Source organism: Micromys minutus (genome assembly GCF_963924665.1).
Source record: "Micromys minutus genome assembly, chromosome: 4".
NCBI lineage: Eukaryota > Metazoa > Chordata > Mammalia > Rodentia > Muridae > Micromys > Micromys minutus.
Genome location: NC_137973.1, coordinates 77547760 through 77691938, shown reverse-complemented (window position 1 = coordinate 77691938; position 144179 = coordinate 77547760). Strand labels below are relative to the sequence as shown.

Genomic DNA, 144179 nt, shown 5'->3' with positions numbered 1-144179 from the left:
GCAATAGAATCTCATTTTCTTAAAGTATCCGTTAGAAATACACACATTAAGTTTGCTGTTTCAGTGAGTTCATCTGGGGTCCCTAGTGCTATCTTTTACACCCCTTCCATGGTTCTCTGCCAAGGCTCAGTAGATTAGCATTCTATATTACCATTACCTAAATATCCCAGCATAAAACTGAGGGCTGAACATAAAGCAAACAATGTATAGGCAGCCCCTATACTGACCACATGTGCTTCTAATCCAAGACTAACAGATTCTCATATAACAAGCACCAAATAAACAAACATGTCTGAGCAGATGAGAGCAAGAAGTTACAGCAGACTGAAATCAATGTCAGTCACATCTGCAGACAACAGGGGATTCTTTTCTGATGGCAGACCCCCAAGTCCACCACTCTGCCCTCCGCAGATGCAGCACCCTGAGTTCTTACCTTTGCTCCACTGAATCCAACTGTGAAGCCTTCCTAAAACTGGCAGATAAGCATGGGGTGGGGTGGTGAGTCAGAAGTCTCTCCCCTGGAGTCCATTTCTCTCAGGAAATTTTGAGAAGACACGTAAGTATTCCTCACTATCCAGATCTTTGAATCATTTTATGTATAATTGAACCTGTTTCTATTTATTTAGCTTCCCAGAAGCTTCAGCTAATGCCCTTGATCTTTTGAGACAGAGCTCATGCGCACCCAGCCTTCGGAAGAGTGTGGTGAGGGCTGGTATAAGTAGGTTAACACACCAGAGGTGGTGGTGCATACCTTTGAGTCCAGCTCTTAGGAGGCAGAGGCATGTGGATCTCTGTGGATTTGAAACCAGCCTGTTCCACATAGAGTTCAAAGGCAGCCACAGATACATAGTAAGGACTATGTCAAAAAGCCAAATGCCTAGAACAAAAAACAAAAAACAAACAAAAAAAATTAACAAAATAGCCAAAATTGTGAAGGCTTTGAATTTACCCACTTCTATTGCAGTCGAAGACCCTAATAATAGAAATAACCATAATGGTCACCGATTTACCGATTTCTAATCATCTGAAATCCTGGATTTGGCACTGTGGTAGTTGGGACCACTTGATCACATCAGACCTGATATTATAGCAATAATGACCCATTATGAGTGGGTCAGATTTCTTCCCACAACTGTCCATACTGTGCTATGTAGTATCATACATATCATGTTGCATTTTGATATGTGACAGGCTTAAAGATATTGTTTTAGGTCAATGAGGCCAGAGAAGAGCAAGGAAGCAATGCAGACAGGACACACGAATGACTTGCAGAAGGGAGGGGAAAGCTGCAGAGACCTCAATGTCTTGCACACTGGAGCGAGTCTGCCTAGGGGCAGGGAAGCAGTTAGAGACGATGCTGAGCTGTTGACAGGGAAGTCATTGAAACTGTCACCCTAGGACTCAAATTCTGGAATGTTAGCTTTTGGTGTGGCCGTGGTGGGAGATTGTGGGGGCGTCTTATAAACGATATGATGTAATTGCAAATCATTACATTAGTGGAGATGCTGTGGTCAGAGTTAGTTCCCATAAGATCCTAACTTTATTCTTATAAAATAAAGTTACTATAAGAACCATCTTGACCTCTGAGTCACTCTGGTTTCCTGTCTGGCTGTGGGCTTGTTTTGTCCCACACATGTTCCTGCTACTGTGATGAATCTACTGCGATTCCACCACCGTGCCCTGCATCCCTGGAAGTGTGAGCTACACCCTGACCCAAACAAAACCAACTCCTTTTCTTGCCTTAGAATGTCACAGGCTCAAGTATCCCATTATACTGAACAAACCAGCAATGCCCTCTCCCCTTTCTTGCACATGGTTGTGGCTTAGCCAAAGAAGTGGTCTCTTGTCTTTTATTTGAGTGGGGTAGGGCATGGGACAGACAACACATGCCATCTACCTTTCCTTTGAGACAATTTTCCTCACCGGTCTGGCACTTGCCAAGAAGATAAGGCTATCCAGCAAGCCCCAGGGACCTTCCCACCTCTGTCTTTCTATAACTGTGTACCAATATGCTGAGGGTTTTCTTTTTCTTTAGTGTGGGTTTGAAGGAATGAACTCAAGTTCTGTGCTTTGAAGGCATGTATGTGCCTTCCTAGGCTCTCTCCCCAGCCTCTGCACTTGTTTCTGTCCTGGATTAACTTTTCCCTGACTGGTACACTAATGTTTCTGTCACTGTCTGGAATTATACGGATTATGATGTACAGCTGTGTGTGCCAAGACAGTCATTTATATTCAAAAGCTGCTGGAAGGTCATCTGAGTGACCACAGACTCTACTCACTGAGATCTGGGGCACAGGGGAAAGTTCCCTCAGCGCGCACACGTTTCTCTGCCCCTCCTTGTTCATTTCCTCCTCCTGCTTTGTACTTCCGTTCTGGTGAGCAAGTAACATAAAGAAAACCAGGAGCCTAGAAATATTTTGTACAGACCTTGTTTGAATAATTTACGAGTTGCTCATTAGCTCAAATTTGCAAATTTTCTGTTGCAAACCAGGGCTACATTGCCAATCCCAGCTGGGAAACTGATGTCAAGCAAGAGTAGACCAGCATCAGAGATGCGTGTGCAGGGAGGATGATGCTGGTCATCCCTCCTGTAACTTCATGAAGTGGGTACTGTGGACTTCTCAATCACAGATAAGAAAGCTGGTATGCAGGACATCCAAGCAGGTCTATCAAACACTGAAAGCTGGCCTAGAGAGGCATGGTGGGAGTGCTCAGATTAAGTCAACAAAAAGACACAAATTTTCTTTTTGTCTGTGTTTTGCATTTACTGCATTGTGACTATCTTTGAATTATGCTGTACTGTAATTATGCATTATCCATATATGCAGGATGTGTGAGCTCCCCCAGAGAATCCTCTGCTTTCACTGAGAAACACACTTCTCAAAAGGTGAAAGAACTTGGATTGGATTTATGAATTGCATACAGCTGTACTGGTGTGATGGTTTGTGTGTGATCACTTCTGTGGTCAGATTACTTAAACTTCATTATAGTCACATCTTAGATGCCATCTTTCCTAACACAAGACTTTGCCTTTTTGAATCTCTATCTGTACCAGTTGACTGGCATTGTGTGAGGTATTTGATTCTTGGTAACAGTCTAGAAACTCCATCGAATGGACGAGCACTCAGAGAGAATGCAGCAAATGTAGTATATGCAAAGGAAACTTATTCAACCCCAAAGAAGGATAAAATTACGGTGTTTTTAGGAAAATGGATGAAAGAGGGGTTCAAGATATTAAGCAAAATAAGCCAGAACAAGAGACAGATAGTCACCTGTACGGAACCTAATCTTATCTTTAGACGTATGTCCACGTACCAAGCATGGAGCAGAATGAAAACCAGAGGAGAGGACAATTCGTGGGGGAGGGAAGGACAGGAAACAGAAAACACACACACACACCCCACATATGTGTGTAACATTTTAAAAATCAGGATACTTTAGTTTCTATTAGAAACTAAAGAACTGCTAGGCAGATTTCTATACAAGTTTGATGACCTAAGTTGAATCCTTAAGAATCCATGAAAAATCCAGGCACTGCAACATATCTGTAATCTCAGCAGAGGAAGGAAGATGGCCAGAGTCCATTAGCCAGTCAACTTACCCAATCCAGCAAGTTCCAGGTTCAGTATGAGACTCTATCCCAAAAGCTAGGGCAGAAAATGATAGAGATCCTATATAGTCTGACCTCTATATTGTATACTCAGAAATGTGTACAAATACATATAATGCCATCAACAAACACACAATAAAATAAAATGAGATTAACTTAAAATGAAATTAGAGAGAGTGAAAGTGAGGAAGGATAAACGTGTGAAGCAAAGCAGAGCTTGAGTTTCTATTGCTGTGACGAAACACTATGACCAAAAACAACTTGGGAAGCACAAAGTTCATTTGTCTTATGCTTCTATGTTATTGTTCATCATTGAAAGAAGTTAGGGCAGGAACTCAACCAGGGCAGGAGCCTAGAGACAAGAATTGACTCAGAGCTTGCAGAGGTGTGGCTTACTGGCTTTTTCCTCATGGTTTACTCAGCCTTTCTTACAGGACCAGCCTAGGGTGGCCCCATCCACTTTGGGCTGGGCCTTCCCACATCAAACACTAATTAAGAAAATGCCTTACAGATTGGTCTTATAGAGGCATTTTCTACACTGAAGTTTCCTCTCATAAAATGACAAAAGTTGTATCAAGTGGACATACCAGTTGTCAACACAGTGGGAGAAAAGATTTTTTTTTTCTTGTACACACGTTTTCCTGAATGTCCCTTTTGCAGAAACACTGGACACACCTACACTCTCTTCCCCATCTGGCCTGCTATTCCAGGAACCCAGGGTCAGTAAAACTGCACATTGGTCCATCTTTAATGTATTCCCCAGCTCCCTAAAGTGCTTCCAGTGGTGTCTAAAACCTGTCTCTGGTAACAGTGTACATTTCTTGCAGCTGTTCTGTGATTGACGTGCTGTGATGAGCTCAGTTTTACAGATGAGTAATTGAGGCTCGACAAAGAAAAATAAGCCATCCGTGGTCACAGATATAAGGAGCAGCAAGCAGGAATGACTTCAGTGTGCATTATTAAAACATTAGGCTCTCCTAACTGATCCAAGCCCAGGGATAGTGGTCACCTGAGTGCTTCTGCCCCTTCGGCCCTTTCAGTCAGTCAGCTGCAAAGTCTCAGCCTGTCGGTCACTACAGGGGCTTCCTTTCCCCTCTCTAGCACTGTGTTCCTGGCCCAGTTCCAGAATCCCATACTTCCTGCCAGTATTACTCAAATTTCTCCTCCTTATCTCCATGCATAGGTGTGCATGGGTGCACATACATGTATGTGTGCATGGAAGTGGAGGCCTGAGGTTGATTACACACACAGATATATTTGTGTGTGTATCAATGCAGAGGTCAAAGGTTGGTGTCTAGTGGCTTCCCTAACCATAGTCCAGTTTTTGTGGTAAGGTAGAATGTCTTTGCCACTCTCATTACACAGCTTTCCCCAGAGATGCCTTGTCTCTTTCCTGTGTGCTGTAGGATTATAGGCAATCACTATACCCACTGGGCGTTTTATGTGGATTCTGGGGTGTGACTCCCTGCCCTCATGCTTACCCCATAAACTCTTTACATACTGAGCTATCGCTGTAGCCCCACTGTTATTCTTACTACTAGTGAGCACCTACCTAATCTGCCTCAAATCTGTTCTCCACATAATGGTCCAAGTCATCTTGGTTTAGTGACACACATCTGATTCTGTCTCTGCCATGCATAAAGTCTTCACTGATTCTCCAAGTCCTCTCAATTATACCTAGAGTCTGAGTTTAACATAAAAGACACTTGGGATTCTATACAGGAATTCCCTATTGAATAGCAAGTAATTTCACATCCCTGGAAAAGATGGGACAGATTTGTGCCAGGGTAACTTTATTTTTTTCAAAGTCTACTTTTAATGGTGGTTCTTAAACAATTTAACCTCCTCCCCTTTAGCCCACCACTCACCAGAGGTAGTGGGAAAGAAAGGACACAGGGGAAGTGCGCTTGTTTAGAAAGGTTCTTTGGAGCAACTTCCATTTGTGTTGTCTGGAAATCAGCAGTTCAGTTCACAGGAGTCAGCAGCGGTGGCTTGGTCCACTCTCAGACACTTAAGGGATGTATGAACCCAGTTCAGTAGAGTCAGGACAGCAAACACGAATCAGCAGCTATGGTACTACCTAGCAGAGACAGCCAGGCCTCAGCCTCAGCACTAGTCAGCAGGAGCAACCAGGCAAATCCAAACACCAGAAAAAGCTCTTGGCTCTGCCTCTCTCAGCAAAGCGAAGATCAGCAAAGACAGGACACCAACAACCATCGCACAGCTAGCTCTATAAGCAAGCCTAGCTCTGACCCCATCATTGTCCATCAACCCTCCAAACATCATGTGTCCTCCACAGGCCTCACCTCCATTGACATCACTCTGTCAATCAGCCTGAGTCCAAGGAAGCATCAAGAAAGTGCAATACAACACCAGAAGTTTTGGGTGCACTTTTCTCTATGGAGTTCTGACACGTGCAGCTCAACTATGCAATATAAGGTGGACCAATACATGCATGCCACCAGCCAAGAATCCCTCATCTTGTGTCCTATCATGTGCTTGCATTAGCTGAACATTCTCTCTCCCGTGTCTGGTTTAGTGAAATGTTCCTTCATAAGTTTACTTAGCCTTTCACCTTGTCCACCCTGGGAAAGCAATCTTTCATGTGATTACCCAGCAAAACACCATCCAACACAACTGACCCTCCAAAGAACCCTAAAGTTTCCACTTCGTGCTAGTAGCAGAACTTAAAGAATGAATGAAAATCTACCACAACAGCCATTCCACTCTCTGTGGAAATGGAGGAAACAGGGAATTTGGAGATGGGTGGTTAAGTCTCATAAGATGAACTCTAAGCTGATTGACTGCTACCCGATTGAGTTGCAAAGCTTGCCCAAGATAACACATCTTCATGTTACCTGATAAGCAACTATTGATCTAGAAAGTTCCTTTTATTCCATTGCTGCTAATAATTCTCACTGAAAGCACTTGACTGAAGACAGTGAGGACAGTGACACCATCATTAAGTAGCCTTGGGAGATACTAACTCCCTGGCCCAGTGGATAACATGTTTTGCAGGAATCCAGATAGCCTATTGCCTCCACTAGGTTCTGCATTATCACACTGATAACATTGTGCTGATTGGACTGTGTGAGCCAGGAGAAGCCACATCCCTGTCCTCGTTAGTAAGACCTTGCCTTGCTAGAGCATGGGGAATGTCAGCAACTGTTCTAGCTTTGGAGGCATAATTGGTATAAAGGATTGATAAAGTGACAGTCTTGTTAAGAACTGATGTCCAACTATAAGCCATTACATTACCAGGAGACTGAGCTGTCCCTCGAAAAGTGGGTGTTGCCTAGCCCACAAAGCTATAAGTTTAGATGTGCACACAATATTAAAATTCCACCAGTTGGAAATAATTTGTTAATTGCTAATTCAGTAAACTTAATCCTGGCCCTCTTTCCTAATCGCTCCTACTGCAGTTTCCCCTTCCTCTTTCAGGGTTTTTTTTAAATAGAGAGACATTGACTTTTTAATTATTGAATTCATTATGGGATTCTTCTGAGGCACCAATATTACAGCCTATACCCTGCCCTGCTCACCATTTTTCTTTGATAGTGCCTATGTCTCTGACTTCCCAGGTAAATATGTTGATGGGGCATGTTACTAGGACCTTAGATTTTCCAGTTCATCCAGGTCTCTCCAGCAGAACATGCTAACTGCCCCTCGAGGCTCCAATTCATCTGTTCCCCAGCTGTCAGCCAGTGTTCTACCACTGACACAAGGCTGTTTAGTCTGACACAAAATTGCAGGCCAGCTTCCAGTTGGGGGAGGTGTAATCCTTGTATTAAAAGCCTTACTCTACATATTACACGGATGCTTATCTTGAAGTTGAACCATGTTTGAAAGAAAGCTGTAAGAACATTGCTAGCAAGAAGTGAATGGTACTTTAGTATTTATTTTACAGCATATGCAAGACTTAGTGCTTGTGTTTGATACATTTTATCTTTGTAACGATTCCTTACGTTATACACTGTGTTAGCTAATATTGTCACATTAGCTAGTATCCAAAGCTCACTTAGAAGATGGGGCTCTGGGCTCTCCTGTGAGATATTTCCTTGGAGAGGGTAACTGAATCTGAAAGGCCCAGCTTAACTGTGAACAGTCTTAGATATTATGATGACATCATTATGATGACACACCGTGATCAAAGTACTTATAAAAGAAAGTTTTTAATTTGGGGGCTTGCTTACCATTTCAGAAGATGAGCCATGAACATCATTGTGTGGAACACAGCAGCAGAGAGTGGGCATGTTGCTGAACTGATAGCTTAGAGTTTACTGGGCCTAGCATGGGCTTTTTGAAACCTCAAAGCCTAGAGACACACCTCTTCCAAGGCCATGGTGCTAATCTTTCCTAAAACGGTCTCACCAACTAGGGATTAAGCTTTCAAATATAGAAACCAATTCTTCGGGTTATGATCCCGTACCAAAGAAAACCAGAAAGCAAGCCGAGCACTCACCACTCTCCCTGTCCTGCCTGTGGTTGCAAACTGATCTGATCAGAGTTCCTGCCTCCATGACTTCCCTGCCATGATGCACCGTGCCTTTAAATTGAGAGCCAGGATAAACCTACCCACCCACCCACCCTCTCTCCCTTTTCCCTCCCTCTCTCTTTCCTTCCTCCCTCCCTCCCTCCCTCCCTCCTTCCTTCCACTTCCTTTGTTGGGTATTTTGTTGAATCAACAGCAACTAGACCAAGACAGCAAAGCACTATTCTGTGGCACTTGAGCCTGTATCTGCTCTACTCCTCTGCAGGCCTTTTCTCCTCTGTTTATGAGGAGAGAGCTGTAGAGCTAGGTTGACTTTCAGATCTGTGCTTTATTTAATCTTTTTTTTTTTTCATTTTTATGTTAGAGTGGTTTTGCTGTACGCGCCCACATTTACCTTGTGCCTCCCGTAGGTGCCAGGAGAGTCCAGATTCAATGACTGGGATTACAGATAGTCGGGAGCCAACGTGGAAAAGACGGGAACAAATTCCAGGTCCTCTGCAAGAGCAGCAAGAGACTTCTCTCTGGCTTGAACTTTGTACTTTGAATGGTTTGCCTGATAAAATACTTACTCTTCTAGGTGCTGTTAAATCCTTTTCTAACTCCTGAAACTGTGATCGTGACCTCATTTAGAGTCACATGATAAAGATGGGGAGCGTGGAAATTTGGCAGCAATATAAAGTTTGTGAAATTGTTAACAGCAAAGTTAACTCAAAACCCAAATAAATCTAAGGCGTTTCTGATTGTGCTTTCCTGTGGTATGAGGCAGCCTCACGCTGGCCTGGGCTCTGAACACACAGGTCTCACACACCACATGCTCACACCACCAGGGGGCCCCGTCCGAAATTTACCTTATGAATTACTGTGAGTTTACTACATGACAAAGTCTTCCGCTGTTACAGAAACATGGTGGCTACGTTTTAGAAAACAAAGATAATCTTTTTCTACCATTATTATTCAGCAGGTAAATATCAGATTAGTGTATGTAAGGATTTTAATGTGGTAGTGTGGTTTTTTTTTTTTTTTGTTTGTTTGTTTTTTTTTTTTAACTGCTGTTTAAGTTGCTGGTTTGAGTTCCATTAAAAAAAAAAAAAAACATTAAATGGAATTTTGACCTGGGATTTAGGACCAAATGTCTAAATATTCCTGAAATTGCCCCAAACATATTTCTGCCATGCCACCAATATGGGAAACTTTATTCTCAGCACTAGTGACTCCAAAAGTAAAATATTTATCAACTCTGAAAATATCCAAGACTTTAGTCTCTGCAGGATCAACTCCTAAGGCAGGATTTAATTCTTCATGCAAAAACCACCATCTGTCTTATCACTATGCTTACCTGTTTCCATCTTTAACAAGGGATCAAAGTAGATGTATGCCAAATCATTATTTTAAAAGAAAAATTTTAATTACATATTATCAGAGAATATTTGGGGTGTGTGTGTGTGTGTGTGTGTGCGCGCGCGCGCGCATATATTACCTAGGGTCCTGAAAAAGTTTCTAAGACCAAATGAGATTGTAAATGGACAAACTTGATAAGGCCTCCTTTCAGTCATGGCCCATGTGATGTCTACATCATCTGTCTGCTCATCCAAATGCAGCATACTGAAAGCAGATTCTATAAAAAATGGAGTTATGAAATCCAGGTTTATTGTTTTTCATAAAATATTTTTACTCTATCAATGACCTTAAAATGAGAAATTTATATAGTGTCTTTCTAAATGTGGCCTTTTAAATATGTTTTCTTCTATCTGCAATCAAAATATCCCTCATACCCTACATATATATTTTACACTGGAGAAACATTATGAATTTTGAATTTCTTCATATCTTATTATTCAAAACACAAGATCATTGTATTGTTTTCTCAAGGGGTTTTTTTGGGTTAGGTTTTTATTGTCTAAAACCAAATACTTAGAATGTTTATACTTTTAGAATAACAAGATAACAAGATAAGCTATATTAATTAATTTTGTTACAAAAATACATAAAGCAACTAACGTCACCAAGAGAATGGTTATTTGGTCCAGTCATTTATCCTCCGAGACTGCACCAATTCTCTCAGCAATGCATGCCCTAGCATTCTTCTGCCAGACATGGTGCAGCTATGTCTGTGGGCACAGGTGAGAGTTTCGGTTCATGTCCTTGCCTCTCACACGGCAGGAAATGGATGTCTATGGCACCTTTGGATTTCTGAGAGTCACTGCCTTTCATGCTCACAGTTCATCTGGATGGTGATTAAGCCTTTAATTTATCATCACACTTTTGAAACTAGAAATCTGGAGTATGTGTATATTCAATATTTATTTTCCAATTTGGTATTTTTCTGCCTTTTAAGTTATACTAAGTCAGTAGTTTTGAGAGTCAGTTTTATATGTGCTTTGAGGGATATAGTCTTCATTTGCTAAACTATTCTCCAAATCTTTCAAATGAATACTCCCATACAATATCCCAAAACCATTAAGAAGTCTCAGACACAGCAAGGACATTCTGCCTAACAATGGTAAATCAAATTTGCAGAGGATTCTATATTGGTGGTGTTAGCATCCTGTCTAAGCGCTGTCCCATAGTGCCAGGTCACATTGTAGTCCACCACTGAAGGAAGTCAGGACAGGAGCTCAAACAGGGCAGAAACCTAAAAGCAGGGGCTGATGCAGAGACCCTGAAGAAGTGTTGCTCACTGGTTTGCTTCTCATGGCCTGCTCAGCTTGATTTCTAGTAGAACCTGGAACCAACAGCCCAGAAATGGCCTCACCCACACCGATCACTAATTAAAATGCTCTTCAAGCTTGCCTACAGCCCCATCTTATGGAGGCATTTTCTCAACTGGTGTTCTCACCTCTCAGATGACTGTAGCCTGACTCAAGTTGATAAAAAATTGACCAGAACAGCACACATTTTGTGGAACGAAAAAAAAAAACCTGTAAAATATCTGTTGCTCTCAAAGAACGTATGCTGCCAATAAGGCAATTAGACTTAAAACATGTTGGAATTTTAAAATACTAAAAAGAAAGACCACTGTGTGATGGAAAAAAGCAAAGGAAGGAGCATTGTGTAAGGTGGTGTAACACAGTGTGTGGGACTCCAGGTCTGGAATCAAGGTAGAATTTAAAGCGTAAAGGAAGATTAAATATTCATTATACATTATCCTAGACTGTATCCATCAGGTGCATGTAATATGAGTCCTAATCAGCAGACGGTAAAGGAGAGCGTGCATTCCATAGATGGAAGGCTGTTCTCAAAGACTAAGCTTTTCTATTTCCTGATCTCCCACCGGAGAATGTGGCTTGGCGTTGTGCTCAGTCATGCACAATAAACAAGGGTAAGGAAGGGGGCAGGAGCCTGTGGAAAGATGTAAAACTTTCTCAGAGATCCTTAAAGTTCATCTTCGTTACCAAAATCGGATCGTATGTCTGCCAGTCTTAGTTGGGATGGAGCCCTGAGAAACATATTTGAACAAGAATAGAGTAGTAAATAAATAAATCTGACTAACCAGATGAGGGATGTTAGCCAGGAGCTGGCGGTCTGTCTGACGCTTATCAACACCAGAGTCATTTTTGACCACCTGACTGGGACATTCTCCATAAATTTCCTCCACCACTACCTTCCACTGGAGCCCTCAGGCTTCTCCATGCTGCGCTGTACGGAGTGACTTGAATGCGATCATTCCCGTGCTCCAGCATGGACTCCGGGGTCTTTCACATCTATCTCCACGCTCAGCAGCCGCGTCCTCTCTGACTGCCCCCCACAGACCCCCTTCGCACGCCTCTGTTCTGAGCTCCCTGGTGCTCGTCCTCTGTCTTTGCTGTGCTTTACTTGTCTGCGTCCATCTGTCCATCTTTCTTTCACCATTTTCAGTCACCTTGTAAGTGACTGTCACTGGAATAGTACAAGTGTAGTCACCACACTAGCATCTGGGAAGCCTGAGATCAAGATGCCAGTAGGGATCTTCTGGCTGTCCGAATATGGCAGATGCTTCACTTGCAAGGTCTGGGGACAGGACCAGTCTTTCTTCCTCCACTTCCAAACACACTAATCTCATAATGGAAGCTTCAATCTCCTCATCTCAACCTCAACTGCTTTCCAAAGTCCCCAACACCAGCCATCAGCAGCTAAGGAAATCAGGAACTAAGTTTCTACTAGTCACCAAAGGAAACTGGGAATTATGTTTCCACTACATACATTTTGAAGGACACCTTCCAACCACTGTTGTCAAATCCTCTGACCAAATGCCATTTCCAATTCAGCATCCAAGTACAACAGATACTCCTTCCTTTGGGGATTTTCTCCTAAACTAGGGTTACCTTTGCCTTTCAGTGAGCTGCACACACTGCATGAGCAAAGCGCCTTCAGAGCATCTCTTTTTTGGTTGCCCCCTTAGACAGATTCTTTGGTATCACTATCCTCAGACAGAAGCAGACGTGCTGACAGGGAACACATGCACAGAGCGTGCTTGATGTATGAATAAACAGGTGAACTCTACCACGGGGCCCTTCAAACAGTCCTGCCTGTAGGGCACACAGGGAACAAGAGCTGGAGTGGTTATAAAGAAAATACATCATAATCCACGTGAGAAATTGTCACACCCTGCTTTCAGTGTTTAGTAGATTAAATTGCCAAAAACCACTTAAACAACACGGTTGTCTGTCCTAAAAACATGTAGGAAATATAAAATACCGCAGAATGGACTCTTTTTATTAGACTTTCGATGTAAATGAAATGAAACAAATTTGTCACAGAGCACACTGGGGGGAAAAAATCAAAGCAGAAATAACATGAAGGATCGATTCTGATAATAATGTGACAATGACAAAGTAGTAAAATATAACTGGGGACAGGGAGGTTGCTCAGTGGTTAGGGCCGCACACTACCGCAGACTGAGTTTGGTTCCCAGAACTCATGTTGAATGACTCATAGCTGCCTGTAACTTCGGCTGCAGAGAGCAAAGGACGTGTGACCTCCATGAAAACCACCACTCATGTGCACACACACACACACATACATAATAAAATTACAAAATAAATATGTTTAAAATGTATGACTGGAAATACTCTTAATAGGTTTTATTTAAAATATAGGACCACCTTTGAGTTATGCTTTAGAGAAAGCATAAGGTCTGCATCAACGTTATTGTTTAGTTTGTGTATCTAAGTGCTGTAATCTGGACGGCTAACCCATGCGTTCTTTCCTGTTCTGTGTGCTCTGGTCCTGCACTGGCCATTCTCATCTGTGTTCACACCAATAGTTATAATGTCATAACTTCATCATGTCTCCAAGCTGGTTAAACTCTTCCAACTTGATTCTGATTTCAAAGTCACGCTAACTTCTGCAATTTTAGTGAAAATTTCAGCCAACTAGCCAATTTTAGAAAAAGAACACTTTCTCTGTGTTTTCTGAGATTGCATGGATTTTGAGGGTGAGTTTGGGAGCAGCCAACACTTTAATGAAATTAAGTCTCCCAACCTCTAGGCACTGTGCTACCATTTTGGTTCTCAACTTCTCATAACATTCTTGGGCTGTTGGGTTTACAGGTCTTGAAAATCCTTATAGACTTAATCTCATCCACTGGATAGATTTGATGCTATTATAAGATATACTTAACATTTCTAAATTTCTACCTGTTCATTGCTAAAATAAAGGAATACAGTTATTTTTAAAATGAGTATGTCGTGATTCTTAAGCCTTGTTATAAGATCTTATTAGTTCTAATATCTGTGTGCATGTGCGTGCGTGTGTGTATGTGTGTGTGTGTGTGTGTGTGTGTGTGTGTGTGTGTGTGTGTGTGTGTGGTATATGCATGTTTTTATCCACCTGTGTGTCAATGTGTTCACAGCATATGGATATCAGAGGCTGATGTCCAGTGTCTTCCTCACTCTCTCTCCTTGTCTCTCTGAGACAAGGTTTTTCACTGAAACTGGAGTTCACCAGTTCACTTAGGTTAACTGGCAAGTGAGCTCGGGGCTTATGTTAACTTCTGATGCAGTACTGAGGCTACAAATGTGCTCTTTTCTTACATGGGTGCAAGGAATCCACACTCAGGTTCTCCTGCTTCTTCCTTCTTCTGGGTAAAGCACTATACTGAGCCATCTCACTCCCTCTAGTAGTTTGTGTGTGTGTGTGTGTGTGTGTGTGTATTCAAACTCTATATATATGTATGTGTATATATATGTGTGTGTGTGTTGACAATTTTGAACATAGGATTTTTTATTTGTTTGTGGATTTGTATATATGGAGACACATGTTTTAAGACATTGTCATTGATAAGGATTCTGGAAGGGGGTACAAACCCAAAACATTAGAAACAAAATGAAAGTAAAGAAATGGGATGCCACCAAACCACAATGTTCTCAGGCAAAGACAAATGAACAGTGCGGAGAGACAGCCTACAAAAGTGATATAATATTTTCAAACTATACATTTAAATAGATACTATATAAATAAATTCTGTATATGTCAGGAGCCATCTGGGAAAGGCTAAGGCTAGCAGGTGGCCTTCCTGTGATGGGCAAGCTCTATGAAGCAAGGTCCCAAAGAGACTTTATCTCAGGGTTGCTTCTTGCAACTGATATGTCTTCCCTCTCATTATTAAATTGAAATAAGAATCCCTGGGCATTAGCTCACCCTATTGAGCAGATTTCTTGCAGACCAACATAAAGATGAACTTTCATGAATTAATGCTGTTTAGATGAATTAATGATTTAATAGAACTCTTGATTTGATTCAAATAATTTTAGGAAGAACGTTTTAAGAGATAATGTTAGTTGTTTTGCTAGAAAGATATAATAAAGTTGGAATCAAGAATAGAATGTGCCCACTCTTAATAACAGTAAGGCTATATAATAGGAAATATAAAAGTCTCTTATATTTACACTAAAAAGAGAAATAGATGAGACAAATTTGTGTTCCAGGAGAAGCATTCAGTTCCAATGATAAAGCCACAAATGTGCACGATGACAAGACAAGCCCATGAGGAATTGTTGCTTTGAACTTACAGTGAGCAAATAGAATGAAACAGTGTTTTGAACTTAATATCAATATCCTTTTGTAACTCCCATTTTGTGTAACATTGTATCTAGGAGGTTATTTTCTTTAAAGAACCTTTGTTAGGGCCAGAGAAAAGAAATAAAAATGATAGTTTGGGGGGAGGGCTTTGTACCACCCTTCCATCCATCCATCCATCCATCCATCCATTTATCCATCCTCTGAAATGTAGGGATGTAGCCATTTTCTGTTCCATCAGGCGTTTGTGTGTCTCTGTAAATGATATCTTTCCTTTCCTTTTTCTCTCTGGTTCAGCCAACCTGTCCAGTGAAGGGCTTCTGGACTCCTTGCTAGAGAAGAGAGGCATATAACAATAAATCCTTTTAATTCCCCACTGCTAAACAGCATGTGTTAATCACCAGACATTAGCACTTATTTAAGCACAAGTAAGAAAGACTTAAGTTTTTAGCACAAAACAATAATAGTTAATAAAGGGTTAAGTTTTCATCACTTAATGAAGCATAGACTATAATGAGTTATAAAATAAAGATACAATGTTTAATAAAACACAGAGGTTTATAAGATAAAAATAAAGCACTGAGAGATAAAGAAAAAAAAGCCACAGAGAGTTACAGGGAAAAGAAGCCAGCAGTTTTCAGGCACAGAATAAGTAAGGGAGTATCAATTCTCTGGAAGCCAGGAGCTAATAGCATCCAATACAGTTAGAGAAAGTTACAAGGCCAGAGATTATTAGTCTTTTGGCTGTCATCCAGCTCTGTGTCTCACCTAGCCTGTTCCCCTAAGGCTGGGCAAGCCCCCAGCAAACACAGAATATTCATAATATATAAACTCAATATAGAGTGCAAAAGACACTCAAAAACTCAATTGCTAAATCAAGTAACCTGATTGGACAATGGGCAATAGACAAATAAAGATTTCTTTAAACACATAAATGACCCACAGGCATATGAGAAAATAACTAACAGTAACTGATTATGGGGGGGGGCACTTCCCTCAGGGATGGAAGGCTATCATTAAAACCACCAAAGCTATGTGATGATGAGGATGTGGGAAGAAGGGAGCTTTCACACATGCTGATGGGAATGAATATTAGCACTGTCAGTTTGGGAAATAATATGGAATGTCATTAAACATTTGAAATAGAACTATCATATGATCCAGTACATATTCAAATAAAATTACATCAGTATGTTAATTACAGCTGCACTCCATGTTTATTGCAATACTATTCATAATAACTCAACACAGGGACTCCAATGAAGGAGTTAGAGAAAGTACTGAAGGAGCTAAAAGGGTCTACAACCCCATGGAAAGAACAAAATTATTAACTAACCAAACCCACCACAGCTCCCAGGGACTAAAACACCAACCAATGAGTTCTTATGGAGAGACCCATGGCTCCCGGTGCATATGCAGCGGAGGATAGCATTCTCTGTTATCAATGAGAGGAGAGGACTTCCATCCAGCATCCAGCGAAGGGATGGAAGTCCTCTCCTCTCCAGTGTAGGGGAATGCCAAGGAGCTGAGGTGGGAGAGGTGGGTTGGGAGAGGAAACATATTTATGGAGGCAATGGGGGGGGAAGGGATGGCTTTGGCAGAAAGGGGATGACACTTGAAATGTAAATAAGGAGAATATTCAATAAAAAAGGAGAAAAAAAAGAAATGGAAACAATGTAACCACCCATCAGGGGATGGGTGGACAGAGAAAGACAGGTTGCTTTATACACAGTGCAACATTATTCAATCATGGAAGAGAATGTCATCTTGTCATATGTGACAAGTGTGATGGTTAGTGACAGCTGTCAATAACAGTTGAATTATTGGGGATGGAAAATTGAAAGTCTGTAGAGAATTTCCTTGTTTGTATTATCTGGTGTGGAAAGACCCATCTTAATTGTGTGTAGAACTAGCCCATGGAAAGGGGATCCTGGACTCTGTAAGGCAGAGAAAGTTGAGGATTAGCATGCAAATTTTGACTAGGTCTGCTTCTTGGCCAGCTCCTAGGAGTTCTTGCTGCCTTGACCTCACCAACCAAGGTGGGCTGTAGTTTTGAACTGTAGGCTAGAATAAACCCTTTCTTTATTAAGTTGATTTGTAAGGATATTTTATTACAGAAACTTAATACAATCTGGATGCAAATGAATGGCAGTGTGCTAAATGAAATGAGACACACCCAGAAGTTAGCCAACACTCTCCCCACACCGGTGGAATACGAAGGCAGAATGTTGCTCACCAGAGGCTGGAGAGAGCCCAGGGGAAGCAGGGGTGGAAAGGGGCCAGTCAATGGATAGAATTAGACACAACTGAGAAAGATAGTCGAGTGGCTTTAAATAATGACCGGCCATGTATTTCTAAAAGGCAGAAGAAAGGGATTAGAATGATCCACACAAAAAAATAATGGATTTTGTGGCATTATTGAAATATCACATACTTTTGTAAAGTCTGCATAGATTTATGCTGCACAAATCAACTACAGTAAATTTTAACTTTAAAAATGGGAAGAAAATGTAAAGAAATGTTTTGATAAAAATATATAGCTAGCAAGAGAGCATGAAAAACATATTTGACATCCGGAATCACTAAGTGAATGTGAACTACAGACACAACATAGTATTAGTATGTCAGAACACCAGACAGAATTACAAAAGGAAGGATCACACAGGAGAGCAGGCAGGGGTACAGAACAGTCAAAAACACACATTAGGAAACTATAGAATACATTAGGAAAAGTCTGTTTATCCTTTAAAAATGTGTTGTGGTCAAGCTAGTCCAGAGCTAGCATTTATGCATGATAATGAATGGACACCTCATATGGCAAAACTGCACATGGATATCCATAGTAGATTTTTAGTAATGGCCCCATACAATGTAAATGATTAGCAACAGGTCTTTGAAGAAAGCAAACCATGAAGAATAATACTGTCTGCAATAAAAATGAAGTAATTCTTGATACTCCGAACACCATTTTAATCTGAAAATGATGATTCTAAGGAAAAGAAGCCAAACTACAGAAGAACAATTACAACATGAGCCCAATGTTAAAATTAAATGCTTTGGAAAGATCTATAGCAACTCAGAGTCCATTAATCGTTGTCTGGGGTTGGCTAGGCGAGGAGGGACATGGGAGAAGGATGACAAATGAGTATGCTAAAACTGGTGAAGGAAAGGTATGTTCTTACTATTGTGATTGTGGTTACAGCTTCACGTATGTGCAGTTTTCAAGTCTTCGTGCATACATGAATACATTAGTTATTTTTTTTACAAAGCTTAAGAAACATTACACACATCAAAAATAACATTGGTACTGAGAATAGTATTAACATCTTACATAAGATTACAAAGGATTAGAATTCAGGAAATAGTCAAGGCTCCAGGAAAGAAAGTTGGGTGGAGATTCTAAAAAAGTGGGTAAAAGTACAATCAGAAATTTTACATTTAAAAGATGCATAGGTAACTTTCAAGCATGATATTATAAACAAAGACAGAAATTTACCACTAGATACAATTGGTATACGTTGATACATTCACTTTTAAAAATAGGTTGTTATTGCCCACGAAAAATGGATATGCTCAACTCTGCAAACTCTACAACCTTCAATTCAACTGTTTGCTATACACTTGACTAAATTATATGTCACTCAGTGTTCATGCTTATATGCAAGAGTTCTTACAGAACATAATCCACACAAGTAATAGCCAAGAAGCAATTTGAATACAAATTATACACCACAAGGTATGGCAACATACCGGATACACTAGTGTTACAACCTGTAAGCACACATCACATCATGACTACTTTGGAAATGTAGTGGGGTAGAAAACGCGAGGTGTAAATCAATCCTTAGTCCTTTAAACACATTTTAAAAGCAGGCACAACTAAAGAATTGTTTTCTAGAGCTGTAAGCTTAATTTGCAAGAAAACCTAACAAACAAACCTTCAACAGATACAAAGGGAAAACAAGAAAATGACTCCTTTGGGAGTTATCTTTGTGTGAGGACAGGGAACTGGAAATGTTCACACAAACACATTTGGAGTGCGATTATTTTCTGCTCCTCATTTGGGCTTTGGTTTGCTGCCACCAACACTGCTGGGTTTGTGCATGTATACTTGTACAATATTTTTAGATCGGTTGACTTTACAGTTTGAAACTCTTTGAGAGATGGAAGAAAAGGTAGGATATAGGATGATGTCTAGACTAGCTACAAGGCTGCCATCGTCACCCCATCCAGAAGAAAGATTCACATTTGCAGGTCAGCCATCTGTCGGCTGGGATGGTGGCAGAGAGACTATGGATGGTCATTTAGGGATTAAATGAGTGTGCATGAATTTCCAAATTCAGTACTTTCTCCACTTATTCTCATATTACACACACACACACACACACACACACACACACAGGGGGCATAGGTGGGGAGGGAGAGTATTAAAAATATGCTAGATAAATCTCCAGTACTCCTTAAATCTACTACAAACCTCAGCACTTGAAAGGGTTTACTGTTGAACCATGTGTTAAGATTGCTGATCTAGGCAATTAATAGGCTGTGGTGGTGCTATTTCATTAAAATGAACATTAGGGTCACACTCAAATGTATAAATATCAAAGCTCACACAGAGACCACAGATTCTTTCTCTCCATCTTGTTCTTTGAGTCCTTTGAGACAGGGTTTTTCTATGTAGTCCCAGCTATCTTAGAACTTGTAGAGACCAGGTTAGCCTCCAACTCATAGAGATCCCCCTGCCTTTGCCTCCTAAGTACTAAGATTAAAAGTATGCACCACCAAGCTGGGCTCCAGATCATGGTGTTGTAAAGGTAGATTGTTCTGAGTCCCCTAAAATAGAGGAGGGCTACCTTCAATCTTGAATTATGGTTTGATAGTGAGGCTTGTGATTTTGTAGACCAGAAACCAACTGGGTACTAGGCATTTAACTTTCTGTAAAATAGCTAGCTCAAACTCCAAATACACTCATTGGCAAATCAAACCTTCTTAATTATGTTGAGCTCTGGTTATGTTTTTTCCCCCCACAGGTCCCTCCGGCACTGACTTTCTTCCTGTGAGAAATTTCTGCGGCTTGCAGCTTACGATTCTTTCCCTGCCATTCTTTCAACTCGGAGGCTACATGATCACTTTTATAATCTTGCTAAGAGCAACTTCAAAGATGCCACGTGTGGGAGAGCTTACACTGAAGAACTGTGGGCGACCTTCGGTGCTGCCTTGGAAACAACTCTGAATCCGATGCTAGATTTGTATTGTCTGCACTGGCTCTCATCACCCTGCACAATTCCGCACATCTTTCTAATTCTTTTTCCCTCCTCTTTAGACAGGGATTCAGCTCTCTCTGGCCCCTAAACTTGCATAGATGCTCAAAAAATAATCCCTTATTTAGGACAGCTTATCATTTCTAACAAAACAATTGGGGTTTCATATAGCATGTAGTCTAAAGTCAACTATTTGCATGCAAATTAATACAAAAGTAACTGTCAGTTTCAAAATTAGAAAAGAAAAACGACATTTATTTTTATAATGGTCATGTCATATTCTGAAGACTTTATTTAAATAGCCATTTGAGCTTTCAGGTCAGAAACCAAGGAAGCACATTTAACTTCATTTTCATTAATTGCAACCCAAAGAATTATCGATTTATCAGAATCATTTAAAACAGTTACCACCCTTTATCCTGTCTGAGTTTCTAAAGGCAAGAATTTCTAGTGTATCCACAATGCTGTGAACTTCACTGACCACTGGCTTGGGATCCTATGTCCCAGCTAACTAGTAAATCATTTATCCTAACTTTCTGTTGAGTCTATTTTAAAGTTATTAAACATCAATGTTACCATAGTAAATTACCAAAAGCTATTAAAGCAATAATAAATTCTAGTTTGTTGGTCAGAACTTTGACCCGGGTCTCCCCATTATAACATCATCACATTACACTGTTCCCGCATGAGTTTTCCAGGATTATGTCCTGTTTTATAATAGTAATTAGATATCTTAATTTCCCTGTCACCCAAGGCACAATAATTACTGCAGACATATTCTATGATATTCCAGGGAGCACATTATTTTCCTTTTTATTTAGGTCACAACATATTTATTACTTATTACTTGTATCTATAACTTAAACACAACATCCCCCAATAACCTATGACATTATAATGAAGTTAGGCTTGTTTGGAGGAGGGAGGAGCACTCGAAGACAGGTCCACTAAGAGACTGATGCTGCACTGATGCTGTTCACACAGCACACTTTGTATTGTTTGGTTTCACTCCAATCTTTGAGGTAATCCTACTCCCCTCCAAACGAGTCCCATGAGACTGACAACCAGTTGCCTTCTTCTGGATAAACAGAAAACATTCAGCCAACATAGGCCAATAGCATTTCCTCCTTATAGATTGAATTCTGATAAGGAGGTCAGACTGAAAAGAGGTGGGGATGGATAGTTGATCTGTCTCTGTGTGATTCCCTTGGCTCTGTCAACAAAAAATACCATGGGGCAGCTGCCACTGCAGCTCTTTGGAGATTCCTAGTTCTTCAGCCTTGATATTTGCAAAGCCTTTCAGTGAATGTCTATAGGGGTCACTTCTGTGAGTCTTTCTAGGACTCCTTTGAATTTCACTGATTATGAATGCCTACACTGGCTGGTTTTCTGACTACTTCCCTTCTCCTCCTCCTCTTCCTCTTCTTCTCCTCCTCCTTCCCTTCCTTCTTATTTTTCTTCTTCTCCTCCTCCTCCTCTTGTCCTCATACTCCTCATTCTCCTTCTCTTCCACCTTCTCCTCCTTCTCCCTTCTTCCTCCTTTCCTGTTTCATAGCACTACATTTTTACTCACCCTTGTTCATTATTTAAAACCAAAGATATCCTGAGTGCCTTTTGTATTTAACTATATAATTTTATCTATATTACTAGTGGAAATTAATGTATATGGAAATCACAGAGAGTAGTAAAATAACATCTTGTATCTAGATTTTTCTGACAAAGTTTGAACTCTTCCTACATTACTATACCAAACTCTATAAATTGCCACTATTTAGAATACAAATACAATTCTAAGTCCATAGAATGGAACAGTCTTCCCTTTGACATTGGTAAAAGGCTTCAAATAGAAAAACTGACAATTCATGAAAGGCCTCACTTACATGAAATCTGGTGATTTCACAGAGCAGCAAAGCGTTTGCAAATTTAGGTGTTATGTTTGTGCTGGCAATGAGTCAAAAAATACACAACCCAGCACCCATACATCAAAGGCTTATGTATACTTCTTGTAAATACATTAGTAAAATCAGAGCATCCAGATGACACATAAATCTCTGATCATCTTACATATAGGAAATGACAAATATATTGTTGCATTTCCCTCTGGTTTTTGTCTTTTGACAACATTCTGAGTTTATGTTGCAGTCCCTCTGCAAAAAGGACAGGCCATAATTCCATTTCGATTTTAACTGCTATTTTCTTTTCTTTTCTTTTTTGCTCTGAGTAAGTTACTTAATCACAGTCAGATATGTTAACTTCCTTTCTTATAAAAGATGAATAATAAACCTTGGATAATACATTAATCTTGGAAAATGGTAGTGCAATTCTGCCTGTCAAAAACTTTATAGAATTCTAGAATTATCTGAGCAATTTTTATGTTACTCATTTATTATAAAATGATTTCTTCATTTCAGAAACATTATTATGACTTTTAACTGATATTCAATTTGGTTCATTACCTAACTACATAATAACGAAAGATTACATGAGCTAAGTATCCACAATAACTACAATCCTATGGTAAAATAAATCCCTGTTTATATTTATGTGATATAATATGATATAAAGTCAAAATAGCTTGGCCAAACAAAGAACAATCAGTTTGTTTATCTGGCCTGGTAAACTAAAATCACCCAACAACAACAACGACAAAACCCCAAGTGCTTTCATTTCTGTATATTGTGTTGAAGGATATTTTACTTCAAAACCTCTTGGCAATCAAATCAACAATATAAGAAGTTGGCATTTTAAGAAAAAACTAGAATATAAGTATTCATTTACTATGTTTTTATTTTTCCCCTGAGTTAATGGGAACTGGGGATAGAAGATGGCAGAGCCTCACTGTTTTTAAGTCTCACTTTCTCATCTGTAAAATAGAGACAATAAAATCTAAGTTTAATTAAGATTGAGGTCGTGGTTGCTTCCCGTAAGGATGGAGTATAAGCTACTGTTATAGCACTTACCACTTGAAAATCTCTGGACAAGTTACTGAGTCCTTTTCAACACCCATTTATTTGAAAAAAATGCAAGTAATATGTATTTGACTATGTGTGTATTATATAAGTATACATGCAAGCTCCCTTCTTTGTTAGGTATTGTTGTGATGATCAGATTAAAATGATAAGTATGTTTTTACAACAACAACACTTTCCAGCACAGTTCACACTGGTTTTCCCTTTTACACAGCACTGCACGCTCATAGGTTAGTAAAAGCATGATACAGAAAGACTATCTTTCTCTGTACAACCTGCTTCCTACTCTGACAGCCCGTAGAGAGATGAAGTACAGGTTTACTACCCTATGCTTGCGTATGGTGTAGCAAAATAATTAGTGGGCAAAAGCAGCTAGTGTTCCATTCAGCCATTCCAGAGCAGATGGACAGTTAAAGACTTTTGCCATTTGTAGAATTCAGAAAAATCTGATTCTGGGATAGTCTTTTAGATAATTTATGGATAATGATTTCCTATTGTGAATGCTTTTCTAGTCATCAAAAGCAACATGTATGCAATTATAAGTGATCAATCATATTAACTAATCAATAACCATACTGTACTTGTAAAGCATGATTACCCAGAACACGCCCACTGCTCCTAAAAGGCCTGTGTATATGTCTAGTGACAAACCTGACACAAGCAGATGTGCATGATTTGGTGCTTTCTTTTAACGTTATATTCAATCACGGGTCTCTAATTGTAGGGCAGACATCTGTTTAGTAAATCACAATTACTAAATGAGCAATATATACAAACCGTAATGTCAGCATAAAAAGTGACAAGAAGTTCAGAACTGTTCATTACATTTTCTGTATTGTAAACAAGTAAGATGACTGTTCAAAAAGTTACTTATCGTCAGAATGTTGCGAGGGTATATACATATACACAACTTCCTTTCTCGTATGTGTGTATGCATGTTCACATGGCGTGGACACATTCATCTGTGGAAGTGTACATGTGTGAGCATGCGCAGGCTCCACACGGATGTTAGGCGTCTTCATCATTTCCAACCTTCTCTGAGGTAGCGTGACTTGCTGAACCTGGAGTTCTTCGTTTCTGCCCTCTGCCTAGCCTGGCCTGGCTAGTGAGCTTGTTCTTGGGATTCCATCTCTTCCTCCTTCCCTGGGAGCTGGCAACCCCGACTGTCTTTTAAGCAGGCTGTGGAAATAGAAACCTGGCTCTCCAGCTTGCCAAGTAGGAGCTTTACCTGATGAGCCATCTCTTAAGATCCCAGTTTCTAAGAGGTGCCAGTGGCCTGCTTCCCAGATGAAGGATAAATAAAGGCTTCTCTCTTACTAGACTCATGATTGAAAATAGTGTTAAGGGAAGAGAAAAATCATGCACACTTTTATCATTTAAGCTCATTTTCAGGCCTGTATACATATTAAAGGTCACTGTTAAGGAGGCAGCAGGAGTCTGCTATGGAGTCCAGGAAGGTCCTTCTCAGACAAAGTCGGTAAATTTGGAGTGTATGTGGTTTGTTAGTGGACATTTAAAATATACTAAATATCACATTCACAAAGCTAAAACTGGAAAAGAGTGTGATGTCACTGGGTGCTGACACAGAAACCTCACATCTGGTGGTTTACTTGTTTTCTTTTCTCCCCACCCCATATACCATCTCTCTTTAAGATAGGGTCTATGTAACCCTGGCTATCCTGGAACTCACTATGTAGACGAGGCTGACCTCAAAGAGATCCACTTGTCTCTGCTTCTTTAGTCTGGGATGAATGGCATGGGTCACCATATCTGCTCTACTTGCTTCCTTCCTATTATTATTCTATTTGTATTTAATGGAAACTCAGGAAACAATATATTCAACATTCTCAAGGAAAGATAAACTGTCTATCTTTCCAAGTCAGTGGGATTTCATACAGAGGAAATGTGATTTACTACAACACAGATGTCTAACTTAGAGTATGAACAAGTCACACCTTTTCCCATTAATTTATTCATTTCATACCCCAAGTGCTGCCCCCCCATCCCAGTCCCCCTCACAGAGTCTCTATCCACCCTCTCCCCTTCACCTCTCTGAGGTTGTGGGCCTTCTGGGTATCCCCTGACCCTGGCACATCAAGTCTGTTTGGTTAGGCGCCTCCTAAAGAGGCCAGAAAAGGCATCCCAGTGAGAGGAATGAGGTCCACAAATGACAACAGCTTTAGGGACAGCCCCCTTCTCCAGTTTTTGGGGGACCCATATGAAGACTGACCTCACACTTTGGAGTCCAGCTGCTTATCAGAGGAACAGAACACTTCTATCTGTCTTAGTTTGGGTTTTATTGCTGAGAAGACACCATGACCAAAGCAACTCTTATAAAGAGCAACATTTAATTGGGGCTGGCTTACAGGTTCAAAGGTTCAGTCCATTATCACCATGGCAGGAAGCATGGCAGCCTAAAGGCAGACCCGGTGATGGAGCTGAGAGTTCTACATCTTGATTCACAGGCAGCAAGGAAGGACTGTGTCACTGAACTTAGCTTGGCCATAGGAAACCTCAAAGCCCACATTATCAAGGACACACTTCCTCCAACAAGAAGATACCTCCAAATATTGCCACTCCTTATGGCCAAGCACTGAAGAATACGAGTCTATAGGGGTTATACCCATTCAAAGCACTACACTATCAAACTTCAGTTTTTGTGTGGGTTCTTTGGTTGGATCTAGCTGCCCCCCCCCCCAAAAAAAAAAAAAAAACCAAACCAGAGCTGATTAACCATAGAGACAGATAAATTATTAATTTTACAAGGACATGAAGATCTTCAAAAAAAGTAAAGTCTGAAGAACTGACTGATATAGTATTTTCATACTTCTTTAGACAATAAATTTGGAAAGGATGAATTGGACAAATATGTATGCCAATGTCAGCACACTAAATTCCTGTCATGGTCTTAAGATGTCTGTGTGTGTCTGTGTGTCTGTAGGGGTGTCTGAGAGTTGTGTCACAGTTTATCAGCTTGTGGTGGCCCCAATTAGTAGTACTAAGGTTATGTTCTGACCTTGGTATGTAAAGGTCTTTTCTGTAATGAAAGAACACCAATGGTCTATTCTGAAGTTACAATTTCTCAATTCATTTAAAAACCATTCTGGCATTTTCCAGATGGTATGGCTTTACCTTCATTTTAAATTCTAATTAGGTGACAGCTGTGCAACTTTGGATAAGTCCTTTAATGTCTCTGTGCCTCGACTGGGTCTTATGTAAAACAATGCTAGTGATGCTATATTTCGTAGCAGCTTTATGAGGAAACTAATAACTATTTGTACAACACTTAGTATGCAGTATACTTGGTGTACATGCTAAGTAATTTAACATAATTGCCATTAAGAAATAGAAGAATTTGTTTAGAATCTTCCAGTCACCACTGCTTTTCCTCCCCCAGTAACAAAACTAAAAACATCCTGAGAAATCTCTTTAGCTTACTTTCCAGTCAACAGCCATTCATCCATTATATGCCAACTGTGTTTGAGCTGCAGACATGAAATAAATTTACATGGTCTCTGCCCTCCCAGAAGTCAGTCTTTCCGTTCTAAATTTGGAATGCCTGCTTAAGATAGCAAAGCTCAAAAGAATTCAGTACAAAAACTACTAGAGGGCTAGGTGATTAAATATCTAATAACCTTGTGGAAAACTTAGGTACTCTAAGATGCATAAAAGCGCAACAACCAATTGGGAATACGTTTATTTTGAAATCCACACATGAAATTGGTGATTGTGATGATGCACATAACGTACTTGTGTAAAAACTGTAATACAATTGTATCTCTTAGAAAGCCTGACAGACTTAGGTGAGACCATGGAGAGAGAACTCCGGAAGAAATAACCAGTCAACAAAGTTGGTGGTTGACCTGGTGTGTTGGAAGAATACCTATTAGAGCGAAGGGAAGAAGTTCCAGTGACAGCTGGGAGCAAAGGCGTTCCTGGCCAATGCTAACCTGAAGATCAGGAATCAGCATGGTCCGCAGGATGCGGAGGGGCGCACGCATGTTCCTCCAGCCACAGAGAAGGATCAAGAGAGAGCAGCCTTTGCATGCGGAACGCGCGCCACGCGGATGCGGGAGCAGGCCGAGCCCTAGCACTGTACCCCCCCCCCCACACACTACCCCGCCCGGCTCTAGGGCACCGGATGCCACGCCGAGGAAGAATTTGGGGTGCTTCCAAGCTAACGGTTTTCATGTCTCTAGCTACCTCGAGATTAGCCTCCGAGGTCAAGCTCAGCATCCACCCCAGAGAGCAATTAGTTACCACTTCAGGGTTGCACATAGGGGCTCCAGCCCGCCGGGGGGGGGGCTTGCGTACGTCACTTCCGGCGCGCCCGCCCGGAAAGAGGCGGAGGTCGCACTCTGGGTGTGCGTTTACTGGGGACGCGCAGTGTCGGGGACGCGCCTGGAGGGCGGGCTCGGGAAGGGGGAGTGTCCGCGCGCTGCCGCCACCGCTACAGTCCGGGTTTCTGCCGGGGCGCTCCCAGCATCTGTCTATTCTAGACACCCAGCCGCTCTGCTCAGCGGGACGCCGCGCTCCAGGGCCTGTGGGAGTCAAACAAAAGCGGAGTTGCTGCAGACTGCGGGGCGGTGGGACGGCCCCGGTCCCCTCCCCTCCGTCACCCCTGCTTACCGACTCCCGGGTCATGGGGAACACTGCGATCGCCAAGAAAGGCAGCGAAGTGGAGAGCGGTGAGTCGAGTCGAAGGCCCTGGCTGGGTTCCCGCCGGATGGGCCACGGTGCAGCATCCCGGGCCGTAGTACCCCCCCAAGGCCGGGAGCCACAGGCCAGGCCTCGCAGCGTCCGCAGCTAGCAGTTCCTGGGGCCCCGGGGCAGACCGTCTCCTTCTCTGTCCCCTCCCCCACTAAGGCCACTAAGGCTCGGGGGTGAGGGCCAAGCGTCGGGGCTCACTGGAGAGAGGGAAGACCGGCTGCGCTGTTCCGTTCCTGTGATCCTCTTTCTTACTAGAGCGAGGGGGGCTGTCACGGTCTGGAAAGCTTCCCCAAATATGGTCCTTGAAAAGAAAGAAGTTCCTTTTGTGATCGCATCCTTAGCTTTTCTTCCTTCTCCCAGAGACCCCAACACCCCAACTCCCTCTTTTAGGGAGCTACAGGTAGTGTACGTTTGGATTGAGTTGGCTCTTTTTCTACTCATGGATCGCTATCAGTCTTATCACAAGTTGAGTGCCTGTGTGGGTCTCCATAGGTTACATTAACCCTTAGGGTCTAAGACTCTTTCTTTCACTCACATTAGAGATGGCAAACATAAACACAAGCAGTAACTTTATTCAAAGGGGGAAAAAAATGAGACAGCTTTGCTTTTACTCTAGAGATCCAGGAGTGCACCAGGATGACTGTAAAACTTAGAGGTGTTACAGAGTTGAAGTGCTTCCTTTTGAGAACTCAAAGTGCAGACATTCAGTATTTTATACAGAATTTCAAGACAAAAAAAGTCATGGAAATTGAATTTTTGTGTAGCAACATGATTTTAGATGTAAGTACACATATATACTCATGGAGTGTAACAGGTTGTGAAAAAATTGTGTGCCGTTATAGGGTTCCTATTATAATTTATAATTCAGAATAATGAAAGGACAGTACTTGACTTTTGTTACATTGTAAATAAAAATCTCAGCCCTTGAAGTAAGTCTGACAATTTGCTCATGTTTCTGTAAATAATATCATGTCTGTGTCTATAACAGAAGAATGAAGCTAATCTTGTCATTAGCTTGAAGCAAACAGCCTTTGATCCTTATGAATAAAGCAGAGCTAAATTGACAGAAGAGGGCCTAGCTATTGTGTTTGTGGGATGTAAACAATGAAGTCAGATTGAGAGGGTTATGGTTCATCAATAAAGCTTGTTCCAGGAAAGTTACATGAACAGCAATGCAAACTGTAGGTCAGCATGTGACAACTTGAAAAGCCAATTTAGAATTAGGACGTTCATGTTATCTTTTATTTATTGTGAAAATGTAGTTACTAATTGTACAGACTCAGAAAAAATGAAATATGACAAAAATTTATATTCATTTAGCTTTTCCCTATTTCTCTTGTATAATGTATACCAAGTGAGTTATGAAAATGTGCTTGATAGTTGGATCATCACACGAATTTTCTTAGCAAGTGCTGTCTTGTACAGTTCTTATATTTTTGATGATAGTCCACTCTCCGGTAGGCTATATATTTCTGCTTTTATGCTTCCAACCAGTCCCCCCCCCCATGTTGTGAATTTAAGCTATGATAAAGTCTTGTGTGAGTTTATGTATAGAAACTAAAAATCATTAGAATAATTTGCAAAATATTGTGAAATGTCAAAAGAAGATAGCATGTGTCTCGTGGGAAAGTCATGAGATATTTATGGATCAGCTTTCATGGCTTCATGTAGAGAAATATTAGCTAATGTGTGTTGGTGTTCTTCTGTGGCAAAGAAGCGGTATTATGTCGTAAAACTTAATGACAGAACATGTCTTACTGTTGTGTGCCTAACTGCTCTGTGTTTTTCTCAAATGAGTTATTCTTGAAAATTTGTGGTTCATTTTATATAAATGTAATTATTTAAATTTCTCTTGATACACAGAATACACTTTTAGATATATATGTGATCCTAAGAGGATCATCCCCTCTCAAGACCCAAGCAAGTGCCAGACTTGAAGAAGCAAGGGTGAGATCATGTTATTAACCAGAGAGTAAAGAAGAGCTGGTGCTCTGACTGCACAGCACTAAGTGATTATTCGGTTCTCTTGCAGAGTAGTTGCCACCACTTTGGGTTTCCTTGTAGACCCTGTGGACAAAATTTTAAAGTTTTACTATGTAGTGTCAGGTGAAAGGTAGACTGTAAGTGCTGACACTGAGAGTAAAATTAGAACAGGGGAAATTATCAGCAGGGAAGTGTTTGATTTGAAGAGCTAATTAAAGATATGAAGGTAAGATCTGCAGTTTGATGAGGAAGAAGCCTCCCACAGACAGGTAATTCTGGAGCTTAATTCTAAAAATATTCCCAAAGAGCGAAGTTGGTTATAAAGTAGATGAGAAGGCTCTGGGGAGTTGTTGGTTTTTTGTTTTGTTTTGTTTTGTTTGTGGGTGTACTTTTGTCTTAGGGTTTTTTGTTTTGTTTTGTTTTGTTTATTTGTTTGTTTGTCTGGTCAGTGTTATTTTAGTTTCATTTGACTTTTTTGACCATCCAGAACTTTGCTCCTACACCCACAAAATTAAAGGATTCCATTCTGATCTTGGCTGTTTCTCGAGATAAATTAATTTGAATTCATCAGAAAAATGAGGTGTTTCAAAGAACAACGTTTGCCATTATTTAAGTCTCCTATGTGTTTTAAAAAATTACTCTTGAAATAAATATCTTCCAACATTTGAGTATGCTTACTTAAACATCATTTAATGCACAGAACCTTAAACTTTTAGAAGCAGGAGACTACGAGCCTCAGAGATGTTTTCAATTCTTGTAATTCAAGAATGTTTTATTTTTGAGTTAAGTATGTTACTTACATAGCCTTATTGATACAAAAGAAAAAAACAAGCAAAAACCCCATGCTTTTCTTTTAATCTGGGAAATGTTTTTTGTTCTATTAAAAATATTTTACATCTCCAGGCTGTCTGGGAGCTATGTATTACACATGGTAAGCATGTCCAGGTCTATGGTGAAAACTGTTGGGTGGTAATTCTCCCATGAGTAGAAGTAGGAAAGCTACCCTGTAGCCCCATGGTTATAGAATGGTTTTTGGAAATGACCTTGGAACTTAGAGTGGATGAGGTGGCATACACCTTTAATGCCAACAGTGGAGGGACAGAAAAGGGTGGATCTCTGAGTTTAAGGCTAGCCTGCTCTATAGAAGATTGAGGCCAGCAATAGTGACATTGTGAGACCTTACCTCAAAAGAAAGAGAAAAGGAAAAAGAGACCCTGAGAGCAGATAGAAACTGATGTGAGAAAGCCATTAGTTGATCAAGTTCAGCAAATGCAAACTTCTTAACTTTTTGGAGAACTAGTGTGTGTCTTTCTCTGGGCATTTTGCACACATTGTTATCTATACCTTTTCAGTGCTTCTAATGTTGCCCCATTTTCAAAAATAGATAAAGAAATGATGTGTAACTTGTTAAAGGTTTGCATAGAAGTTAGTCAAGGAGTGACATTTGAACTTAGGCAGGCTAGTCTCAGAGCCTCTGACCGGAAGGTCCTGCTGAGCAGTCTTTTGAGAGTACCCAGCAGAAAGTCAGGGTCAGGACACACAAAATAGCCAGTTCTTTGTTTCAGTTTATTAATGGTAACATACTGTGTTACTTCTAATGATGACTCCATTTGGATCTGCTAACTATCTTAAATAAGAAAAATGATCATTCTTGTACCATATTCTGGATTCATATCATCATCTAAAAATGGGAGGAAGGGCCAAATCACTTTCTTTAGGTATTTCATTTTCAATGTGGTAAAATACTAAATTAACCATAAATAATTAACTTTCTAATCTTAAAATCTTCATTGCTTTTTGGTTCATTCCTCATTTCTATGTATATGAGTGCTCTATCTGTATGTACACCTCCAAGCCAGAAGAGGGCATGAGATTCCATTACAGATGGCTGTGAGCCACCATGTGGTTGCTGGGATTTGAACTCAGGACCTCTGGAAGAGCAGCCAGTGCTCTTAACCACTGAGCCATCTCTCCAGCCCCTCATTCCTCATTTCTAAATGTGCACCTTATCTTCCAGTTAGGGAGCAAGCCAAGAGCTCACTTGAACTTACATTGCTATTATTAATGGACTTAGGATTTTGCGTCTTACTATGATTTTAAGTGATCCTGTGCCGATAGATATGTTCTCCTCTTCACTCTCAGATGTAGCTGTGGAGAACGTGGAATGCAGCTGAATGAAGCTGCAGCACTGAAGAACTGTGCTTTACCTTGCTCTTGTCTAGTCGGTGTTCAGTAGATTGACAGCCTGGTTTTGACAGGAGCTGTCTACATATAATAAAAATGCCAGCCCTTATTCTATAATTTTGGTAATAATCATGAGTGTACTTAGATGAACAAAATTCTAGATATATGTTTTCTCAAAATCATCAGCATTTCTTCTAAGTAACTACTTATAAACGTAGTGAACAAATTAAGGCATAGTAGTTTGATAAACACACAGAGTTCCCTGAAGTTCCCTTTGCTGGAACTTAGTCATAAGTATAAGAAAGCATTTTTTTAGGACCAATTGTTGACAAGAAATGAATTTAGTGTTCTCTTCTTATGTCTTTAAACTTTTTATTTGCCAGATTGACAAGTTTCTTAAAGGGCAATTAGAAGTACAGAGTTGCCAATAGACTGGCAGAGGTACTTAGAAACAGACTTTGGTTGAAAGAAAAAAGTAAGAATTATGAAACCGTTGATAAACACATGATCTCATTTAGTTCTTGATTTTAATTTTTATATGGATTACTGTTTAGAATGGTCTCCCATTTGGGAATCATTTTTCCTGTTCCTCTGCTCAGGCTCTTTCACAGGACATAGACAGATCGTTGCTTCCCACTTCTAGCAGCAGGATAGTTGAGAAGCATGAAAGCCAGCTCAGGAAGGTCAGACATGGCTGAGAGGTAGAAACAGCCCGGAAGAAGAGTCTGGGTAAGCCAGAGTAGCTCAAGATTCTGATGGACAGTTAGAAGCTAATCACAGTTAATTGTGATATTCCATTGAATTAACAAAATAAAGCAATCATCATTTATAAGAATATAGTATAGTTGTATATTAATAAATAGGTTTGTGGCCAAATTTCCTCTGGTAAATATAAATTTCCACTGAACATATGAAATTTATAGAAGATAAAAACATCAGGACTGAATTATTTGCAACATTTAATCTGACTTGAAAATAATACTCCTAGGTTTGGAGAGTCAGTTCAGTGAATGAAGTGCAGCCAGGAGGACCTGAGTTCACATCTGTAGAACGTATGGAAAGCCAGGCACTGTAATGCACATTGATAATTTCCATGCCTCTATGGTGAGAAGGGAGTCTAGGGCAGGAGAGTTCCTGGAAACTTCAATTTAGCTAGCTCAGGATACTCTGCAGGAACCAACAGAGGCCCTGTGTCAGACAAGGTGGATGTTGTGGGCTAACAGCTGAGGTTTTTCCTTGATTTCTGTATGTGTATCCACACTCACACATATTGTGCACAAACCCATGCATGCTCTCCCAAGAGTATCTTGTAATGGTTGCATACACCTGTAATACCAAGAATAGATGGGCTAGAGTAGGAGATCATGAATTAAAGGCTCCCTTGTTCATTTCTCGAGAAACCTGGGCGCAGACATAAAATACTTTATAAAGTTCTTTGTCTTGTTCTTCCATCCATTTACTCCTTCATTTATTTGTACACACAAGTAAGCCTCTGTGTTAGAGTATATGTGACGGTGTAAAAAGAAAGATTGGTTATATCCAATTCTAAATGACAACAACAGAATTATTTCATGAAAGGTTAGCAGGGGAGCCAAGGGAAGGAACGAACGGTCTTTTCCACTGAGCTGAGGTAGATGAGGTCCAAAAATACTTTCAAAGAGATGGACCCTTAGTGGGAAACTGAAATGAGAACATTTACCAGAGAGGGTAGAAACAGCACACTGTGTCAAGATTAGGAAGAAAATTCTCTTATTACTAAATGGTAGACTATAGAGTTGGTGAGAAAGATTGCATAGTGAAAAAACTCAAATGACCACATGGGAAGACTCAGAATTTGATTCTAAAGACAACTGTTACAGCTTTTGAAGTCAGGAAAAAAGATTTGATAAAATTTGTTTTAAAAATAAATTTCTGACCTTCATGTGGATATTTAGCTCCAGTGGCCTTTGATCTGTTTTAGTGTGAGATGCAGGCGATGAGTTGCTCTCTGGTAGCTCATATAATGAAAGACTTGGATGTTCTGTTATAAATTAGATTTACTGTTCTATGCCTAAGCAAATGGTTTCAGGTTAAATTTAGGATTCTTTTAAAGACAGAAAAGCACTAATTGAATTACTGCACTATCTTAGTTGACATAGTTGTGTCTTAGAAATCCCGTAAAGATGTGATGTCTTTTATCAGACTTGCTGTAGCAAGATTTGAGTGTCACTCACACCTTATGGCTATGCTTGAAAGGTACATGCTGACTCTTTGGTGACTTCTGGAAGTTTTGTCTTCTTGTAAGGTAGTTGTTGAATTGTTGAATTTCAGTGTGAAAGTTTGTGGCAGATCTATTTTTTCCACATAGATTTCATCCTGAAAATTTGAGCTTTAGATATTTGACCATTTAATGGTCTCATTTTATAAAATTTGTTTGCCATTCTTTTTTAGGAGGTGACCATATAAGCATTACTTAGCTTCTTTTGTAAGGGCTGGCTCTTCTGGTAATTTAGCTTCTTGAATACCAGTTTAGGTTCCAAGTTAGCAGTCACAGATGCTCATAGGGAGAATATGTTCCATCTCTAGATATAGTTGTGAGATAAATCATCCTGCAGCTCAAACTTGCACAGAAAGTATCTGTGTATCTGTCATTTAGTCCTCTGATGCTTCTCCCTCAAGACTTCCTGAGTGTCTGCCTCTTGCACTGTGCTGCCCATGGGTGCAAATGAAAGTGAGACTCCATCCTTGTCCTTAAGCTGGAAGACACTCCTCAGAACTGTTGTGACAAGGCGTAGGACACATGGGCCTGGCATCAGTGCTAGGCAGAAAGGAAGCATGGGAGTTTATACAGGGAAGAGGGCAGAGTAGTCTACAGCTCTGTGTGCAGCACTCCAGCTACTTTGTTTCTCTACTGGACAGTTTGATATGTAGGGCAGAAACAGTGTGCTTTTTAATACAAATGCATTTTATTTGAAATAAAAATGCTAACACAGCATTCTCTTACACGCTGCTTGACTGGATTGCTGAGTAAAAAGAAAGTTGAAGCAAAACTTTATTTTAATTTTATTTGTATTTGAGGGCAGATAGGAAGACACTACTTTGGCTTTTCAGAAACTGATCTCCTGAGGCCTGTTCTAGAAGTGTAAGCAGTATAAATGAATCTACCGTTACAGGGTTGTTACAGGTCATGTCATGCTACCTGCACCTTCTGAGACCACACACATACCTACCAGTGTACCTGGGAAGGTGCTGTAGCATGGTCACATCTGAGCCCATGTGGGCAGGAGGGTGGAGGAAGGAGTTACATACAGGTAACATTACATACAGAGTTATATACAGAGAACATTAGCATTACCTTAAAAACAGGTTGCAGCGGAAGGATGCTGCCTAGAGTTCTCATGTCCTGTTATTTCATCTCAGCTTGAGGGCACAACTGTTTGATCCTCCTGTGTGTCGAAACCTGGCCAGACAGTATTAAAGCACATTAACAACATCTGCATTATCTAAGTATATTTTGAAGATTAAACAATGGGCAAAACTTCTGAAACTGCTGACGTCTATGGCTGCCATGGCAGTAGATGGGAGGAGACAGCGAGAGAGTGGAGATAAGCAGTCATTCACATGCAGGGTATGTGCCTCAAGCCTTTGGATTAAACACTGGTGCCCTAAGAAGCTGCTGCAGTGGGATTTCTACGAAACTGTTTGCATCCCAATAGGGACCCAAAAAGCCCTAATCCAACTGTCCAGAAGCAGCTGAGATGCTGTATGACAGCACTGGTCAGCTCTCCTAATGCTGCGGCCCTTCAGTACACCTCACGTGTACTGTCTTCATGTGCTGGTCCCAACCATGAGGTTACTTTGCGGCTACTTTATAACTAATTTTGCTGCTGTTATGAAGTATATTGCAAATATCTGCTAGGAAGGATATCTGATAAGCAACTCCCAAAGGGGTCCCCCAAAGCTTGAGAACTCTGCTTTAAATAACAGAAGCCATCAAAGGGAGAAGGAGGAATACACAAACCAATTTGTGGCATAGCCACTTTAGCAGTTGAGGGTCAATAAAAGCCACTAATGTACCAGAAGGGCTTTGAAAACCAGAGTAAAAAGTGCTGAGCAGGTTATGTACAAAACCATAGCAGGACTTCTGGCTAGGAAACTTTGTAAACAATAAAATTACTTAGTAGATAGATTTGACATTAAATGTAGCAGAAATTTTTTAAAAAAACCTAATAGGTACATATGGCTTCAACAGAAAATTAGGAGGCAGAGAACACACACAGTCAAGGGTTTATTGTAGTTTCAACAGTGTTATTCCACAAGGCTGGAAGATGACTTTTTAAATGGTTCTTTTCAGTTGATTACATGATGGAGTTACACTAATCCCAAGTTAAAAGTGGACCTCACATGGTTACATTATACAAACGGTGAGGGTTTTAAACCTGTGACAAATGACAGAAGGGAAAATCTACTCATTGCAGGAAAATCCTCATTTAAGACTCAGAGTGCTATAAGCACTTAAAACCCATGTACCTCTCCTGGACTTTCTTTGTCAGGACCATATGTTCCTAGGCTGGTCACTGTAGCTGAAGTACATTTATGGAGATGCTTAATTTCAGTACCATTGCAGGCAAATTTCTAGTTCATTAGTTCTTTTGCTTTTTTGTGATCATCAGCAATTCCTTGGTCAGTATTGACCTTTCTGCTGTTTCTCTGTCTTTTGTGGATACAATCCCCTGTACCAGCAGGGGAACAGGTCATCACCCTTACTTGCATCGGCAAAGAGGCCAAAAGAGGATCTTCTGCATAGTGCATGTACCATAAGAGTCCTTTTCCTTGCTTCAGAGGTGGGGAGGTGGGGCTAAGGGTGGGGAGGCAGCTGAGTCCTAAGTGACCTGGGTCTGTTAATGTTAACTCTGCGATCTAGGAAAGTGTCGCTCACTTGTTTATTGTCTATAAGTTACTTATTCATTGTATGGCCATAACATGTTAAGTCCTCTTCTCTTCACATGCTGGAGATTCCTACATAGTTAGCTTTCTGTACTCTATGACTTTAAAAAGCTCCTTGGCACTGTGGAGTTCATTAAAATCAGTTATCGAATCCTTTACCCCTTTATAACTAAAATTGCCATCTTGATAATGCACTAGAATCTAACTATCTGGGCTGTAGGTAGTATAATTATAATGGCAGACTTCCACTCTGATATCCAGTAACCACTGCAGAAGCTTTTAGACTGAAACCTGTGGCTTTCAGTCCGAGCCACAGTAGTCTGTAGCCTGTCTTCATTTTGGCAGAATAGTACAGGCAACATGATGAATCTTTTGCAGACTTGTAAAGCCCTGTCAGAGATCTCTCTGGTCATCAAGCCTCCACTTAAATCCTCTGGCTTCTGTAAGTGATCAAGCTTACAGATTTGTTCCAGAGAAGTAAGAACTCTGAAATTATGCAGATCACCGTGCTCTGTCATTGAAGCCTGCTCTGCATCCCCCTGCATCTTCATCATTATTAGCTGGCCCGTGTTATACTGGGTTATGTGTGCGCGCTCTTTCAGTGAGGTTGTCATTATTAAGTAATAGCTAGACATTGACTACTTGATACTTTGTTAAACTCCTCTGTGGATGTATGGTGATAAATATGACATCTGCGCCTAAGGTCCCAGAGGGATGGAATGTGTCATGGTGGGAAAGACATGGTACGCTGCAACCCAGTAATATGGCGGATGACATTTTCATCCACACAGGAAACAGAACTTGCTTAGTATTTTTACTCTAGAGAGTGCCAAGTTTGATGGTTTATGCCGTGGTGGAAACTAAAACCCATCATCACTGGGCCTCAGAACCCTTCTTTGCTATCCGTAAGCTCCTGCCCTGTACTTTACTTGAATACCTCATCTCATCAAGAACCTTGTCATATTAATGAACTGCTCCTTGATTGCTATCAGTTCTCTGAACACAGTGTTTTCTTTCCGATTGCCTTTAAAATGTTCTCTGCATCCACTCATTCTCACTGCATTTCATTCTCAACCAGTCAGGATGACATGGTGCCCTTTGGAAGTCTTTTTGTCATATCTGCTTGATAAAACCCAACTCTGAGAGACTCCACTCTCCTCCTCTTCTGTGCTTTCAGCCAGGAATTGAACAGTTGGAGAAAGTCATGCAGAAGGATGCTCGGAATTCACTGTCATCTTCAAGTGGGTTGTCAGCAAGACAGAATACATTTCTCTGAACAGCTCTCTCATTCTTTGTGACTTGTTTTATTCTTCTGTCTGGCTCCTGCATTATCTTCCTTTTCTAATAATAATCTAACCTCATATATCAAAATGAAAACACCAGATAAGAAGTCACGTATATCTCTTATCAGATTTCATCTTCATCTAGTTTGGAGAAATTTCATACTGACCTGTATAGAAATCCTGGTAATTTAATTAGTTCTAAATGTGTGTGTGTATGTGTGTGTGTGTGTGTGTGTGTGTGTGTGTGTGTGTGAGTGATTAGATTATTTTTGTTGTTATTGATACTGTGACTATCTGAGACAAAGAAGAAAGATTTGTTTTGGCTTATGGTGTCAGTATTTCTCAGATTATGGTCAGCAGGCTTTGCTCCTTTGACCTATGACAAGGCAGAACATTGTAAGGGCTAGCATTTATGTGACACAGCAAAACTTTATATAGTGGCAGCCAGGAAGCAGAAGGATATAGGAAAGTTCTAGATCTCAATGCTCCATCAACAGTGTTCCCCTAATGATACCTTTGCCCGATTGAGGAAGATATATTCTTTGTCTAGCATATACAAATTGTGTGTGTGTCTCTCTCTGTGTGTGTGTGTGTGTGTATATATATATATATATATATATATATAATGTATATATGTATATATACTAAATATATGTTTATACATATGAATATACAGTGTGAACATATACTACTTATATGTGTATTTCTCATATATGTGTAAGAGTCTATACATATAAGATAGAAAATGGGTGTCCTAGTTAACTTCAGCTATCAGCTTGACATAGCTAAAAGTCATCTGAGGGAATCTTAATTGGGGAATTGCCCATATACAATTGGCCTGCGACTTTATTTATATATGACTATCCTGATTGATGATTGATTGCTGTGTGAGGGTCCAGCCCACTGAAGGTGGCAGCATCCCTAAGCAGTTTGTTCTGTGGTACTGTGGCATATATATATACATATTAGCTGAGCAGAGCCAGAGAGCAAGCCAGTCAGCAGCAGTATTCCACCATAATTTTTGCCTCCAGCATTATGCTTTGAGTTCCTCTTCTTAATTCCATCAATGATGGCTTGTGGCCTGAAAATGGAAACTGTCTTAGTCAGGGTTTCTATTTCTGCACAAACATCATGACCAAGAAGCAAGTTGGGGAGGAAAGGGTTTATTCACCTTACACTTCCACATTGCTGTTCATCACCAAAGGAAGTCAGGACTGGAACTCAAGTATGTCAGGAAGCAGGAGCTGATGCAGAGGCCATGGAGGGATGTTACTTACTGGCTTCGCCTGTCTTGCTCAGCTTGCTTTCTCATAGAACCCAAGACTACCAGCCCAGGGATAGTACCATCCACAATAGGCCCTCCCCCCTTGATCACTAATTAAGAAAATCCTTACAGCTGGATTGCATGGAGGCATTTCCTCAAGGGAAGCTCCTTTCTGTGATAACTCCAGCTTCTGTCAGGTTGACACAAAATCAGCCAGTACATTTGACCCATTCTCAACTTAACACACAAACACATCACTGTTAAGCCTCAATCAACCCTTACTTTCTTATTCATCCCCAAGAACTAAATAACTTTAAGAGTCCCACAGTCTTTATAAATTCTTACATATTAAAATTTCAATCCCTTTAAAATATCCAATCTCTTTTAAAATTCAAAGTCTTTTTAGAATTCAATGTCCCTTAACTGTGGGCTCCACTAAAATACTTCCTTCAAGAGGGAAAAATATCAGGGCATAGTCACAATTAAAAGCAAAATCAAGCTCTCACCTTCCAGTCCAATGTCTGGGATAGTCTCACAATCTTCTGGGCTCCTCCAAGGGCATGGGTCACCTCTCCACCTCTGTCCTTTGTAGCACACGCCTTGTCTTCTAGGCTCCAGATGCTTGTACTCCGCTGCTGCTGCTGTTATTGGTGGTTATCTTATGGTATTAACATCTCCAAAACATTGCTGTCTTCTGCTGCAGCTAGGCTTCACCAATAGCCTCTCATAGGCTCTCTTCATGCTACCAAGCCTCAGCTCCTTTACATGACCCCTTCAGTCCTGCGCCATTAACTGAGGCTGCACCTTCACCACAGTGGCCTTCCATGGCCTCTCACAGTGCCAAGCCTCAGCTGCTCTTTCTGACCCCTGCATACCTTCAAAGCTAATACTTGGTGACTCTTACACATTACTGAGTCCAGCCATAGCACGAGGTACAACCTTGGCTATCTCTGGAACACAGCCTCTTTGCGCTCTCAGAAAACATTTCCCAGAAGATATCACCTCAATGATGTTGGTCTCTTCTTAATCACCACTAATTTCTTAGCTCCAGCTGACCAGCATCAATAGTCCGAAAAATGAAAAGGCCTGCTTTAGTAGTTCTGATATCTTGTTAATCACATCTGATCTTAAACCCCAGTTAACTAGAACCACAGAATCGCCACAATCAAAACAGCAATGGCCCTGAGAAGAGTCTTTAATCTTCCCTCTGAAACCTCACAAGACAGGCCTCCATCATTTGCACTGTTCTCAGCATTATCTTCTAAGCTCCTCCAACAGAACATCCCACAGAGCTCTTAATAACCAATGTCTCTTCTAGCTCAAAGTTCCTAAGTCCTTCCACAGTCTGCCCCAAAACATGGGGCAACCCAACTCCTGGTAACAATTTGTTTTAGTCAGGTTTTTTTTTTTTTTTTCTGCATGAAACATGACCAAGAAGCAAGCTGAAGAGGAAAGGGTTTATTCAGCTTACACTTCCACATTGCTGTTTATCACCAGAGGAAGTCAGGACTGGAACTCAAGCAGGTCAGGAAGCAGGAGCTGATGCAGAGGCCATGGAGGGATGTCACTTACTGGCTTGCTTCCCCTGGCTTGCTTAGCCTGCTTTCTTATAGAACCCAGGTCTACCAGCCCAGGGATGGCACCACCCACAATGGGCTGGGCCCTCCTACCTTGATCATTAATTGAAAAAATGCCTTACAGCTGGTTCTCATGGAGGTATTTTCTCAAGGGAGACTCCTTTCACTGTGATAACTCCAGCTTCTGTCAAGTTGACACAAAACCAGCCAGTACAGAAGCCTATAAACTTTTGCTTCCCAAGTTGCTTTTGGTCATGCTATTTATCACTGCAACAAAAAACAAAATTAGAACAATGGAAAGCCTGTTTAAAGTTCTTTTTATAGCTATGAGCTTTGAGGCAGATGATTTGTGGATCTTTGTCTTTTATAGTTACTGGTGTCCTCTAATATTTCCCTCTTCAGATCTTCCTGTTCAGTGCTGTGCACTTACTTGTCGGATTTAATTTTGTCCTTCTCTTAGTTTCTCTAGACATTGTATTTGTTCACAACTTACTATACTGTTATGTCAGACTAGTACTTTATGAATTCCAATCAGTACTAAGGCTGATTATTATCCTGCTCTTCATTACCCACTTCTTTAATCTTAGCTGTATTTTTAGTTAGAAATATAAGTAGAATTGCATTGCTTTTTATTATGGTTATTTATTGCCATTAATTGTTTGGATACTAAGGATAAAATTGGGTAATAACATACAGTGCTCACTAACATTTCCAGAAAGCCAGCTGTCTGCCAAGGTCACTGAGTGTCAGAAGATACTGACAGTGACTACACTGGAAGCTCTGGGATTCTGTGGACACAGATCATTGTTTTTTGTTGGCAGGGCTGTAACATAGGGAATCTTGAGTGTTAAACTTGGACTGTTTTGTATTTTGATACCCTTGTCATCCTCTTTTTTTTTTTTTTTGTCACAACATGATTTATGATTAACTTTCATCAAAAGTTGCTCAAATCATCTGTAATACTCATTTCTTTGATTGATAAAAAGCAAGATAGGCTTGGTACCCTCACAACTTAGTAGCTCTTAAAAGTAAGCTTAAACAGTTAATGCATATAAAAGTAGGATCGTATAAATTCTTGGTTTTGGAGTATTTTGGAATTAGGGCTTTGTGTATTTCTTTCTTTGTTTTTCATTTGAACATGCAGAAGTGTCTTCCATGCTCGTGTACTGGCAGGATTAACAGTAAAAATGGCCATCTTGCCAAAAAAAAAATCTATAGAGTCACTGCGATCCTCATCAAAGCTGCAACTCAATTCTTTATAGAGTAAAAAGAACAACTTGCAAATTCATTTGGAATAACCAAAAAACTCAGGATAACAAGAAATATTCTCAACAATAAGAGAAATTCTGGGGGAATCATGATCCTTGACCTCAAGCAGTATTACAGAGCAATCTTGGTTAAAATGCATGATATTGCTACAAAAACAGGCAGGAGATCAATGGCATAGAAAGGAAGACCCAGAAATGAACACAGACACTTGATCTTTGATGAAGGAGCTGAAACCATCCACTGGGGAAAGACAGCATTTTAAACAAATGGTGCTGGTTCCACTGGAGGTCAGCATGCAGAAGAATGCAAATAGATCCTTTCTTATCTCCTTGTATAATGCACAAGTCCAAGTGGATCCAAGACCTCCATATAAAACTAGTTACACTGAAACTAATAAAGCAGAAAATGAGGAAGAGCTTTGAACACATGGGCACAGGGGAAATTTTCCTGAACAGAACACCAATGACTTATGTTCTAAGATCAAGAATTAACAAATGGGACCTCATGAAACTGCAAAGCTTCTATAAGGCAAAGGATACTGTCATTAGGACAAAACAGCAACCAACAGAATGGGAAGAGATCTTTACAAATCCTACATCTGATAGAGGCCTAATATATAATATATACAAAGAACTCAAGAAGTTAGTGAACCAAATAACCCTGTTTAAAAAAAAAAAATGGGGACAGAGCTAAACAAAGAATTCTCAACTGAGGATTATCAAATGGCCAATAAGCACCTAAAGAAACGTTTAATATTCTTAGTCATCAGGGAAATACAAATCAAAACAACCCTGAGATTCCACCTCACACCAGTCAGAATGACTAAGATCAGAAACCCAGGTGACAGCAGATGCTGACAAAGATGTGGAGAAAGGAACACTCCTTCACTGTTGGTGGGGTTGTAAGCTGGTATAACCACTCGGGAAATCAGTCTGGTTGTTCCTCAGAAAATTGGACATAGTACTATTTGAGGACCCATCTATACCACTCCTGGGCATATACCCAAAAGAAGCTCCAACATCTAACAAGGACACATGTTCCACCGTGTTATAGCAGCCTTATTTATAATAGCCAGAAGCTGGAAATAACCTAGATGTCCTTCAACAGAGGAATGGATACAGAAATTGTGGCACATATACACAATGGAGTACTACTCAGCTATTATAAACAACGACTTCATGAAATTCCTAGGCAAATGGATGGAACTTGAAGCCATCATCCTGAGTGAGGTAACCCAGTCACAAAAGAACACACATGGTGGCACTCCCTGGTAAGTGGATATTAACCGCAAAGTTCAGAATACCCAAGAAACAGTTCACAGACCATATCAAGCTCAAGAAGAAGAAAGACCAAAATGCGACTGCATCAGTCCTTCTTAAAAGGGGGAACAATATACTCACAGGAGGAAACACAGGGACAAAGAGTGGAGCAGACTGGAGGAAAGGCCATCCAGAGACTATCCCGTTAGGGGATTCATCCCATATACAGTCACTAGTGTTGATGCCATGAAGTACTTGCTGGCAGGAGCCTGATATGAATGTCTTCTGAGAGGCTCTGCCAGAGCCTTACTGATACAGGTGAGGATGCTTTCAGCTAGCATTGGACTGATCATGAGGACCCAAATAGAGGAGCTAGAGAAAGGACTGAAGGAACTGAAGGGGTTTGTAACACCATAGGAAGAACAACTATCAACCAACCAGACACACCCAGAGCTCCCAGGGACTAAACTACCAACCAAAGAGTACACATGGTGGGGGGCAGGGGAGAGGACCAATGGCTCCAGGCACATATCTGGCAGAGGATGGCATTGTCTGGCATCAATAGGACGAGAGGCCCTTGGTCCTGTGATGGCTTGTTTCCCCAGTGTATGGGAATGTCAAGGTGGTAGTTGGGAATGGGTGGGTAGGAGTGGGAGCATCCTGATAAAAGCAGTGTGGGGGAAAATGGGATTGAGAGGGAGGAACAGGAATAGGGGATAACATTTGAAATATATAAAATATTCATTAAAAATGGGGGAAAAAAGATGCAGAAACCTAACTTGAAGCACTGAAACAGAAAGGGAGAGCCTGTGCTGGGAATCACCTGTGTCACTGCAAAGAGTAGAGTTGAGTGGACCACAGGGTCAAGGCCAGTTAGGTTATATAATAAAATCTGGTTAAAACAAATGAAAGAAAGAAAGAAAAAGAAAAACCAGAGAGAAAATATTTTTCAAGTAATTTGAGAGCAAAAGTAGTAAGATTGACTTTAGGCATAATAATATCTCGAATACTGTAATTATACCTCTGTCTTTCTTCGTCTCTGTCTCTGTGAACTCTGTCCTAGAATACTAATGTAACCTTTTCTGTTACTCTGAAGGTGGAGCTAAAGTAACTTGAACACTGTCTGCTACAGATGTGCTGCAGACAACATAGAAGCAGTCATAGTTTGGATTGTATCTGGAAGCTCACAGTAGAGAGTCCAGGGAGTGTTTTAGAGCTTTCTTCTACTGTCAGAGAAAAGGAAGACTGGGAGGCGAGCCCCCTTGTGCCTTCAAGCGTGCTCTATTCTTTACTTGTGTGTACCTTTCTAGGGCATTTTCTCCATGCTCCACCTCAGATAATGCTGCTGTCATTAAAACACAGCTTTGGACCTAACAGAGACACTGCAGGCACCAGCACCTCTGTCAGCCTCTGGGTATTTGCTCCAGTCATTTCTTCCTGATACTCACCTTGATTTCCTGCTATTCCTCTGCTGACTATAGTTAACTTCCATAATCATTCCTCACATAAAATTACTGAGGGAAGCAGACAAAAACCTTGATGTTTATTGAAACACACAAATGTAGGCTTAGATTTTTTTCAAAACCTTTTTATTTAGGGTTCTTAAATGCTTCAACTTTTCTTTTAACCCACCCACCAGAAGTAGGGAAAAAAAGAAGGCTTAATAGGAAAACGTTGTTGTGGACCTGTTTAAAAATAGTTCCTTCGGGCAGTTCCCCTCTTCATCTTCAGGATACCTGCAGTCCAGTTCAGTAGCAACCACCAGAAGAGATCTGGACTGGCGGCAGGATGCAGCAGAAACAACAAGGCCCCCTAATCACCAGTGGCCAGAACAGCACAAGAAGTTCTTTGGCGTGTTTCTCTGAAGTGAGACCAGCGAAGTGTTACTCAGCAGAGCGATGCAACAGCATCCTCTCACTGACTTTGGTGTTCTGTTTATGTTCTTTCTAAATTCATGTGCCCTCTCAAGTGTCTGTTTTCAGCAAAATATCACATGCCCTCTCACAAGATAGCTTCCAGAAAAATGTCACGTGACACAACGAGTTGTTAAAGATACCTGCAATTTCACTTCACACAAATATACGTGCACACATAAGACTCGGGAGGTGCTGCCTCTAGGTAGCTCGTATAGTTAGTCATCTTGTTGGGGATTGCTATTATGTATAAAACCTTATCATTGAGCCCATGTTCCTACCAACAGTGTATAAGATAGACTGGGTGCATGGTGGTAGTTTCAGACTCTCACACCACTGAGAATTCAGTAGTACTTCATAATAAACCCTTTGTAAGCTGAAAGTATTTTAATTAAGATTGTGTTGGGCACCATGATATCTTAGCAGTACAGCATAGAAGAGTGTCATGAGGTTGGTTAGGAGCTGCATGTTACTGTCACTGCCTGGCATCTCAAGAATCTCAATGCATATTGCCAGCCTGGGAAAAGATGAAAACTCAAAATTTAAAATAGCAGTTTTTACTGAGTGTGTTCCTTTTGTGGCCTTATAATTTAAACCTTTGTAAACCAAGGATCATTGTATTGGATTGCTGAAGTCATCTGTCTTTTTTTGGTGTCAGTATTGAAATTACCAGATGATACACACAAGATTGCATGGATCTGCAGCACGCTCCACATCTCCATCTCATGGCAGGAAACTATGCCTCACTGGGGAATCACCCAAAGATAGAAATTCCTCTCTTGCCCATTATTTCAGTGGCATGAGGCATCCAGCACACCCAGGTGGCACTCTCAAATGTGTGTCAAGGAATTTGTGGTAATGAGAGAAGCCATCTCTTCTAAGGTTTTAGCTTTATAAAACAGAATTTCAGGTCAGAAAACAGACTTTTCCAGTGAATAAAATATGGAGCTATATTCTAGTGACTCTAACATGCTTAAGTTTTTAACTTTGGATATTTGATATTAGACTGTTTCCTAAACTTTATAATTTTATAGTTATGGTCACCAGACAACTATGACACACTTGTTGTACAAATCCTCAAATAGCCACAGCTTGGAAGAAAATGTAGGAAGTGATAAAGCTCTTCCAGAAGTAACTCAGCATTAAATATTTATATTATTTTTACATCATAAAGAAAATGAATAATAATGTAAAAACTCAGTAATGTCTGAGTCACAGATGGATTCAGAAGTTAGGATCTGAATATAAATATGTTTGAGGAATTCTTAGTATTAAAAATTTTTAAAACTTTATATGTGTTCAAGAGTAATATAAAGTTAAATCAAATTCTGTGCTTCTGCCTCCACTGTTCATAGTATTTTTCTTATGTAATTGATTGTTTTTGTTTGGATATTTTTCCTTCTTATACAGACTTCTTATGTTTGTTTCTTTTGTGTGTGTAAGAATATTGGTGGTTTATTGATCTGTGGCTCATCTTTAGTAATCTGATAATGTGTTTTTAATTTAACTTTTATTTGAATGCTGTGACATGTAAATTATATTCATATGCATTCAGATTAGGCCGTGGGAATTATACGTTTTATTGGGAATTCTAAAGCATCTTCTTAGTTATAGCTAAAATTACCTCTTAACAGTATTAGGAACTTTTATAAAGGAGTTCACCTAGCTGTTACTCATAACTGGTACCAACCTTACCAAATAAAATGCATTAAATTGGGTAATATTTGTAGTAATTCTCCAGGGAATTGTCATTAAATTCAAATACAATATTGGAATAATACAAAGGATGTGTAGAATCATATATTTTTTAGTGCTGTATAAATACGCTCCTGGGAGCAGGAAAATGAATATTTATAACCTGATTTGTGGATGTGAAATAATATTTTGTATATTCCTAGCACCTCTTCATATAAGGGTCTAAATTTGTGTTTTTATCTGTTGTCCAAGTCTACAGAAATGACAAACGAATTTTGTAGTTTTGAGTTTCAATCTGCAGAGCCCCACTCTGCCACCTTCTGGTAGACTCCATTTTTTTTCCTGCTCTGCACTGAATGTCATCTAATCATTCCTATCATACTAGCAGGTTCTGTTTGGGGCTGGAGTTATACAGATAGCTGTCACATAAGCTGTGACCTCATTCTCACTGTGAGCCTCAAAGCCTCAGACCGACATCCTTTTCTTTGTTATAAGATGTGCTAAATGTTATGGGAAGAGAATGGATGGTGGTGTGTGGGGCCGTTCACCACATGGTAATATGTAGGGCTGTTTACCACACAACATGTGCTTATAACTTAGAAAGTAACATAGAAATGAAAATTGATAAAAAGTGCAAAATTCTAATACAGAAACTAATGTATGTGGGAATTTCTTGTTGGAACTTTAAAATAAAATAAAAATGAAATCAGAAAATCTTATTGCTTTTTATTCCTGATTTTGTGGCACTTTGATATGTTTTCACATTTCCAAAGTATTTCCAAGTTTGTAAAAATCATTTACGGAAAGAAACGTTGGGGACTTAGCTTTGTGATTGGAGTACATACCTGGCAGGCAGGTGGACTAAATAGAGGAAGGGAGAGAGAGAAAAACTTTTGAAAACACTGTTTATTTAAAATAGATAAATTGAAAATAGTGGAATGCAGTATCCTAAAGTAGTTGGAAATATATTTTCTATCCTGAGGGCTAATAAATGTCCTATAGGTGCAGAGCAGATAGTTCACTCTATCAAGTTTGAGGCTATGACATCAATGTCCAGAAGAAATACCAAAAAAGAAAAAGCAGCACATGGTAGCATATACTTATAATCTAGCCCTGGAGAGATGGTTAGATCATGAGACTTGATTGGCTAGCTAGTCATCCTAGCCTGCTTGGACAGTTCTAGACCACTGAAAGAAAGATCTTCTTGAGAATAGCACTTGAAATTATGTCTTACTGTCAAGAGGATGAAACAGCAGCCAGCAGATTGGGAAAGGATCTTTATCAATCTTACATCTGATAGAGGTCTAATATCCAATATATACAAAGAACTGAAGAAGTTAGACTCCAGAAAAATCAAATAATCCTATTAAAATATGGGGTACAAAGCTAAACAGAGAATTCTCAACTGAGGAATACCAAATGGCCGAGAAAACACCTAAAGAAATAAATGTTCAACATTCCTAGTCATCAGGGAAATGCAAATCAAAACAACTCTGAGACTCCACCTCAAACCAGTCAGAACGGTTAAGATCAAAAACTCAGATGACAGCAGATACTGGAAAGGATGTGGAGAAAAAGGAACACTCCTCCACTGTTGGTGGGATTATAAGCTGGCACTACAACCACTCTGGAAATGAGCCTAGAGTTTCCTTAGAAGATTGGACATAGTACTACCCGAGGACCCAGCTATTCCACTCCTGTGCATATAACCCAAAAGTAACTCCAGTATCTAACAAGAACACATGCTCCACCATTTTCATGGCAGCCTTATTTATAATGGCCAGAAGCTGTCCCTCAACAGAGGCATGGATACAGAAAGCATGGTACATTTACACAATAGAGTACTACTCAGCTATTAGAAACAATGAATTTAGGAAATTCTTAGTTAAATGGATGGAACTAGAAACTATCATCCTGAGTGAAGTAACCCAGTCACAAAAGAACACACATGGTATGTACTCACTGATAAGAGGATACTAATCCCCAAAAGCTCTGAATACTCGGGAAACAATTCGCAGACCTTATAAAGCTCAAATAGAAGGAAGACCAGAATGTGTGGATGCCTCAGTCTTTCTTAGAAGGGAGAACAAAACAGGGGAGGAAATTCAGGTTAAATAGAGGAGCAGGGATTGAAGAAAAGACCCTTCAGAGACTGCCTCACCTGGGGATCCATTCCATATACAGCCACTAAACCCAAGCACTATTGCTGATGCCAAGAAGTGCCTACTGGAAGGAGCCTGATATGGATGCCTCCTCAGAGGCTCTGCCAGAGTCATACAGATACAGCTGAGGATGCTTGCAGCTAACCATTAGACTGAACACAGGGACCCCAATAAAGGAGCTAGAGAAAGGACTGAAGGAGCTGAAAGAGTCTGCAACCCCATGGGAAGAACAACATCATCAACCAAACAAACCTTCCAGAATTCCCATGGACTAAAACACTAACCATTGAGCACACATGGAGAGACCCATGGCCCCAGGTGCATACGCAGCAGAGGATATCATTCTCTGGCATCAATGGGAGAAGAGGCCTTTGGTCCAGTGAAGGGGAATGCCAAGGTGCTGAGGTGGAGCCGGTAATTGGGAGAAGAAGCACCTTCAAGGAAACAAGTGGAGGAGGAGGGAAGAAAGGGGAGGGGATAACATTTGAAATGTAAATACAGAGAATATCCAATAAAATAATTTTTAAAAAAGAAATTATGTCTTGGAGAGCATATACACAGACGTGCACGCAAACGCATAGGCACACTCATACTCACACAAATTTGTACTTCTAGTCAAATATCTGAGTTCTAAAGCCTGCCCTTAGGCACATTGTCAGAAGCTCACTGGGTGCAAAGGGGCTGACTCTGGTGCCTTACTTCATCTTCCATGGTGCTACAGGAGGCTGGGGAGAGACATTTCCTTTTCACTGTTTTGGTTAGAGAACCTCCAACAGTGATGGAGATGGCTGCCTAGCCAAGGTCTGGCTATTGATTAGGAAAATGAATCAGAAGTTTGTCACCAACATGAAGGTCTTTAAAGTGTTTGAGGAAGATAATATCTGTGCCATAATCTGGAGTTTTATATTTTATATTTTATTTTTGTGCTCAAATCTCTCTCTGGATTTCTCTCACTCTATTGCATTTAGGTAATATCTTTTTTTATATTCTTTCTGTGAATTACTATGCTCAAATGATTTCAAGAAATGCCCACTCATCATTGCTCCGTTCTGGTGCTCATACTGGCTGACTGTTATCTAGACTTCATAGGAACACGCCTGAACGTACCTGTTTTCACACGTACTTACATATTTGACTCAGTTCCCTTTGAATTTAAGAATGACTTTGTTTCTTTGCTGACTGACAAGTAGAGGTTGCCCCTAGCTCTGAGAGGCCTTTGATGCTGGTTCTTGGGCCTGCAGGCTCTGGCCTGGATAAGTCTTCTTAGGTTTGAAATCTAATGACTTCTTTCCACATAATTGTTCTTCTACTTCCAATGGAAGAACAGCGTCCCAGTTTAAAGTCAGTGTGATCAGCTCAGGCCACCTGACTAACTTTCTGTTTCATGGTTACCGATAAGCCTCCTGAATTTTATCTGCAAAAGATTTTTGCCAAGCATAGTAACAAACTGACAGATTCAAGGGGAATTGATGAAGCTAGTGGAAGGGCAGACCATCCTACCTTCCTGAAGTGTGCTGCTTAATCCCAACTGGCTTTGAATCAAAGCAACAAATTGAATTTGCCAACCTGAGTTAGGAAGGCTCAAAAGTATCATGCTGTTGTTTTAAGATGGGAATGGGGGAAACAGCCACAAATGGAGGCCCATTAAAAGTCAGTGAAACTGCTTGGATTTTGGAGGCCATCAGAAGTCACATGAGTTTTTCCCTAGAAAGAGAGAATGTCCAGCAAGATTATAAGCTGTCTTCAGACGACTATACTTCAAGTATTGTTGTCTGTTATCTTAGGCATTAAGGAGATGCAAGGCTGAAATATACAAAGTGATCAAGAAAATTTGTTAGATGAAAACAGTTTTCTGAGAGTGAAATGCTAATCTCTTATTAATAACAGCATTTCTATGGCATAAGGGGTTGCCATAGAATTATTTGAAAGGAATATATTTTTGTAACATTTTCCAAAAAGAGTTTTTATTTTATGTATATGAATGTCTGCCTGTATGTATGGGCACTATGTCTGTGCATGATACCTACAGAAGCCAGAAGAGATCTTTAAAGTTACAGACATTTATGAGCTGCCCTTGGATGCTAGAAACAGACTTGAGTCCTTTGCAAGTACTTTTAAGCATCTGTCATCACTGAAGGTGTGTGTAACATAGTTACATAATTCTCTGACAAAAGCAGTATAGCTTGATTGCCTTATTTACAAAGGTGCATATATTGATTCTACACCGAAATCATATTGAAATTGAGCTACTTTTAAATTTTTACTTTCGAAATCAGTTATCAAATCACTAAAATAAGAAACTATGAGATTGGCTTCTCATGTCAGTTAATAAGATGAGGTAAGTTCACACCATCCTCTCTCCCCCCAGGATACATCTAGTAGTTTTGAAACATTGTAAAGAAGAAATGACAGCAGGCAGTTGGGATAGAAAAAGCAGAGCCTGGAAAAAGGCGGGCTTGGTGGTAAACTTCATAGTTTTATAATTCCCCTGCCCCATTCCAGTTTCTATTCTAGGCAACCTAGTCCTAGCACTGAGCAGTAGTTTCACCAAAAGGTGCCCCAGAAGAAAATATACCTAAAAGGAAATTTCCTACTGGGAAGAAACCATGAGGGAAATCAGGTACTTTTCTCCTGATCACATGTCAGGTGAGGTGCACTCTGAGACACTTGATGGAACTTCTGTCTCAGTGCACAGGTGTCTAAAACATGGAGAAATGGAGTAACTCAGGACTCCATGCAGTAGATAAGAGGACGTTTGTTATTGGCAACAGTGAAAGACAATGCTTGCAGACAGGGAGAGACCCATAGAACCTATGAGACAATGTCAAAAGTTGTGACGTATGCTGGGAACAATGTACCACTCAGCTTATGCATAAAAACAGTGCACCCAGATGTCTGTAATTGGACCCTCTGGAAACCATGAACCTGTGCATGTTCCTTTTTCATATATTTCTTGTGCTTGCATGTGTGTGTGTGAGTGTGTGCGTGTAAGAAATAAAGTGTAGCATATGGCTGGGGACTACTGTCTGCAAGAACAAACAGCTGAGCATGGATCCACATTTGCGCTATTACAATGTCTGGTTAAGATCTTCAGTATATGCCTAAAAGCCATGTGTTAAAGGCTTGTCACCAGTGTCATTATATTGGGAGGTGAATGGATCATGAGGACTCTGGCCGCATCAGTGAATTCATTTTATTTTTGTGTGTGTGTGTGTGTGTGTGTGTGTGTGTGTGTGTGTGAGAGAGAGAGAGAGAGAGAGAGAGAGAGAGAGAGAGAGAGAGAGAGAGATCACTGTGACTTCTGTGAACTCTATATCTGATTATTTTTAACATGTTTAGTGATAGCACATGAGCTGACAGTACTTTACCAAAAGGGAGCAGCAATAGGACATTTTTTGAAACTGAACTTAGATTCTTAAAGAACTCTAGGTCAACCATTAAGAACTGTTTCTAAAGATCACTGCAGTTATATTGAGAGGGTAATGAATACGATTATGTAAAATTTAAGTTAAAACAGGAAGAGGCCCAAAAGTAGTAGAAAAGTAGAAATAGTTATAAACAGCAAATATGAATCTATATGAAGAGTCACGTTTAAGAATGTCAGTACACCAATAACAGAACAGATATTATCATTAAATTAGGATGAGACTAGAATACAAAAGCAAAATCAAGATCCAACCATGTATTTACCTAGGAATCCCACCCTAGTCAGATGTCTAGAAAACGGGCAGAAGAACCTGCCTTGCAATCGCTGACATAAAGGATGCAGGCATGATCGTGTTAGTTTCAGAAGACACTGACCTCAGAGCTTGATATTGAGAATGATTAAGGAAAGGAGGTATTATATACTTAGTATCAGTCAGGTCTTTGAAAAGCAATTCTAAGCATGAGAAACACAAATCCACTATGACAATCAAGATTCCAGCAATTCTCTTTTAAAAGTCAGTTAACTGATCAGCAGTTTGAAAATCAACTGAGTATTGATCACCTTAATAATAATGCCAGTCAGCCTGGTTCAGTTGATGTGTGAACTGCTCTGTTCAATACCAGCAGAGTGTCATCCCAGTGTCATCCCACTACACCCCTGGGTGAAATGATCCAGGAGACATTCTAGGCCAGAAACCACAGTTCAACCAACTAAAGACAAAAGTGACACGATTATTTTCTCACTTTATACTGGATTTTTACAGAAAGTCAGTATTAGAAAGCCTCTAAATATTTGGAACTTAAAAAGCAAAACCCCAACAACAATGAGCATACCCGTTTCCCTGATTTTTTTAATTGGTTATTTTATTTATTTACATTTCAAATGTTCTTCTTCCTGGTCTCCCCTACATAACCACCCCCATTCCATCCCACCTCCCCTTTGCCTCTGAGAGGTTACTCTCCCACTTACCCACTCCAGTCTCACGTGTCTGGTATCCCCTTTGCTGGGGCAACAAGCTTCCACAGGACCAACTCTGTTACATATGCAGCTGGAGCCATGGACCATCTATATGTACTGTTTAGTTGGCGGTTTAGTTCCTGGGATCTCTAAGTGGTCTTGTTAGTTGATACTGTTGTTCTTCCAATGGGGTTGCAATCCCCTTCAGCTCCTGAGTCCTTCTCTGTCTCTTCCATTGTGCTCAGTCCAATGGTTGGTTAGCTATGAGTGTCTGCATCTGTCTTAGTCGGGTACTGGCAGAGCCTCCCAGAGGGTAACCCTACTGGGTTTCTGTTTGTAAGCAGTTCTTAGCATCAGCAAATAGTGTCGGGTTTGGAGTCTGCAGATGGAATGGATCTGTGGTGGGGTGGTCTCTGGATGGCCTTTTCCTTCAGACTCTGCTCCGTTTTTGTGTCCCTATGCTTCCTTTAGACAAGAACAATAATGGGTTAAATTTTTTGAGATGAGTGAATGGTCCCTTTTATGAACTGGGGGCCATGTCTATCTACTGGAGGTGGTCTCTTCAGGTTCTGTCTCCCTGCTTTTGGGTATTTCAGCAATGTCATCCCCAATGGATCCTGGGAGCCTCTGGAACTTTCTAGTGCTCCTCCTTCCCCACCCTCACAGCTACACATTTCTATTCATTCTCCTGGCCCTCTGGACTTCTCTCCAGTCTCTTCCCATACCTGAACCTTCCTCTGCCTTTTTTTCCATTCCCCCTTTTTTCTACCACTCAGGAAATTTCCTCCCTCTGTCCCCAGTGATTATTTTGTTCTTCCTTCTAAGTGGGTTTGAGGAATACTTTGGCCTTCCTTCTTGTTAAGCTTCATATGGTCTGTAAGTTGTATCTTATGTATTCTGAGCTTTTGGGCTAATATCCACTTATCAGTAAGTACATACCATGTGTACCCTCTTGGGTCTGGGTTACCTCACTCAGGATGCAATTTTCTTCAGCCTATTTACCTGCAAAATTCTTGAAGCTGTGGTTTTTAATAGTATGCCATTGTAAATGAACCACATTTTCTGTATTCATTCTTCTGTCAAGGGATGTCTGGGTTCTTTCCAGCTTCCGGCTATTATAAATAAGGTTGCTATGAACATAGTGGAGCATGTCTCCTTGTTATATGTTGGAGCTTCTTTTGGGTATATACCCAGTTATGGTATAACTGGGTCTTGAAGTAGAACTATTTCCAATTTTCTGAGAAACCACCAGATTGATTTCCAGTGTGGTTGTACCATCTTGCAATCCCACCAGCAATGGAGAAAAATTCCTCTATCCCCACATCCTCTCCAGCATCTACTGTTGCCTGAATTTTTGATCTTACTCATTCTGGCTGGTGGTGAGGTAGAATCTCAGGGTTGTTTTGATTTGCATTTCTTTGATGAGTAGGGATGTTGGATTCTTTTTCAGGTGCTTCTTAGCCATTTCAGATTCCTCAGTTAAGAGGTTCTTTTTCTTTTTTTCTTTTCTTTTTTCTTTTTCTTTCCTTTTCTTTTTTTTTTTGGGGGGGGGTGAGGTTAGCTTCTTGAGTTCTTTATATATTTTGGATATTAACCCTTTATCAGATATGGGGTTGGTAAAGTTTTTTTCCCTCCAATCTGTAGGTTGCCGATTTGTCCTATTGACTGTGTCTTTTGCCTTACAGAAATGTGTCAGTTTCATGAGGTCCCATTTATAAATTCTTGATCTTAGAGCCATTGGAATTCTATTTAGAAAATTTCCCCTAGTGCCAATGAGTTTGAGGTTCTTTCCCACTTTCTTTTCTGTTAGATTCAGTGTGTCTGGTTTTACGTTGAGGTCCTTGATCCACTTGCACCTGAGCTTTGTGCAAAGTGACAAATATGAATCTATTTTCATTTTTCTACATATAGATGGCTGGTTAGATCAGCACCATTTATAGAAGATGCTTTCTTTTTTTCTATTATATGTTTTTGGCTTCTTTGTTGAAGATCAAGTGACCACATGTGTGGACTTATTTCTGGGTCTTCAATTCTTTTCCATTGAGTAGGTGTGTCACTGAGTGTGGGCTTTAAAATCCTCATCCTAGTTGCCTAGAAGCCAGTCTTCTAGCAGCCTTCAGAAAAAGATGTAGAACTCTCAGCTCCTCTTGCACCATGCCTGCCTGGATGCTGCCATTACCCCCCACCTTGATGACAGTGGCTCCAAGGTGACTGACCATCTGAAGGAAAGCATACCATGGCAGAATCTCAGACCCTTGCCAGTAGGTCCAGAGTCCTGTCTCAAAATACAGTGTTTGAAATGACTAAAAATAAATCCTAGTCGGTACAGTACTTGTATAGAATGTGTGAGACCCCTGTTTGAATCCACAGATAGCATTGGGGTGGGTGGTGGGAATCACATAATACTGGTGCTGTCATTCATTTGTAGACTTTATGAGCCTTAATATCAACAATGCAGATCTCACATACGCCAAAGTACTTAGCAAACATATTGCTAATATTTGCTATTAAATATGCATAGGTGTGCAAACCTGTGTTCCGTGTGTATGTGTGTGTGTGTGTGTGTGTGTGTGTGTGTGTGTGTGTGTTGCTTCTCTTGGCAATTAGAGCAAGTTTACCTCCAAAAGCTGCTGTTGTTTCTTGCAATTCCAGTTTAGTTGTAGCTGCAGTTGTTTCTTTCAGGCAGTAGATGCCAGCAGAGTTCCTTTAAAATAAAAATCAAGTTCCCTTGACACCTCCATAGCAACAGCTTCCTGGTCACATTACTACAGACAGATATTTTTAAAATTAAATATTCTATGTTCTGCAAGGTCTTTTGAAGAAAGGGAACCAGTTTTATCACCAGCAGTAACAACAGAAGACTATCAAACATAGCATTTTCATAATCAGTTTATGAAGTTTTCTTTGTTGCTATAATAATTTTAAATCGTATGTGTTCTAGTTAAATGAATCTTAGTGCTCTTGTTTGAATGTGGGACTTTCTGTATTTAAGCAGCATCAAACATACGTCTAGTTAGATGTCTATTAAAAAGCATAATAGCTGAAATACTGTGTTTAGTTATGTTTGGCAAGGGACTATCATGGGAGTCTTCTCTGGGGAGGCCCATGCATCAGAAATGAATGCAGTTGCAGTTTAGGAAATCTACATTTGTACTTAATAAACAGTAAAGAATGAAAATAAACTTTGATTGTAGAAAATATGAAAAGTCCAATAATATCACTTCTGTTTTTAATTGTATAAATTACTTAGTGCTTACTTGTTTATTTACAGTTTTAGTCCTATTGGTAACAATAATGTTTTCTAGTATTTGGTGATTTTAGTTAGACCTTTGGAGTGCTAAAAGTAATACTTATATGCTTTATCGATCTTATAATAATATATAATAATGTGCACATATGTAATCACGTGCTGATAAACAGCCAGTGTTAGTCTGACATGATCAGGCCTGTGGAAGCAGAACAGCTGCTTCTCTGCCTTTCGTAGCGGGGCTCTGCAGACAGGCGACTGAGCTGAGCAGACAGTGAGCAGAATTGTATCAGGAAAGCCGGTCAAGGCAGCCGAGTGCTTTCGTTTGTTTTTACCTACCGGTCATTCTGTGCTCTGTACACATTTAGACCCTTCAGGCTCCTAATCTTTCTGTTTTGTGTAAGACACCACCAAGTGTTAATAAATCACTGGTTACATACATTTGACAGTTTTAAGAGAAAGCTACACATTTTAAGGTTGAAAGGTTGGCCATGTAGGTCCTGCTTCATGCCTGTCCACCCTGTTGTCTTCCTCCAAGCAGAGTCCCTGCAGGGCTTTACGTGGCAGAGCTTTCCGATCAGGGTTTCCCTGGCAGGCCTGCCTGTGAGCCTGCATGTGTGCTGCCCTAGTGTGACTACGGTCCTGCTCATTTATTTAACACTTTTGTTGTTATTTAGTGTGTCAAATAGTTAACAGGAAATATGGACTCAGATATATGTCAGAAAGACTTTTTAAAAGTCTTTCCCTTTCTTTTCCCTCTTTTCCTTTATTGAACTTCCCAAGAGAGGAAAACAAACAAACAAACAAAAAACCTATACATTTCTGACACACATGATGTCTAGAGGCGAACGCTCAAATTCCTTTCTATATGCCACCAGTACCTTTATCTTGCAAACTGGACCTGATATATTTTTATTGTATGTGATGTTTCTAGGAGATCACTAAGTTAGAAGACCAAAGAAGCAGCAGGCTTCTGTGTTAGGAGTTTAACACTCATCAGCCAAGTGGCAGGGATTCTTTACTTTCAATGAAAATTTCCCGGTATGGCTAATAGGCTATAAAATTATAACTTACATCATCTTATAACCATATAATTTCATAATTTAAATCTGATTTTTTTCTCATTCTTTCCAAATGTTAGAATGTTTTAAAATGTACTATTTATAGACAGGCACATATCTATAAATAAATTTAATAGGTGGTACTGGTATGTTGTTTCAATAATTTACATACACATTAACCTTGAGTCAGTGAGTTAGCAACTCTGAGTCCTTTGAAATTATGAAATTAATTCATATTGTTTTCTTAGTCATGACATGTTGTCCATTGCTGTCTTTCAAAACCAATTTTGATGAAAAGTTAACTGCTTATAAAGATTTATAAAGTCTGTATGTCAGCTGACTTTCTGTAAACTAATTCTAGCGTGTTAATATTTGGCCTCTGGTTATTTGCTTGAGGTTGTAATACATGTTTAACTAGTTTTCCACACTTTGAAAACTACTTTTTATCCTTCTGTATATGAACCTTTATGGTTACTGTGCTCATTCTTAGGCATACTAATATCAGACCACTCAAACCTAGAGCCTTTAGCAGATATTGCAAGTTTTAAAGTATGCATCTCTAGCTGAGATGAGGAGGTTTGCTAAGAAAGGCGCACTAATGTGCTGTTTTGTATTAACAGGAAACAGCAGCAGTAGTGGCTTGCAAACCCCGCAGACAGGAAGTTTAACACATGCATAGCTCTTAGCTTCTTGGTAGGAAGTTGAGCTCCTTCTGAAAACATTTGCAGTTAAAGTGTAAATGCACGCGAATGGCAGCTCACAAAGAACTGTCCTGTGGCCAGCACACTGGCACGCCCACCGCCCTCCAGAAACTGGAGGGGTTTGCTAGCCGACTGTTTCACAGACACTCCAAAGGCACTGCACAGGATCAGAGGGCAGCTTTGGAAGATGACGGCCTTCGGGTCTCTGAGCACACTGCCTCATGGGACAAATCAAGTAAGTGGTTTGGTTTTGTTTTTAAACTGATACACTGCAGTTAGCAGCTAAAGTAATTGAAGTTTTAAGATCAAATACAAAGAATCCAGTTTTGTCTGTTTTTTGATTTCCATAAGGACTTTGTTTTCAAGATGGTGAGAAAGTTCATATTAAATAAGTTGAGCTATGTCATTCTTTTTAAAAAAATTTTTACTACCTAAGTCAAATATCAATTACAAAATATCAGTGTTATTCTTACATAATTTGTATTATATGTCACTGTGGCTTTTTGTTCTAAAATACAAACAATGATCTGCCTTTCAATTTTTTTTATTTATAACTTACCTTATGTTTCAAAAGTAAAAGGAAACATAATGTACAGTTACATTGTGTCAGGTTTGTCATCTTATTTTAATGCATATGTAAAAGTCACTTAAAGTCTTATAGAAAAGACCATCTAATAAAAGCACATTTTTAATCTATGTAAAATTTTATATTTGTTACATGATAAACATCAGAATCTTTCTTGCTTATATTGTATATCATATATAAAATAGGTTGGACAAGCAGTGTAATGTATTACATATCTTTAGGACTGTTAAAATATTCAGACTTACTGTTTTGCTAAAATGATTTGGCATCTTCGATGGCAAGGGGATTAAAGGCCGAGTTCACATATAAACAGCATGGTACCCATTCCCCATGTTAGCTCGGACCCTTCCCAAGGAGCATGCGGTTGCACTGTGATTGAGAAGCAGCTGATGCCCTTGGCACTGGAACCTTTTCTACTGTGTTTATGTGACCATTAAACAGAACTAGGATTTGCCTCCATGTATTCATGGATTGTAATGCAGTTAAGTAAGAGAACTCATTGTTAAAATAAAAATATAAATGCGGATGGCTCTGGAGAAACTCGGGCTACTGTTTTGCTATGTCAGTTCAGACCTGCTTTTTAGCTCCTTGAAGCTACTTTAGGGAGATGTGAAAAAGGGCATATTTTTGTACAAAACTGTTTTCATTCAACATATTCTGTGTGTGTGTCTGTGTATGTATATGTGCATGGGTGCATGTGTGTCTGTATGTGTGTGTATGTATATGCTAGTGTCTGTGTATACACATATGTATGTATGTGTGCATTTGTGTCTCTGTGTATCTGTGTCTCTCTGCTTCTGTGTGTGTGCATCTTTATTTCTGTGTGTTTTCACACAAGATCTCACAATGCAGCTGCAAATTCATGGAAGCAGATCCTCCTGCCTCGATTCCTGAGTGCTATCATTCTCACTCGAGTTACTTCGAGTTATCTCCACTACACAGGACGTTAACACATGAAGAATCTCATGTCTGTCTCAGTGAACTGCTAAAAACTGGAATGACAGCTCAGTATTCAACTTGTTGTGTGACAAAGTCTCTATGGCCTGGCTCCTGCTCTGTAAACTGCAGTCTTCTAACCCCTTTGGGGGACACTTTTCTATTCTCTACAGGCATTTTTCATTTTAAATGAGGACAGAGCTAATCTTCTGCTGTGGCATGAATATAATGGGATGTAGTCATTGGAGGTTAGGTTTGAACCTGACTGAACAGCCTGTGACTGCATAGACCTATTGTCACTGCACTGACAGAATACAGTTTGTAACACACAATTTCTTTTAAAGAAATAGACTTTAAAAAAATACTAGTTTTATTTTTTCTTTTGAAAAGACAGAAACAGGGCACTAGGATCATGCATACAAACACACTTATGACCAAACAGAGTTCTGTGAATAATGAGCTTGGGTAGGAAATGGTTAAGGAGCAGCTGAAGTTCAGTAAGTGTTCCCCCACTCTCTTCTCCTTTTCATATCTTCAAAATACTCTCACAGCCACTGTGACTTCCTAAGTGAGGAACACAGTAGGCATACGCACAGGAAGATGCACGGGAAGAAATGCGGAGAAGAGAAACTGATCCTCTCGTTTCTGTATTCTGCATTGATTTGTTTTGTGTGATGAATATGGTTCTGTATTCATTTGTGTATGTGCTAAGGAATGGTTTTTTAAAAATATTTATTTGGGGTTGTGGGTGAAAATGCACAAGTGTAGAAATCAGAGGGCAGCCTGCAGGAGTTGTTTCTCTTCTTTCATTGTGTGGTTCTGAGGACTGAACTCAGGTCATTAGGTTCAGGGACAAATGCCTTTACTATCTGAGCATCCCACTAGACCAAAGCAAAGCTCTGGGCAGTAAGAAGTTTTCAGGCATTGTTGGATTGTTGGAAGTTACTAAGTGGGGTTTACATGCATGATGTGTTTTACCAGAAAATGGAAAGCACACCAAGGGGTGCTGCATCCCAAAGTGCTATTTTAAAAAACAACTAAGTGTGGAAGTGACAGTTTAAAAATTAGGTACATGGACCCTCGATTAAAGATTGAAGGTTAATTTAGGCAAATGTAGTTTTGGTTTTTGAAAAGGTGTTTTGGTTTTATTTTGTTTTGTAATGTGGCTCATGTTAGCTTTGGACTCAATATGTAAGCAGCCTATGCTGGCTTTAACTGGCTGTCATCCTCCTGCTTCAACCTGAGAACAGTAGCATTGCCCTTTCATCAAATGCCAGATATGAAATGTAATAAACTTTAACCAAAGCCATTTTCTTCTCCAGTGATGTTTTTTTTTGTAAGAATAAATATAGAACATAGGCTACAGTCTTGTTTCTGGGGGGGTTCAGCTTTTACTTTCAAATTAGTTAACAATAATTTTGATTGATAAATGTCATAGCTATCTCTATGCAAACCTAAGGACATCCAGTTTTAGTAACAGCACAGAGGAGTTCCTCTTGTCCTGACTCAGAATAAATGAGTTATTGACATTCATTGACTTCCTAGAAAATTTATTGTTTCCCTTTTAAATAATTTATCACGATTACAGTTATATAAAACTGAAAGTAATCAAAGGTTCGTTTGTTGTGAGCTATTGAGGTTTACACTTACAGTGTCTACGCTGCAGCATTTTAAAGAGCAAGTGTGTTAATACCTTCCCACCTTTACCTGAACTTCCTAAGAAATGCTTGTCAATTTCTTTGGTGGGTACAAGTTAATTTTAGTGAAGTGCACTGTACATGTGGCAAATGCTGTAATAACCCTGGATATGAATTTCCTCAGAACTTGATAGCTCATGTGACTGTAATTTACTATCATTTTTATCCTTTTGAAGCTCTCTAAACCCAGTTTGTTTGCCCATTGGGTTTGTGTAATTGTAACTTCTAAATTATCTTTTAATCTCTTTTTTAAAAATTTGCAACTATTTTATGAGCTCATTGATTGTAATCAATTTCTACTCATTAGAAAAAATTCTAATATTTATTATGTCATAGTTTATAAACTGACTATAGAGGTCAAAGAAATCTCCCAGAGTTAAGAGCACTTTCTTGCTCTTCTTGCAGAGAACCTGGCCTCAGACGCAGAGCCCACGTGACAGTCCACAACCTCCTGTCATTCCTGTTCCAGGAGCTCTGAAGACCTCTTTAGGCTGTAGGCATCAGGCACACATGTGTTACATTCATACACATAATATAAAAGTAAATCATTTTTAAAACTATGATTGTACTGATTTTAAAGATTGTGATTATAAAGATTCTGGGGGGAAATTAGAAATTAGAAACAATAGCAGCCAGAAGCAATGTAACATTTAATATGCAAAATGTTGGATTTTAACAGTAGAAAGCCTATTTAGTGTCTCTATCCCTTCCCCATCCCCTCCCCTCCTCCCCCATGTGTGTGTGATGCTGGGGTATAATTGAATGTGGTGGGTGGGCAAGTGATATTTCCAGCCATATTAACATCATTTTTTAAAATGGGATATCATAATATAATGACACCTTAGATAAAAGAGCCAAAAGAATCTGTAATACGCACTTGAGAATAATTTAAGTTGCTTAGTCTTCTACTAACTGCACATAGCAAGCATACTTTCTGTTGGCGTGTTTAGTCTTTAATCCAGGCTAATGCTATTAACACCTCAGCAGATGTGACAGTTTATGATAGCCTACTAGTGAATTCCCTGCTTGACCATATTTGTTTACGATACTCTGATGGAATTTCTTTTTGCAGTTTCTTTCCGTGTTCAGATTTGCTTATAGTTAATATGTCTTTCATACATTAGCTCTTAAGACTGTCAAAGCCCCCTGCTCTTCCATCTTTGTTCTTACTAAATTCCACTATTCCTCTCTTCATGTTCTGATCATCCTCTGCTCACTTTTAGTAAGACGTCTTTTATGGTGTTAGAGCTGTGCTTCTCTTAGTCCTGTTGTGTCTGTCTGTGTGGTTTGATCTTGAACTCACTGGGGATATAAAGAGTGTGGGTTTATTCTGACACACTGTTCTGAGTAAAAGCTTTGTTATCTCCGTATTTTATATCCTTTAGACTTATGCTAATGGGCTATTCTAACTTGTACCATTGTGGTATTTGCAGTTTCTTGAAAGGTTTACTGATAGTTAGTAAAAATACCAAAATCCTGATCCACCCCTAGGAAATACTGTCTTTTAGTGGCCAGGCATTTGAGTTCCAACATTTCATTCTGTCATTGAATCCTGACGGAGCTGATCTCCACTCTTCCTTCAAACCCTTAAATGCTCAGCTACCTCTTCTTTCTATTAAGTTCTTCTTCTGCATGTTTTACGCCTCTGGAATTATATAGTGTGTAACCTATTGTTTCTGACATCTTTCATCTATGTTGCAGAATATACAAGTAGTTGCTTCCTGTTTATTGCTAATTCATCCTGTGTTGTGTGGCTCGAACACATTTGCTTTATCTGTTCTGTGATTGACTAACAAAAGGACTGAATAATGTTATGATAAACATTTAAAAACAAATCTGAGTGAACAGGTTTTTTTAATTTTTTTAGTAGAAATGCAGGAGTAGACTGGGAATAAAATAATTGCGTAATATATTTTTATACTTTGAAGAAACAGCCAAGGCTGAGGTGGCACACAGAAGTTCAGAGCACTGGCTGCTTTTCCAGAGGTCCTGAGTTCAGTTCCCAGCAACCACATGTTGGCTCACAACCATCTGCAATGGGGTCTGATGCCCTCTTCTGGAGAGTCTGATGATAGTTTATCCATATACATAAGAGAAATCTTTTTTGGAAAGAAGAAACAGCCAGCATACTTTCTCAAAGCAGCGGCCCCGCTTTACCCTTCACTTGTAATTCAGAGGAGTGGAGTTCCTTCACATGTTCATGAGGACTTGGTGTCCTCAGTCTTTTAGAGTGTAGCAAGTTTGAAGTGTGAACGGATAGTTCACAGTAGCTTTCAGTTTCTGTGTCTATAGTAACTAGTAGTGTTGGTTATCTCTACAATCTCAGAAACCATTTGTCTATCTGGTTTGGACACATGCATGTTTAAATATTTTTGTCCACTTTAAAAATTAAAGTGTCTTCTTTTTATTAAGTCTTAGGAATCCATTATATATTCTGAATCCACTTTCTTTTGAAGACTTGTAACTTGCAAACATTTGCTCTTTGCTTCTGACATGTCTCATTATTTCTTAAAATAGTATTTCTGGAAGGAAAGGTCACTACTTTAATGAAGTCACTTCTTTCTTCCTCTTCCTTTGTGTATTGTGTGGTTTGTACTGGGCTTTAGGGAGTCTTTGTCTTACCCAAACCCATTCATACCATATTTTTTATCTGTGCTTTCTCCTACAGGCCCATTTTTCACTTTTATATTTACTGTGAAGTATGGGTTGAAGTAGTTTTTTATGTGTTATCTGGTTTTTATTACTTTATATTTTATGAACACTTTCCTCTATTGGACTATTTTAATTCCTTTGTTGGAACTCATTCATCTCAAGTTTATATTCATCTGTGAACCGTAGCTCTGTTGTCAGTGAACTATGTCTGTTTGTTCTTGTATCAGCCACACTGATTTGATCACTATGAATTTTGAAGTCAAGCTGTGCAATTTTGCTAATTTTGTCCTTTTACCCAAATTCTTTTAGCTATTTTGAGGGCTTTGTCTCCCCATATACATTTCCAGTCAGCTTATCATTTTCTAAAGAAAAGCCCAATGAAGTTTTCCTAGATACATTGTGAGATCTATTGATTAATTTGTGAGAAACTGTCATCTTAACAAACCATGTCCCTCTCCATCTCTTTAGATGTTCGTCACTGCCTGTGATACCTCTGAGTTTATCTCTAAGTACTTTAATTCTACTAATGCTTTTGTGGATAAAACCATTTCTTAATTTCACTTTAAAATTCTTTCCTACCGATTTTTTAAATTATTCTTAATAGTTTCTTTATAAATTTAAAATTCTCTTCAGATTAGATCATGATGTCTTTGCATAAAGCATCTTATATATGGGAATGTCTTTAATATTTCTCCTATTTCCCTTGGCTATACAAAGTCTATGCAGATGAGTGCTTTGTGCCCATCTTATGGGAATCACTGTCACGTGTGATTTTCACTGGGATTTTTTTTCTGCACATCAGTCTGAGAGACTCCCTTCTCCTCTTAGTTCTTGAGAGGATTTTAAGGCTATTGGAGTTTATAGCATGCTGCTGCTGCACGTGCTGTGGTCATGTGGTTTGGCGCCAGATGCCTTTCACTCGGCCATCTTTCAAGCCCTTAATTATACTTGATAAGAAAATGTATTTTAAAAGATCGAACAAGCCTTTTGAGTTAATCCATTTATTATGTTGCTTTACATGAGAATACAGAGCACTTCCATGTACACTGTAAAGAATAACATTCTGCTGAATTTTAGTGCTATATTTTATATTATGAGTTTTCAGTGTCATTGTACAAGTTTGATTTATCCGTATTCACTTCCTGTCTGCTTTTCCTATGATTTATTAAGAACAGCCTTGGATTTGCCAACTCCAGCCATGCCTTGCACCACTGAGTTTCCATGAACTGTGACCTCCTCTGTGGTCGCAGCTCTACTAGATCACACTGGGGTACAAACCTCTGTACTGCATGCTGATGCTATAGCTGTGCTAATTCCGTAGGTCAGTGCATTGTGCATGTCTTTATAGAAATACTACCATCAACAGAGTTACCACTGATATTTGTATAAAGGTGCACCACATGCAGTTACAGACCATACATAATGTTTGGTAATGAGAGTAAGCAGACTTATTGCCGGCTTGTGTGTTTTCGGTACTATACTGTTGAACATTATGTTAGAACACAGCCTTCTGTTTAAATATTAGAAAGTCTACTCTGAAGCTGCATGAGGCTGTGTGAGCAGCAACCTCAAGTTCACACTGGCACTGCCTTACTTCCTCTTGTGAGACAAAGATGTTGTGTTCATCACCCACCTTCTGCATATGGAAAACATTACCACTCTTGCCAGGAAGAGCGCATCAACCTGCCTGGCGATGAAAGCAGATAAGGTACATAGATAAGAAATCAGTGAGACTCATTGCTTGTTTGTTGGGCATGTTCCATTCTATTATAGCTGTGATCTGGATAAAGAGAGCACCGAGACAGAAACTATGGAAGGATGTTCTTCATTGGAAGCAATGAAATGAGCAGAGATTCCAGAAGGAACTATCTAATATACCTAATACAAACTTCTCATGATGACTTGCACTGAAGACCAGGTGCACAGGTGTATCCCTGTCAGCACTTCAAGGATCAGAACAATTACATTTGCAACGTAGAAAGGGAAACATGGATTTTTACAGTGATGTTGGATTTTCTACTAGTTCTGGGTGTTTACATGACTAAGAATCATTACTCGTTGCAAAAGTAAAATGGGTGGTCTCTGGATCATCTCTTCATAGACATGAAATATTGGGGGGAACCCCATAGTGAGCTAATTTGGAGGGAAATTGCTTGCCAGAACCCAGCTGGTAGAGCATTGGGCTGCACCTATTATATGCTTCCATCTGTTTGGGGTCTACTGCCTAGATATATGAGTACACACTCACAGTACTACAGACTGCTTACAGACACTAGCTCTATACTGGATGCCTGCTTCAAACAGCACATGGTACAGTTACTAAATCACCTACTTCTCTTTCAGTTTTGTGAGTGTCTGCTTTCATACTGCAGCAGCTCTTCTGTTCAACACATGTCTTGCTTTCCCAGACATGCTGTATAATGAATGGCCTTTTGATTCTTGAGTATTTATCAACAAAGTATGTACATATTTCAGTGTCTTCTAGGTAGGTGTGTGGTGATGTGTGTCCCTCCTTTTATCTTTGCTGTTTGTATTTTTAGGCTTGGTGTCTCTTACAGATGATCCATATTTGAACTCTTTTTTTTTCCTCTTGTTTCTTTTTGTTGTTGTTGTTCTCTATTTTTTGTTACTGGATATTATATTTATTCACATTTCAAATGTTATCCCTTTTCCCATTTCCCCTCCACAAACCTCCTATCCCATCTCCCCTCCCCCTGCTTCTATGAGGGTGCTCACCCACCCACCCACTCCCACCTCCCTGGCATTCCCCTTCACTGGGGCATCAAGCCTTCATAGGACCAAGGGTCTCTCCTCCTATTGATGCCAAATAAGGCCATCCTCCGCTACATATGCATCCGGGGCCATGGGTCCCTTTTGGTTGGTGGTTTAGTCCCTGGGAGCTCTGGGGAGGGGGGTCTGGTTGGTTAATATTGTTGTTCTTCCTATGGGGTTGCAAACTCCTCCAGCTCCTTCAGTCCTTTCTCTTATTCATCCATTGGGGTCCCTGTGCTCAGTCCAGTGGTTGGCTGACAGCATACATCTCTGTATTGGTCAGGCTCTAGCTGAGCCTCTCAGGAGATAGCTGTATCAGGGCTCCTGTCAGCAAGCAGTTCTTGGCATCTGTAATAGTGTATATGGGATGGATCCCCAGATGGAGTGGTCTCTGGATGGCCTTTCCTTCAGTCTCTGCTTCAAACTTTGTCTCCGTATTTCCTCCTGTGAATATTTTTGTTCCCCCTTTAAAGAAGGACTGAAGTATCCACACTTTAGTCTTCCTTTGTCTTGAGCTTCATATGGTCTGTGAATTGTATCTTGGGTATTCTAAGCTTTGGGCTAATATCAACTTATCAGTGAGTGCACACCATGTGTGTTCTTTTGTGACTGGATTACCTCACTCAGGATGATATTTTCTAGTTCTTAGAACTCAGTTTAATTGTCTCCTCTAAGTTCTGGGCTTTTTATTTCATGTTCAGCATCTTTAGTCCAGTTTGTAGATTCGGTGTTCTTCGTGGTATGTGCTGCTCATCTCTCAGTTCTGATTGGATGTTACTTAACCTTGGTTTTAGTTTTTGCCCCGAGTCCCAGAACTCAGTGCCGTATGCTATCTGAGATCTTGCTGGTGGGCTGTGTATAGATGGAAAAGCACATGTTTGGTCCATAGAAGCTTTCAATTGTAGATCTCAAATGGGGCTCATAATGCCCTGTGCAGCCATTTCCTTGCTGAACCTCTGTCTAGACCACCAACCTGATGCCTACCTCTGTTAGGACAATGAGCTAGGGGAGCTGGGCATTTCCCTACTAATGCCTTACACTTCACTTTCTTTTCCTTATATTATTACAGTGTAGAGATTGGGGCCTTCCTCTGAGAGTCTAGCTACTAAGCCTTCCAGACCAAGCCTAAGGAATCTGAGCAGACAAAAACAAAGCAGACTGAGTATTCTTACCCAGAGTCCAGTAGTGCCTCCTGAACGGCTTCTCAGCTTGTCTGCTGTGGGTCTGTACCACAGCAGTGAAAGTCCCTTCTGGAACCTCTGTCCAGCTCTCCAGTGGTTTCTTGGGAGGTTTGCTGTCTTTTCTGGCAGCTTTAAAGGTGCAGATTTACCTGCAGAAGTACTGCCTCACAGACAGGGTTCTCTAGTCCCTTCCTGTCCCTAGCGCTGCAAATCTTGGTCTCTGAGATTAGAACAGCCCACTTGGCATGCCTGCCCACCTTCCATACAGTCTGCCCTCAGTACTGTGTAATGGACGGAATCTCAGTCTTGAATAATGATTACCAGTAAACTTGTTGTGTGTGGTCTTTTAAAAATAAGATCTGGGTAATACCAGATACTTAATGCTGGATTTAATGGAAATTTACGAGTGTTTTTCCCCGGTTTTCCTTTATAAAAGAAGATTGTAGATAGCATTATGTTATACCTCTCCCATGATACAGAGTGTTTAAATACTTAACATTTGTGCTGCAGTATAGCTTTGGCTCATAAAAAATGAACGCTGTCAGCGATCTGAGCAGTAAGATTCATCGCTGATAGTCACTAGCAACAGCACACAGCACTCAGCCTCCGCGAGGTCCGCAGCAGTCGGAGCTGCTGCAATGAAAGGCATTTAGGCGCAATCATTCTGCTGCCGTTCCTCGCTGGATTCAACATGGGCTTGTGTGAGTATGTGAAGAAGAGAGCATTTTAAAGCTTTGTGTGAAAGGTGTATGAAAAGGGTAGCGTAGTGCTTACATGTAGAGAATGTAGCCATTTAGAGACCATGTTGCCCTAAAATGAGAATGTATTGTATTTGCTTTAGTTGGTTAAGGCTTCAGGAAAGCTACGTCTTGGTTAGAAGGAAACTGATAATGCTGGTCTAATGTTGCCGTGGTAACAGCTCATGCTGATACAATTGAGAATATCATATACATCCTGGTTTGCATTTTCTCCCTGCCATTTTGAGTTATTCTGGAGGTATATGAAGGAAGCTAGGATAGCTAGCTGAGGAAAAACTAACCCTTGTTACATAAAGCATCTTTGGCATGATTCTCTGATCTAGTAGTACCTCCTACTGGGCATTTAGGCCGTTGCTTTGGGGGTTTTTCTTTTTAAAACAAAAGAGAGCTCTTGGTCTTCTGCTGCCTGCTCCAGCGTATGTGTTTACACCATCGCTGCCTCCAGAGATTAGCATAACTCCCTTTGCAGTCGGGCTGTTGTTCTGAGCAATATGCTCTGGAGACGCTGCCTGTCATCATGAATGGTGAGTTGGTCTCGGAGATGCTTCCGCTATATATTTTTTTTAAATATATTTAATTGTACAAGGAAAATATTTTGTAGAGGTGGTTATAAAAGGTAGAGCTGTGGTAATGACATTTGTGTTGATGCTTCTAAAGTAGGCATTATTGTAAAGTGCCTGTAAAAGCCATTAAGGACTGTAAACAATAACAGTGCTGACAGCTCCATCGTCCAGGCTCTGACTGTCTTTATGGGTGATCTTGTGTTTACTAGCATTGCTGTTGTTTTCCGTATTGTAAAATAAGTAGATGGAAGACCCATATACTACAAGGGGGTTTTATTTCAGTATGTGGTGTTCAAGAGAACCATATTTAATTTGCCTTTAATTACCTTTGTCATCCAAATACTATTTTTTGTTAGCTTCTTTTGGATACTATTTTTAACACTAATTCTGAAAATAAGATACTGCCAAATTTTTATTGATTTTTTTTTGATGGTTGCTTTTAATTATAAGTGGTCTAGAACAGTGAATTGAGTATGAAATAAATTATGTTTTGGCTTTGGAGGCTTTGTTAAAATTGTTGTGGGAAAATGATTTATGAAATTAAATATGCTATGAAAATTGTTTGCTATGATTATTTTTCTAAGCATGTTCAGAAGTGCCTTTATTTTTTTTTTTTTCGAGAAAAATCTGCCATAGTGTGTATTGCAGCTTATCACAGGGAAGGAGCTGTTCACTTCAAGCAAACCTGCAGCTAAAAATAGACACACTGTTGTCAGAGTGAGTGTTTGCTCAGAGCATCACTCATTAGCATCTCTGCTGAGCTGGAAAGGGCTGGTCCAGGTGTCCCTTACAGAGGGAGCATTATGTGGCCCTGCTATGACAGGGTTCATGCCTAAAACATGCAGGGTTGGGGATCAGAAAGATTTGGGCTTTTTTTTTTTTTATGGTATAGTGAAGACATTCAAAGCCAAAAGCCTTTTCTTCTATAATTAGAGATGACTTCATTAAAACGAGGAAATGCTTTTTATCCTGCTACAATCTAAAATGACCCTCCTCCGTGCTGTTCATGTTAGAGTGTGTTTGTTACACAAGGAATTGTCTTACATGCAAATGCTTAGGATTGAATGGACAATTATGTTCTTGTTTCTAGAGTAGATACTCTGATTTAGTCCTTGAAATTTGGGCTGATACTGTGAAATTAATGTGGTGCCATTTTTTAGAATTCTGAAGATATGAAACCTGGTTATCATGCTATTTATTTATTTGAATAAAGCTACATTTCCTTTAAAAGTTTGAACATAACCTTAGAATCTTTGCCAACTGCTGTGGTGCTGTTGAATCTTCTAGTCTGATGCTGCAGCTGAGGCCATTGCTGCTGCTCCTTTCTTGTTTTAAGCAATGGCTGAAAGACAGTGTTTATGTGCTTGATCATAGCCTTCCCCACAGCCTTTTCTGCCACACAAGTGTGCTGATAACAAGTAGACATTGGCTTCTCCAAGAATGTTCAATCTCGAATAAATTCACCCCTGCTGTGACTGAGTGCTCTAGCCATTTTAAAATATGGGAAATTATGAGTATGGCTTCATTAATAAAAATAATCAAATATTACGCGTTTTTATCTGAGTCTAAAATTATAATGTGTTTACATGTGTGCTGCACACAGCTATGTTTATGTGGAAACAGCTGTAGAGCTGTTCCTCTCTCCTTCCCGATAATTGCATGCTCTTCTCTGAGAATCTGCCTTTGGCCCTCTCAGTACTGCATTTTCTGAGTGATCTCATCCCTGCCCACGCCTCAGTCACTACCTGAACATCCAGTATGAGAGTTAGCTTCATCTTTCTCCCTTAACATCTGTCCTTCATCTTGATGCTCACTTCTCTTAATGACTCCACAGCCCTAGCTTGTCACCCTGATTGTGGATTGGGTTATTTAGTCCCATTGATTGTACATCAGGAGTTTTCTCTAGACCCATAGCACTGCGAGGACCTTTAGAACTGGGCATCACTGTCTTTCAGCACCTTATACTGACTGGCTTGCTTTCTCCTCCTGCGCTTCGTCTTTCATGTCTCTTCAGATGACTTTTCATACTGATTTTTAAATTGAAATAAGTCCATTTCTTAATACAGTGTGAAACCTGCAGTTCTGAAATTGCCACTAAAGTAAAGATTAAACTCCTTAGCAAGTCAGGGGAGATCCACCCATGCATCATGTATGAGTTATGATCTTCCATATTTGTATTCCTTGTAGAATCGCCAAGGACCATAATAGCATTCAGTACCTCCATTACAAACTCTGAAGGTGATGTTTCTGTACTTTAGAAGCAAAGCCACAGTATTTTATACATAAAGCAAATTTTATATATTTGCCTGTGAGTTTCTGGCTCTAGATCTGTACCTCCTAAGTGAAAGCCATCCCTTGAGTGCTTCAATTGTACTCATTCTCCCTCCTCTCCAGCATCTAAAATGCTTATACATATCAAAGGAGCCTTGGTCGCCCCCTTGTAAGCTGGTTTCATTTGGTGAAGATTTAAATAAGTTCTAAAGTTCTCCCAAAATTCAGTTGGGTTCCATGAGGCCCTTTGACTAGAAGACATAGCAGCCTACTCAGGCAGGCAGAAGCATAGAAAGATATAGGAGTTTTCAGAATGCAAAAGCTGTTGAGTTCCAAGGCAAAGGAAGAGCTAAGCTTTGGCAAGCACTGGGACTGGTGAAGAATCCTGGAATCCTATCACCTGTCTCAAGTGTTCTTTCTGAGACCACATGATTTCTTTATTTTCTCTGTGTTTGATGGTCTGTCATCACAGCATGTAGCAGCTTTCTGTGCAGTTTGTGTGTGATGGAGCTGAGTCATCTGACACACTGAGTTACTGTGCACTCCTGGGTCACAAACCAAATCCTGTGTGAAGAGCAGGAGCCAGGGATCTGTGGAGAAGAAACGTTAGTCAACAGGTCCTTTGTCATAGCCAGACAAGGGGTTCAAGAGCAGGCATTCTGTGCACAGTGGGATGTCTAGAGAGGATGATTCTGCATTCTGTTGTTTCACCATGAGAAGATTTCTTATTTTCTCACTGCAGTAATAAGGCATGAAGAGACAGATATGCTCACCATGATTTGCACATCACACATAAGGAAACCTCATATGACACACTGCAAATATGTGTAAATTCTAAGCTCCTCAGGGAGCTTGCTTCTTCGTTCAACTCAATTGAGGGGTCAGCCTGAAGAAGAAAGCATCACTTAATGGTTTTCAGAAGTGTGCAGACCTAAACAGGAATGAGTAGCTGATTGATCTTCCTCCTCGGAAGGATGAGGGCCGTGCTAGAGTTGGTTTTCTCTGGATTACTTGCCTTCAAGTAAGAGAAGCAACCAGTTCCTCCTCACTAAGTCCCTGAATGAGGCTGGCGAGGAAGTGGGTGCAGCACAGCACTGTGTCTGCGCTCTCACCGCCCTGTTGGGACAGCCGGGTATTCATGAGGTCGGCACATTGAAGGGATGGCCTTGGTTTGCTGGGTACTACAGGGCTCTCCCTTGATGTGCTGGTATCATCAATACCAGCAAGTTCCTTATGGTCCCGGACACTTACACATTTCTTTGTTGTTGTTAATGCATGTGAGCACTTCAGACACCGTTTCTCCATCGGATCTCCAGGAACTGAAGCTTCAGATGCTTGTGAGCCTCCATGTGGGTGCTGAGAACTGAACCTGGATCCTCTGCAAGTATAGCCAGTGCCCTTGACTGCTGAGTCATCAAGCACCTTTCTTAAAGTGTGGATTGTTTAATAATACATTGCACACAGAAAAATATCCAAGAATAGCATCTACATAGAAAATAAGAGAGCCAAAGAAAAACTTGCTACTTGATTTTTAGATCATGTGTAAAGATTTTAAAACCTTTCAACTGTTTGTGGATAAATAAGCAAAATAAGAAAAGGAAAAGAAAAAAAGAAAAGGAATGTTGAGCCTATAAAAAGGGTTATACATGATTAAAGGATAAAATCACAGCCTTTTATAGAAAAAGAATGAACTTATATTCAGAGATATTTGTTTAAAAAAACTACATTTAGAATCAGAATTAATTCTTCAGTGTTTTGAGGAACTCAAAATCTGTGAAATAGGACAGAGGAAATAATCCTGGCAGGGCTGGAGACATGGCTCAGCACTTAGGAGCCTTTTCTGCTCAGCCATAAAGACCTGAGTTCAAGTCCCAGTGTTGCGATTCTGTAAACCCCACCCCTCAGTTACCTGGCAATAACCAGGTATGCTCCGCCCCAGTGACCTGACACTATAAAAGGGACTGCTTGCCCCCTCCTCTCTCTCTCTCTTGCCTCTCTTGTTCTGCTGCTCTTTCTTGCTCTCCTGCCCCTATCCCTTCTCTTCCCCTTCCCTTCCCCCCTCTCTCTCCAAGTGCTCATGGATGGCCTCTACTCCTCTATTCCCTCTTCTCTCTCTCTCTCTCTCTCTCTCTCTCTCTCTCTCTCTCTCTCTCTCTCCTATCTATCTATCTATTTCTATCTCTCTAAATCTTTCTCTTTCTCTCTTCCTCTACCACCCTCTTAACTCTCCCATGACTTGAATAAACTCTGTTCTGTACTATACGTGTGGCTGGTCTCTCAGGGTGAAGGCCTCAGGCCTTGTCACACCTCCATGGGCCATATCCCCCCCCCCCCCACTACACTCTATTCATCCTTTTTCTAACATTGGTGCTGAAACCTGGGACATCATCTTCTAACAACATTGGTGCCCCATGACTTTTAACAATACATCTAGCACCTACATCAGGCAGCATACAACTGTGACTCCAGCTCTCAAAGATTCTTGGCATCAGCAGACTTAGGTGTGTGTGTGTGTGTGTGTGTGTGTGTGTGCACATATACACTTAGGCATTTGCATACACATTCATAAACAAAATGAATTTCTTAATAAGAACAAGACTAGGATGAAAAGAAGCTGATAATAGAAAAGAAACATTGTATTATGATAAGGAAAGATGATGAGAAAATTCACCTGCTACTTGCAAGATAACAAGCAAGCTATCAAGAAGAGTGCATATTGCTCATTGTAGGAAAGCAAATTAATGAGGTGAAAAACCAGCCTCATGAAGGAAATGGGCAAGATGAAGCTTAATGTGTATAAGCTAGGGAGGTGGCTCCGTGGGAAAGAGAGCTTCTGTAAGCATGAGGGCCTGAGCTTAGATTCTAAAATCCACATTAAAGCTCAGCATGGCTCCATGATCCTGTAACCACAGCACTGAGTCCAGAGACAGGTGGCCAGCCATTATAGACAAAACAACTTCCTTGTGGTTCTGACAGTGATTCAGTCTCAAAACCATAGGATGGTGGCAAGGGTGGGAGCCTGGGGGAGTGGAATGACAACTAACCTCCATGTGCACCTGCACACACACACATGCATGCACTATACACGTATGCACTCACAGATAAAATAAATAAGAGAAATTATGAGATTGGAAGCTAGATGTGGCAGTGCAGTCTGCAATCTAGGCTCAGGAGTTTGAGGCCAACCTGAGCTCTTAAGCCAGATCCTGCCTCAAAATATACAGAATAGCAACTGGTACAGCAAAGCCCTGTCTCAGAAAACAAATGGGAAAGTCTGTGAAGAAAACACTGTTATATAAAAGCAGGTCAGTCTACATATTCATTGAGCAGTGTTCACTTGAGGCAGTAGTAACAGAAGAGAGAGTAGTTGTTATTGTTTGTCTGCTATGTTTTATAGTTAATTAATGAAAACAAGTTTTTGTTTTGGTGCCAGAGACCTCCAGCACAAACCACCACACACCTAGCACATGGGAAAACTTAAAGCAAAACTTAAAAGCCTGAATCTGCCAATCAGAGGTCATGTGCTTTGACCAAATCAACAAGATATCGGCACCATGCACTTCCTGGTGGCAGTTTTGAATTTTAAGGTAACAAATCAATCATCAAACATCTAGATCTCATTTTATCTTAAAATCTCATATGAAGCATTCCAGTGAAGGGGAGGGAAATCTAGGATTGGAGACTACATACTTTAAAGCTCTTTCTAAAAGGAAAAACATAGTGAAGATCCAGTATCTTAGTTTGCTGAAGACTCTGTGACAAGCACACCTTAAGAGAAGTCTAAATTCTCCAGATGAAATTGCCAGGGTGCAGAAGAGAAGGTGGGAACTGGAAAGGAGCCATAAGGGAGCTGATTTAACTGCACTGAATTGAATTCATACCTACTTGACCAAAGCTGAGACAGGGTCTCACAATGTAGCTCTGGCTGTTGTTGAACTCACTGTGTAGGCCACTGTGGTGCCAAACCCACAGAGGTCAGTCTCCTGAGGGCCTGACCATAGAAGTCTGTGCCACCATACCCAGCTAAGGACTCTCCTGTAAATGTCCTCACAAAAATCAGAAGATAAGCCCTTCAGTCTATCCATCCTGAGACTACTAGTTCTGTGGGCATTCAGGATCCTGAGATGATCATCTCAGTGAATGTTGTTTAGAAAACTCAACCTCTGCTGGGAAGATACACGGGAAGTTTACATGCCTTGGCTTAAGTCCCTGAGGTCAAAGGTGGGATATGTGTTTGTTTATGTAGGATGTCTCTTTGAAGAAATGACAATCAGCAGATTCCTCTCAACATTTCGGGTTTAATGTATATTAATTTTGTGGCTAATAAAACATACTGTTGGAACAGATCCAGGCTGGTAACATATTGATACCATAAGAAACAAATGAAAAAATCTCTGCTAGCACAAGCCCTTCAGGCTTCCTACACCATGCTTGTAAGTGTCTGAACCTTCAAAGTATTTTATTTTATAGTAAAATATCAGAGATTCAAGTAATTTATGGGTCCCTATTTAACATCAATGACAAGAAGAAATGAAAACCATGTATACCTCCAAGTCTCAAAATGCACAAAACACAACTATCCTATTTAGGAGAAATTATAAAATACAAAATTCATAGATTATGTATAAAGAGATATAAATGCATAAAACAAACCTGGCCTATAAGGGATAAATTATAAAATAAAAAATATATTGATTATGTATAGAGAGATTTCTCAAATGCATAAAACAAAACTAACCTATATGGGATAAATTATAAAATATAAAATTTATAGATGATAGATAGATAGATTTCTTACATAGTAATTAGAGAATAAAGAGAAATATAAAGACTGCTTATTACATAATTAAGCATATTCAACAAATTTCAAAGACTGGAGATATATTTACTTACAATATATTTGATGTGGAGTAATTTAGTTTAGTCAATAAAGGCTAATTAACAAACAAAAATATGTTTGCTTATTGTCTTAGTTAGGGTTTTACTGGTGTGAGCAGACATCATGACCAAAGCAAGTCTTATAAAGACTACATTTAATTGGGGCTGGATTAAAGGTTTGGAGGTTCAGTTTATTATCAAGTCAAGAACATGGCAGCATCCAGACAGGCATGATACAGGAGGACTTGAGAGTTCTATGCCTTTATCTGAAGGCTTCTAGCAGAAGACTGGCTTCCAGGCTAGGATGAGGGTCTTGAAGCCCATGACCACAGTGACACACCTACTCTAACAGGGCCACACCTTCTAATATAGCACCACTACCTGGGCCAAGCATATAAAAAACCATAACACTTATGGACTTAATAAATACCAATAACTCATGAACCAAGAAGTAACTTTTATAAATTAAAATTCAACTATATTTTGGAATGTATAGGTTGTAGCTATAGAGTGGATTTTGAGCTACATTTCTATGCTAGCTTGTGAAGTGTTCAGAAAAAGAACCATGTAAGCAAATAAGTTGGTGAAAATCCAGCACAGATAAATCAGAACTCAGGTGGGGTGATTGACAGATGTGAGTGAAAGTTAGTAGAACACAAAATATAGACAAGAGCTAAATCTTTTCTTGGAAACCATTCTTAAAGAACAGATTAAAGTTATACCCACTCCAGTTGTGGGTTCTAAGATCACAGTGGTGGAGTCTCTTCAGTTGTCTGAATAGCATTCACATGTCTCTTGCCTTTTTCTTTTCTCACTCTTAGTATTTTTTTAATAATTTTGTTTACATTTCAAATGTCCCCTTCCTGGTCTAACCCTCCACAAACATCCCACCCCTGCCCCTCCCCTTTGCCTCTAATGGGGACTCACCCACCCACCCATTCACTCCTACCTCATCCCTCTAGCATCCCCCTTCTCTGGGGCATCCAGCCTCCACAGAACCAAGCTCCTCCCCTCCCACGCAGTCGTGACTGTCAGCGCAGTAGTGGAGAGCAGAGGGCGAGAGCATCTCTTCTGTTGGAGCTGCGGAGAAGATGCTCCCAGGTTCCTGTTCCTTGCTTTTCTAAGACTCTGCTAGGTTGGACAAATGAATTTCATGCCTTTTGTACAAGATCACCTCAGCACACAATATTGTGTCTTACAACCCTGCCAGTCAGAACAGCTTTTTTTTTTTTCTGATCCAATTGATATAATTTGCCCACAAGTGAAATCATCCTGTACACATCTTTCCCTTGTAAAATATTCATAAGAACCTGTATCTATACAGACATGCAGAGAAGTCTGCCTCCACGTTATCACTGCTCCTTCTCTCCCTCTTCCTCTTTCTAAAACTTTGTTCCCAACTATCCTTCCTTCTTGTCCAGTGACAGGCCTGTCCTCTTATAGTTTTAGCCACAAACTAGTATTCTAATTTATAAGCCATTCTAAGTTATAATTCCCCGCATAGCTGATCCCAACGAATCTGCCACCTGAACCAGGGCCCTTCCCTACCTACATTTTGTCTCCATCCTCTTTCCCATCCAAAAGCAGAACAGCTTTTTATCTTTCAAAATTTGGCACAAATGTGTCCTCTGTGAAGCTTCAGTTTACTTTCCAAGTGATACCCATTCGCATGTCATTTTCCCTACTATAACTTTCTCGGCTTCATGAGGTCATATTTATTATCTATAAAATGTTACAAAAAACAATACAAAATTAAATCATTTCTTTTCTCACAAAAATGTTTAAGCTGAAATACTTAAAATCAAAATATAAGATAATATTTGCAAATAACTGAATAGAAAGTTTAATAGTAAATGCTTGTTTTATTAAAAAGGAGTTGGCTATGTCTGAAGAGGAAGAAGCATATATATGAAAATTAAATGATGATTAAATTACACTTACAAAGTGGCATGTTAGTATAAAGTCATTTAAATATATATTTGTTCTAAATATTGGTAGAAATAAAATGTTAATTTACTCATTTATTTGGTTACATATATTTAAATAATACACTTCTGAGGATAAAAAATTTAAACTAACAACTGCTGTTTGATATCAAAATTGGTTTCATTTAAATTTTCTTTAAAATTACAAGTGCTGTCAGTTTGCGAGAGGCTCATGGTTGAAGAATGGCTTTTGAAAAGATGCAGTTTGAGTGAAACAATATTTAGTTGTGCTTTTGTTGTAGGCATTTATATTCTGTAGGCATTTATACTTGTTTTCTCTGTTTCTTTTGTTTTTTAATTTACTCTGGCTGAATGTTGTCCTTCTATTGTACGAAGTGTGATGGGGAAGATGAGATGCCCCTTGTTAGAGGCTCTAGAGTCAACATCTGTAGCAGTGTCTCGTCTCAGTGATATTGTATACATTCTGCACATGAGGTGGTCAGGGTGACATCTGGCAGTAAGACTGTGTGCAGTGTGACTCACAGTGTGCCATGGCAGATAAGCAGCTGTCTGGTTTATCTAGTGCAGACCTGGTGGGTTTGCTCAGGGTTGTTACTGCAGCATTCTTGTTCATTGTTGAGTATTGTGAATCGCATAGGTACGATCATATCATGCTTGAAGTGTTAGTTAAATTTCCTATTTAAAATGAACTCTAGGGCTGGGGAGATGGCTCAGTGGTTGAGAGCACTGACTGCTCTTCCAGAGGTCCTGAGTTCAATTCCCAGCAACCACATGGTGGCTCACAACCATGTATAATGGGATCAGATGCCCTCTTCTGGTGTGTCTGAAGAGAACAACAGTGTACTCATATACATTAAATAAACAAACAAACAAACAAACAAACAAACAAAATGAACTCTGACAGTAAGCTGTGACTTGCATCCAACTAATGTACAAGGACATCAGGCATCGGGTCTGGGGCAGAAAGTGGTAAGAAATGAGAATATTTTTATATGCTTGTGGAAATCCATGAGATTTGTCTCTTGTTGCATCTTTCTTTATCTCTTGGGTAGATAAGTAATGCTAACAAACCCTGGGTGAGCATTTAGATTTCTTTAGTATGCTCTTTTAAAGTACAACATGGTAGATTCTAGAAATGACAAAAAATTAAAGAGAAAAATCATTTCATTTGGATAAGTAAAATTGTACATGAATAAGTATTTGACATGCCCCCTTTTGCCCCATTATTAAACAACACAGAACAAAAGACATTTGCAGAAAAGCCATTCTCTGAAGTAAAGATAGTCATCAGTTACTATTAAAAGCTTTGCTGCAGATTCCTGATCATACAGCTATGAAATATTAGAGCTGTTATTCTTCTGTACCAGGTTCCAAACCTGTGTATTAGCTGCTCACGCCGGTTCAAATGGTTAAATATATGTACAGATCACACAATAGAAGCAGCAATGTGTTTCATGGCACTTTGAATGGAATGGGGTCCAGTGTGTGAGCCTGCCTGTCATTCCTCCATCTCCTTCATTACCTACTAACCTCTCAGTGGGTGACAACTGTGTCAGTGCCCATAGAAAAGCAGTTAGAAGTTAAATCCACCCATGTCTGAAAATAAGAAAGTCCACGGCAAATCCATGCGGTTCTGAATTGTTTGTTGTCTAAAGATCGTTTAAAGATAATCAATTACAGCTATTGTATTGAAAGCGGACTTTGTATCTAAATAGTGTACATATATACTAGAGATTGCATGTTTATACATACTGCATATGACAGAATTGTATTTCAGGAACAGTCTTCTTTATGGTATTATTTAGTAACATAACTAACATATCCTTAATTCTAAAGAAAATGCCTTTATATGTTAAGATGTTACTGATACTTATTATTTTACTAGTGTATATTATGCACCTTAGTAATGGTTTTACATAACTTTTCTGACTGCTTGCCCCAGTATGGCTTGTCAGTGAACTTAAAATCCTCCTGAGGATGGAGAACATTCCAGAGCACAAGTGAGTACGGAGGCACATCAGAAGCCTTCCTCATGGAGCTCATCACCGAGACAGAAGACATTGTTCACAGCACAGTCTTTGTCACCTGTCCTCATGGCTCCCACTGCTCCCTGACCTTCGTTCCCTTCAAACCTGCTCTCAGTGCCACAACAGCCGCTGAGGCAGGACATTTGGGGTTCTGTCTCCACTTATCCCTTCTCCAGCCCCTCTGATCTCTGCAGGAGCCTGGAGGGTCCTCACCGTAACTTGCACAAGTTCTGCTATACATGGGAACTGAAATAGTTTTCAGAAAAAACTAGAAATGTATTATTTTCAGAATCATCAAGTGTGGGTTTTTTTGTTTTTTGTTTTTTCTAGTCCTACAATGAGTTAGATCACATGTTGATAATTAGGTGCAACAGTTAATTTGCTGTTTTTGTATATGAGAAATTTGACTTTGAAAGTTAATTTTCTCTAATTTTTAAAAATAAGTATTTTGGAAATACTGTATAATACTTAGAAAGGAGTAAAACGCTATTCCCCGAAATGCATAAGCCAGCATTCTTTCAGAACTACTGTTTACTATTGAAGCTCCTCAATGTCATCTGTTGAGGTAAATATTAAAACAATCCACCAACCCTCGCTATAGCTGACATCATTAGAGCCATATGGCATCAGCGGGGTCTATTCATCTCAGTGGCGGCCGCCCTCCAGACTCTGGTCTCAGAGACCTGGCTCTCTAGTCCCAGCAACTGCCCCCTTCTGGAAGAGGGCCAGCCAAGAACTCTAACCACACTACCACCAGCCTGACAAATTCAAAACTCCAGAAACTTGTAACTTAGCAGTGGTTTTATGTCAGATTATCTTAATAAATTTACAATCCACAAAACGTCCACACAATAATCTCAGAGCCAATTGATATGATATAATCCGCCCACCTAGATAAGACGAGCTGACCTATAATAATCTATCCCTTACAAGATATTCATAACTACCTGTGGCTGTGCAGAGCCACATGGAGATGGGTCATCTTCATCCTCCATCTTGACTCTCCCTCTTCTCTCTGGCTTCTTTCTCCTTTCCAAAACTCTGTTCCTGCCTATCCTTTTTTCTCGTCCAATCACAGGCCTCAGTTTATCTAGTGTCTGCCCTCCTTTAATTTCAACCACAGTCATCATATCAAAATGGCATAACAGAATGTCAAGTGCCATTTTGGTTTGTGTTGGACCAAAGGTATTGCCCTGTAGAGAAAGTGAGAAAGAGTACTACACACCACAAGATGGATCAGGTCCCACTGCTCACTACAGGTTCTGTTCTGTCCTATTTGGGGGATTTGTTAGGATAGTTTTGTTGTTTGTGTGAGACAGAGTCCTTGCCTCTAGCCATGCCTAGAAATCACGGTGTTGCCCAGGCTGGTCTTGAACATCTATGGTAGTGCCGCAGCCCTCATCTTATCTATCATAATTCTGGCTTTCTTCCAGCTTTTTCTTGTTTCTAAAGTAGAGGCTGATGCAGCAGCTTGACTTCCTCAGCATCTTACTGTCCTGTGGCCTTTCATCCCTGCTCCTCCATGAAGCCACATAGAGAAATGGCAGGAATCTGCTGAACAAAAGAGATAGTAAAGGGATCTTGTGTAATCCAATTTTATTCTCATTTTTCACAAAAAAATAAGAATATATCATTTTTAAATGTTTACAGTTATTTGTTTCTAAAATACCAAAATTTGTTTTAAAAAATAGAAGCCCTTGTTAGTGAATTTGTGGGAGGAGTGTGTAAACAGGACATACTCTTAAGTGACTCATCTTTAGTTAACCAATTTAACAATATAAACCACAGCTCTACAAATACAACTATTATTAACCATTATGTAAACATCTGCTTTTTGTTTGACTTTATTTTAATGTAAATTTTAAATCAGACATTCAGTTTCATTGTTGTTATAAGTTCAGAGCTAGTTTTTAAAATAGTTTGCATTGTAATTAGTGTTTTGTTCCTTTTGGGTTTCATGGGTTTGTAGATCCTGTCTGTACCTGTCAGTCTGTGGCTTCTCCTCTGCTCTCTGCTGTGGAGAGACCACAGATCTAAAGCACATAGCCTGTCCCTGGAACTGCCATAGCTGGTTATTCTCAAAACTGCACTGACCAAGACGTGTGGATATCCTCAGCTCGAGATTCAGACTCCATTGATCACTCACAGCTTACCCAGTCACTAGTTTGTCATTAGTTGATATCGTTTCCATGACTTCAGGTATGTTTTCTGGAGCATGGTTGTTACTGGCTTTGATGTTGTCAGAGTGGTCCCTACATAAAGCACTAGTCAGGGCCTTTAGAAGTTGGAGACACCAGTAACTCCCTGGGCTATCACCCTGATGCACACATATCCTTACAACAGCTTCTCACACAGGATATTTGTGTGATGTGTGTGATGTGTCTTCTTTATGTGGTACAAGCACTCTTACCAGCCACTGTCTGTTTTCTTCTCTTTTTTCCAGTGAAAGAATTTCTAGCCAAAGCCAAAGAAGACTTTCTGAGGAAATGGGAGAACCCTCCCCCGGTAAGGAAGCTTTGTTTTGTCTGCAATTGAAAGTAAATTCATGATTCTTGTTTGACTTATTGCTAATTTACACATTTCAGTTTTTGTGAGAACTCCACCGTAATGCTGTGATATAATTCACTAATTGATAATTTTATGGGTACCTTCGCTGGAGAAGGAAGCACCTTCTTATAGAATCCCTAAATGGAGACAGTTATGTTGTTTTATTTTTTAGCACAGCCTGGGCATTGAACACAGGGTCTCATGTATACTAGACAGATTTTCTACCACCAAGACTGCTCTAAGTTTCCATAGTAATTGCAAATTGCTGTAATATAAGTTAAATATTTTCTGAAATATTTTTAGTTATACCATTTGTCACGTGAAACATTAAAAGGGGGCAAGGAGGAGGGCATTGTTTTCTTAGATGAGGAAAAGCAGTGATCAGACTCAGAGGAACGGCATGCTGGGCATTATTTGTTCCCCTGCTTGAATGTACTGTGGTAGCCATTGCAGTCCACCTGTGCCAGTAACGCCAACACTTAGATGTAAAATCACAGATTTAACTCAGTCAGCATCATAAGGACGTTTATTCTTGATAAGAATTTCCTTAAATGTGAAATGAACATACAGTGTCAGTACATTTGCTTTCCTTCTGTAATGGCTCAATAAGATGTCTCTCCAAAGCAACATTTGTTTTACTGTGGAGATTAAGTGACTGCAGTGCACTCCTGCAGTGTCCTGATCTGCCCGATATAGGGGAGCCGTACCTATCCCATCAGTCTTTGCTCAAGCTAATGCTGCAGAGTGAGCCTTGGAAACATTTTCTGAGATTTTCATGGGTGCTTTCATAGCGGAGCCTATTGAGCAGATGGGTTGCAGTCACTACTTGTTGCTAGCACGTAATTTGTCCCTAGCAAATTGAATAGATTGATACCTCTAATTTTTTGCTTCTGTGCACTAGTCAAAGCCAAACAGAGATGTTTGCTTAACAAAGCATCTATTCAACTAGGAGAAGAATCTGATTATTGTTCTGAGACTCTGGCTTTGGGTCTTCTAGAATGAAGACATTTCTTCCCTTCCTGTTTTAGGTAGTGCTGGATTATTACAGTCAAGGAGAAAGTCTGGGACCATACAGGGGTCTGACACCATTACCTAGTTCCACGACTGTTACCAAGTCCCAGGGCTGTTACCTAGTTTTCCAGCCTGCATGGTTCTATGACCAATGCTTATATCTGCAGCTGATGTCTGGGCTTTCATCTAGCTCTATGGCTGGTGTCTAGTTCTCTAACTACATGCAAAGACTCAGCGCCACTTTCCTCAGAGGCATGAAAGACCTGACCTCTCACTTTTCATTTGTACAATTTTTTACAGGCATTCTCTGATCGCATATGTTATTTGTCTGTGGATTTAAAATTCTTAAAATGTATAAGTAGTTCATTGTACATGTATTAGGATGCTCACATTGGAATTGAAATATGACTATTAATATTCTAACCAAGGCTTTTATTTTATTACATTTTATAAAATATTCTTCATAGGACTTTTGTTAATCAAAGGAGAATATAGAATTAATAACCTGAAATTTAAAGAGTATATATGTATTGTTTCTACATGAATAGCTACAAGTTAAATTGTCCACCCAGGTTATATAACACTGAAGTGATAATAATTGTGGTCTTGTGGAAATTTCTAATTTAAAACCTTATTTTATTTTTTTAATACTTGAATAGAGTAATGCTGGGCTTGAGGATTTTGAAAGGAAGAAAACCCTTGGAACGGGTTCCTTTGGAAGAGTCATGCTGGTGAAGCATAAAGCTACTGAGCAGTACTACGCCATGAAGATCTTAGACAAGCAGAAGGTTGGTGACCTCCTGGCCTATCCCCTTCGCTTTAAATTACCGTCAGTGAGGTACTGCCCCGGCACCATACTTGATGTTGCTATTTGCAGTTTTATTATTTATTATGACTTTGTTGTGGAAGTGGTTAGGTGGGATTTAGTATCAGAGAACAAGTCATTTCTGTAATCCTCAATAGATAACACGTGTGCACACTAAGAGTATGGCATTGGGTATGTGCAGAACAGGACCCCCCTCCCCCCCCCCCCCCCCCCCCGTGCTGTGCTTGCAGACCAGTGAATGGAACTTCATGACTTTGGTTTATGTTCCATTTTAGTTTATAGCAGACACTGCCTTGCTTGACATGACTGGGTTTAGTCAGTTTAAGATATCAGTTAAATTTTGGAAAAACTGTAAAACCTTTATTCTATATAAAAGGACTTCTCATTGTTTCTGGGCCAGTATAGTAAGTCAGGTTTTCTGAGGCATTTAGCATTTAAGCATTTTCTGTTTTTCTTACAATCACCTAACAACTTAAGAAAAACAAGGGCAGATATCGGTACATGTTACTTAATGCTTACCTTACAGAGACTAGCTTTTTGGGTTTCTGGGATCCTACTAGGAAATTGTTAGCTGAATCCTGGGGAAGTAGCCAAGGGACAGACATGATAGTGTAAATGACCTGTGGGAACAGATGTGGAGATAAACTTCATCCCGTAGTATTCGAACAAAGCTCTACCTCTAACTCTACAGAGTAACCACAGCATAAGAAGTAAGATGTAGATTTTAAAGACTGATTTATTTAATGGCCCAGTGTTTAATGCTTAACAAATGTAGGATATTGTGGTTCATACTAAGACTTCAAAGTCTGTTGTATATTTTACATTTTGATTAGCCACATTTTATGTTAAATTGCCACACAAACTGGGCACCATAGCATCAGACTGTCCCTGCTTTCATTTTAATTAGAATAAGATTAATCTTTACCATGAAAAGGAGATCCTGGCATAGGTCTCTCTCAAATTAAAGGTAATCAATGATACACATATTTAATCGGCCATCGTCATCCACCACCCTCAGTCACATGTTCTCTAACCATTCTTCTTAAAGAGTGGTTTTGCTGACTCACTTCCTGTCATTCTAACCCCATACTTGAAATGTTCCTTATCCATCCCTGCCTCTCACTTTCTTCCTGTGTGTCTCTGCAAAGGGTCGCCGGACCACTAACCAAATCAATTCCAGTGCACTCTGCTCATCTTACATGGCTTTTCTTGGAGCATGTGACCATGCTGGCCACTCCTCCTGACATGGCCCCACCTCAGCCCCTGGACATGCAGCTCCCTCCTGATCCTGCCCCTACTCCTGGGGCCTTCCTTCCGTTTCTCTTCCTGTCCTCATTTGGTTTCTCCTATGGTCTTTGCGGATTGCATCTCTCTAGGCTCTAGACTGACACTCTCTCTGTGTCTGCCCCTCTTGTTCTCTGTCTCTCTCTCTCTCTCTCTCTCTCTCTCTCTGTGTGTGTGTGTGTGTGTGTGTGTGTGTGTGTGTGTGTGTGTGTGTGTGTGTGTGTTTGTCTCTGTCTCATTCTCTCTCTCTCTCTCAGCCACCTTACCTCCCTCTCTGTGTCTTTGTGTATGTGTCTGTGTGTCTGTGTGTCTTTCCCAGGCCACTTTATTCCTGTTTTTATTCTGTCCGTAGGTTATGGGTCCCAGAGAGATTACCAACTCACCTGCTCATATTGGTCACAAAACAACAAGAGGCTTCAGCTTCAGCTTTTATTTATAAGCTTATCATTACAATGTTTATTAAATGCTGTCAGGATAGCTTCTAATATGTCATCTTTCTTAAAGAATTTATAAAATGCTTTACTTCAGAGATATTGAGAAATAATAATATTTACCCTCCTCAACTTTAAAATACTTAGAAAGACATATTGGGTTCTTCTTTTCATACTGTAAAACCTGTGAAATAGTTTACCAAGATGGCTACCTCATGGATAATGTGTATTTTGCCAAAAAGTAACTGCAGTTTGTTGTCATTTCTGTTACTGCAGTACACTGTGTCTTGGCATAAATTACTATGAAAAACTTTATATTTCGATTTTTTTGTTCATTTAATTTGCTTGAGATAAGTAATAAAATAACAAACCATAATAACCCACTTTCTGTCAGTAAGATCGTACAAGTCATTCAGTTAGGTAAACTCAGCTTCTTCTGTCTTAGAGTAAAGGGATTAATCAATACGAAAAGTAAGGCAATTGCATTACTTCTCTCTACAGTGTGTCTGATATTGCTAGCATATATATATATACATACATATATATATATATATATATATATATATATATATATATACACACACACACACACACACACAAACACACACACAGGCAAACATATATGCCATCTGTAAATACACACGTCTACACATATACACATGTAACAAGTATGTGCCTGTTGTATCAGTGAATCTTCTCAGTTGTATGTGGTGTTCTCCTGTTTGAGCTAAGCACTGCTCTCCATAATTTTCCAGTGTGTGACAGCTAGTAGGGCAGACCAGATTGTTGGCCAAGGGTTATCTGATTTCCATGCACTGTTCGTCATTATTGTCTCTCAAAACACACTTTTAGCTCCAAAATTCTCCCCTTTGATGGCCAGTGTCAGCTAGTTTTTTATTCTACCATAGCATTTCTTTGACTCATCTGAAAGCCTGTAACTTTTATTAAGTTTGTTAAGACAGAGTTGAGCTCTATCTTCCTCCTTCCTAGCCTTTCATAATTATCTTCCAAACTGCACTGGAGTCTCACCTCGTGCTGACATCTGTGGTCTTCATATCTACTTCTCTAACTTGAAAGTTGACTCCAAAAAGGATGCATAATTTTCTGAGGGAAGGGATGCTGTGTGGCCTGTATATGAATCTTGACGCTAATATCTGAGCTCTATTCTAAGAGGTATTTGTAAAGTTTTCTCTGACACACTCTTTACCAGATTTTCAGAAGCACTATCCTTAAGCATAGCTGAATAAAACCCTCATTCTTGCTTGTCTCTGCTCATTTCCTCTCTGGGACTGGTTCTAAGGATTAACCGAGACCCAGCTTCCTTCCATCTCTCCTGCGCCTTTCCTGTCTGTCTGTTAAACTCATCTCTGCTCTTACTGTCTTTAGATAAGCTGTAGTAACACCTGACTGTTTTGAGCTGTTACTGTGTAAATTAACCACGTGACTTGCATCATGTCCCATGACATTAAAGCATCAGAATCTTAGAGATGTGAAGATTCTGTCCTGAGCCTCAAGTAAGCAATTTCTCTTCTGACAGCTTATGAAATCATAGCTGTCATTTGCCGGTCACTCATATATTGCTATTCACATATCCATGTGACCTTCAAGTCAGTTTAAGTAGTTAAGTTTTTAAACTTTTACATTAAAAATTTGCTGAGCATATATGCCCTCCCAGTTTATATATCTTGAATGAATGTCAATTTTAATCATACCATATCTCATGTGAATATAGCTGACCTTGATCTTTAATTTTCTGCTACTTACTTTGATTTAATCACAAAAATAAGTGATTTGATCCTGTTGTTAGTGGAAAATATTTTCACATAGTAACTTTGAAAGCAATGGGTCTGTTTTTGTTCTCATTTAACACTTGTTTTTAACTTGATTTATAGTTGACTTTTTTATTTTGTTTTATTTTATTTTGAGACAGTATCTCACTATGTAGCCTAGGCTAGTCTTGAATTTATGGTCCTTTTCCTGACTTGGCCTCCCACATGTTGGGATAGCAGACACACTTCAGAAGACAGAGCCTGGAACTCTTTGCTAGGCTGCAAACATTTGACCATTACCGCCCTGGCTGATTGTTACCGTTGTCTTTACTGAAGTCTAGTAATCCTGCCCATCCATTGTGATTATTACATGGAAGACGTCTCTTTGAACTGATAGTAGCATTTAAATTGGTTTAAGTGCAGTGAAGTCTGTCTTTCCCTCCACGCAGGTTGTTAAGCTGAAGCAAATAGAGCACACTTTGAATGAGAAGAGAATTCTGCAGGCAGTGGAGTTTCCGTTCCTAGTTCGGTTGGAGTATTCTTTTAAGGTCAGTTGCACCAATGTCTAATGAAGATATTTCCACTCAGATATGCTTTTAACATAGGAAGCAGAAGGAAAATTCTAGTGAAATGATAAAATGGATCCGAACAAAAAAGTAAAGCCCCTTAGATTTGTGTAATTTGTCCACTGGGCTCATGAGCTTGGGCAACACTGGGGGAGTTCTGTGTCTCCCTATTGCTGACCTGTGTAAGTTTGCATGGGAAGGCAAGACAAAGCCAAAGATTACAGTGATGTGCGAATGGACATTTTACTAGTCAGTCTTAGGCTCATTCAAATGAAGATGCTGTGCACTTTCTGCAGAGCTTAAACCCTTCCTGTCATGCCCTGGATTTTCCTTTATGTACTAGTTTGTATTCTGGGCTTTTGGGGGCTTATTGTTGCTGTTATTTTGCTAACCAAGGAGAACAACCTCTATGCCGCTGTTGCTAAGTCAGATTAGGTGGGAAGGGTTGATCCTTTACATCGGAGCTGCCCTGGTTCTGTGGGAGGGTACTTGGTGTCTCAGGACTGCTGAGTCATAGGCAGCATCTTGGTTCTGCTTATTCCTTTGTTGGGGAAATCTAATAAAGCCCCATATACTTAAAGTATTACAACCATCCATCTTGCAAACAGAAAATGTAAATATTCTTACTAGCTTTTCCAAATTGTTTTTTAATTTTGTTAGTCCTTTGCATATGCTGTGCCAGTGTGTCAGTGCTATAGCACTTCATTATTCTGAATTAAACGTCCTCTTCAGGAAGAGGAACAGTAAGAGCCTCAGGTTTCTCTGTGGCTGGAATACTAGGGTGTGGAAATGAGTGTGGAAAACCTAGAACACTTTATTTCGTGTCTCTCCCACTCATTTTGACTGATCTGTTAAATGGATTGTGACTTTGCCCTTTCTAACTGAACATGCTGTCATCTTAAAATGTGTTTTTATAATTGGTACTTGTTATCTGTTCATAGGATAATTCTAATTTATACATGGTTATGGAATATGTTCCTGGGGGTGAAATGTTTTCACATCTAAGAAGAATTGGAAGGTTCAGGTAACTCGTGCGCATGTCTTCCTTCCTTGAGTCTTCACATGCTTGTGTTTATTTTAAACTAAAATTGCATCTGATTTAATCAACTCATATTTTATCCATAGAAAGTATTAGGTAGATACAGTAATAGGAAGTTATACCATATATGAGCTTTAAATTTCAAATGAGAACACTATGAAACTAATTTAAATATTCTTCCACTGGTAAGTATTGTGATATGATTTGAAGAATTTCTAAAAAACAAAATAAATTAAAGTTAAAAAACCAACATGCTTTGAAAAAAATAACAGTATTTGAGATGCATGCTATGTGATTAGTAATAATATTTAATGGGTATTTATAACAGAAATTTGAATGATGAATATGAGAAAGGATATAAAAATAGTAGTGATGGTGATAGATGAGGTTATTATATAAAGTCTTTTTAGACTTTAATTAAAGCATTTATATTGAGTTTCTTAAATATATAAACAAATTATATACACAATTCTATATATGTATATATAGAATATATATATATAGTTAATTAGTTAGTTAGTAACATTTCAGATTATTACTAACATCCTTCAGTTTTTATCTATGTACAAGGCTCGTAGCCACAACTGTTAATTAGTAATCTTTTATAAAACGTATCTAAGATTAAGACCAGGATAAGTTTCACTCAGTGTTCAGAATTCAGCTAAACCTAAGTGTGAGTTTCCATGAAACTAATGACTGACTGATAATAGGGGGTCGTAGAGTTGGGTCATCACAAGAGAATCACACAGAATCAGCCATTACTTATGTGAGTTGCCTGAGCCTAAGCCCAGATTCATTATTGACCTTTAGTGCAAGGGGAACCTAATATGTATGGAGACTGTGTAGTGAAATGTGGCTTCTCTTTGACGTTGATGGTCCTGTTTTTAGCTCTTTCCCATCACCCTAAGTGGTTCTGCTTAGTCCTTTGTTCCTTGACTCCAAGGAAGCCCTGTGTACTTAAAGTATTGCAACCACGCTTCTGTTCCCATAGCCCTTCAAATGCACTGCTCCTTTTCTGCAACCGTGTCTCTGCTACCCAGGTCTGCATTTCATGCCCCACCCAGTGCTGTAAGGAAAGCAAGCTGACTAAAATAACTCAGTGGGAATTATCATTCCTGAACCCCAACATTTGCTGTATGTGAACTCAAAGCAAGGCATATTCTTACCAAAGGACTTGAGTAGTTGCTCAGTGTGGGTTTTATCAGTCTGTCAGTCATTTGAGTCTTGACTTAGACTGATTTCTATACTTAAAGCTGCTTTAAGTCATTGCACTTAGAATATTCTCTTACATTTCAACATTTTGATTACTGGATTGATATACTTTCTAGATTTCTTGGCATAAACAATATGTTTATAAACATAAATACAATGCCAAGCCAATCTCATATTTACAGATGAGAAGAGGAGATATAAAGGGGCCTTCCAGATCAAATTATTAGAACTTGTAAGATCGCATGTCTCAAAACCAGAGAGAAGTCCCCCAATATCTACTCCAGGGCCCCCCTCATTCTTTACTGCCTTGTTGGGATCTGACTGGAACTAGAGAGGCATCATAAAATACCATTGCATATTTCTGAAGTCAGCCAGTATTTATTGAGCACCTGAGTGGATGTGACAAGAGAGGACCTGTGGAATGTTCTGATGGGCACAAAGAACAATGTGTGTCCAAGTCTTCTTAGGGATTTCTGATTCTGGTACAGTGCCTTGAAATTCTACCAATAATTGAGGTTGTTCATTAAAGACACAAATCTGAAAGTCATACAAGTTTATCAAGCAAATTAGCAAACACTTAATGTATTTGAAAATCAACTACAAATTCCAATTAGAAATGTGGTCTACATTTTCAAATAATTCTAAGATTATAGCATGAAAATTACACCAATGTCAAAGTTTCTAGATATATGATGCAGGCACAAGAACCTGGCTTTTTACAAACATACAGATTGTGTCTATGTGATGATAAACATGCCCAATTGGAAATTTGGAAACCCACATGACAAGATTGCCTGTATAGTTCTAGATGGTATTGCATGTTCTTTTTACCAGGATTTTATATGATGAGTATGTGTCAGTCACTTAGTGGGAGAAAGTACTCCAGAATAGGGGAAACAGTGTTGATCTTCAGATAAATGCAATTAAGCAATTCTGTATAATGAAATTCTTTAAACCCTTGAAACGTGTGAGAAGAGTGAGCGGAGCCTGTGACCTGGTAACTGTAGTGGTGGCTCCTCTAGACCACTGAATGGCCATTTGCTTTTCTGTCCTCAAGGACAGCTATATATGCAGTGGCATCACCATCTCCCAGTTGGGGCAATGAGAACCTGCAATAAGATGTGTTATTTGAAAGCAATAGATGTTCGGAAAATAACAAATTCTTCACCAACATTTGAAAAAAGAAACCCTCTCTCCAAATACCTCCACTCCACTTGTGTTTTGTGTATAGCCCACTAGTGAGCATTCTTCACCCGTTCTTACAGGGAACTGTTCTCTTTTCCAGTGAACCCCATGCTCGCTTCTATGCAGCCCAGATCGTGCTAACATTTGAGTACCTCCATTCCCTTGACCTCATCTACAGAGATCTCAAGCCGGAAAACCTCTTAATCGACCACCAGGGCTACATCCAGGTAGGATTGGATCACATGGTACAGACACATTTGGGAAACACTGAAATAGCTTCACACATTTTGCCTCAAATGTCAGTGTTTGATGGTTTTGGTTGGTTGGTTGGTTGGTTGGTTGTTTTGGTTTGGTTTGGTTGGTTGGTTGGTTTGGTTTGCTTTGGTTTGGTTTAAAGGCTTGAGATGAATTCACAGCTCTGCCTTTACAGGCAAGCACACCCCACATGAAGGGGTGATGCTTGTATCTCCTCGAGTCAGTGGCTGAGAACTAAGCTTAGGCTCCTCCCAAAAGAAACAATAGGTCTAAATGTGTGAGTTGTCATGGGTGCCAGGAGTCCTGTGTGTGTAGGTTGAGCACCTCTCAGTCTGAAAATCAAAATCAAAATGATTCCCATCTAAAATTTGTACGTTGCCATGACACTGCAGGTGGAGAACTGCTCAGGTGGCTTCATGTGACAGGTGCAGTCAGAGTCAGGCGCCCTGGTGATAGTGTTTGTGACTCCTCTGGGCTGTGACTGCAGTGTCTACAAAACATAAATTCTGTGCCCAACCCCTCACCAGGATCTCTGTGCTCATTTGGAAATATTTAAAATACTTAAAATATCTAAACCCTCAAAACACTTTTGGTACCAAAAACTTTGGATAAGTGATAGTCTGTGTCACTTCTTCTAATGCTAATAATAACCCTGTGAATTATAAATGCTCTTATTGTCATGATCTTAAAGTTAGTGAGTCTCAGTCATGGCAGGTACAGAGTCAAGAATGGAAGAATTAGGATTTTAACCCAGAAAATGTAGCAACATTCACCACTCAACTGTGTGGCTGGCTGAGAACAAACTGCAGACACCGCAGTTAGTGCTGGGTCTCCTGTACTAGCTCGAGGCCAAGGCTTTCTATGGCTTACCTGTCGGGGCACCTGGAGAGGCTGTCTGTTCCCCTGATGATCCACGTCATAGGCAGAGACGTGCAGGGCTCTGGGTGTTTATATCAGCACACATTCCGTATTAAACCTCTCCTTTTTGCTCCTTGTTTTCACTTGTAAGATGCTTACTTAGGTCTAGGCCCTGCCAGCTAGATTTGTTTTTGTTTTTTGTTTTTGTTGTTTTTGTTTTTGGGGTTTTTCGGAAAGAGATGGGGTTTAAATAATCACCTTCATGAATTACTATTAATCATGTTGGCTCTTTTTCATGAATATTGTTTTAATCCTGAATTCTTAGCTTTGGATTTAAGTGCAGGACCTCGGTTCTCTCTGAGTGAGTTTTCACACTTCTGTGTCCCTTCCTAGGTCACAGATTTCGGGTTTGCCAAAAGAGTCAAGGGCCGGACTTGGACACTGTGTGGCACCCCAGAGTACCTGGCCCCGGAGATCATCCTGAGCAAGGTACTGGTACTGGTACTGCTGATGCACAAGCGGAAGCTTGCAGCCCTTTAAGTTACGAGTTAAGTCTGCGGGGCACGGTTCCTAAATGGCCATCGATCTAGAGCTGGTCGTAAGTTCTAACTTGTGTTAGTTTTCACTCTGAGTCCTGGTGAAGCAGAGTAATGACCTAACCTTCAGTACGGCCCAGGCAGTCCTGGTTGCTCCCAACAGGAGTCGTCCAGTGCAGAAGCTTCTTCCAGGTCCCTCCCAGATGTAGAGCTAAAGGCAACATGGGTCACTTGTCAGTTCTTCCTTTGTTTCAGACTCGACACCTAAGTGAAGGGATGTTTGAAACATCGGAGCATTGTCTTTCCCACATAATCTTCAGTTGAAATAGACCATGGCAGATAGCAAACGTTGTATAAATGTATTATGTATTGAGAATGTATTAATATAAACATCAGGCATTCTCTTACAAATGCTTATTAGCATGTATATTTTAGCAAGCTTGATATAAAAATGGCAAATGAAACAGACCAGAACATTCGAATTGTATTTCCTCACAAAGCACTCTTTAAGCATGCCTTTTCTCTGGGAACACTGTTCACACAACCTATACATGTTTTCTTTCCTGTGTCTTCAGGAGATGAGACATAGACAAGCAAGTAGCAAAATTCACATGTACTTACACACTACTACTGACTAGAGGCTCTTTAAATTTTACGTTTCAAAAGATACTAAAATAGACGTGATTGTATCAAGCGTTTTTCACCCTCCAGATTCCAGAATGCAGACTGCTTGGAAGTCAGTTTCATCGTTTGCCTTTCTAATCATCCTGTTTACTTTGGAATGTTTGACCTTTCTAGTCACAGTGTTGCACACGGAATGCACAGGGTTGTAGCCTCGGATGGGCCTCCATAGTAGCGTGCTCTGATTCCTTTTCACTCTGAATAACAGCATAGAAGAGGGTCCCCTGTCAGCGCTACTACAGTGATATTTGGGACAGATTTAATAGTCTTTCCAATAGCACATTCCAATATCTGGAAATTCTTTACTTCATTTAATTAAATCTGCCCTGATAGCTTTTATTCATCTTCATATTTTATTCTACACAGCTGCTAAAAACTGCTATAATCATGTTTATACATTTCCAGATCATTTTGAAATTACTTGTGACTTAGTGTTCACTGATGTTGTTCTATCCCAGGGTTACAATAAGGCAGTGGACTGGTGGGCATTGGGTGTGCTGATCTATGAGATGGCTGCTGGCTACCCCCCATTCTTTGCTGACCAGCCAATTCAGATTTATGAGAAGATTGTGTCCGGAAAGGTAAGTCTAAGTATTCCTTCCTCCCATTGTCTGTGAATGAGGTTAAAGCTCAGATTAGAACCATATCATACTGTCAGGTTACTGCCCTAAGCTGATGGGAAATAGAAGCTCTGCTGTTCCTCCAAATGGAAGAGCTGCGATACTAACAGGCCAACAGGGTAAGAGCAAGAAGGCAGGCATCTATGATTGTAATTATCCTCAGTGTCCTGCAAATCAGAATTGTGATCTCATGTGAGTTGGATCTCATTGAAGTTGTACGGGCTGTTTTTATGTAGCTGTTCTAAAAACAGATGTCTTATTTGAATTACATCAAAATTAAAAGTCAAAATAGTTTGGGTGGGCCTTTTTTAAGAATTCACAGAATCGAGTTCAACAGAATTGCTTATGTTTAATATGATTATAATTGGGGCTGATTTTTAGCAGGTAGGAAATAGCAATTTTCCTTGACCATGAGTGGACTGAGCATGTAACTCTGCAAAATTATTCTACAAAGTCTTCTTTTGCATTTTTAGTCTCTCATTTTTCTTGCAAAAGTTTTTACTTAGAGTCTCCCATTCTCACCTTAGCTCATGCTTGAGTCTTTCCTGAAATGACTACCACCATTCCCAATAGAGAAGGCAAACGCAGCACTTGAGGCTGTGGGAATTGGAGAGAGAGCTCTGCAGGAAAAGGCAACTTCCCTGAGCCCAGGGACCTGACTCATGGAGAAAGCCAGCTCTTGTGAATTGTCTTCTGGGCAGCACTCTTACCCTTTTCCCCCATCCCCCAGAAATAACTAAAGACATGTAATTAATCTTGACTGTTCCCATACCTCATCCCTTCCTCGTCCTTTGTCTTCAGTGAAGATGCTCCCACAGAATGGGCCGAGGCTCTAACTGATACCGCCCTGAAATGGATGCATTCACCACTGTGGTTCCTGTTGTATTTTATGACCCCTTAGGCAGAGATCAGTCTGATTATCCTAGAAGTGAAGTCTCCTGATCCACAGTCGGCATTTTGTAAAGCTGAGGTTCCCATCAATGAATTTCAGTTTTACAGTGTTAAATATTCATAAGGTACCATGAATCTCCAATAACATAATAACTTATCCTTTATGCTAGGATCCAGATTTAAATTAATTGCAGCCACAGGCTGCTAGGAAGGACTCAGTAGATTGTCCAACCACTGGGGATGCCTGCCTCCACATACCAGTGTTACCTCCAGATCTCAGTGTGTGTGCTGTCCATGAGAGTTACGAGAAGTTTTACCTGATGTTTTATTACATTTTCTTGAGATGGTTTGATATTCGATTAGTATTTACAAATTAGTGGGAAGTACTTGGAAGTAAAGCAGGTGTTTGGTGCTGTTGTATTTAGCTGAAGGTTTAATCCTCTCCCCTTGTTGGATAGTCTCTACCATTTTCCCATCTAAGATCACATGCAGTGTTATCACTTCATCATTTTAGAATCTGTACGATGTGACATATGAGTCATAGTCCCCCCTTCTCCCATAATTCTGTTTCAGCTTCAAATTCAGCAGAAGGGTGTCTGTCCATACTGCAAGACTGTCACTGCCTCCATTGGTACATAAACGCCAAATTGGATGTTAACTCGCTTTTAAATTTAATAGCTCGTGTCACTAAAATCCAGTTTTAGTCTTTTATTTGGGTGTTATTTATTTGTAGTTTTAATTCAGATTTGGTTTTTCCTTCTGGGAGAGGCAGTGTGTGCTGTGCTCTCAGCACTCGGAGAAGAAAGGAGATAATGTTAAGGTTTTGAGACCATACTGGGCTACACAGGACGTCACCAACAAAAGAAACAAAGGAATAGCTGTGGCTGATCTCTTCAGAAGCATATTACTTAATGCAATACCATTCTGTTCTGAAACCCTGGTATAAAATAGATGCAATGTTAAAATTCAAACAAACGTTAATTAAGTGATTAATTCTCTTACATACATGCATTTGAATATTGGATTGTTAAGCAATTTCTCATTATAGTATTTTAACCCAAACTGGTATCTTTAAGTGCACAGGGTGATAGATGGTCAGTCAGCTTTTATGCTCTCTCCTTGTAGTCTGCTTGTGAAAACTAGAGGATTTGGCATTTAAATGTCAGATTATTCATGACTATTAAGGTTCAGGGATGCAACTTGGAAGTGTAGTTGACAGGAAGGATTTGTGCCCATCCTAGAACTGCATGCACTGTGTGTGTGTTTCTGGATATAGTCTTTACATTTCATGCTGGAGTGCCAGGAGTGTATAATGAGAGTCAGGTATGGTTTCCATAGCAACTGTATCTGGCTATGTTACCGATGGGAATATAAAAATCAATATTATGTTCAAAAATGGTATGTGAGAACAGAATAATCGAGTAACAGCTGTTACAGAAAACCTAATTCTGGAGAGTTTGACTTATGTAACTTGAAAAATGGCTTAGGTTTACTATATATAATGTAAATATTGTTCTGTTCTTCATGAGCAGCAAGATACTGCAGGAATGTAGGAGCATATACTTCAGTGTAGACTGATCAAAGAGTTCATTCATTTTACTGGAGGGAAATTAGCATTCATGTGATGGATGACTGATTAGTAGCCCAAAGGTCATTCCCTTCTGGGAATGGATCCCAAAGTCTGTCTCCACATTTAGTGACTCTGTGAGGACTCAGAAGGCCTAGCACACACTGGTAGTTGAGTTTAGATTTGGGGCAGCTAGAGAGGAGATAACCACATCAGCACAGGGAAGAGGCAGTCCAAGCAAGTCCACAGACCAGGCACAGACAGGTCTCCAGGAGCCACCTGTGGACTGCAGGGATGCATGTAACCCTCAACATCAACTCACCAAAACACGTGCGCCACATCAGTGCCCACTGTTCTTACTGGCAACTTGTCACCCATGCACACTCTCCTTGCCACATAATGCCACTGTGTGTGTGTGCGCGCGCGCGTGTGTGTGTGTGTGTGTGTGTGTGTGTGTGTGTGTGTCAGGAGCACTTCCTACAGTAAGGGATGGCACCATTCAGGGTCCTAGCTCGCTGACAAGCAAAGAACTTGGAAGCAGGATTAAACCTAAGGCTGTATGCATTCTAGCAAGCACTCTACTAGCCGAGCGATGTCCCTAGCCCCTGAATGTTGTGTTCCTGAAGTACAAAGCAGTTATGCCGTCTTCATGAAACCCAGACCATTTTTTAACATTTTCTGATGATTTATTTACTAATCTGTCAGCACTAGCTTCCAGATACTCTTTTACTGGTCTGGTGAGCAGATGGTCATAACACTGCTGTGGGGGAGGGAAAGGAGTGAGAAGGAGTGAACAGTAGTCCTCTGCACCGTCTTTCCCTTAGATACATCACACACACGGTGCCTGCATTTACAAGCTTCCCTGCCTCAGTTCTCTTTCCACCTAAGGAATGCAGACTGATTCACTTTTCCCTGAGGACCACATCTGTAGAAAGCCTAGTATATTAAATGTTTCATTTTGAGAATTTCAGTTATGTATAACTTTTTTCCTGCTAAATAAATTCTTTGTTGAGATCGCAATAGCAGATTTAGAGAAATGGTTTCTTAAGACATAAACCAGAAGCTCGTAGAGTGCTGTGTGGTGCAGTGTGCAAGCTCGTCAGTGAGTCACTTTAATCCTCGTAAGTTCATTCAGAGCACAGAAATTTCACCAGCTCTATAATCTTTCCCCGTGCCAATAACTATTACCAAGATGCTCCCTCTATCAGCCGGAAATCAATTCTATAACTTCTAACATTAAACTCTGTGAAGACATTTGATTCAGAGTTGTTTTATTACTAAAATAGAGTGGGTGGGGTCAGTAGGACTAGTGAGTGAACGTAAGTTGTAGACACCATGGCAGCATGCAATGAGTTGCATTTTGAAAGTTATTGCACCTTTGAGAAATAATCTTATAAACGTAAATTTGTAGAAAATAATAGTTACTCCAAAATTGAAATGCATGAGCCTGTAATTGGTACTAAGAACACAAGAGTCTGTGGGGTCTGCGTCATTGAACAAGTCACTTAGGACGTCAGCTGCATGCACAGTGCTGGTCCTGTAAGACATGCTTACTGTCACCCATTTTCTCCCATTCTACTAAGGCTTTGACATCACTATACTGGAAACATTAAATTAGGATTTTCTATCTGCCAGGCTTCTTCTTTGCTTAAAGTGGTATCTAAAAAAATATGGGAAGTGCATTACTATTGGGCATAATAAAATAAAAGTTGTTTTCATAAATGTTATGTGATTTTTTATACTGTCAAATAAAATATATTTCCTCATAATTAGATAAATTGAGACGGAAAAGGATAGAAAATGAAAAAGAAAATTAGTTTTCTATAGGTTATAAGACTATGTATATGGTTAAAGTTGAGATTGAAAGTGAAGATATGTCTTCTGAGGAGATGGCCTGACCAGGCGTGCTGGAGGTGTCTGTCGTCCTTGCTGCTCAGGAGAGCGAGGCCGGTGATCACTGGCCCCCAGGAGTGAGTCCAGCCTGGGCAGCGTCCCAGGAGCCCACCTTTGCAGTCAGGGACTGAGCACAGATTAGTAGCCCGATGGCCTCTGTAATGTGACTCCGTGTCCACACACAGGGGGAACATGTGGCTGTGCTTTTGAATATACTTTTACTGTCCACTGTCACCTCATCTGAGACGCTAGAGCAGTTGGTTCTTTGGAAACAAGCCCCATCCTGTCACTTCTGTAAAGCCCTGTGATGGAAGGGCCTCTGGATCACGAGGGTACACTGGCTCAGTCCCCAGAGCCAAAACCTCTTCCTTGATTCCCATATTCTTCAGAGTAAATGGGCACATTTCTAGGTCATCCTCCTGGATGTCCTATATTCATGTCTTTCTCAATAAAAATGAAATCTCACTGAAGGCAGCCTTCACTCTTTGTTCTCTCTCTGCCCCAAGCACCTGAGTGCATAGCACATAGTAGGCTTTGAATCCGTGTATTTATCAAGTATGTATTAATGCCAGAGCAGGTCTACCTGTTGGGTACAGCTAATCAGTTGTGGTTTCTACACCCCTGGTGTGGTTTCCATCTTCAGCGTCCCACCCTGGAGGCACTGACTCAGATTTTCTGTGGATTTCAACCTTACAGACAATTCTGATGCTTGTTCTACGCATCTGTAGTTCACTAGAAACAGATCCTACCTAAGCAATACATGATTAGGAAACTCAGAGTTAACATGGTCTCGAGGAGGAGCATGTGCCACACTGCAGACACCTTTCCACTCCAACCATGACCAGTTTCCAGTAACTGATGTGACTAAGTTATCTCCTGACAGTTCCAGGGACCAGGCCGTGGCCTCCCTGGAGCTCAGGGTCCCAGTCTTAAAGCCTCTCATCAGCTCCAGGATTCCACACTTGTGACTTCACTTTCCAAAGTCTAAGTAGCTGGTAATAACAACAAAAGTAATTTCCTTCTGGAGACAGTTTTGAAGAAAAAATGAGTCACTTTTCCCATTTTAGGAGCTACTGTTGGGTCCAGGTTATTGTGCCACTGTTAACATGGACCATGGAGGATGCAGGCTAGCCGTCAGCATCTTTGAGGAAGAGGGTGTGGTGTGATGTGACAACAGAGGTGTGTCTGTGATAGAAAGTTCCCAATTAAATATGGCATCATTGCCACGCCGGCCCATTTGAGAGTCTCTGTTCTGAGATCTAAGCGCACACAGTCACCCATATTAACTAACAAATGCCGTCACTGCTTGCATTGCAGAGTAGGAACTGCCTCATTTGGGTGCTCATATTGTTCGTGCATTTTATTGCACATTTCCTGAATTCATAAAATAATTTCTGTGCAGTACATCACTGTCTGCAACTGTGAGCATCAGAGAATTACTGATACATTGTCACTGTTCATTTCATGCAGATTCCACTCCAAGCCAAGTCAGAGCCACTTGAAATAAGTCTTTTTTAAGCTAAATAAAGTTTGGATGCATCACAAGAAAAGTCTCATTTAACCCTGGAGAGGAAGTACTGTTAATTTAAATGGCAGAAGTACAGAGTGATGGCCGTCACAGAGACAGGTTTTGGTATCTTGTTCTTGAACTGTATTTGCACCCCATGTCTTTTCGTTTTTGTCCAGGTTCCTTCCTAACCTCAGGCTCATTTCTCTTGTCACACACAGTCTCTCACTCTCTCTCCCTCCCTTCCTCTCTCCCTCTCTCTCTCTCCCTCCCTCCCTCCCTCGCTCTCTCTCTCTCTCTCTCTCTCTCTCTCTCTCTCTCTCACACACACACACACACACACACACACACAGAGACACACAGTGCATGCACCTATATAAACATCTAGGATCCACTGAGAGAAAACATTTCCGAGTGGGGCTTATGGATTCGTTTTCCTTAGGCATTTACCTGCTGACTGACTCACAGGTGACCTCACAGGTGACTGTGGCAGTGCTTCAGCAGATAGGAACATGGAAGGGCCTCTCGGCGATATCTCGGCTTGGCTCATGCCAAAGGTGATAAAGCTGAGCTGTATGGTAGTTGGAGTTTGCTGCTGAGGAGCCTCCTTACTGGTGCCATAGTGGCTGAGTCATTTACATCCCTGGGCGTGTCATCCTCACCAGCATTTTCACGTCTCTTCACAACAGCCATCCTCTCCCTGTGTGTTTTATCCTTCAAGAACTTCTTGTTCATCTGATAAGCCCCTGATTGCTGTCTTGCTGTTTTTACAGTAGAGAGTAGATACCCCTTATCTTGTAGTAATTGCTTCTAATAGGACAGATGAAAGTTACAGAAACATTTTAAGTTTAACCTTTCAGCCATCTCAACAACTCCAAATACCATTTGAGTCTACGTGAGTCGTGACGGTGGCACAGGGCAGTGGGGGGTTGTGCTGACCTCAGAATATCTGTTTGGAACTGCAGCTCTGCTGCATCTTAAGAAAGCAGTTTGATCATTGTACATACCAGTTGCCTTATTTCTGTAAAGTGGGTGCTCAGCCCCCCTAAAACCTGCATTTTTAATATTGTGCCTCCTGAGTATTTCTATCATTGCTATGTCATTTTTCAATAGCAGAATTCTCCTTAAAAGTTGTTGTTTATGTCCAATAGTTGTAATGGGTTCCTGTGCTGGAAAAGGCACTCTGGGTGTTTAAAGGCTTTTTCAGATCCTTCCTTGGTAGATCTCTTTTCAAAACACATTTACTGATGTTTTTCATATGCTGTGTTCTGCTTAGATCACAAATATAAATTGTACATCTCTGAATGTTTTCATAATGAAGCCCAAGAGGATCTCTCTGATAGTGTTGGTTCCGGTGACTGCATGAACACCTTTCATTTCTAGAGACTGCTCTGTGTTCCTAACACAGCTGACGCAAGGCTTTCAGGGAAGTTTTAGCTCTTTAAGTAAATCGCGTTCGTCTTTTAAGACTGCAGAGACTGCTATGTCGTGAAAATTGTTTGGAAAATATGTCACCACTACCTTCGTGTTTTCATGGGGATCAGTCACTGAATAAAGCGTATGTGGAATCAGATAGAAATGTCCACCACTCAGATGGTGCTTCACCTCCTGCTCTATTCTTGCAGGTCCGGTTCCCATCACACTTCAGCTCGGATCTCAAGGACCTTCTGCGGAACCTGCTGCAGGTGGATCTGACCAAGCGATTCGGGAACCTGAAGAACGGCGTGAGTGACATAAAGACCCACAAGTGGTTTGCCACGACTGACTGGATTGCAATTTACCAGAGAAAGGTGTGGTTCTGTTCCTGTGTAATGAATATTTATAATTACTTTACCTTCTAAACTAATTTTCTACAAGATCTCAGTGTAACTTCTCTTAGATGAAAGAGAACACATATATGGCTTCCCTTGTAAAGTTTTACTGTCTCTGCTAACTCTTTACAATGCTGTGGAAATAGGATTTTCAACATCAATAAAAGCCGCATTTAAAGATAGTGTAGCACATAGCCACACAGAAATCAGCTTAAGTTCTGGGAATGTTTTTTCTTACTGCCTTGCTGTGGACATTTACCAACATTGCAACTTTTTTCATGGGGTCTTTCCAGAAAGAGCTAGACTTTTCACAGATCATTCCTTCTTCATGTCTACCTCTACTCCCAAAGACTTTCCCCAATTTGCTCACCCTCCATATTCCAATGAATGCTTAAGAATTCAGTTATTACTTCATTGATATTTTCTCCAAAGCAAATCCTTCCTTGCTATTCTGTATGTGCTCTCATTTTGAAATATGTCATGAGAACAGGAACTTTATCGCCCTTGTTTTTTACCCTCTCCCAGGCAGGACCCACTGGTGCACGTGCCTGCACGTTGTCAGTCCCTCTCTGAGCCCATCTTTCTACACGTGCAACTGTCCTCCATGTGAAAATGTCACCACGGACAAATTCATGCTTTGGGGGAAGTCTGAGCACATTATCTGAAATTACTATAGTTAGTCTTTTAGGAATTATTGATTTTCTTAGCATTCCTCCAAATAGTAGATTGGGCCCTGTGCTAGCCCTGGGCAGTCTTCAAAATGCTAAGGGTATGGTGATTAGTGAAGTCTGCCTCACTTCTTCAGCACAGAGTTCAAGGGATGGAAGGCAAATCAGCCTGTTGTGCTAATAAATGTCAAAGGAATCTGGAGAGAGCTTTGCACCTGAGTGGCTACATGTTCTTATCTGCTTGATTGCTTCCTTCCTAAAAGACTCTTAAGTGTTAGAAGGGTCAAGCAGTGTGAACAATGGGTGTAAATGCAGCTTTAGCTCTAACACTGGTGTAGCACATGATTAGAGAGGATGACTGTATGAAGAGACTGGCTATACATCTGGCTTCTCAGTGCCACGGCCACAATGACACCAGTATGTTACTTACTAGTCATTACTTTACCATGATAATAAATTGGGAAATTTAAGAAAAGATTTTGCTCTGTTAACTTTCTCTCTCCTTCCCCTCTTGAATGCTAAGTTAAAAATAACTTACATGAAGTGTATATATTTAGCTTTTTCCCTCCCTACCCCCACAAAAACCACAGCTTCTGGTGTTTCAGTCTTGCCACATTTCATGTTGAACAACTGCAGCGCACATTTCCTGAGGAAGAATAATTTAACATTCCATTTTATATTGAAAGTGGTTTTTCTAATTTGTTAAAATTTTAAAAGGTTATAAAAACAAAGTTATAAAAGAATTTTAAAATTCAGCTACTAGATAGACAAACCGTCCAGGCCCAGCCCGAGCCCTGTAGCTCAGAGCAGAGCTCACAGACTGGGCTTCGGGTGTCCGTTGCTCAGCTCCGTTATGTAGTCATAGACCAGGACTCTCATGAGACGCACTTTGTGTGCGTCCAGATTTGCTCGCATGAGGACAGTTCTTTCTGGTTAAGAAAAGGGATTCTCATCAGTCTTTGACAGTTTCCTGTTACAAGGAGAATGCATGTTTTATTTTATTATGTTTTAATTTGCCGAATAAAAACATGTCCCTGATTAGGATTAACTGCTTTTAATATCAGTGCTACCACATGGCTTCTGAGTGTGGTCCAAATCCCAGCACATTACTATTTGAAAATCTGCCTCCTCTTTCCTTTTCTGGGTTTTGTGGGGGTCCTTTGCTTGAGACACATTCTCACTCTGTAACTCAAGTTGGTTTAGAACTACTTAGGTTTATCCTTAACACTTCTGCTGGGGGATTTGGGGGATCCTCTGACCTCGGCTTCCCAGGTGCTGGGATTGTAGGAAGGCACAGAGCATTGAATACCATATTTGATAAAACATTCAGATTTTCCAGGGCAGCTTTGAGCATTTGGGAGGGGGAGGCTATTTCAACAGGAAGGAAAAGGTGAGAAGGAGCAAAGGAGGGAGGGGGACGGATACCAACCAAGACCCTGAACTGTGGACCTAGGTAGTGTAAGCCTGAGTCAGATCAGCTGTTCATACTGTACAATCTTGAGCACATTGTTAAACTATGTAAACATACGCTGTATTACTCAAGTGTGGGGTAAGGTAGAGAATTCAATGGGGAGCAGGGAATGTTGAGAAAGACTAGAGCAGTAGATCTTGGTTCCAGTCCGGATAACTGGTGAGGAGACAAGTGTGGGCTCCGCCTAGGCAGACAGGACCTGTGTTGACACTGGGTGTCTTCCAGCTCCTTCCTTATTCCTCATCCCTGCAGTCCAGCCATGACCTCGGTGCGAGTTTCAGCCTTCCCTCAGGGTTGCTGCTTGGCACATCCCATTGAGGTGCCTTACTTCCCATCAGAGCCATAACAGTCTGCTTAACACCTGCTTTCTTCCTGCTGCTCTGACTTCCTGCTTATTGTTGTACAATGATTAGCCTGTTGTTACATTATTTTTAGCATTATTGAGTAACCTTGATTTGGCCCCTTACTAGTACTGAACTATCATACATTTGACTCTATTTCTAGACATACATATCTCTATATTTATTCAAATATTTTCTGGCATTACTTGCCAATTTTAAAGTTTCCCGTATGCAACTTTCCTTATACAGAATTATCTATATTTGTCCCTTGTAAATTTTAGTCAAAAAACAAACAAAAAAAGAAACTTACTTTTCTCCAGCTAGTTTTAGAAACTAACATTTTTCTGTAAAATTATCTCTATTGTTAATCATTATTGTTTTTAATCTTTATTTTTATATTTATTTTCAGTAGGTGCTATACTTAAGTACACATTTCTGTGACATGTGTTGTGATTTGTTAGTTTGAAGGAGGGTCGTTTGTTTTTCTGTATAGCCTTGGATGTCCTGAAACTCACTCTGTAGACCAGGCTGGCCTTGAACTCACTGAGATCCTCCTGTCTTGGCACCCTGAGTGCTAGAAATGAAGGCGTGTGCCACCACAGCCTGGCTTCTTAGTATTTCATAGTTCTAATGCACAAAGCTTGGTGTGCTGGTGTGTGCCTTTAATGCCAGTACTTGTGAGGAAAAGACAGGCTGATCTCTGAGTTAAGGGCCAGTCTGGTCTATAGAGTAAGTTGCAGAATAGCCAAGACGACACAGAAAAACCCTGTCTCAAAACAACCCAGAGTTCTGATATATTTTGAATTTTTTCATCCTAATATTTTGTAAATAAAATTATCTGCTGGTACTCAGCAAACATTAATTATCTGTATCTCACAGTGAATTAATAATCTTTCTAAATTGTGACAGAACTGAATTACTCCTGCTCATCTAGATCTCATGGATTTCAGGAAGGGCTTGACTCATAACAAGTAGTAAACTGCTAACTACCCAGAAATGGCGCACGGCAACAGGCTAGGTCATCCTGCGAAGCACACTGATGGACAGCAGAGTCTCAGTTACAGTGAAGTGGGTGTGAGGAGCACAAAAGTCACGGAAAGTAAAAACTGCCTTAATGTAGACATTGGTTTCAGTATCTTTTCACTCTTCCACATTGCAGTGCAGGAACAAGACAGTATATTTAAATAGCTCACAGGCCGTCCCCTGGCAAGTGCCCATGAGCACTGAATTGGCCAAGTGTCCCTAGTGGAAAGAAAGCCCAGAATAAAGTAGCCTGGACAGCTGAGGCTGCACAGTCATTCCCTAGAGATGGTCTGATTCTACACCGCCATCTGGCTAGAAATGAAGTAATCGTTTGCTTGGCTCAGTCTGTAGGATAAAATGGCGGTCCCAGGCCAGCGTGCAAGGCGGCCAGCTAGGAAGCAGAGCATTGGGATCTCTGCTCACCCTTATCTGTCACCTTCTCATGTGTTTATCTTATTCATAACCTGGGATATAGTGACACAGCATAGACACAATAAATAACTATCCAGGTAATGATATACTAGGAAATACTTAGTGAGATCATGTGATACAGAAGAAAAAGCCCTTGAGAATTTGATACCGGCTTCACCCTTTATTAGTGATATAAATCTGGTCAGCTCTAGTCTATAATCTTTAAAACAGGAATGCAAATGGCTGCCTTGGCTTTCCTGCAGAGTGGGGAAGAGGACATGGGACAGACAAACAGCAGGTGTGATTGGAACGGATGAACAGGCTTGGTGTGCTGGTGTGTGCCTTTAATCCCAGCACTTCTGAGGAAAAGACAGGCTGATCTCTGACACACCACAAGATTATGTGGAAAGACTTTATTTCCAGAGTCAAAAAAAGGAAATGTTTAGAATTTGAGTTCTGTGGTTCTGTGAGATGTCTCTAACTTAGACTGTTCATAGTTAGAGGCTTTAAGTAAGCTTAGGAATTAGAAAAGACATTGTAAGTATAAAATGTATTAATCTCAGAAGAAAGGAAGTTGAAGAAAATAATGAAAGCTTTAGAAATAAATTGATAAAAATAAAATAAAGGGGAAAGTAGTTTTCTAGAGCTTAGAGCCAGCGATTTGCTGCTTTTGGCTGGCTGGAAACTGCAGGAGCATCTGTTGCATTCTCAAAGGAAAATGCGAGGTCCAGCTAACGTTTAGTAGATCGAATTTCAAACACTTCCTGTGTTTAAAGATGCCAGAGTAATTCATGCCTGGAATCTGTTGTTCTTCATGTTGGGAGTTTCTAGGATCCTGTTGTTCTTTCTCTTATTTTCCTCCCAATGTTTATTACAGGTTGAGGCTCCTTTCATACCAAAGTTCAGAGGCTCTGGCGATACCAGCAACTTCGATGACTATGAAGAGGAAGAAATCCGTGTGTCTATAACAGAAAAATGTGGAAAGGAATTTTGTGAATTTTAGAGAGGAGAAAGATTGCCTGGAGCTCACACTCAGTCCTTGCACGCTGTGGAGGTGGAAGGTGGAGCCGAGACCTGCTTGTTGGAGCGGGTTCCAATCCCTTCATTCCAGCAACCGCGTGAGGTCTTTCCTGCGTCATCAGTGTGCGCTCTGCAACCGCCTGTGTCCCAAGACACCGCTCCGCAGCATTGTCTGTGCCGTAACACGGTGTGCGCCACGTCCCTCCTGGTTTGGTTGTTTTCTCCACTCCCACATCCTTCTCATTCACTTCTCTGACCAGTGCTCCCTTTACTTTCTTGGTGTTTCAGATGGGCAGTGTTATGGCTGTGTGATATTTAAAAGGAAAGCTACATGTTGCTTTTTGTAGTTTTGAGCGATATTTTTGCTGACCAGTGGCTTGAAGATAAACTCTCTAATGATTATTTTTATTTTGAGTAGCTTGGACTCAGTTTTGCCAAAACTCTTAGTAATTTTGAAGATGGAATGTCTTATCAGCACGGGAATTTGCATAAATGAAGATAACTTTTCAGGGGTCACTGACGTAGCAGTAAATCAGAGGGTCTAGACTAGCAGTGAGGGTTCCTGGACAAGAGGCCTCGTTCCCTCAGCCTTGTAATAGTCTTCTCTCCGTGAGGCAGTAAGTGACCAGACAGCGGCTTCATTTGTCAGGAAAAGCAAGGGATGTCGCTACTCACGAAGCTGTGCCCTTGGTACCGGTCATCTCTGTGCGTTAGGAGAGAGGCCTAAGGTTTCCAAGCCTTTGCTCTTCCATGGGGGCTTTATCCAGTATTTCAGGAAAGCATGACTGGTAAGAGACACTTTGAAGTTTCTCAGACAGTTCATCAGCGGGTTCTTAAGGGAAACAAGAAAACATGGACTTGGATAAATGCCATCAGCAGAAGCCTTGATCCCTGCTTGCAGCTTAGAGGTTCTCTCCTTTAAGGGAACTTGTCTGTTTGCTTTGGTTCGTAACAGGTAAGAACAAAAGCAAAGCAGTTGCTGTTGCTTCCTCCTGTGAGGGAAGAGGACAGCAGTGTGACAGCTCTGACTGCTGCCAGTGACAGGAAGCAAGCTTAAGAAACTGCCACATTTGCTTTTGATTTGAGGTGTGATCTCTTTACATATGTCAGAATTGCTAACCTCCTCTTTCTCCTTTATAGACAGAGTATATGATCATGCAGATACAGTTTTCATATTTGCTTTTCCTTAATTTTTCTATACGTTTTGCCAATTGACTTAACAATGTTGCCATCATGAGGAAATTTCAAGCACTCTTGCACATTTAGTTTAGTGTTCCTTTGTGAATAAATGGCTTAACTTTTTTTTTTTACTATTTTTTATTACTTTTAATTTTCTCATCTCATTTTATCTCTGTATCAGTGACTTACCTTAAATAATCTACTTGCCCAAACAGTTTAAAATATCTCATTTCATGATCCATCTCCCAGGATCTAAGATAGTTTTGAGTCAAACAAACCCTGATGTATATAAAGCCTCTCTATCTGCCTCCTCATTGGGACAGGTAGGTCATTGACACTCCTGATCATATGCACACAACCCCCACTAAACCCCTGAAGACAGCGAAAGTCCCATCTGAGACCTTCTCTCGCTCTGCATGTCTTTTGATTGTCAAGTGTTTCTGCATGGCAGCATCCCACAGTAACAAATAATGATTTCAGTTGGTCCACCTGTATTTAAAATGTGCAAGAAAAATTGAAATACTCTGCTGTAGCAAGTTTTATGTAACAAAAATATATCATCGTGTTAATAAATTAAAAGCATCATTTGTATAGAATACTTTATTTACTTTTTTGTATTTCATTTAAACCCAAGAACATGCTAATCATGTGTTATATGTATGCTACAAATTCTCTGGTAGCGTTGTTGTATATTATTGTAAAATTATTTCAATAAATCGTGGGGATGACAATTTGATTATTATAATTTAGTTTTCAAAAATTGAACAGATTTCTATGAATCATAAAAATATTTTTTTCTATAAAATTCTTAGTACCCAGCTAGAATCTACGCAGGTAGATGACCCCTAGACATATATTGGTTTCTGGGGCTTCTCAGCCATTCCATTTTACTGTCTCTGTTTGAAGTACATGAGCAAACCATCAGCAGTGTCAAGGGGTCTATTTCTGACTAACCAAGTACACTAAATTGGAATATTTTTAACTTGCCTAAAATTTCCACTTTTAGCCACAGCTGAAAAGAATTTCTTTTAAAACTTGAAACAGTGAGTCAGTGACCAGTATTTTACTCAAATTATATTACGTAAGACAGAAGAAATGGTGTTTTGCCCAGTAAATCAGGAGATGGCATTGTACAGGACAGAGCCCTGGACCAGAGGGAAGCTTGTGGAGGGCCATCCTGGGCAGATGAGGGCAGAAACAAGCACGTCTGGGATCTTCTGATTCCCCAAGTTAGGTCGGGGTTCCCTCCTTAGCTAATACTCTCAAAGGACATCATGCTTTGAACTACGTTTCTGTACAGTGACACATTTCTGTGCATCCTTTCTCTTACCTCTGACAGTGTGCTGAAAATGAAAACCCATTGACTATCATAGGGCCTTTGTCCCATTCCTTACTCCCTCACTGATGCTAAATGCACACTCGATGTCAAACTGTCAGATTACCACAAAGCGCCGTGGCTTGTGGGCTGCTGGCTTGTTCTTGGTGTGTGCCTGTACTGACTGCCCCTTGGTCTGGAAAAAATGCTCATCGTAGGCCTAAAATAGATGATTACCTTTTCCCACTGACTGTTTTTCTTTCCTTCTGCTTGTTGTAAGAATCAAATGAAATAATGTATGTAAAGGCACCTTGTAAACTGTAAGCTTTCAATGTAAGATGTAAGGTGTGTTATTTCATTAATTAGTTCTTCGTTTAGAGTGCAATTTCCTATGCGCTACTATAGCTAGGAAATGCTGAAAATGTGTTTTTTAATTCATCAATAACCGCAAAATTAAAGTATCTTCAAAAGATAAAAGCTGTTGAGTCTTCTGTCTGATGTCCCTTGTCCTGGACGTCTGTCCTTTCTGCTGATGTGAGAAAAACCTATGGATCCCTAGATTGTGGATATTTGGGGTGGTATGGGGCTGAGATCCAAGCAGTAAAGGTGTGAACAGTCAACAGTCTTTTCAGTTTAGACCTCCATCGTGACACTGCTGTGCACAACCTGCTGCTAAGCAGTCTTTGCACTTCCTCATTCAGTGTCAGATTTCTCCCAACTGGGAAGACTCACATGGACAAGCTTGGTGTGCAAGAGCGGCCAGTCCCACTGGCAGTGAGCTGGGGCTTGCTCTTTAGTCTTCCGGGCCACGAGGAAGCTGGCCTCTACCCTCACGGTTAACCCTGTTCCACAGATTTGGTTACAGCAGCAGTTCACCTTGAGAAATTACCACTTTTAGGTAATTGTTTTAATAGCTTGCAATTTTGTTTGATGGTCTTTGCAAACACACACAAATATTGATGCATTTTCTAACATGATTCTGTTTCCAGTACTAAGTTTTTTAGTTATTTTCAGGGCTTAATAAAAATTCTCATTCTTCTCTTTTTCTTTAAAAATAAGACTCTGGGCATGTCTTTATCCTGTAACTATTATTATTTGAGATCTAATTAACAATAAAATTTCTCTTATGCACAAATGTTAGAAGTAAAGATAAGTATTTGTTTTCATTGTAGCTTTTCTGAGTATATGCTTAAGTCTTTGTGCTCACGGGGTCTCAGTTTAAACTTTGTTATAAACAAATTGACATGTTGCCCAAGCCTGATGATGCACTCATAATCCCAGCATTCAAGAGGCAGCATCAGGAGGGTCGTTCATGAGAGGCCTGGTCTCTGCCACCCCCAAAACGGTATATATGGATGTATCACATAGTATCTGAATCCTGATACCTGGTACCTCAGAATGTAATTATAGTTGGAAGAAAAGTTTTAGGGGTGATGACAGTGAAAACTGGATTGCATGGCAGGCACCCAGTTGGGTAAGACTGGTGGCTTATAAACAGGTAGGACAGTAGCACACCAAAGGACACCACAGAAGTCACTTCTGCCACAGCTTCCATCTTGGATTCCCAGACTCCACAAGTGCAAGAAGTGTGCACCAGCAGTCCACAGTGCTCTGCTGAGATGTGCTGACAAACTAAAGCACCCACAGACCTAACTGCACATGCCCATACTCTGAAAGTGGCCCGGCTCTTGGCCAGATTGAACTGGTGTTTTTAAAAGGTGGAGAGCTTTTACTCATGAAGTTCAAGGTGTCTTCTCTCCTGGTTCTAGGAGAGCTGCTAGGACACAGAGTTGGCGAGAACACGTGTCACTCCAGTCACCGTTAACTGCCAGACGAATTGCCTCTGAGTACTAAGCTAGTCTCTTAGAGCAGTTCAAATTGAACATGAAAAGTCACAGCACATTAATTCCATTAGACTTACAGTCGGCTCACCTATTAACTGATCTTGCCCATAACACTAACTGGATCGTCCTCCCCCGTATATTTCTCAGGAGAAGGGGTTGGTTTTCTGTTGCGGCTCTCACAAATGTTGGTAAAGTGAGTGACTTGAACTAACAGGCGCATCACTTCACAGATGCCCGTTCTCCACAGCAAGGCTCACTGGGCTAAAGCCATAGAGTGGTGGTTCAGTGCAGGGCTTTTGCCTTGTCCTCTGAGTACAAGGCCTAGGGTTTGGTCTCCAACTCCAAGAGGGAACACTGCCTTGTGGTCGTCTGAGGCCTATCTAGCTAACCTGGACTCATGTCCCATTTTTGAGACCAGTGGAGGATTTGTAAGTCCATCTGACTCTGCAGTTCTCTTTAAAAGGGTAAGTCTAGGAAATCAGTAAATGTTTTAGATTTATTTTATTTTGAATTGTATCTGTGTTCCCGTGAAGGATATGCTCAGGTAAGTACAGATGCCTGTGTAGACATGGAACGGGTTTACAGATGGCTGAGGGCTGCCATATGATTACTTGTAACTAAGTTTGGGTCCTTTGCAAAAGCAGCAAATCCTCTTAACTAACAGGTCATCTCTGCCCCCCCCCCAGGAAGAATATTAAAAATGGAAAGCGTGAACAAGCCTATTAATTTCACTATAGGATACAGTTATCTAATTGTTCAAAAGGAGCAAATAGAGATGGTAGCAATGGAGAACTTACAGAAGAAATACCCTCAAGATAAAAGCTCAACGCTGAATCATTGGCCCATAACCTGCCAGACAGAACAAAAAAGCAGTATTTCTGCAACACACTCCTAATTAGATTATCCACAAAGGAATGATTTCTTACTAACCTGAGACAACAGAAGGTAGAGAACCAACATTGTGAACAATGCTTTTTGGTTTTGTTTGTTTGTTTGTTTGTTTTTTGTTTTTTGTTTTTTTTTAATTCAAGTCTTTACCTCTGCAACTACTGTTTGGTTAGTAAGTGTGGAGAGACTAGTTTCCTGCTAACTAGCCCTCTGTGGTCCGGGAGGCCTGACTGGGGCAATGAATGTGAAAGACGAAAGAAAAGGAGAAAGGAAAACAAAGGCTCTCCCACCCTCTTCTGCTCCTGCACCATCTTACAGACCTTCTCCATGTCCAGCTCATGCCCACTGATACAGCTTCCCACCTTGCTGTGTGGCTGCATCTCTTCCTCTGTGCAACCTCTGCCTCTTCCTGTCTCCTGTGGCAAACAGAAATCATCACTGGTGCTCATCTTGGATTCTGTACTGGCTGGTTTTGTGTCAACTTGACACAAGCTGGAGTTATCACAGAAAAAGGAGCCTCAGTTGAGAAAATGCCTTCATGAGATCCAGCTGTAAGGCATTTTCTCAACTAGTGATCAAGGGGGGAGGGCCCAGCCCATTGTGGGTGGTATCCCTGGGCTGGTAGTCCTAGGTTCTGTAAGAAAGCAGGCTGAGCAAGCCAGGGGAAGCCAGTCAGTAAGTAACATCCCTCCATGGCCTCTGCATCAGCTCCTGCTTCCTGACCTGCTTGAGTTCCAGTCCTGACTTCCTTTGGTGACGAGCAGCAATGTGGAAGCGTAAGCTGAATAAACCCTTTCCTCCTCAACTTGCTTCTTGGTCATGATGTTTTGAGCAGGAATAGAAACCCCAACTGAAACAGTGTCACTTCTTTATCCAGCATGTCTATTTTTAGTAGGCTTTTAAAACCTCCTGGGTAACTTGTACTCACTCTTTTGTCCTGTACAGTGCAATTGTCTGGCTGGGTAATCTATTTCTTCCTATTTAACAATAGAGTGGCTTCTGCATTCCTGACCAGTGTTTCTAGGGTTACTATTTCTATTGCACCCTGTCCCCAATAACCAGACATCACTGTGAAGGACAAACCGAGGGTAAAATAATGACTCTTCCAGATGAAACTGTCTGTGAACAGATCCTTATTAGAGACCTACAACCATGTTTTATGGAAAGAACTCTCTGTTCTTTCCATAACAGAAAGAATGTGAACTAAAGAGAAGTGTGAATGGAAAACAAAAAGAGAAACAATCCCCCAAATATGTTTACATATTCATTAGAAATGGGACATGAGATAAACACAGAACTACTTTTCAGATGTAGCTCAGAATGCTTGTTGGGGGGATATGTGAAAGCATTCACACATTTCTTGTTTCTCTCCATTGTCTTTCCCAGAGCACATAGCAAAGACAGATCATGTTTTCAGCACCTTTTAAGTACAGAAGTCACAATAAAAACAAGATAAACATCTCCCCAGATCAGACCTTCACAACAGACTTACTAACACAGAGAAATCATTCTGGCCACACTGAGGTCCTTACAGCAAACAAGAAAATAGCAAATGATACAGAGAATGAAGAGCAAACTGTTGACATTCCTCAGTTGAGAAACTAGAAAGTGTATCAAATGTATTATAGAAGCGTTGCTCTAAAATAAAGGAAAACCTTTATTTACATATCAAAAGAGCACTTGGTTTTTCTCCGGGCAGATGTAGATCTTTCAACAGTCTTTCAAGTCATAACTTGAAAAACTTAATGTTGACAATTAAAATTTTGTACATTACAGTCAATTCACCCTACAGTGGTGCAGGATGGAAATAATGAGGAAGGAGAATTGTACCCAGCAAAGATGCACCACACTTAAAAAGTATTATACCCAGCTGAGATGGCACTTCACTTAAAAGTCATAAAGCAGGTTCCTTTGAGTAAACAGAAGAGTGAAAAAAAATCCTTTAGCCCTTCCTTCATATCCAAATGGGTGTAGATAAAAAGAACCGGGTGACTAGCAGTGATGGGAGCCAGGTGAACATGACTCAGTGTAAACAAAGCAACTGTGGTCAAGGTAATTATACTACTGATGGGTTTCAAACTTTAGCAAATAGATTTTAAAAGAAAACAACAACATTAAAGAAAGGAAAGAAATAAAACCTTGAATGTCACAAAAGAAGGAAAAGAGATGACTAGAAACATCTAGTTTCTTCCCTTGCTGTGGACAGCAGGCAACTAGCCATCTAAATTTAGTCCTGTGGTTGAAAGATGACTCTAACCCCTGCAAGAGTTTTATGATTTTGTAAATCTTTTTTAGGGAAGGGAACTTCATCAGTTTTGATTTCCACTTCTTTTTTTTACGGTGTTAAACCCAGTGACAGTGGTACAAGACTGGGCTGATTGCCAAGACCCACATGGGGAAGAGAGAGAACCAAACCCTGCAAGTTGTCCTCTGGCCTACCACATGTGCCATGGTATGTGTGTGCCACCTTCTCTTTGTCATACACACACTCAAGTACATAAATAATGTAGCTTCAAAATTCCCTTTCAATTTTCATTTCAGTTTCTTTTGGCAAACTTTTACAGTGTTGGTGAAGTTGATTTTTTTCTAACATCCTTCCTAGGTATGTACAGTTCTATGAGATTACTCTTCTCTGGTCATCTCTCAAGCTGTCTCCTAAGCTCTGTCTCCATGGGTTCACAGCAAGGTTACTATTGATCTGGAATCTGATGCTATTTGATAGTTTTACCTTCAAACTTTACTGGATTGTTTGCATTCCTTGTGATTTTAGGTAAAAAGGGGGAGTCATGAGTCTCATTTAGATATTTAGGGATTTGGTGGTGATCTACACCTCTTACTGGCTGATGATAGATGGATCAATCAGTGCTAAGCAGATTTAATAGGGAAAGGGAAGCCAGAACACACCAGCAGCAAATCCACTTGTTGTCTTCTCTCTGAGTGAGCTCTTAAAGATCCTAGCATGCCATCAGAATTGCTCTCCTGCCTGCCTCTGAGCCCTTTCCTCAGAACTGACTGATCATCAGTAAACACTCTACAGGGGCAGAAGATTAAGGCAGCAGCCACATTCTAGGCTAGTATTTCCAAAGAAGGAGAGGAATGAGTACTCTTCGGCACTGGAGCAAGCCCCAATAGGGACTCTGTCTTCCATATTTCAAGCTTCCTGGGCTGTGAAAAGAAAAGACATGAATAAGAGTCTGGGAGAGATGTGTGGATGGAAAAGCCAGAACAGGACAGGAACTGATGCTCAATAGCTAACAGGCTACATCTTTTGAAAGAACCTCCAGTAATCACTGCAGCCAGGCATGCTTAGAAGTCCAGCAACAGAGAGAATGAAGAATTACATTTTCCAAGCCAACCTAGACTATATAATCATCCCAGGGTAACCTAGGCTATAAGGCAAATCCTATCTCAAAATATTAATAATCATTTTATCCAAAGCTAAATGTTCTGGGGGAAAGATTATGGTTTAATCTAATATCAAATTTAGGAGGTATCATATCATTAATCTATTCTAAACAATTTTATAAACAAGAAGAGCAAAGGACTGTTCACTTCTCCTAAATTCTTCTTTGGGGCTTTATGAGTTTTATTCCCTCCCACTTTCACTTTTCTTGCTTCTGGGAAATCATCACACTCTGGGGAGAAAAGCTCATGAAAGCCAATAATATGTAAAAATTCAGAAAATACAAATAAGTGACAAAACAGATCTTATACTGTATTAGCTGTGGTTCTCTAAAAGAAAGAACTGACTGTGTGTGTACGCATGCACATGCATATTTGTGTACTTGAACATACATGTATATTATATAAATCAAATATATATAATCTATTATACATAATGTATTTATATAATAATATGTGATTTATTAGAGTAGTATTTATTATTATTTTATTATAGAGTAATATTATGATTACAGGCCGTAACTGGGTAATCCAACAATAGTTGTCTCCTGAAAGAAAGGCCTAGTTGGGCAGTTGTTCAGTCCACAAGACTGGATGTCTCAGCAGTTTCAAACTGGTGCTGGAGTCCTGGAGGATTCCTCGAGAGCTGCTGGTTTTCAATCTACGTCGGAATCTAGAAGAATGTGGTTCTAATACCAGCGAAGAGATGACTTAGCAATAAGAGAAATAAGGTTACCAGGGAGACTGAAGGCAAGCAGACAAAGCGAAAGCATCCTTCATCCATGTCCTTTTATTTGGGTTGCCATCCAATTAAGAAAACGCCTTACAGGCATGCCAAGCTGCTTGGGTTTTAGTTGATTCCAGATGTGGTCAAGATGACAACCACGATTGGCCATACCACCTACCCAACTCAGGAGCAAACACACAATCTATTTATTTTTTAATTAATCGTTCATCTACCCCAAAATACTCCCAACCATTTGGTCAGATGAATAAATAATTTGCTCATATGCTATTTTTAGGCACAATTCAGTCTAATGAGCTGAATTTGCTTTAGGAAACATTTTCTCAGAGATCATCCATATGAATAAGCCAATATGTAGATCTTCAGATAGAAAGAGGGGAACGGCTTGCTACTGTGTCTCTAGGACATCAAGGAAAAAATGGATTTAGGGAAGTAATAGGCCAGCAACACTGCCATGAGGCCCTACCGTGTTCTCAATTTGTTTCTGCTATGTCAGGCATCATGTTATGGTAGACACTGATCTGGGTATAACTATATTGCATGAAGCACCCCAGTCTTCCCTAGGCTAGCCTCCAATGTTCCCTCTCCTTACAACAGCTTTGTCTACTATAGGCTTCTGTCTGTCCTGTGCAGTGATTCTCAGGCATAATAACTCTGAACACATGGGTGTACCATCATCTGTTGCAATGTAGCAGCTGGTATTTAGTTGCAAATAATTTAGACACCCAAGATTCTGAAGGATCTATTTTGGTTCAACATTAGATCTGGATGGAGTTAGAGAAAGGACTGAAGGAGCTGAAGGGTTTTACAACCCCATCGGAAAACAACCATATTGACTAACCAGATCTCCCAGAGCTCCCAAGGACTAAACCACCAACCAAAGAGTACACATGGAGGGACCCATGGCTCCAGCTGCATATGTAGCAAAAAATGGCCTTGGCTGACATTAATGAGAAGAGAGGCCTTTGGTCTTTTGAAGGCTTGATGCCCCAGTATAGGGGAATGCTAGGGCAGTGATGCAGGAGTGGGTGGGTGAGCACCCTCATAGAAGCAGGGGGAGGAGGAAGGGATGTGGGTGGGTGGAGAGGACACTGGGAAGGGGGATAACATTTGAAATATAAATAAATAAAATAACCAATTAAAATATTAAACAAAAAATACATAGCCCAGTTATCAGATTGTTCTTTAATTTGCTCATGGTATCTGCCTGCCCTCTGGTTGGGACCACAGTGAATAGTCTGGCTCTCTGAGTTGGTTTGTAGGCTTTGTGGGCTCACTCCTTGTAGACAGCATCCCTTAGTGTCTGGTCCTCCCAGCTTTGGAAGGACCAACTTACTCTGTGACTAAGAGAGCAATGCATTGCAATTTTCATTTCATGTCTAGATCTGGGATAGCATTGCAGAAGTCTGCAACTTTGACCGAGTGCTGACACTTCCTGCTACTATGTGTTTAAAACCCTGACCTTGTAGCCTTTGTCTATGCACTTTGACCAAGGAATCAGCCTCAGGACACCTTTGGAACACTAAAGGAATGAGCAAATTTCAAGTCTGCTCTATTAACTCCTTTCTGTCACTGGGGGGTTGGGGGGAACTCCCCTTACCTAGGACTAATGTTTTCCCTGGGTCAGAGGAAAAATCACATTACTCTGGAAAAGAGATGATGTAGCATTTCTTGACAGCCAATTTTGAATCCCCCATTTGAAATCATTCAAAGAGCTCTGCAGCTGGCGGAAGGCAGCAACCGATTTGGAAAGAGGGACAAGAAACACGTCAAAGCATGACACCTCCTCGGGAGCCATTCTGATTGTAAATGGGACAGATACCATCTGCTTCGATGAGTCCTTCTTCATTCATTTGCTTCCCCAGAGATATTACTCTGTGTGTGTGTGTGTGTGTGTGTGTGTGTGTGTGTGTGTGTGTGTGTGTGTGTGATGCGAAGTTGCGACACAAAACTGATCAGAAACAGAACTGAGAACAAATAAAATCATAGGAGACAGAGGTGTAAAAAAGATGAAAGTCTCATCAAGAAAGCTCAGAGCTGCTGTGGGAAAAAAATACAGGGAAGACTTTGCAACACATGGGCACCTTCTGCTTTACTTTGAGAATGCAAGAGGCTCCAGTTTCTCAATGGGGGGCAGCATTTTAGTTACAAAGAGTGGCCAACAGCATTGGGTGTGTAGGGGGCTACCATGGACATTGGGCCACAGCAGTGGGCACTGACGAAGAGCTAAGGACAGAGGTGGGAAGGATTTTCAGTCCTATCATGGGAGGCAGCCAGCGAGTGATATAAGGATTGTGTGCTTCGCCGCACAGATCTTTGGGGACCATTGGAGGATGCTAAAGAGGCATGAAGGCTTTTGATGGCTCTGCAGGCAAAGGGTGGTACCTCCAAGTGTGGTAACCAGAGTTCAATCCTAGGAAGGCACGTGGTAGAGGGAAAGAACCAGTTTAAAGGAGTTGCCCTTAGATGTCCTCGTCTATGCCATAGTACAACAGCGCAGGTACCTGAGTCTGAGACATTCGACCCCCAGAACCATGAGGATGAAATCCTAGGGTCTTTCCTTTGTGTTGTTGTTTGCAGCATCCTGTCAGAGCAGGCTGGAAGCAGGGAGCGCCATGGATCCTAAAGGATGAACAAAGAGGGTTAAAAGAATCCAGCAGGAAGGTAAATCAGACTGGCAGCCAACTGCGCTGGAGGGAATGATTTCTGAGCACATCAGGGAAGGAAGGACTGCCGCTTTCAGTTTGAGTAGCAGATCTGAGTTGCTAGAGCTGTCCAGTATGCAGGTGGGATGGTCTCAGCTTATCACAGACATCTGGTTGGACAGACAGCCTTGCAGCCTGTCATACATAGTGCATGCTAATGGTAAATCTCTGGTCCTGATGAGATCATTTCCGGGGGAGAAGGAGGGGAGGTTACAAATGGACATCCCAAGGCCAGACAGCAGCAGCGGATGCATGTGGATCAGCTTACACAAAGCTTTCAAATACTGAAGGAACCCATTGTTAAAATAGTAAAGTTGAAGGATGTATCAAAGAATGACAACTTTGTTTCTCTGGGAAAACTGGGCTCCCCTTCCAGTATGACAGCATTTGGTTTAATCAACTGTTGCCCCTTTAAAGGGACATCTTGAGCCTCCTTCTGTCTTCCTTTCTGCTGCACTCTCCTGGCCTATCAAACAGCCTGAACTTACAGAGACAGGGCCAGGAAGGATCAAGGAGAAAAAGGCCTGCAGGGAAAGAATCTCTCCCAAGGATGACCATCTGCACTTCCTGGAACCTGGGATTTCCCGGCCGATAAACGACAAAGAGAAAGTAAGCAGACAGAAAGCTAAAATGGCTCATCAGCTGTCTGTAAAACAGTGTCCAGGATTCTCCCTGTGAGCCCAGTACAATCTCTGAAGTCTTAACCCATGGAAGATGGAGACTAGAGGAAGAGGGTATTGGCAGCCACGGAGGATTTGGCCAGATTGAAGATATGAGTAAAAGAATGTTTTTAAAAAATGGCAGAGGGAAGGAGGGTCCATGAGAGAAGTAGTCAGAACCATGGTGGACTGGTAAATTGAGAGATTTAGTTACCTGACCAGTAAATACTGTGAAAGTAGAGAAGGGCCAGACCTTGGAGGCTGGTAGTAAGTACCCTAGAGCCCACAGAACAGAGCTGTGGACTCCCCAGCTTTACCCAAGGAAGCTTTCTAATCATAATCTAAAGATAACATCAGATATTATGTATAAAAAAATCAAGACTGGTCCATGTATGTGTGTGTTTGTGTGTGTGTGTGTGTGTGTGTGTGTGTGTGTGTGTGTTCATATAGAAATGAGAGGCCAAGCTTTCCAATATCTTTCCTCAGGAGGTGCCTACATTGATTTTTGAGATAAGACTTCTCACTGAACTTGGAATTGCTGCTTAGGCTACAATGGGCAACCACGAAGTCTTAGGGAGCCATTTGTCTCTCATTCCCCAGCACTGAGAACACAATCGTGTGCCACTAAACCCAGCTGTTTTACATGGGTTCTGGAGATCAAATTCATGCCCTCATGCTTCTGTGGCACACACTATATGAAGGGGAGCCACCAGCACCTGCTCAGTCCCTTGATACCATCAATAGTCAGTGACTTTTCATATCCAGTTATGAAAGCAAGTTCTAATTATAGCAATGATCGAACCAAGCACACACCCTTGGAGAATATGAGTTCCCAATGCTCACACCAAACTGTACAAGATACTCATTTGGAGTCAGGTTTGGCCACTGATGAAGCAAATGACCTGGTGTTTTATAAGTTACACTCACACCTCATATTGTTTCCTTAATGCTTACCTTTAAGGCCCTGTGGAGCTGTTTCAAGGAGGAAAACCCATGTGGTTCTTCTAATAAGACATACATTCTAATAAAACTATTTACCTGCATGATTTTTTTGCCTCTATGTAGATAATAAACTCTTTGTGGGATGGAAGTGCTTGATAAATAATTGATAGATACACAAATTAAATGATCATTTTTTATTCTGTAATGTTTCCTAATGCTAACAAAATGAGCAGATTCATTTAAGCCTATGTAAATTAAATAACTTGGATTTCTTATACACAACCATTTGTCATATGGCTGGAGCCCTACTTAGATTTCTGGAATCTTCTGCGGCTTCTCAGAGCATCAGAACAGCCAGGATTAATCTACAAAGGGATTCCTGAAGTAGTCATCCACTAGTCCAGGTCAAATGAAATCCATCTCACTCTTAACTGTGACTGCTGCAGAGCATATCTCCAGTTCTGAGATATCCTCAGAGTCTGGCCTGACAGGAGCTGAGCACTAATCAAGGGGAAAGCCTGAGGTAGTAACTGCAATTCTCAAAGTCATAATGTGGTATCTTCTGAACTCTGGACATGGCAAATAGAGGATTGCTGTGTTTTGGCACTTGAGGAAAATCACTGTGTCTCAGGAGAGAGAAGGTAGTGCCATCGACGTCTGAAGCAAGAAAACACACACACACACACACACACACACACACACACACACACACCTTTTAATTATTTGTTAACACATGCCTGGAATTCCAAGATGAACTACAGATGCACAGAAGATCTTGGAACTAAGACCCGAGAAGCGTCCTGCAGAAGGGGGTAGTTGGCCTTGGGAGAATTAAGAAGAGTAGTTGGCATAGCATGCCACAAGCTCTTATACCACTTAGGTCCCAACTACTGGGACAGAGTCAGAAGAGCTGCAGCAGAAATCATGCTACGGTGGGTTAATATAATGCCTTAGAAAATCTCAGACAAGATGGAGAAGTAGGTCAAGCACCAAGAACAACCAGCATAATGAAGGAAGAATTTCTATGTTGTCATTTGCTTGCTTCTATTTCCAGGATTAAAGAGAACTGAGCAATTACCTTATCCAAGAAAGGAAGAGACCTGAAATGCAGAAAACAGAACAGGGATGACATCAGACAATATGATTGAGACTAAGCCCAGGTCCGATTAATCAATAAATAGTCCTAATGGATTACCCTGTGCCAGGCACTCTTCTTAGCTCTGGCAACGCGCCACACAGGCATTGCCATTTCCAGAGACATATAAAGTCCAGATGACAGTGTGAATTTTATCTTCCTTAGATGTGAACAGCAGAAATCCAACCACCCAAAGTGAAAGAGAGAACTGGTCAACCCATGCATCTGAAAACCTCCAGACATGGCTGCACCTTGAAGAAACATTCAAGATTCTTCCTATTTCAGTCTGCTTTTCTCTTTCCCTCCCTTCTTTCATCCAGTCCTTTCTTCTTTTTCTTCTCCCTCTTCATCTTCCCTCTTTCTACTTCATTTTTCTCTGTGTTGTCTTTTTAGTCAGGCAGCTCCATAAACAGACTTGCAAGTGTCTCAGAAGAGGTGCCAAATAGGAAACAAAGGTCGGTCTCTTTGTCATAGGGTTTAGGTGACACCACCTATTTACATCTCAAGTAGTCACATACTGTGGACAGGAAACCCACTGGCATTGTAAAGAAAGCCTGGTTTGTTGCATGTGAGTGGAGAAGAATATGCAAGCCACACTTCTGGCAAATGTTCTATAGCCTGATTGGTTCCTTGTGGAACCGTGTGTTCACCAGCTCATAAAGAACTGTCCTGTGGGGTTCCTACTGCATACAGAGGGGCATGTTAAGTTTGACATCCCACTTACAGTTTTTATTACATTCATAATATCTGGACTCCTATGTTAGAAAGTAGGATGAGGACTCACACAATGTTGATGAATATGCCCAGAGTGCCTACAAGGTGATGGGACTGGTGTATTAAGGCTTTGCCCTAAGCTGTTTTATGTCATGAAATCACTTGGTACAGTTGTAGGATAAATATCATTACTTCAGTTAAGATCTAAAGATTTCTGGAGGTCCTCAAATATACCACCAAGGTCTGTAAGAATGCTTTTCTGCTTTAAAGACCCTATACTCATACTTCAAATACTTGGGCCTGGATGCCATTCAGGTGGCTAGCTCCCAGCCTAGAGATAGGAGCTTTGAGAATGAACTCTGAGATACCTATGGATCACAAAGGATAGTTATTTTGACTCATTTAGGTCTCTTACAGGAGCACACTGAGGACACAGAAGGAGGCACCCAAGCAACCAGTAGAGGTCAAGGTTCACATTGGAGGAAAGATGCCATTGACCTTCCAAAGGCAAGACCCAGGCCTCAGAGTTTCATTACTACACTGGAGAGGATCAGACTCAAATCTATTGCAAATGTCACCCACTCTCTTCCTTGCCCTTCTCACTGAGGACCTGGAAAAGCGAGGTCTCTGTAAGTGTTCTGTAAAATATTCAGACCAGTTTCAATTTTAAAAGAACATCTTAGTTACTCCTGTCATAAGCCCCACCAGGGTGATGCTATTTTTCCTATTATATAGGCAATAAACTAAGTTCACAACAATCACTAGAGATGGCAATATAGTTGGAGCAGCAGAAATCAATCTCATATTCTTCCAGGGAGGGTGCTTTTACTGAGTCATGTGAAGCCCATTGCTAGGCAGAACTGGAGGTCAGTGGAGATGTCTCTGCCATCTTGAGGTAGCTGAGTGTTTCACATCTGCATCTGATGTCTTCTGTTGTTAAGACTAAGTCAACAGGGTCTTGCAAAGCAATATGATTTTGCTGAAAGTTGTACAGTAACACAGGGTTCAGCATCCCTCAGCTGATGGGAAATTCTCTCCAGTCCCTTGCCACCAGGGGAGGCCTTCCCTTAAATGAAGATAAATATGTCCTTTGCTTTCTGAATAAGTATACACTAGACATATGCATTTGGTTTTGCTATTAAAAGGTGGGAGATGTGACTTGGAAAATCGCCAGATGTATCAGGGTGAAGGGGATAGTGCAAAGGCCCGTTATAATTCCTTTCTCTTTGCACTCTTGTTTTCTATCTTTAGCGTAGGGGTAGCGACTAGGAGCCCTTGAAATAGAGCCACCTGGACACAGTGAATAGGCCTTCCCTGGTGTTTTCTCCTACAGAATTTTTTAAATGTTATGTTTCTGATCATTAACATCCCGGAATGAATTTTTAAATTGAATTCTTAAAATCCTCAAGTGTAAAGGAAATGGATTTCTGAACCAACTCCGTGACAAAAGACCCAATTACGAAACAAGAACATAGGTTATGGTGCTGTACTTTATAATCCCCCATTGAGAGATACCAGAAAATACTAAATTATAGCCTCTAGAAAGCCATCACTTAATACCAGTTTAAAACCCCAAGTAAAGTAATGTGTATGTAGAATATTTATATTTGAAAACAAAAAGAATTCAATAAATCATCAAAATGTTATGTTTCCTTGAAAAGTAGCATAGGGCTATAAAACAGTTACTATTGGTCTTGAACTGTCTCCATCAGCAGGCCCCATTTTCTAAGCAAAGCACTTCCATCTTTATAAGCGTGTGTTGCTGGGCCTCTCTGATCACAGTGCCTTCCACTTACCTCTGTCTTGTCTCGCTTCACATTTGTAACCAGAAAAGCCACTCACAACTTCTTTCAAGTAGTGCTAAGGATTCCCTGAAATACCGGGTGGTTCTGGTGGGGCAGCAGGGCTCCAGAGGCATTTTACCGAATGGATTGCAGGCTCGGTAGAATGGGACAGATACTAAGTCTGGGTTTTTAAAACAAGCGCTCAGATCAATAGAAGACAAAACAGAGAGGCAACATAAAAGGCACTGATCAGTCAAATACAGCTCTCAACTGGACAAATGGACAAACAGACAAATTGAGGGAGAGGATTAGAACCAAGCTAGAGGACATAGAGCCATGTCCATTTGGACCTCAGCTCACATAGTGCCAGCATGAATGTTCCTGCCACCTATGGGTCTAGGGAGCACCCTCTCTAGGACTAGCTGCCCCTAGGTAGGAGCAAAGTAACAGGCATTCATCAGTCTGTCCTGAAACACTATTATAAAATTTCAGTTCTTTGAGAACCTCTCAGAGAATATCTCATTTACTAATATCATCAAATGAATTTTAAGCAGTCAAAGTCAATATGAAATGTAGACAACTTTAGCAGATAGGAAATTGTCCCTGAGATTGCTAAATCAACATCTTGTAATGACTAAGAAATGCTGGCCCTTGAGAGCCTGGAAGAATGAATCTCTTGATTATAGCAGATGGATGAGTTTCAAAGTGAAGACTGAATTTGCCTATAAACTTCCTTCTGGCCCTAGGCCGGTTTCTCACGGATGAATATTGGTTGAATCTGTGAAGACTGTAACCTGGGATGCCATAAATCTTCATGCATTTAGAAGCTAAGATTACTATTGTGGACCCTAAATATCTTATCCCAGCAGTAGTTGGAACATCGCATGAGCTTTTATCTTTCATTCAATTTATATTTCATCTAGGTAGGGGGAATTAGTAAAAAAAAAAAAAAAAACTATGTCCTAAAATTAGTTGAGAATGAAAACTTAGTTTTTGAGTTTGAATTAAATCAACTTCAACTAAGTCCTAATATTTTGAAACCCCAAACAAGAACTAGCAACTGTTAATATTCATGCTTTTAACCACAAGAAACATTCTATCCCTCAAGCTGAATGATGCTCAGCCCCACTTGTTGCTTTGTTAACTTGGACAACACATGGCAGATGCAACCTACTTTCTCCCACCAAGTTGTATGGCACCTAGATAATCGAGGTGACCTCAATTCCCAAAGTCACTTATCAATAGTATTTTGAGTAAGGATTTTGGGAGTTGATTGGGTCATGAAGACAGCAACTCTTAAACTCAATCTATTAATGAATTGATGGGTGTCAAGGTGGCTCAGCGGGTAAAAGTACCTATTCCCAAGCTTGTTGAGCTATTTTAGATCCCTGGGACTTGTGTGGGAGGACAGAACAACTTCCTCAAGTTGTCTGGTGATTCTACATACTCACGAACACCCATGTGCAGTCATCTGTGCACACATGCTAAATTAATTTTTGACCATGTTTCTCTATTGTGGGTTAATGTATAATGCCCTAGAAAGAAGCTTTTGTTAAAGGGCAGGGATGAAGGAAGAAAGGCAAATGATGTGGGAGAGTTTCAGTGGGGAGAGGACTGGGAGACAAGGAAAGACAGGAGTGGAGGAAAGGCAAAGCAACACAAAAGGTGCCTGAAAAATCCAGATGAAGACTACTCTTTCGTGATCTTCCTAAGAAACATGTTTAAGAGTTTGAATAGAATTACCTTATATTTGAGAAGGGTTAGTATTGTGCTCCTCCTGAAATACATAGATGACAAACAAAAGTCTCAGCACCAGATGTGGACTATCTCCATCTGCATTATCGAGCAAAGGAGTCCCCCAAAAATCTTAAAAACAATACAGGAATTTGCCATCGCTCCTGGTTGCCCACCAAAACATGACAAGACACGATTCCTAAAGACACCGTGCCTTTTGTCACAGCACACAAAAGTGTCCACACCACTGTCTAAGTTTCACAGAGTCAGAGGGTGCCATGCAGGGTTCTGGGAGAGAAGTCATCAACAGTCTTACATAGCTGTGGACCAAACAGGCTTCAATGACCAGCCTGGGAAGACACGCCCACTGCATGATGCACCATGGCATGGACAATGTGGGAGTAACCAACCACCTTCTGACTCAATTTAAGGTCTGCTCTACTCATATAACCCATACCTGCTACTATAAACTATGGCTGAGAACCGCTGGCTAGGCATACCAAGGTCCTGAGGGAGAACCCGTTACTATTATTTTGATGAGTGATACCGTGTCAGACTTCCTTCTCAGTGCTCACTTCTATTCCCATAGATAGGTACAACTCTCAGTGCTCATCAGAGAAGCTGCTTATTGCAATGGATGATGGGTAATCCTGAGACTCACAAATGGTCAAAGTTCGGAGAATCAAGGACCATGGAATGTCCAGCGCTAAATGGGACATGTGTATCACACAATGTATATCGCACGTGAGAGAGACAGAGACAGAGATGCAGAGTCTCAGGGACTATGGCAGAATAGGAAACAGAAAGAAAGACTTTAAGTGCCAGAGGTTGGTAAGGACTAGTGGGGGAAAAAAGTCTTTCAGATGTGACGTTGCCAGTTCTCATAGACCTCAAAGCAGCTGCAAGTATCTACACAAGATCAAGCCGGTTGGCATCGCTAGGGGTGTGAGGGACTCACCAGGCTCCAATCCCTAGCTAAGAAGCTTTTGTAGCTGATGGCTGCTGGGTGGTGGGGGTATTTTTCTTCATGTGTATGGCTCTTTATAGGTTTCCTTTGGCCCCAATGAATAATCCATTACCCATACACACACAGGAAGTGATCTACATATTTTTCTAATGTAAGAGGAAAGGGTTGGGAGGGTAAAGCAGGCTGATGCGCCAAGGAAGAGCTGGGCAGAGAGGCATGAAGAGTTGTACGATCAAACTACATTGAATACATCTATGAAATTCTCTGAGACTAAAAAAATAAAATAAATTGAGCTTTCTCTGCCATGTGCACCAGCTTGGGGCTTTACACTAACAGGAAGTCCTTCAGCAGATCCCAGTCCTAGAAGATACATCTATAGAACACTCCCACGCCTGAGGTGCAAGGGACATGGGGGAAGAGGAGGCGGAAAGACTATAAGAGCCAGAGGATCCAGGAGACGGCTGTGAGAACTGTGTCTCCTAGTAACATCAGAAGCTGTATTCAAAGTTGTATTCAAAGCATGACCCAAATGGGAACTGAACAAAAAGGACACCGACGGTCATGTCAATCTGGACAGAGAAGCCCACAAGGCTCCCTCCCCACACAAAGGGCTCTAGGCAACTAGGTGAAGCTGGGAGCAGGAGAAATGGTTGTCCTCAGGGAAGAGCACACACATGGCTGTCCAGTGCCAACTGATGAGCTCTGAAAACATGCATATGAGTAACATATGAACTCAACAGGGTACTTTTAGTAATAAATATGTATGTACAAAGACATAAATGCATTCAATAACATTTGCATATGAAGATGAGCAGGGAAGGGTTGTGTGGGAGGGTTTGGAGGGAAGGAGGTGTTGTGTTAGAAAGTGTTTTTTTTTTTCCAGACAGATGATGCCAGGTCAACACAGCCCCACGGGAAGAGGTTTTCTTGGGGAGAAGCAAGGAAAAGAAGAAAGAGGAAAAGGGGGAGAGGAGTCAGGGTCTCTGCATTTTATTCTGGCTGTGATGCAGATGCCAATTAATTGCACACACCACTGCTCTCAGGTGAGGCATACCTGTGTGTGGTGGTTTCTATGGTAACAGATGCAAGAGGGGCCCTTGTTGCCTAGGGGTGACATCATCGCTGGCTTAGGAGGTAAAGCAGCTTCTGATGCCAACAGAAGGGGAATAGAGAAACACTTGAAATATATTACAATCTCAAAATTAAGTTGAAAAAAATTTTAAAAGCATCTCTAACCAACACATAAGCTAGACAGATAAATAAATTCAACCATAATCTACTGGTGTTGTCTCCCTGGAGTGGGGCACCAAAATCTCCAGCTAACAGACTTGGGAGTTAAATGAATGATTCCCAAAGAAGCTCCGCATTGAATGTAGCCTTTTAAACTTTATGCCTTCCAGACTCCAGAAATCTGAGTAAACTTTTGTTTTTTTGCAAATCACAAAATTGTGGTATTCAATCATAAAAATGACAAAGTAAGACAGGGGTTGCGCATGACTGTTTGGACAAGCAAGATTCATGGCAGTGTCCAAAGGCTCTGTGGACAGCAAGAAGGAGGAGACAAAAAGGATGCATAGCAGGCAAAACTTCACGGACGGGGAAGTGGTGTGGCTGTGCCCAGAGCCGAGGCTGTGGAAGCCGCTTGTCAGGTTCAGAGCTGTATTTTCAAGCTAGGACTCCCAGCTAAGACTCTGCCTGGCCTGTCACTCAGTCTTCCTTCCCTACATGTGAGCAGCTCTGGTTGCTTGGAAACTCACATGAGAACTGGAGGAGAAGCACTGAACAGCACCCAGTCCTCACCAGCTATGGCTGCTGTGATTGCCTGTGTGGCATTCCAAGGTGAAAGTCTATATTTAGCCACATCTTTTTGCTTCCTCTGAAATGTTTCGGACAATCTCAGTGAGGCTGTGACATTCCTCTTGCCTCTGTAGAAGCCTGTGTTCTCACAATCTGACCTTTCTGGAGCTGCTCTTTGGGGGTCCTGTTCTTTGGGTCAATGACCAGCCAGGGAGCGGTAGACAGCTCTGATCATGTCTGCTGTTCCTTTGGTCTCTTGTATTCCACTGCATAGCCTCAGATAGGAGAACCATGTAAAATCTCCACATAAACAACGGGCATTTCCAGTTAATGCATTGTCACTGTGAGAGCCTTCCCTGAGAAAAAGGCACGCCAGTCTCTGGCAGCTTCCATCACCTACTCCTTTTTCTCTTTGCTTAGAAAAAAGAAGCCACCGTGGGAAAGCTCACTTAGCAAGAATCCTACGCCTGGAGAGCCGTCTGGTTACTACAGAATGCTTTCCTTTGACAGGAAAATGAACAATTTCATCATCTGTAAGAAAATAAAAACAGTTCCTCACATTTTTTTTTTCAGGAACAGGAAAAACAGGGGGAGAATTCTAAGGGTGGGGGTATATTTAAGCATTCCCAATATGTGGATGTGTATGTGCGTGCGTGCGTGCGTGCGTGTGTGTGTGTGTGTGTGTGTGTGTGTGTGTGTGTGTAACAGGAAAATGCCATTGACTCTTCCCAGCAGGTAAGGTTTCAGGAATGTGCTCCTGACGCATGTATTTTCTTCTCTTATACACATATCAGCTTATAAAACACAGACCCACCTGGGAAGTGTCTCTGCTGTAGTAAGGTGTTACCTCAGGTGGCTATCCAGTAGGGACACTGGGAACTGAGGACGGTGATCATCAATTACTCACGGAGTAACTGTGAGCACACGTTCTTGACATGGTCCACTCATCCACACATCATAAGTAGAAACCATGTTCCTTTCCCCATTGCTTTGTCTGAAGAAGAGCGAGGAGAACATTACATTTTCTGGTCGGGTTTGAAGGGATCTGAAACAATCAGTGTATGACACAAAGCAGACACACTGCTCTACCGTGGGCTTCTTACACGTTCCTCATCATGAACCTGCGTACCCAAGATACGGCCATGCCATCATCAGCAATTAAAACAGGTATACAAATCAAACACTGACATTAAATGAAAAGACATTTATTTGAAAACAGTTCTTTGGTAGACATATATATAATTTTGCCACTTTTAAAATTAAAACCAAATCTACATGCTAATGAAGAGACAGGTCTGCTTATTTCTTTTCACGCAGAGATTTGACTCTGAAAGTTAGGAAGTGTCTTTACAAAAACATTCGCCATTAATTGATATTCTGATTTTATAATTGTCAATGCTGAGGATTCCTGCTTCACATAAATAGTACAAGATGACAAACATATGTTTAGGGACATTTCAGAAACTGTTGGAAATGCCATCTCATTACAAAGCCAAGACTCATTTTATAGTTATTTGTGCATTTCAAACAATTTTGGAAATCATTCTAGCTCAATACAATCCAAAGACATATTAATTAGATACAAGCTAAAGAATGACAGTAGAAAACATGAAAAGTTGTTGTTTTCCATAATTAAATCATTATTTCCATAAGAGCAGAGAACTTGGCATGTACAGTAAAAACACTGCCACTCATCAGCACACATGAGCTGAGATGTTCGGGATGTGCTAGTCACTAGTGTTGCATGACCCAACATGTATGGAAGGTCCATGTGTGTGTCAATACCAAGGCTGTTGGGAAGCTATGTTATATGACACAAGTACGCATTGCCAGAAACATCTCTGGTTCATTTTACGTTTCTTTTGAACTAACTTTTGATCATTTCATGTTCACAAACCTTTCCATGTTTGTGACTCACATTCTTTTACATGATCTGCTCTGGGCTTAGGGCTCACACTATAAGAAACTGTGGTCAGCAGAAGTTACATAGTCAACGGTAGCTATAGGGATGGTTGGTAATATAAAAACCAACCAACCAAACAAACAAAATGATCTAGAAAATATCATTCAGCATAGACTGGAAATTAAACCAAAACATAAAGCAGAGTTCTCCTCTGTGAGAGAACACAGATCCTTTGAACAGATCCCTCAATGTTCTTCTAAAACGTAAGTCTAGGCTCCTTTCATTAGTAATTTGTATCTGAAAGTTCTAGAAATACAGCACACTAGAATTAGACATCTTAATTCTTATTCACCCTCACACCAACTCTGAGCTTCCTTCTGGGTTCATTTAATGTTCTCCATCCTCCTCAAAGCAGTTCCCTGGGGCCTCTCCTCCATACCATACCATCCTCTAAATTTGTCCTGAAACTACTGACTTGAACTGAGGCCCACTTCCTGCCTACTGAATTACTCCAGCATCCTTAGTCATTCATTCCCATGACTAAACTTCAGAAAACCACCCTGTCTATAACAAGATTATGTCTAGATTTCTTGGGTAAGAATAGCTGTCACTTGCTCTAACCCTCCCTTCCCAAGCTGGCTCTAGCCTTGCTTGTTTCTCTTGTTAGGCCAACCTGACAGCTACAAGTACCAGCTTATAAGATGCTCAGTGGTTACTAGTGCTCACCCCTTTGTGTGGTCCCTTCATATAGACTTGCTTTTTGTGACCAATGCCATGGCAGAAATAAGAGTCTACCACTTCTGAGGTTAGGTTGGGAATACCTTGTTTCCCTGAAGGAGTTTCTTTCTCTCTTCTTCCTTTCTCCCTGCTTCCATTCTTGCTCAAATGGGGACCATGCTCTACGAGTAATTTATGGAGAGGTCCTTGTACCAAGAGATGAATATCTCAGCTCACAGCAGCATACATGGACACAGCCCCCTCTCTGATCTTGACTACCATCTTACAAAGCCCATAATGTTCAGCCATGCCGTTAAGACTAACCATGGATTCATGACTCTCAGACACTGAGATCTTAAACACACATAGCTAGAGCATTTTAATCAGAGAGTAATAATTACAGCACGGTGTATAACTAATTCAAATGTCACTTTCATTGATGTCTCCAGAGCCTACCACATCCACAGTGCATCCCTACTAGCCACTGCAAGCCTTAGCTAAAAATGAACACTATAAATCTCTTCCATGCCCCCTCTGTCAGATCACCTGGCACTCACCTCCATTGCTACATTAGGCACATAGCCCTGTGTGGAAGGCTGAGTAAAGGTTATGTAACACATGCACATCTTAATCCCCAGGTCTTCAAACAATGCCTTATATGGTAAAAGGGACTTTGTGATATGATTAAGTTAAGGATCTAGAAATGAAGAGATTGCTCTGGATGAGCTGGTGAGTTCAATGTCTTCACAAAGATCCTTAGAAAGAGGCAGAGGAAGAGAAGGCTGAAGAAGCAGCGCATTGTGATGGAGAAAGGGTCTATAAACCAATAATGTAGGTGGTTGTTGAAATGAAAACAAGAAAATAGATGATCCTGTAGAGCCAGGAGATAGGACAGAGCTTCCTGGTACCTAGATTTAGTCGAACAAGATCCATTTTGGATTTTTGATTTCCAAAAAATGTTGAAGATCACAACACAACCCTGAAAACCACACAGGTTTTTTTTATAAGTCAGTAAATTGGGGATAATTTGTGATACTAAGAATACAAATCCCAAACACCCTCTGCTCATTTTTTCCCAAAACAAAACCCACAGATGCCACCATCAGCCTCTTGGAACAAAACCATTGAACTCTGTATTTTGAATATGTCAGTACTCAGGAAAATGATCAATTAGATAAATTGAACAATCTATATCATTGAAACTATGGCTTAAAAATAGTCATACTTCTAGGATTTCAGAGTGCTTTAATGTGCTGTGAGCAGACATAACTGTGTGAGTTCCTCACAAAGGGAACTAGCCAGACCTAAGTGTGTACATGATTAGGAATTATGATCTCATAGGACCACCATCATGACATAACACTTACAAAAATACCTTCAGGTTGTGCAAAACTCTATTTCATTTTATAACTGAGTGTAATTGCTTCCTTAAAGACCTTTTAGTCCCTGGTACCCCTGCCACTCATTGTGTTGGATCAGACAGACCCAAAATTCCTGAATAAGGGGAAAAACATCTCAAAAGTCACCTTCTGAAACAAGAAATAATGTTTGCAGCCACCCTGGGTGTGGCTCAGTGAAATTCTCTACAGATCTTTCTTCCCTAAAGTTCAACGCTTAAAAACAGGTGGCCAAATGCAGCTACAGTCTGGGGAGGAAGTACAATCCAGAGCAAAGTACTGGGACCTGAGCTGGCCCTGAATTTGTGGTCACTTGCATCTAATTTTACTGAGGACATAACCATTCTGTCCCCCAGGTCATTATGAGATCTTGAAAAAGCTACATATTCTGAGCTGCTGAGCATCTTTGCCTATAGAAACAAACATTTGATTGGAAGTCATTCAGAATTATATTCAACAAATATTTACTGCACACCTGGCATATTAAAGATAATGGTGTAGGCGCTGAGATTAAAGCTATAGATGGAACACCCTGCTTTTAAGGAATTCAGAGAGAAAATTAAACAATAAACAAAACAAACTACAAAAGCATAGAGCAAACATGAAGGTGAATGCTACAAACAAAAGAAAAAGAAAAAAGTTAGGACTGAGAATGGTGCCCAGTGGGTCAGAACATTTGCTTTTCTGGCACGGGGACCTGCATTTGAATCCTTAGCACACACATAAAAAGCTTAGCATGACTATGTGTGTACCCCAGCACTAGCAACAGTAACTGGTGGATCCTGAGAAGTGGAAAGGGCTAGAGGAGATACCTGACACCCTGCTCTGGTCTCTACATGGGCACCCACACATGGGATTATGCACCCACACATGCACATGAATGCACTGCAGGCATGTGCACCCACACACACACATACACACACATACAACACATATACATGAGCAAGGTAGTCCATGAATGTGTAAACGGATACAGATAAGGAATGTAGTTTTTAAGAAGATGCCCAGGAAGTCATGTGTGAAGGGATGAAGTTGGAATGGAGCCCAGAGAAGGTAACAAAACATTCAGATCATTGGACGGAAGGTTTCCCATGAGCAGAGGTAGCAATTAAAAATGTCTTGTGTTGAGAACATGTTTGGTGGGCACGTGTGCTTGAGGAATAGCAAAGGGTCAGCATCACTAAGGTGAAGTGAGCAAGGACAAGAATGAAGAGTGGGCAGAATCAGAAGCAGTTTTATGGAGGACCCAGAAGCTATGAACCAGCTCTATCTGGCAGAAATGCAGAACACAGCTAACTGGGAAACACACGCTCCATTTGATTCATGGTGCTGGGGTGATGGCTCAGTGCTTACATGTATTACTTTTACATGGGACTCAAGTTTGGATTCTGGTGCCTGTGTCAGAAGCTACTAGGCTTCACCTCCAACTACAGGGGATCTGATGATCTCCTCAGGCCTCTGTAGGCATCAGTACAAAGTTACATGTGCTCATAATTACAGAGACACGTATACAAACACACACATAATTTTTAAAAACAAGATTAACATAAAAAATCTTTAAACTTCACACTTTTCTAGGCCACACCAAAGATACAGAAAGCCATAGATTAGTTAAAACACTAACTACTGGTTATGGGGGAAGGGCTGGGCTCTGTGAAGATGGCTGTTGGAAAGTCAGACTTAAGAGATGAGAGTTGGAGCAGGTATGGGACCCGGAGAGGTCCAGGTAGTGAAAGGTATAGTGTTGCTCAGTATAAGTGTATGACTAAGCCAATGGTGTCCACTACCTTCAACCACACACATCATTCTGTCCTTCAGCAGACTGAGAGACTGGGTGTGTACCCTTCCCACTGAGGCTGCTGATGCAAGAGAATCCAGAAGAGGGAGGGAAGAGGAGAATGAGGAGGCAAAATACCCTGAGTGGTAGCAGACCTATGTATACCTCACAGACTGAGGGAAAGAGTCTAAATTATGACCCTTTTAAGCAGAAAAGAGAGGTAAAGGCTGAGCTTCTCCTAAGGTTCTTGTGGGTTAAGGCCTAGGTTGCTAGAAGCCTCTTCAAAGAATGTTCAACCTTCACCAGGCATGGCTTGCCCCTGAGAGTCTGTGTGGCTCTCGGCCAGGGGACTTCTTCCTGTGTGGGATTTTTTGGTACAAACTCAGTTTGTGTCATTATGCCCTCAAGGTGTGGACATACGGGTTGCAGAGTTCTTCTGGTTTTCCATGGTGTGCCACACAGGGGTAGAGCTGTATAAAGGTCTGGCTAGAGGCAGCCTCTTTATGCCTCTGAGCCTAATTTTGCAACCATGCTTTTATTCCCTCTCCCTTGAGGAGGAATTTCCCTCTGTAAAATCAATAAGAACAGAACCTGGAAGTCCCCAAACCTAGGAAGAACATTCCACCCTAGATCTATTTTAGGAATAAACATAACTGACTTGTGTAAAATCGTGGGAGAGGCTTGGACACACCGGTCTGCAACACATCTGGCCAGGACCATTTGTTTACATGGCAGGAAAAGCAGCCCACACCTACCCAGCCACTGCTCTTGAAAATGGTAGAAGATTTTCCTAGAAGGTTTATAAGTTTGCCTTTCCCAACGTAACTGATCATAAAGCCAGCTGGGTTGCCTTCCCTTTAGATAAGACTTTATTTTTCAAACCAGTTTTTGGTTTGTAGTAAAACTGAACAGAGGATGCCGACTTCCTGTAAACTCCTGGCCTTATGTGTGCACCCCTATGTTTCCACAGCTCCCACCACAGTAGTAGTTACAACTGATAAGTCAACATTGAAACATCATAATCCCCCAAAGTCCATTTATGAGAAGGTTTTGTTCTTGATGCTGTCCAGTCTTTGGGTTTGGAAAACTTTATAATGACAAGGAAACACCATTAGAGTGCACACAGAAGTTTCACCTACCCCAGAAAGTTCTCTTGTCTTCTCTTTCTCCTCATCTCTGTTAACCAGCCATCTATTTGCTCTTTAATTTAGCTTTTTCCATAATAGTGGGTTCTACATGGTTGGAGTTCTACACAGCTGTCTTTCGGGATTTTGCCCTTTAGAACAGCTTCTCTCACTTAGCAGTGTGCACTGTGCACTTTCCCTGCCCTAGGGGCTTATGACTCATTTCTCTGCGGCACAGAGTACCAGCCGTTGTTCTCTGAATGCTCCACAGCTTACCCACTCACTGCTGCAGGACCTCTTAGTCCTTTCCAAAGCAGAACAACTTTTTAAATAAAATTTCTAAAATCAGCCCCGTCTGTGTTCTTTTCTGGATATAAGCTTCCAATTTCTTCGAGTAAACACAAAGGAGGAGCCCAACATCACAGAATGGGAACTGACTTTGTCTCCCAGAGTGCCAGTGTTTTCACTCTCCAAGAGGATGTAGGAGAGCTCCTGGGGCTGAACTTACTTCCTGCCCTTTGATGTGAGTGCTGCAGATTTTGACCATTCTAACAGGTAGCTCACTGCTGTTTCATTTACATTTTCTAGATGATGTATTATGTGAAGGGCCCTTTTGTGTGTTTATTTTCCCCCTGGACATCTTGTAAAGCAAGGCGTCCATGAGGGTCTTTGGCCCACAGTTTATTTGTGATGTTTGCTTGTTCGTAAGGCTTAAGAATATGTGAGGCAGAGCAGAAACTTACACCCAACCAATGGACTGAAGTTGGGAACCCCTGTGGTTGAATTAGGGGAAGGCTAGAAGAAGCTGAGAAGGGCAACTCCGTAGGAAGACCAGCAGTCTTAACTAACCTGGACCCCTGAGATCTCTCAGGCACTGAGCCACCAACCAGACAGTACACACCACCTGATAGAGCACCCCTCTGCCTCTTCACACTTATACAGCAGAGGACTGCCTGGTCTGGCCTCAGTGAGAGAGCACCTAAGGAGAGACTTGAGGCCCCAGGGAATGGGGAAATCTGGCAGGGGGTGAGAGGTGTGGGGACTGGGAAGGTGGGGGGCACATCCTCTTGGAGACAGAGAAGGAGGAATAGGATGAGAAACTGTAGGAGGGCAGACAAGGAGGAGGATAACAACTGGACTATAAAATACTAAAAATAATAAAAAATAATTCTTTATGTATTTTAGAGATAATACATCCTCAGAAAAGATTTCAATAATTAATTTATTTCAGTGTTCATTCTCCTGAAATTATCTTCTGCCAGACAAATTTTTAAATTTTAAATTTAATCATGTGTTTCTTGTGAACTTGTATGTACTTGTCAACTTTCTTTTCCCACATATGGTGGCACAATATTAAATTTAAAGTCACCGTAGATGCTGGTCACCATCTAGTGCTTCCTACATTACTTCCTAGGATCTTCATAGTTTTGTGTTCAGCTTGTTGATATATCTGCCTTAAGTTAATTTTTGAGAAAGAGATAAAGTCTATGTCTAGATTCATCATTTTGCAACTAGATGCTCCATTTTTTGCAAGGAGATTAAGTTCATATTGCTACTTTTGACTAAATATCAGTTGATTATGTGTGCAGATTTATTTATTGGTTCTGTCTGCTATTCTTCCGATGTACTTGCCCATCACTGACAACAACCACAGTCTTGACTGGTCAAGTCTTACAGTAAATCTTGAAATAAAGGAGTGCTTTATTCTCCTGCCTCAGTTTGCCTAACGTTCAAGAGTTTTGCATTTGAACTTTAAAATGAATTTGCTGAGATTCCAGAATAGACTGCAGGGTTCTCTGTTGGGATGGCCTTGAGTCTACAGATCAAGGAAAGAGAAGATGAGTTTTCTGTTGGATCTTTTCAGATGCTACAGCCAACAGGAGAGCAATCCACATGAGGTAAGAAGGAAATCCAGCTCAACAAAACTCAGTTACCTGGTGCTAGTTCAAACTCAGAATCTTGACTCTGGTCAGTTGTTTTTAGACATATTTAAATACAGTACAATTTTAGGAAAAAAAGTTTTTTAATCTCAATTCTACCTGCATTGTGGGTCTGAAGGGCAAAAGTTGGAAATTCAGGAGGTTGATGTCAGTCGAAGCCCCAAAGACAGAATAACTGTCAACCAGTAGATGGTTTCTGAACTTCCAATTGTAAATCCACTTTGCCTGGATGCACCACAATGGGGCATATATGCAAGGCTCTAGGCAAGCCCCAAACCCCACCTCCACAGAAGAGAGTGATGTAGACTCTAGCCAGATCAGCAACTCCCCAAGTCCCTCCCCTGCACACACACACACACACACACACACACACACACACACACACACACACACACACACAGCATTAGAAAAACAACTATGGCCAATCTTAGAGGCAAAAGAATGGGAATTCAGTGGTTGGATCCTGGGCTGTTTAAAAAGAACAGAAGAAAGGAGATGAGAAAATAAAGACACATGTTGAAACCTTCTTCTTGGCTCTGGCTTCTTTGTGGTCCTGACTCCTTCCTCCTCCTTGAAAGCTCTATTTCAGAGCCCTATTGCTGCCCCTGCACTGCTCCTGACACCCTGGCTGGGGTTGCTGGTAGGGCTTTAATCTCAGCACCCTGCGAAGCATTAGCCAGAGTTCTCAGGCCTGGTGGCACCCCACTGGGATTTGTTCCCATGCCTCCCAGCCTAAACTCAAGTGGGCCATGCAGAGAGCTCCAGAAATTGCCTTCTCTTGGGACCTGTAGTGTGGAGCTACTTTCCCTCAGAGGAGCAGAGTGGGGCCCTGCCATAAAGTACAACACTGCATCATAAAGCCTAAGGAATGAACACATTGATACTCTTTGCAAAGCCAGAACCCATAAAGATGGGTTCTATAAGATAAAGGCCTAGTATCTAGTGTGGTCTCAGTCATATAGATACAGAGGTAATCAGGCTGTATAGTGTATGTGACATCTCCCCTAAAGATAGTTTCTGTCTCCTGAGAATCAAGCTAAAGATAAGTCTAGGGAGAAAAGATCTGGGATAAGCATTCTGGGGGATTGAGGGGCAGCCTGGCCCCACAGATAGCAAAAACCACCATGTTATTACATCCACTAACAGCCTTCGGGGTGAAACACAAGTATTTGTCTCTTCCATTGAAGAGAAAAGCATGTGTGATAACGTTCCCAGTTACCTGTGAGCATAAGGACATTGTGGTCTTCACAGTTTTCCTCTCAGTTTATTCAGATCCTCTTTGATGTACATTGGTGTTGGGGCTTCCTGTATATAAATCATAGTTTGCTAAGTTTATGTTCATCTCACTGTTCAGTGCTAATACATAGGTACTGTGGATTATTCCCAAATTCCACTAGTCCACCAATGGCCAACAGGAAAACAGGTGGCTTTTGCATATAGTCCTTGAACTCTATTTTACCATCATTGCTTATAAAAGAGAAACTCTGGGCCAGATTCTTCAGCGATGCAATTCATGCAAGCACTTCATGTTCTGAGCAAACCAGTGCCATTTTATTACCTCCTTCTCAACCATTTCTCTTCGTGTCTTATTACATATCTATGAACATTGGTTTTACTGTTGCAAAGCAATGGCAAATGGGAAAAATCTTGCCTCGTTCCTAATCTGGTAGGAAAGCCTCCAGTTTCTCATCAATTATGTTGGTAGCTGTAAGTTCTTACATATATCTTCTGTTCTATTAAGAAAGCTCCCCTGTTTTTTTATATTATTTTTTTTATCATAAGTGAGTAATGGATTTTTTCCAAGTGCTTTTTCTGCATTCATCAGTGGCAAGAGTAATTTTTTTTTTATTGTTGATGTGATGGCTTTGCCTGAGACATGATCTCATGTAGCTTCAGCTGGTCTCCAACTCCCCAGGTAGTTGAGGATGACATTAAACTACTGGCTTTCTTGTCACTGTCTCCTAGCTGCTGGGATTACAGGTGTGGGCCACCAAATGCAGACTATGTGTTAGGTACTAGATACTAGGTACTAGAGATTGAGCCTAGGGTTTTATGTGTGTTAGGGGAGTATTTTATCAACTGGGCTACATCTACAGCTCAGTGTAAATTAATTTTATTAGCCTTGCATAACTGAAATAAATATTTTTTCATTTTTTGGTGCATAATTCTTTGTATCCACTTCTGTGCTCATCTCACCAATACCATTTTGAAGAATTCATCTCTATGCTTACAAGAGCTGTTGGTGTGCAGCTTCTTGGTTCTGTGATCCCTTTGCCTGGCTTTGGGAAATAACTGCTTCTATTTTCTAAGACCACTGTATAGATAATTGTATGATATCTCCCATAACTGTCATAAACTCACCCTGGTGCTTTCTGCTTCAGCAGTTATTAGTAATTTACTCAACTTCTTGAACAGATTGTGGCTCTCAGAGACTTGGTTCGGGATCTAGGTTACCGGCATTGTAGCCATGACCTTCCTTCCTTTCACTGCTGCCTTAAGGACAAGATGTTCAGGGATGCCTCTCTTTTGTCTCTGCCAGAAGGATTAGGACCTCTCTCACTTTTTGTAACTCGGCCAGCACATTATTGATTCTTATTGATCATCTTCATAAAAGCTGCTTTCAGGTTGCTTGATTTCTACTGCTTCTCAATTTTCATTTTCATGATTTACTGACTTATTTATTTCCTTGCTAATTATGTCAGCTTCCCACAGTTTGGCTTTACTTTTTTTCCCCTAAGTAGATGCTAAGACCATTGGTTGCACATCTATCTCTTAGTAATACACCTCCCGTGTTATAAATTCCTACTAATTCCTTTTTCAGCTGTACTCCAAAAAGTCGGATGCTGTATTTTCATTCTCATTCAGTTTAAAATATACTTTACATTTTTCTCTTCAGATTCCTTTTTTTCTGCCCTGTGTGCCATTCACAGACTTTCATTTCTAGCTGTCTTCCTATTACTGAGTTCTAACTTAATTTTATAGTAGTTTAATTGATCATTTTCATTCAACTGTAATGCTTAATTTTAAATTACTTTTACTGTTAATGTCTTGTGGCCCGTATGTGGTCAGTCTTGGTGAATGTTTCAAGTGAGTGTGAGATGAACATGAATTGGATAGTTGTTGGATGAAATACTCCATCTTTTCATTGTGTCCAACCAATGGTGCTGACACCGAGTTCAAGTCCATACCAACTCATTTCAATCAGCTAACTCTGTATATTTACCATAAAAGGAAACAGAAAACTTCAACTATAGCACATGTCGGCCCTTATAGATAGCTTACAGCTCTGCTGGAAGTTGTCTTATGTATTGTGCTTAAGGGCTGTTACAGCTTCAGTGTGCAATGTTTCTGTATATCTTGTATTTTCTTTTGCCATGAAGTCTGCCCATCTAAAATTAATACAGCTAAACCCACTGTATTTGGATTGGTATTAATATGCCATATCTTTCTCTAACCATTGAATTACTATATTTTTTCTACTTATAGATTCTATATATGTCTTTATATTTAATAGGTTCCTTATAGATCTCTCTCTCTCTCTCTCTCTCTCTCTCTCTCTCTCTCTCACACACACACACACACACACACACACACACACACGTCTTGTTTTGGTCCACCCTGATAATACCCGTCTATTAATAGTTCATTGTAGGGTTATTGGAGTCCTGTGTCTGCTTCCCTTAGGGCTCAGCTTGACCACACTTACCCCACATCAACTCTGGGTAAGCTTTGGGCTATAGAGAAGCCCCAGACACCACTCCAGGCTGGGGAAGTACATTCTGAAATGTGAGACAGCCTGAGATACCTCAGGGGTCCCCCGGGGCCTGCAAAAAAGCCAGGGCCATCTGGTTCTCAGGTTCTTGGACACCCAGGCGCCAGTGGAAGCCTCCAAAAAGCTGAGAATGGGGTGGGGCCCAGAGATCTAGCCTGGGGCCGGGGGTCAGGATCAGGAAGGGGAAAGGGGAGAGCTCTGACTAGTCCCCACCCCATAGGGGGGTAGTCCTAGGTTAATGGCTGTAGGTTTGAGCTTGTTGGTTTTGTCTGGGAGTGCAGAGAGGCCTTCTACAGGAGATTAGATAGCAGCTCTGTAGGGAAAGGCCTTCTCCATGGCTCCCCAAGGCAGATCTCAATGAAAAGAGGCAGTCCATAGTTTTAAGGCATTTGTTGTCATGGTGGAAGGTGGATGAGTAAAACCACACCCCATTTCTCAGGGTGGACCTGAGATTAAATACCTTCTGCAGGGAAGAGTGTCTGGGAAACAAAGCTTATTGGCTAAGCCCTCCAGGCCTTTAGGTACCTCATTAAAACGGAGCTCTGTCTTGAGCCTCTGTGACCTATGATCACCTCCTCTATACATAGAGGGGCTTTGGGAGTTGTTCTTACATCACTGAAAACCACAAATCTATGGAGGGGGAGGCTAGTGACAGGGGCCTGGTGCCCAGGAGTCAGGCAAAACTCCTACTGTCCCCTTTAGGGTCTCCAGGTTTCTAGTCTTAGCTCAGCAGGGAACCAGGGTGCCTGTCATGGTTCCACAGTTCACTTAGATTGTTAATGTTTAAGATAATTGTTAATATAGTTATATTCATAATTGTTAAGATATTTTCAACAACCTGGAGTCTGTCAGTCAAATTAAAAATACAAAGAATAAATTATATTTGACTTTCATATATTCCTTCCTAATTTATGCTATTTTTCTTTTTGCTAAAGAACTTTTAAAATATTTCTTAAAAGTCATTTATAGTGGCAATAATTTTCCTCAATTTTTGGATTGAGAAAGCTTTGTCTCTGCTTTAGATTTGAAGAACTATGTGATACAATACAGAATAGTAGTTGATTATTTGTCTATAATCATTCAAGTGTTTCATTATCCTGGTC

The 144179-nt window shown here is 40.6% G+C and overlaps 1 protein-coding gene across 2 annotated transcripts; it reads left to right on the top strand.

The window, feature by feature from the left end:
* Nucleotides 1-27768: 27768 nt before the first annotated feature.
* Nucleotides 27769-111583, top strand: PRKACB (protein kinase cAMP-activated catalytic subunit beta; the record flags this gene model as incomplete). Of its 2 annotated transcripts, none has more annotated exons than XM_080915317.1 (10): nt 27769-28016; nt 83657-83718; nt 85431-85559; nt 89531-89629; nt 90589-90671; nt 93184-93310; nt 94590-94685; nt 95872-95994; nt 103517-103681; nt 108494-111583. In XM_080915317.1, the coding sequence occupies 10 exons, from the start codon at nt 27971-27973 to the stop codon at nt 108617-108619; spliced, it is 1056 nt and encodes a 351-aa protein (XP_080771443.1). In that variant the 3' UTR covers nt 108620-111583. The 2 variants fall into 2 exon arrangements, with proteins under 2 accessions (XP_080771443.1, XP_080771442.1); XM_080915316.1 differs by lacking the exon at nt 27769-28016 and adding an exon at nt 58995-59181.
* Nucleotides 111584-144179: the final 32596 nt, after the last annotated feature.